This window comes from Equus przewalskii, chromosome 25, assembly GCF_037783145.1.
Source record: "Equus przewalskii isolate Varuska chromosome 25, EquPr2, whole genome shotgun sequence".
In the NCBI taxonomy this organism is placed as follows: domain Eukaryota; kingdom Metazoa; phylum Chordata; class Mammalia; order Perissodactyla; family Equidae; genus Equus; species Equus przewalskii.
The window spans coordinates 19,652,521-19,796,699 of NC_091855.1; the positions used below are offsets into that span (position 1 = coordinate 19,652,521).

At 39.9% G+C, this 144,179-nt stretch overlaps 3 protein-coding genes across 16 annotated transcripts in view; 2 read left to right on the plus strand and 1 right to left on the minus strand.

The window, feature by feature from the left end:
* Nucleotides 1-15,995: 15,995 nt before the first annotated feature.
* AREL1 (apoptosis resistant E3 ubiquitin protein ligase 1) lies at nucleotides 15,996-62,422 on the minus strand. Of its 13 annotated transcripts, none has more exons than XM_070593925.1 (21): nucleotides 62,181-62,418; nucleotides 48,960-49,034; nucleotides 46,986-47,306; nucleotides 42,030-42,090; nucleotides 40,901-41,127; nucleotides 39,718-39,955; nucleotides 35,248-35,417; nucleotides 34,819-34,999; nucleotides 34,367-34,614; nucleotides 32,867-32,944; nucleotides 31,976-32,117; nucleotides 31,722-31,843; nucleotides 30,662-30,737; nucleotides 30,022-30,131; nucleotides 29,163-29,342; nucleotides 28,866-28,991; nucleotides 26,972-27,101; nucleotides 26,826-26,884; nucleotides 24,360-24,449; nucleotides 23,761-23,936; nucleotides 19,839-23,653 (listed from the first exon to the last, which is right to left on the minus strand). In XM_070593925.1, the coding sequence occupies exons 4-21, from the start codon at nucleotides 42,043-42,045 to the stop codon at nucleotides 23,551-23,553; spliced, it is 2,472 nt and encodes an 823-aa protein (XP_070450026.1). In that variant the 5' UTR covers nucleotides 42,046-42,090; nucleotides 46,986-47,306; nucleotides 48,960-49,034; nucleotides 62,181-62,418; the 3' UTR covers nucleotides 19,839-23,550. The 13 variants fall into 13 exon arrangements, with proteins under 13 accessions (XP_008514659.1, XP_008514661.1, XP_070450026.1 ...); XM_070593927.1 differs by having other exon boundaries at nucleotides 40,931-41,127; nucleotides 62,181-62,313; XM_070593929.1 differs by having other exon boundaries at nucleotides 34,409-34,614; nucleotides 62,181-62,313.
* Nucleotides 62,283-76,464, plus strand: FCF1 (FCF1 rRNA-processing protein). The gene is made up of 8 exons (XM_008516440.2): nucleotides 62,283-62,531; nucleotides 62,850-62,917; nucleotides 64,115-64,186; nucleotides 65,018-65,166; nucleotides 69,034-69,106; nucleotides 74,027-74,114; nucleotides 75,335-75,429; nucleotides 76,195-76,464. Exons 1-8 carry the CDS (start codon nucleotides 62,529-62,531, stop codon nucleotides 76,241-76,243), a joined length of 597 nt encoding a protein of 198 aa, XP_008514662.1. The 5' UTR covers nucleotides 62,283-62,528; the 3' UTR covers nucleotides 76,244-76,464.
* An 18,961-nt stretch (nucleotides 76,465-95,425) lies between these two features.
* Nucleotides 95,426-144,179, plus strand: part of YLPM1 (YLP motif containing 1) — a 61,573-nt gene continuing 12,819 nt past the window's right edge. For both annotated transcript variants that reach the window (XR_544305.2, XM_008516441.2), the window contains exons 1-17: nucleotides 95,426-96,515; nucleotides 105,717-105,953; nucleotides 106,869-107,048; nucleotides 107,819-108,813; nucleotides 124,107-126,227; nucleotides 128,803-128,920; nucleotides 133,692-134,112; nucleotides 134,226-134,318; nucleotides 134,545-134,740; nucleotides 135,227-135,345; nucleotides 136,239-136,393; nucleotides 138,861-138,923; nucleotides 139,215-139,334; nucleotides 139,580-139,756; nucleotides 139,844-139,927; nucleotides 140,210-140,293; nucleotides 142,789-142,869. Coding sequence is in view for 1 of the 2 variants with exons in the window: in XM_008516441.2 (XP_008514663.2) it covers nucleotides 95,643-96,515; nucleotides 105,717-105,953; nucleotides 106,869-107,048; nucleotides 107,819-108,813; nucleotides 124,107-126,227; nucleotides 128,803-128,920; nucleotides 133,692-134,112; nucleotides 134,226-134,318; nucleotides 134,545-134,740; nucleotides 135,227-135,345; nucleotides 136,239-136,393; nucleotides 138,861-138,923; nucleotides 139,215-139,334; nucleotides 139,580-139,756; nucleotides 139,844-139,927; nucleotides 140,210-140,293; nucleotides 142,789-142,869 (6,117 nt within the window). In the remaining variant the exon portion in view is untranslated. The remainder of the gene's footprint in view (nucleotides 96,516-105,716; nucleotides 105,954-106,868; nucleotides 107,049-107,818; nucleotides 108,814-124,106; nucleotides 126,228-128,802; nucleotides 128,921-133,691; nucleotides 134,113-134,225; nucleotides 134,319-134,544; nucleotides 134,741-135,226; nucleotides 135,346-136,238; nucleotides 136,394-138,860; nucleotides 138,924-139,214; nucleotides 139,335-139,579; nucleotides 139,757-139,843; nucleotides 139,928-140,209; nucleotides 140,294-142,788; nucleotides 142,870-144,179) is intronic.

Below are 144,179 nucleotides of genomic sequence, written 5' to 3' on the forward strand. Positions count from 1 at the left end.
CACCCGGGGGTCAGGGTCAAGTGTGGGGTATTTTCCCAAGCCCTGGGGAGCAGAGGCGCCTCCTGACATCTATAGCTACTGCCCCCGGCTAGAAGGGCAGCTACCAGGGAAGACAGGCTGGAGAGGAAGCAGCCAGCTGGCTCTGGAAGCATAGCTGAAAGGGGAAGGGGCGTAGGGTGGAGGGGCATGAAATATACTAGCTTCAGCCCCGCAAAGTAGAAGTAGAAGCTGGTGATGGGAAAAGGGGGTGTGTGGCAGGAGTCTGAGCTGAGGCTGGGGTTTCCCTGCCTAACCCCGCTGGTCCTCATCTAACTAACCCCGGGGTCTGGCCTCTCTGGAGACGTCACTGGCCTGTCTGCAGCTCCTGGGTAGAAGCCAAAGGCAGCCACCAGCCTACAGACAGCAGCCGGACCAAAAGCCCCCAGCAGGGGCAGGCATTGCAGGAATTGCAGACCCCGTTGCAGCCCTGCAAGGGGTGAAAGGCTAAACAGGTCAGGCTGGTGGGAAGGTTCTGAAGATGAAGGAGGAGTCAGAGGCAGTTGCCTCTGGGCCAGATCAGGAGTAGCTGCGGGGAGAGAAGTCTCTTGGGGCCTGGAAGGTGGTTCCATCAGCCAAGGCTGGCCTGGGGCTACACTGTGCTACAATAGCCTCCTTCCTTGCCACTTCTCCCCGCTGCCACTCATCTGGGCACACTGCTCTGTGAGCATGGGACACTGCCATCCTGCCATCCTCCCCCAGAGGAAGACCGGTATAGAGGAACAAGGGAGCCAGTGTCAGAAGGCCTGAATTCAGGTCCTAGCTGCTCCCCATTGTAGCTGTGTCATCTTCAGCAAAGAAGTCAACCTCTCTGAGACTCTGCTTCCCCTTCTGTAAAAATGGGATGAATAAGACCTACCTTGTAAGACTGTAAAAATGATTGAATGAGAAAATGAAAGTAAAGATCTTAGCTCTTATTTAGTTATCCATGGATACTCCTAATGGGACAGGGAGAGAGGAGAGGAGGAAATGGGGAAGACTGGGGGGGACTCTGAATTTTCAAGATGGGGTGCTTGATGAGCGGGGTCGCTTCCAAAAGTTTCAAACCCCGTTTGCAACCTAGAGGCTGGGCTGGATAGCGGGTGGTGAGGGCCCGAGGTAGGGAAAGTTATTCCCTATTAAGAAGAAAACAGAAAGAGGGAAGTCAGATCTCATAGCACATGTCAGCCAATAGCCTGGGCAGACAGCATCTCCTCTGGAGGAAGGGCTGGTGTTCTCCACTCTCTTGCCCTCTGGCAGCCTCTTAGGTCCTGTTTTCCTCGTTAAGTGTAGCTGTAACCTGGCCCCCTTTACACTGCTGATACAAGGTCCAGAAACAATTCAGTTCCCAAAAAGACAGCATCAGCTCCTTTCAACATCACCTCTTGACTAGATCAACAAGGTGGGGCTGAACTTAGGATAGACCGCAGGGAGTCAGGGCAGAGAGCACTAACTCCTGCGAGTGGAAATCGGGACCCAGCGAACTCACTGTGTGCTGAGCAATGCTAAGCATCATGGACACTATAAAACAGAAAAAGCTACTATTTGTTAAGCACACACTATTTCCCAGGCTTTGGGCTAAGCATTTATGCATTATCTCATTTAATCCCCATAACAGCATTATGAAGTTGATACCATTATTATTCCCATTGTACAGATGGAGAAACTGAGGCATGGGGTAATTAAGAATCTTCAGCAAGGGGCTTATAATTAGTTGGAGAGGCAAGACTATGGGTTAATACTCTAGGTGAGAAGAGAACAGAATCCAAACTGCTCCCCAGCATCCCAAGTAGCCCGCTTCTCAGATTCGCGTCACCATCTGCCTCAGTTTCCCCAGATTTCCAGCTGCCACCGTGGTGGCCAGGCTCAAATGGCAGCCCTCACTCACTGTTTTAGGGATGGACGTGCTCATTTTCCCAAAGTTCAGCCAAGGCATGATGGCTTTCAAAAGGAGCTTATCTAGAAAACAGGAGAAAACAGAACAAAATTAAAATATAAAAAAGCCAAGAATCTTGCAATAGAAGTGTTGATAAAGCAGTTTTTATGTCCTAAGATAAGGAAAGTAATAATAGCTATTGGTTTTGCCAAGTATCAGACACTACACTATGCTTTTGATATATGTTATTTTCTTTCATTCCCAAGGGTGCCTGATGAGACAAGTATTATTATCCTCATTTCACAAATAAGGAAACACATGTTCAGAGAGGTTAAGCAACTTGTCCAGGTCACACAGCTTGTAAGGAGTGGATCTGGGAGCCAAACGAGCCTTTGCTCTTAACCATAAAGGCTATGGGCATGGTGGGTACTGCCCTCCCGGCTGACAGGCCTCTTGCTTCCAGGCCTCATTTAGGTCCAATGGAAGGATCTGACTAAGCCATCCAGATCCTAAACCAAAGGGTTTCAGCTTGGCCCCACTGCTCCATCTGATAGGTTTTCAGCTTCGCACAGGAAAGAATCACAACCCTTTTCCTCCTGGACAAGGCTCGGAAATCCTTGGCAAGTCTGTACCTTCCAGTTCTGTTTCCAAGTTCCCACTTGTGAAGACCGAAACAAAACAAAGCAAATGCAAAAACTAACCAATAAATTAAAACCTTAGTATTTGCACTTGTCCTTCATTTCAAACTATCCTCATGACATTGTACAGTTTCCACAATATTTCATTGGTTAATCATTGGGCTGATGGTTCCTGAAGCCCAGAGGTAATGTGAGTGAAGCCCTTAACCCAGTGCCGGACACATAATCAGCATCAACACATTAATGTTGTGATCATTATTGAGAGACCTCTTCCTGTGATCACATCGGCAACTTATCCTTGACTCCCTTGGTATAAAACAGTATAAAATAAAGTATTAATTACTAATTGAGACCAATAGCTATTGATAAGTAATATTTACTGAGCAGTTATTGCATCCAAGATTTTAGTTTATGTAGCTTACATTCGTTCTCTCTTTTAATCTTCATAACAACTCAATGACATAGGAATTTTTATTATCTCCCTTTTACAGATGATGAAACTGAGGCCTGGAAATAATAAGTAACCTGCCCAAGGTCACACAAGTCCCAAATGGCAGGACTGGGATTTGAACCCAGAGAGCTAAGTCCAGAACCAGCACTGGTAACCTCTGTGCTCTACAGGCTCTGACGATGAGTCTGCCAATAAGATCACAGAGGGTCGAAGAAGGAAGATGTCATTGTGTACTAGGGTAGTTGGGGAAAGCTTGCTGGAGGGGGTGGGCCCTGCTGGACTCTGAAGGAAGGACAAGATGAGTAAAGCAAGAGAGAGAGAAGTCTTAGGCTGGAAGGTTATCCCTGAAGTCTCATGGGACCCAAAAAGAGGACATAAGGACCCATCCTTGGACCCCAATGGATTGCTACCCCTCTGAAGCAGTGTCATTTGGCCAATTTGGCTGTCCAAGAAAGGACTCAGAGCTTGAACAGGAACCTACAGGCTCTGCATGGTGTCTCCAGCATGAGAATGGAGAGGGAGAATGGCCATAGATCCCCTGGGAGGCCTCTGGCATAGGGTCAGCCAGATAAGATTGACCCCCTGTCATCTCCACATTGACCACAAGAGTTGCTTTTAGGAAGTCGTTTGCTTTGCTATGACTGTGGTAGGGCTGCCCCGGGAGGTATGGACACAGAGGGGCCCATGGGCATGTGAGTCTATAGGAATTCATAGAAATCTTAGGGAGAAGCTTAAACTGCACTTAAGCCATAAAAATGGCTTGGGGCTGGGGTGGGGGTTGGGGGGGGAGAGGATTTAATCTAATGTGTCACATAAGCACTTCCTTGCCTAGGAGCTGGTCAGAGGGATAGCTTCAGGGAAAGCGGGCCACTGCTGGCCAGTGGAGGTCTGAATGAAAACTTGTATGCAACCCCAGACCCAGGCCTGGCTCTCACAGGTGCTCATGGAATTTCTGAGTGTCAGTGACTCTGTACCTGTCCCTTTTCACTTAGCACCAGGCTGGCCTGGCCCAGCAAGGCTGCAGCTAGAGGAGGCCTTGAAAGAAATGGCTGATACTTTTGAGAACCAGGCTGAGGCCAGACGGTGTGAAAAGCCTAGGAGATCCTCCCCTGGCTCCTGTCACACGTGCTCTCTAGCTCTCACTGCACAGTTCACTTTCTGACCTTTACTGTGGCCACGTACATACACATTTTGCTCTCCTACTATGCTTCAAGTTGCTGTCATTCAAAGTGTGGTCCATGGACCAGCAGCATCAGCATCACCTGGAAGCTTGCTAGGAATGCAGAATCTCAGGTGCTGTCACAGACATATTGGATCAGAATCTGTATATTAACAACCTCCCCAGTGATTTGAATGTACATTAAAGTTTGAGAAACACTGCTACTTGCAAGCAGGAGTTATCCCTGTCAGAGTTATCTTTGTCCAAGTAAGCTTTTGTATCCCGTGACAAATAAAAATGGCAAGCAATAGGATATATTGGAGTATACGAGGAAGCCATTTGGTATAAACCTAATTCGGCCTGACTTTGTTTTTTTTTCCAAAAAGGGCCTGACTGTGGCCATTGAACATGCATTGTATATCTGCTTAGACATTTTGAGATAAAGATGCAACTTCTCTCTCCCTCCCAACGTTGGCATCTCCTTAAAGATTAAGCATCTTTCTTTAGGCTGGGAACTGATTGCAGCGCTCATCTGTGACCGCCCAGCTCGAGGCAACACACCTGCCACCCCGCCGCGTTCACTGAGACAGCAGACCTATCTGCCGTTTCCATCAATCGCTGTGCTGACAGAGCAGCCTCGTGACTATTGTAAAAGGGACATTTCAATCATATGTGAAACATACTCTTTGAGGGTATATAACCACCCTGTATACCCCCACTTCTTTGGAGTGCTCTGTTCCTTTGTGGAAAGACTCTCCCGGGTTATAATCCTCAGATTGAAGCTCAGAATAAACTCACCCAAATTTTCATTTATAGATTGGTTATGGATTATTTTTGTCGACACCCATGTGCTTGGCAGTAAGTAGGTACTCAATAAATGTGTTTTAACTTTTTATTTTGAAATAATTTGAGACTTAGAAAAGTTGCAAAAATAGTACATGTTGACATATACCCTCCACCTGGCTTCCCTAATATTAATAGCTTACATAACCATAATACAAGGACCAAATTAACACGGGTAAATTAACAGAGGTGTGAGACTATTAACTAAACTGCAGGCCCTTTTTGAATTCTGTCATTTCCCCCCTAATGTTCTTTTTCTGTTCTAGGACCCCTGGTGGCATTTAGTCGTTGAGTCTCTTGGGTCTCCTCTAATCTGTGACAGTTCTTCAGTCCATCCTTGTCTTTTATGACTTCAGCTTTTTTAATGAGTCCCCCTCAGTTATTTTTTACTTTGTCTCTCAACTTGAACATGTGTGATGTTTTCCTGTGATTAGATTGAGGTTATGCTTTTCAGGTAAAAACACCACAGAAGTGATGCTGTACCCTTCCCATCTCATCACGTCAGGGGGTACGTGGTGTGGACATGTCTTATTACCGGTGATGTTACCCTTGATCACTTGGTTAAGCTTGTGTCTGCCAGATTTCTCCAGTTTCTCTACTATAAAATTACTACTATCCTTCCCTTAGTAATCAATAAGTAGCTTGGTGGGAGGAGATCTTTTGAGACTATGCAAATATCCTGATTCTCCTCAAACTTTCTACCACTGATTTTAGCATCCAACACTGGTGGATCTTGCCTACCATGATTATTACTGTTGTGTTTGCCTAATGCTGATTTTGTATGTCCCTCATTACTTCTATATTTATCAATTGGAATTCTTCTGTAAAGAAGAGCTGTTCCTTCTTTTTTATTTTTTTCCGAAATTTGTTTTTACTTCAGTAGGGACTCACGGCTATTTATTTTATTCTATGGGCTATAGTCCAATATTACTATTACTTGATTTTGTTGTTCAAGTTGCGTTCATCCATTGGGAGCTCCCACAGGTCAGCTCCTGTGTCCTTTCACCACGCCCCATCCCTTTCCCAGCACTTCCTTATTTTCTGGCAACACAAGATGTTCCAGACTCATCGTGTTCAGTAAATATTTTTGGCAGCATGCAAGAGAAGGTGCATGTATAGGACTCAGTCCCTCTGTGACCCCCAATAGGAAGCTGTATCCAATTCCATTTTCAGTTGGGAGGAGGCACAGGAGATGTTCTGATGCCTCACAGAATCACTCACTTCCACTGGCCTATGAGGGTCAAGGAAAACTGGAGAAACTGAATCTGAAGACAGAAGAAACATTATCTATGGAAATTTTAGGCTGGGAATTGGTCTGCCCTGAAAGTCCAACTCAAGGACTTTCCACATCCACCAGGCAGTAGGAGGCTGGAGCCAGACACCCAGGTCTGAACTCCGGTTCTGCTACTTACTGTGTAACTTCCCTGAGCCTCAATTTCCCCATCAGTAAAATACAGGTGATAATAACAGTCCCCCTTGTGGAATTGTGTAGTGACTAAATTAGTTAAATTGCTTAGAACAGCCTGTGGTACACGTAAACATTCAATAATCATTGGCCAGGAGTCTGGCATTTCCAGCAATGACCTCAGCCTGCTGAATTCGTTCAGCAATTATTTATTGAGCATTGCAGAATGCACTGTTGTGAGTAGGTTCTATCAGTGAACAACAGAGGCAAAGTCAGTGCTCTCATGGAGCTTACATTCTCCTGGAATAAAAATAGCCCCCGAAATAAAAATAAAAATAGCCCAACCCCTGGGCTAGTGGCATAGTGGTTAAGTTCGCATGCTCTGCTTCGGCAGCCTGGGGTTCGCGGGTTTGGATCCTGGGCGTGGACCTATACACTACTCATCAAGCCATGCTGTGGCAGGGTCCCACATACAAAACAGAAGAAGATTGGCACAGATGTTAGCTCAGTGACAATCTTCCTCAAGCAAAAAGGGGAAGATTGGCAACAGTTGTTAGCTCAGGGCCAATCTTCTCCACCAAAAAAAAAAAAAAAAAGAATAAATAAATAAAATAGCCCAATTCTACAAAAAGCTATAATACTTTTTTTTTTTCTTTGAGGAAGACTGGCCCTGAGCTAACATCCGTGCCCATCTTCCTCTACTTTATATGTGGGACACCTACCACAGCATGGCTTGCCAAGCAGTGCCATGTCCACACCTGGGATCTGAACCGGCGAACCCCAGACCGCCAAAGTAGAACGTGTGCACTTAACGCTGTGCCATCTGGCCGGCCCCTGTAATAGTTTTTAAGACAGTAGTGGGAAGATGGGAACAGCTTTAATCCACCAAAACCATTCACCCTTTTCTGGTAATGGTATTAATTTTCTTCTGGGGGACTACCCCATGGTATCATGGGATTGAGGTCTTAGCCAGTGAAGGCATTGTATCATCCTAACCACAGTGATTGGTTCAGGCAACAACACATGACCCAATCAGAACCAGCAAGACTTTTGCACTGGGGTTCTGAATGGTCGGTCAGGACCTGTGAGCTGAGAGCTGGGTGGGGGTGGAGGGACATGGCCTGAGAATAAGCCACCACCACTGGGGGCAGAGCCAAGAGTGGAGGGAAATCAAGTCCTGATGACATTGTTCAAGACCGGGTCAGGAATGGTCCCGAAGTCTGTCCTATTCTGAACTTTTCAGTTACATAAGCCAAAAAATTCCCTGTTACTACTTCACTGAAAGAGTCCTGAGCTTACTTCAGTCTCACAGAAAGTTGACACCTGACCAGGAAGCTGGATGCTCTTCTGAGCCCCTGTTCCAGCTCTGAGCACTTCTTAGTTTCCTGCCTTGTCCCCAAGTGGAAACCATCTCACACACACACGTCACCACTCCATCCCACTTCCCACCTCTGGCCCACTCACAACTATTTCCTCCCAGAGGAGACCCCTGCCCAAGGACAGTCATCAGCCTCCCCTCCCCCATCCTCCGGAGCTGGAGCCTCTCCCTGTGCTCACCTTGCTGCCTCACCCAGCAAACTCTTCTGCCCAAGCCTCTCCTTCCGAGGAAGTCTGGCTGAATTCCCAGCCCTCTGTCTTGCCCTTTGTGGCCCTGCCTCCTCCTCTCCAGCAGGACTGAGGGGCACTGCCCAGTACCAAATGGCCATTGAGAGAAAGCCTCCCCCAACCTGAGCAGTAACCCTGAGGCTCCCATCCTGGCAGGCCTCCTTATCATTACCTCATCTCCCTGGGGTCTTCCTGTAACCCCGGGCCAGGGCAGCATCAGTGCTGACTCAAGGATGTTTGAGCTCTCCCATCTCCTGGTAGAAGCCATGTCCTAAGGCAGACCAGGGGAACCCAAACTTCCACTTCCTTTGAGAAGATTTCCATCTCCCTTCTCCAAAAATTCTACGGAATTTACTGTCTAATCTACTTCATCATGCTGTCCTCTAACTCCTTTCATGTTAACTTTCACTCAGTATAAGACTTGCCTTTTGACTGACTGGTGTCTTACTCTGCTCAGGCTGCCATAACAAAATACCATAGACTGGGTGGCTTAAACAATGGGAATTTATTTCTCCCAGTCTGGAGGCTGGGAAGTCCAAGATTAAGGGGCCAGCAGATTCAGAGTCTGGTGAGAGCTCTCTTCCTGGTTTGCAGAAGACTGCCTTCTTGCTGTGACCTCACATGGCAGAGAGATAGAACTCTGGTTTCTTCCTCTTTTTATAAGGACAATAATCCCATTATGGGGCCCCACCTTCATGATCAAATCTAAACGTAATTACCTCTCAAACCCCACCTCCAAGCATGTCACACTGGGGATTAGGGCTTCAGCATACGAATTTGGGCAGGGGGTGGGGGTGGGGGACACAAACATTCAGTCCATAGCAACTGGACGGTAAGCCGAACACAGTGTTCAGTGAACACTGAATGAAGAAACCAGTGGTTGAAGAAATGAATTATTGAATGAATGATGAAAAAAGTGAATGAATAAATGAATAGACTAATGAGGAAAGGCAGGGATAGGACAGGGATGGAGTGGCAGAAGGGTCAAAAAGCCCCAGAGGAGGTGAGGCTTGGGCCCAGGGAGTGGAGGGCCAGGGAAAGATGGACAGGAGGATGGGGCAGAATGGCAGGGGGGAAACAGGTGCCACCAGATCCCTCAGCCTTGTGTTTACGTAAAAACCTGGGGCTTGGGCCTGAGCTCTTTTACAGAGCCTATTTACTAGCTTTTATAAACTTTTTTTTTTTTTACACAAATGCCGTTTGTCAAGGACATTGTGCATTTTGCTTTGATATGGCCAGTCTTGATGGCTGAGGGCTCTGCTCCACCCCCAGATGCAGGAAGGACAAGCTGGCCATGATGCCAGCACACCAGCTACAGCCTCTGGGGAGTGGCCCGAGAGGTCCAGTGGACTTGGGGTGCCCCCGGAAAGCCCTTCAGTGAAGATGTCAAGTCGTCTCCAGGTCAGAGCCAGAGGGCCGCTTTCTCCCTTCCAATGGCTTCCTTTCTTCACCCTCTGCCACCCACTCCCCATCCCTGGTTCTGCACTGGCACTGCCAGAGCCTGTGGGGCCCCACACAACCCAAGAGAGCCGCAGATGTCTGCACGGATTTGCAGCCGCAAATGAAAAGCCATGGTTTGTTTTGAATGGATTGTGGCTCGGGAGAGAAAGCACGGGGATGCAAATCTGCCATGAGTGGGATGCAGATGTGAAGCAGATGTGGGGATGTTGAAGTCCTGCTCCAGCGCCTAAGGCCCACCTTGGAGAACTCATCCCTTTCCCTGTAGAAGGCTGATGGGCAAGCTGGGCGTGGACCCCATGTGAGCCCCAGCTCAGGGCCCCGTCTGCCCAGGTGTTGCCCCTACTTCTCTGTCTTTCATTTGACTTTCTCTTCCATTCCTGCAGGATATGTCTGTCCTTCTAGCCTCTACTCTGTCTCTCTGCTCCTCTCTCTTTCTCTGTCTCCCAGCCTCTGTTCCTCTCACTCTGTCTCTTGTCTTCAGGTCACCGCCTGTCTTACTCTGTCTCTTGCTCTCAGACAGTCTCTGACTCCACGTCTATCCTCGGTCTCTGGCTCTCACTCCCTCCCGCTTCCTGGCTGCTGCCCAAGGGCAGTGCTCCTACCCTCCATGCTTGGATAAGTCTGCCAATCAGCTTGAGCCCCTGGGGTGAGGAACAGGAAGAACAGGCTAAGGGCAGACAGCAGCCTCGATTCCATGAAGGAAGGCAATTTTAAGCCAGAGAGGCATGGGCAGGCTGAGACCAAGAATTTCTCACTTTCCTGCAGGGCTGGATATTTAGTCTGAGTTGGGGAGGGCAGGTGACAACCAGCCTGGAGCTCCCAGGCCTGCTGCAAGAGCAGCTCTGTTGCAACCCCTCCCCAGCTTGAGGTCCACTTCCATGCGACATCTCTCTCCTCCTCTCCTGGACCCTGCCCACTCCAACACCAGGGAGAGGCAGCACTGCTGGGCACCCCGGTCACCGTTTCCCCCAAGGACACAGGCCCAGGTGAAGGGCAGGCAGGCCACGACGGGGTGTGTTTTGTATCCCCCACTGTGCTCCCAAGAGCAGAGAGCTGCCTTTCTCGTTCAACCCGTGTGGGGCCTCAAACACTCTCCAAAGGCAAATGCGTTTTTTCTTTGGCTTGTGTACAGTCTAAATACTTTATCCAGTTGATATGGGCTCCACATCCAGTTGTCTTATTTTCCTTTATGGGTCTGTCCACAGCCCTCTGAGCTCTTAGGCAGGACCTCGAGACACATTCCAGAGGCCACTAGTGATCTCATACATAACTTGAAACTCATGTGCAGGCTGTGAATGCTACATAACTTTCAGGAGGAACTTGAGAGACACACTGTAAGCCATCCCAAAATAGGCTGCTGTCATTCCCAGGAGACTGGACCGCTTAGAGGGCAATTTCACAAACGCTTCTGTGGATGTGATATGAGGATGCTATCAGAACATAGCTGGGGCCCATCACCCTGGCACTCTCCAAGTCTCTGCTCAGGGCTGCCTTATCCTCCCAGCAGGCATCTGTTCCAGGACCCAGGGGCATCCTGCAGTCCCTAGCACTGGGCTGGCACTGAGGGGGCATCACCACAGCGCCACATCATGAGTCGTGGTCCCTGGAGGTACGACATTTAGTGTGTGGCTGAGCCCTTGGTTCTGGAATCCTTCATGCATTGACCAATTACACACTGATGTTGTGCTAGGCAGTGGGTGTGACTGGTGAGAAACCAGACAAGGTGCCTCAGCTCATGGAGGAAGGAAACAGGGTGGTGAGACTGGGGTAATGAGCAGGGAGGACCTGGCGGAGAGGGTCGCAGCTGGTGCAGCTCACAGCAGGTGTCTCTGACTTTCAGGTGCTTCACCCATGAAATGGGGGCAGTAACAGGGCGGTTTTGAGTATTCAATGAGATAATCAACACATAGTGACTAGTGGTGATAACAAACCACAAGTAAGGACCAGGGAGCTAAGCAGTTAACAGCAGCAGACAAGGCATAGGTGTAACAGATGCTGTCACTACTCTACTCACGTCTTCAGGTCCTCGTCTCATTTCAGGACACCCCTGCCAGCACCTGTCCCCAGCTGCTGGAACATGCTTTGGCCACCTGAATGGACGTTAGAGAAGTGTCCGGGAAGTTACTTCCCTCAGCCCCTATGGGCAGCCCCTAACCAACAGCTCTGCATGTGCGGTATAAACAGCTCCGTCTCCCTGCACCTGACATGAAAGGAGGTGTGACAGAGGAGAAATTGAGGTGGAGACAGCAGTCTGGACTTTTCTGTGGGTTGGGTTTCAGCCACGCCATGTGTTTGCGTGTGAGTGTGAGGGAGGAGGCTGGCTCACTGTTGTTCCGGGCTCTCTTTGTCTTTGGTGAGCCTCAACCCTGAATCCACCAGGCAAGGCTGAGGAAGGATGGCAAACAGGGCCTGTGGTCAGAGCTCACAGTGAATTTAGGCCCCCAGGTTGGACTTCAAAGCAGGAGACATCAGTAACATAAGCCCCTTTGCTCCTCTTCTTTTGCATTTTTGTTTAATTTACCCCTTAATTTTTAAACCAAAACTTCTTCTGAAAAAATTCCAGGTTTGTGTTTGCTGAATAGAAGGGCAAAGGGATTTAGGTACACGCAGGCCAGGCCAGTGGCAGGCATCAGATCATCCCAAGGGGTGGGCATGGTGGAGGCAGGAGCTCTGCCAATGCCAGAGCCCGGCATGAGCCAGTGGAGCTGGGAAAGGCAATGCCAGCATTTACAGGAGGTTCTATGATTTACAAAACATCTTTTACATCCATTATCTCATTTGAACTTCACACTCCCTCTGTGGGGTACACTGTGTAGGTGTTAGAACCAATCTTTTCTAGTTAAGAGAGATTAAGCAATTTATCTAAGAGTATTCAACTGAGAAATGGCAAGGTCAGAATTTGAACCCAGATCTTCCAAATTCAAACCTACAACAAAGCCAAAGACAGCTGTGGATACTGGTTTACCACTGTTAAAAATACTAGCAATGATAATATCTACCGTTTTTTAGGCTTAATATGTGCCAGACTGTGCCAGAACTTTTCACGAATTCTCTTATTTAATCCTCACATCCTCTGACTTGAGCTGGGTTTGAAGGATAGGGAGGTCAGATGGACCGAGATGGGCAACACTCCTCGTGGAGTGCACAGCATAAATAAAGGCTCAAAGGCAGGCAGACTGGGCTTGTCCAGACCACACTCCCCATGCCTGCAGAGCGCTGTCCTACTAGTCAGGTAGGCTCCTAGGCCCTCTCCCCAGCACACTCTTCTCTCTTGGTGGAAGAGCCTGCTCTCATATAAAGTGAGCTCTGGCATAGCTCTCACAGCAGCATCTGGAAGAGGCCTGCAACCTGTTAGTACCCATATAGTTGCTTCTCTGAAGACAGAGGCCGGCCAGGGCAAGCTGGTGTGTTACTGAGGCTCCAACTTTCCAGCCAAGTGATGGGCTTGGCTCCCACCCCCTAGCTTTGAGGTTTGGGGTGCCTGGAAGCCCATGGGCCTTAGCCAGCTCTTGCCCTTGAGCTCCTCTTCCATTCCCCACCAGGCACCTCCCCCAGCTGATCTGGGTAGGGAGATGGAGGGGCATCCTGTCCTGGAGGTGGAGGTGGGAAGCACAAGCTCTGCCCTGACCAGCCGCAGAAACTTGAGGAGGCCCAGAATGGTGGGACTGGATGAAGAAGTGCCTGCCAGACTGGCTCCCCATGGTCCCAGAAGTCAGAGGCCCACACAGTCTGTCTTTGGTTTGCATGAATAGAACACTAGCAGCTCTCTTTCCAGCGTTCTCTGGATTTGACTGTCCTGTCCCCAAACTCCCCCTCCTTTGAGCTTGTGTGAGATGAGATATCAAAGGCCAGCTTGATACCTAGACTCATCACTGGACATGTAACCTGTGCCTCAGTCTCCTTATCTATAAAATAGGAACAGTAACCATCTTTACCTTGTAGATTGACATGAAGATTAAATGAGTTACAGGCAGTGCTTAGAATAGGGCGTGGCACAGTATTAGACATCGGCTATTTCTATTACGAGTTCTGAGATTGCTCCCTTAGGCTCCCAAGTATTTTCCCTTGGGGTGCTTCTGTCACTTCAAAAGGACTGATATTTCAGGCCAAGTATTAGACTTTTAAATTCCTCCTAGTGAGACTTTGGAAGCTCCTGTGACTAACGGCTAGCATTGGCTTTTTCTTCTCTCCTTCCCAGGCTGGTTTCATCACTCTGGCTCATGGTGTCTGTTTCAGCTCACAGGCAGCTGCTAGCTGGAGAAGAGGTGTTTACTACCTCATTAGCACCTCCCGACTGCTCATTGTGGGCACTAATCACTTCAGTTTGCTCCCTGTGGAGTGTCTCTGAGCTGCCTTTGAAAAGCAGCCATGTGATGGCACAGACTTCCCCAGCTGGTCCCAATTCCCTCCCTTAGTTGTTCCCTCTACCCAGAAAGTGAAACAACTTACTGATTAGATTTTGGTGATATACATGCAGATTTTTAAAAAATAGGTCAGACCCTTAATCCTTCTGTAGCACCTGAAACAAAACCTTTCAGCAGCTTTCCCCAGAGCCTTCCTCCTCCTCTTCTTCCTCGGCCCACACCTGCAGACCTGTCCCCTCCGCCTTCCCACCCACGGTCTGGTACAGGAATCAGGGAGAAGGCAAGGGCCCAAATCTGAAGCAGATGTTTGGGACGATGAGAGAGGTTGGGGTGGAGACAATAGGAAGGATGTGGACCCTGCTGGAACTGCTTGTTGCTCTGACCTACTGCCAAGGCTGAGGAAAATAGAGTGACTGTTCCTGGTTAAATACCCAGATTTTACTCACGCCAAACTTTCCTGGGCCTCAATCCTCAGAGTCTCTGGCTTTGCTTCCAAAGTTCTCCATATCCTTGTGCCAACCACTATCTTGGCCCCCTTCTCCCACCACGCTAAGCCCCTAAACCCAGCCTGACTCCCAAAAGTCAGAACTAGAGTTTTACTTTTTTTTTTTATCCCCCCCATAGTTAATCCACAATGACATTGGTGGAGACAAAACTGAAGACATAGTCTGACAGCAGAGTTTTGTGCTGCTTCTGAGTGTGAGACGCTGTCTGGAAAATATAGCTTGGATGTCAAAACAATAGAATTTTCAAGGTGTAAGGGGATCGTAAGTCAGAATTGTTGAAACCAGAACCATCGTGGAACAGGCAGATGCAATGCTGCTGTACCCATACCCACCTCCAGACATCTCCAGAGCTGCACACACGAGCCTGCCAGGATCCATTATGTCTCTCTAGTCTGACTGGGATAGCAAGTGCCAGATCTACAGAATGCCCAAGTTTATTCTGTTGCTTTGACTTTTTTAAGGAGACACAGGCTAGCATCATTATGAACAAGGTATTAGAGGAGAAATCCCTCTGAGAAGAGCCTGAAGGTTTCCCTAAAGGCAATGGCCTGAACCCAAGGCACATCCAGCTGCGATCCAGCTCAAAAGCTTGGGGAATCACCTTTAACATCTGCTTAAACCCCAGAGAACAGGCATCAGCTGCAGCCCACAGCAAAGAGATGACCAAGGACTCCAATCACCCAAGTTTGATTAAGATCAAAGAAAATTGTAGCAAAGCTCAGTGTTTCTGCCCACAGTGGTCACTCCCTACCAACCTCATGGCCGTTCATGAACTTGATTTGCCTCTTCATGCCTCTGGGTTCATTGGAATGGCATTACTGTCTTTCCTCTGCCATCCCTTGTCATTCTGACCATGGTACGGACCCTTCTGATTGCTGTTAGTGTCGGAGATACCTCCCTCTCCCCATCCACTTAAGATTTTAATTTCATTTACCGAGCTGCAGGCTACTGGCCAGTCCCCAGCTGCCAAAGTCAACAGCTCAGGTCTGCTTTGTCTGGGAGAGGAGGTTAAAGGGGGAGTAGGTCCAAAGATCCTGGAGTTCCTTTTCCCAGCCTTTCCCAGGACCTGCTCAGGTGACGGCATATTTAAGGCACAATGAGGGGCTTGCTCCTTGGGTCTCTTGGTTGGAATCTGTCTTTGTAAGGGTTCTTGCTTCTCTGAAAATCAACAGGGAGAGTAATTTCCCTCCCTTTGTATACGTGGAAGGAGCTAGACAAATTTCACTTGCAGCTGTTACTCTATACTATGGAAAGTCTCCAAATGCATAAACAGAAATGTTCCCCCCAAAATTAAACAGGAATGAGAAGCACGGGGGTGGGTGGTGATAGGTTTGGGTACTCAAGTCTTGGGGGAGGGAAACTCTAAGGAAAATGGATTGTTTATATGTCTGTCTCCCTTAACAAGACTGAGCAGCTCAGAGGCAGGGATCACATGCTATCTTGTGTGTCCCTAGCTCCCTGCACAGTGCCTGATACACAGGAAATGTTTGCTGAAGCGCGGAGATGCAAGAAACTAAAGGGAAAAGGCAGACCACAAACCCAGCGATGGAACTGAAACATCAGATTTTTGGGGTGGGGGAGGTACACTTATAGGAAATGAAATGACAATCTGGAGTAGGATTAGACCTAGGACTTACGAGAATGAGCACAAAATGATGACACACACATAATCTTCCTCTTACACAATAACACAACATTTTGTTTTGAACATAACATAAAAGCCATCAAAGGCTCTCCAGCTGGCTTGCAAACACTCTGATATCCCTGACTCTGCTAACGGGCAAACAGAGGAATATCTTGGCAACTCCTTTGAGTGGGAGTTCTGAGGAGAGAGGGAACATTGTTAGTCTGTAGAAAGAGGATGGGAAGATTCAGAAAGATTCCTTCATGTGCAAATCCATAATGCAGGTGAAGTGGGGGTTGCAGAAATGGTGACCTCATCCGAGAGGTGCAGGACCCCACACCCTAGAGACGATGCTGTGCTTATAGTTCCAACAGAATCACAGCCTTGTTTGAGGTGTATGTCTCCCTTTAACCCTGGAATTCTCAAAAGTATTTGCCTTCTCAGTGAGATAACCACCAGAAATTTGGCCTTTGCCAAATGGTGCTGTGTTTCACGTAAGGAGAGTTTAGAGACAAAAGATTTATTTAAATGAGCCTTTTTCTGCAGACTCAGTTACCAGAGATAAACATCAGGGTATTGTGTGGCATGTCTGACCTCATTCAAATTATTTCATTTCTATACGACCTATGGATTTTCCACCGAAGTGGGATATTAAAATTTCAGGATTTTTCCCTCAGTTATACACTTAAGGGTGTCTTGCATTCTTTATGCAGGATTCATTTAAACTTGGAAGTCATTTCACTCAAGTCATTAATTGGTATTCTATTAAACTTTCCACATGCAAAAGATTTTAAAGCCATTATCAATAGCTGTCTCTTAGAGTAGGGCCTTCTCGTAAATTCCAAATCCTGAAGTGACTAACAGGTAAACAAAGGTATAGTGTTCATCTGTCACACAGAGTCACCAAGTGAACATGAGGCAGTAAGTGAGCACTGGTGGCCCAGTGCCTGGGCTGTTTCTTAGTCTAAGCTAATCTGAGACAAACCAGCAATGTGGAAAGAGTTTGGGCTTTGACATGAAACAGACCCATGTTCAAATAACAGCTCTGCCATTTACTAGCTAAGGAACCTTGGCAATTACTTACCGTCTCAGAGCTTCAAGTGCATCTTGTGTAGAACGGAGAAAACAAGACCTACTTTGCAGAGTCACTGTCAATATAAGACAATATATATCACATTTCCTAGCATAAGGCAAGAGCTCAAAAAATGGCAGCTATTATCATGATTCAGAAGTCAGGTAGGTTAAGCAAAGTCAAGGGTAATTAGGTTGCCTATCACTAGGCTGCCTACCACATGACAGGATTGAGATGCAGTTCCCTCAAACACCTCCTCCAGCCTTTGAAGGGTCATATGAAGGAGGGACATGTCTCTTCTGACCTGAGGCCTTCTTCACAGGTGTTTGGGCTAAGTGTCTTCAATATCCATTGTCTCTGTTCTGCCTGGACATGGCAAGATGAGAAAAGAGCCACCATCCCACACCAGTCATCCACTCTAGCATCCTCTACTGCCTCCAGGTTTTTATAGCCTCCCACTATGGAAATTACCAGGGCCCCAAGCCATAGTCAATATGGTATCACATACACTACATATACAAAAACTTTTTTCCAAGAGTCCAACTTAGCCAATTTTCTTATTTAGTTAACAGCATCGTTTTGCAGGTCAGGAAACTGATATTGAAAGACTGTCTTGCCTAAAGTTGAACCATAGGAGTGAAATATGAATGTTCAAGCTCATCAATTCATGGCTCTCTATGCTTTGAGGGTCCCATTCTGCATACACTTGATGCAAAAGCGTCCAAGGGCATCTTCTTTGAGAAAAGGTCAAATTACAGGAGATGCCTATGCTGCAGGGGAGCCTGGAAACATAGGATACAAGTAGGTTCCTGTCATCAGGATGGGCCACCTAGTCAAGGACACAATGAGGTTTGTAAAAGAAATGTATCTTCTCACTTAGCTCCTTGAATAGTCCCAAACCGACTTCTTCCTAGAGTCATCCCTAAAAGATGAAGACCTAAGACCTTGCTCACTCAGAAAGTTGCCTGGTTTGCCAGATGAAGCAAGTCTAAGGCAGTCACAGCCATGAGAGACTACAAGGGCCATGTCGGCCTGTTAACTGGGAACCCTGAGGAAGTAGCAATCACATCCACAGGCTTCATCCTGCATAAATGATCCATCATCTCCTTGAAGAAAGGCTACAGGGGGAACTAGATGGGGAACCACACTGTTCTTGTAATGTGACTGGATGCTGTGGTTCTGTGCTGATGTGTTTGATCCCTGCTCCTAGAGGTACCAACACTGTTACTATTTCATATTTAAGAAGCTGCTGCAACTGGCTGGTATTAAGCCAGGGCTCTATTGATAACCAGGACAATTTTGTTAAAGCTACCTCTGATGTCTTATCATAAACCTACAGCTATCATTCCTCTTACTTCTAGTAAGAAACTATGTCCTCCACATCTCCTTTCCAGGAATTCACAGACCATCGTGCATAGACCACACCTGAGTCCACATCTCCTTTCCAGGAATTCATGGACCATCTTGTAAAGACCACATCTGAGTTCACGGCAGAGCACCAGGTCCCTGCTGTGGCTACCACAAAGTGTTTTTATATAGGCAAAGTTAAAGTGAATTGAATGGGAGTGGGGGGAGGGACCTATAACAAGGCATAGCCCAACTCTAGACAGCACCACTCCATCATGTATGAAGCAAAATCATCACAATATCCCCTGCAGATTTCTAAATCCAATGCGTTCACATTCCAAACAAACAAAAAAATTAAGCTCTCCAATAGCTCTGGGATGGCTTTCTGTTAAGGGAGTGCACAGATTCAGTACACCGAGTCAGAAATATTGGCTCATTCCATAGCTTTTGAGACAACTTAGTCCTGAGTTATTTTCAATACTACTACAGTTATATGATACTCAAGAAACTGCTACTGACCACCAAGGAGAATCACGATCCTCTCAGAGCCCACAAAACCTGTTCAGGGTATAAAAGCAAAAAAGCATCCAATTTAGAACATCTGGGGAAAAGTCTTCTCAGAGAGACCCTATAGTCTTTGAATATGATTCATCATATTCAGCATCAGGAATCTGAATTAGAGTCTCATGGGGCAATGATGGTCTCAGAAGACTTTTTAAACTAATTGTGACGTGTAGTAATTACTATGGAGAAACTGACCATGGTTAGCATCTTATCAAGAGACCACACGGGCTCTTATTTTTTTTTGCTGATGAAGATTAGCCCTGAGCTAACATCTGTTGCTAATCTTCCTCTATTTTATATGTGGGTCACTGCCACAGCACAGCTGACGAGTGGTATAGGTCTGTGCCTGGGATCTGAGCCCACAAACCTAGGTCACCAAAGCAGCATGCTGAACTTAACCACTAGGCCATGAGGCCAGGCTGCCAACACATGGGTTCTTTTTTCTTTTCCCCACCATGACTTTTAGGACAGGTTGTTTGAAAAGGGAATTGGTGAAATGATTATCATAAAAGTTGGGATAAGAGTTCCCTCTGGAGGTGTGGGATGACTTGCTCTACAGTGCTACAATGTCTTATTTCTTGACCTGGATGGTGATTACACGTTTTGCATCGTGGTTACATGTGTCTGTACTTAATAATTATTAAATTGTACATGCTTGTATGCCCTTTTTTGGGGTATCTATGTTCATCTCAAAAAGGAACTATTCATTTTTAAATAAAAGTATTACAGGATACCTAGAGCTGGTCTATTATGCTTGGGGGTCTAAGTGAAGCCAAACTAGAGGTAAGGGGCCCTCTGGTTCAAGCCACCTGCGGGAGAACCTCTACTGTGGTCCTAAGAGAAGTGTGGCTGGGCACAGGTCTGAGAGTTGTCTCTAAGGTGGTTGAGAGACGTCAGTGCACGAGAGGTTGAAGTTAGTATTTATTGTCTTAATTCAAGAACAATCCCACCAGCCTCTTGAGTCTTACAAATAACTTCATGATGGACTGAAATCACTCAGTGATGAATGTTCAGTGACCCATTCAAAGCCACAAGAGCAGCAAGTGTAAACGATGTAGAACTGTTCAGTAATCTGAAAATGTAAAAGTCAGAGGGATAGAATGTTGTTTGGGTTTTTAAGACCTCTCATATCCCTCAGGAGCTTAATGAGGTAGGAGTAGAATGAATGCTCTTCAAGAGCAGTTTTCAAGCTAAGATTCCAATTCACTTTGTCTTGCGGGGTGTGTGTGGGGGGGGGGCGGTGTAAAAATCTGTATTTTATTTATTTTATTTTTTTAAGATTGGCAACTGACCTAACATCTGTTGCTAATCTTTTTGTTTTTTTCCCTTCTTCTTCTTCCTAAAGACCCCCAGTACACAGCTGTATATTCTAGTTGCAGGTCTTTCCGGTTGTGCTATGTGGGATGCCACCTCAGCATGGCCTGATGAGTAGTGCCATGCCTGTGCCCAGGATCAGAACCAGCAAAACCCTGGGCCGCTGAAGCAGAGCACGCAAACTTAACCACTCCGCCATGGGGCCAGCCCCAAAAATCTGTATTTTAAAGTCAGTTCCAAAGGGGATGTTGTTTTGATTTTCCAGATTGGGAATTAACGTACAAGACACCATGATTACTTCCCCAAGAAAGGTAGTGTCCCTAATACTTTTCCTTCTAGGCCAAATCAGAGGTCTTCCTCTCTCTGCCAAGCTTACCTTTGGTTGGAAAAGAATTGGTCCCACCTGCCACCCACAAACCTTTGAGGAGCAGTGCTTTTGTCTGCTACATCCAAAGCCCTTGTGGGACGGTGGAAGGAATGCTGGGAAATAAACATGTGATTATATGCAAATCAGAAGGCTATACATCAAAGTGTTCACAGTGGTTACCTCTGGATGGTAGATGACTTATTTCCCGCATACTTTTTTATTTCCCAATTTTCTACACTGAGTTTCTTACCTAGTAAAACAACAACAGATGAATGTTTAAAAGATTGATGAGAACAAACATCCTCTGCTCATCCTCATTCCACCCTGAGCTAACTGCTTCTGGAGGAATTATTGGGGAAATGCAAAAACATTTCTAAATTTTTCTTTTCCTTCCCCACTTCCAATTTAAGTCCTGAATCGCCACTTAAAGTAGTCATTTGCTCCTCAGTCCTTTTAAACATTTATTTATTTACTGTACAAAATATTTACACTATCACTGCAACTGTCTGGCCCTTTTTTCTGGCCTGACGAATTTGCAGCAGGGCTTGGTCTCTGCTGAAGTTCTAGAAACACACTGACACTCTCCTTGGTGTTCACTTGGTGCCTGATCTCCTTCAAAGACACGAAAAGCCCAGGTGGTTTGCTGGGCCCCGCCCCACCCAAGAACCTGCACCACAGGGCATAAATAAAAGAACTGGCCAAAATAAGAAATGTGAATAGAAAATTACCCAAGAAGTAACAGCCACTCTTCCTTCTCTCCAACATACTGTACCTTTTCCTCACACTGGCTAGTACCAAAGCAGGATTAGGGAAAAAAAGGTGAAAGGCCAAAAAGAGCAAGGATAGTTTTGAATAGAGTTAGGAGAGAGGGAGTAAACTGGAAGAATAGAAAACCACAACAGTACCAAAGAGGTTTGTTCAACAAAGACCCTGGGGCTAAGGACCACCGCATGGACGCAGTTGCTACAGCAGGGCTGCAGTGGTGCCCAGGATGCTCTGAAAAGTGCTATGACTAGAGTTCAAAATGACAGATCTAGCCAAGAAAATCAACTCGAGCTCCAGCATCAGTCTCTGGAGGGCTGCTGGAGAGGAGAATGCAGAATCTAGAAGAGGAACAACTGCCAAAGACAGCAGAACCAGCCCATGTGCCCCCAGCTGGAAACCCCTCTCTGGGCCCGAGGGGCAGCATCGTGTTTCCCAGGTGAAACTTGCCTGTACATATCCCATGGGAAAACATTGGGGGAAGCAGCAGCACCTTGTCCTGGTCCCTGAGGAGTGCAGTGACCATGTGGCATGGAGGACCCCGGGGGTAGAGAGGCCCTGATGCTAGATCCTGGACCCCAAGGATGAGTTAGGTCAGCACCCATGCCAAGGACAAATGACAACTGTGAAGAAGTGAGGTCAGGCAGGAACGGTAGCAGCTCAGGAAGGCTTGTTCCTCATGATCCCTGGGAACAGGAGGGCTCAGACATGCTTCTAGGAGGCCAAGGCATTGCCATAAGTCCTGCCTCATCTCTGTACTGTGTACTTGCTGGTTTTGGCAATAAAGATGGCTTGTAATATTCTCAGAGTTGAATGCCCCATTGGGAATGGTAGCTTGCAGCAAAGCCTTCTTAAAAACAGAAATTTGGGAAGTTGATGAGATTTTGAATCTTGAAAATGTTTTCATTCAAATCGTAATGAAAAACGTTGTTGTCATCTTCCATGAGACAGCTGCAGGTTCTCTTCAATCATCACATAATAATGAACCAAATATATCTTTCTCCTCCTTAGTTCCCCTTGCTGGTATGGAGTGAAGAGAAGTAACTGGGACAGCTGGACGTTTACTGTCTGACATATCTCTTCTATGTATGTTCCCAGTGTCCTGACCCCAAGGACCTGTGATAAGCCCTTAAATTACTGATCCTGTTTCCCTTGCCTCAGTGCTGCCAGAGAACACCAAGCAAAGAGAGAATGAGGGATCACTAGCATGCTAATCGTACTGTCCCAATTCCTTGATCCAAAATTTTCTTCAGTAGAAAGCTAAAGAATCCCCAGCTCTTAGCAGACAGCATAACTTGCAGACAAGTGGCCAGGCCCAGGCACACCTCAGTGTAAAGAACAAACTCAGGGACAAGCATCAGTAGTCTTCAAGCCAGCCATGTGCCTGGACATGCCCACTAACCCTAAAGGAGAATCATATTCAGCACTGGAGGCTACAGCCCAGTTATCTTTCACATTCTTAGGTCTGTTTTTCTTACTGGCTCAAACTCAAGAAAAAGCTTAGAGAGTTTTTCTTTATAGATTAATGATCATTTCCAGAAATATCTGCAGGGAAAGCTCCTTTCCAGTTCTGACACCACAAAAGAAGATCCTTTTGTGCTATCAGTCTCCAGTAGAGGTAGTCCAGTGCCATGGCCTGTGCCTGACATTGCGCAAAGGGACAAAATCGAAGACTGCTCATGTGGGCTGCTTCCTATCTGTGCTTCTCCTGGTTCCTGGTGACAAGAGGCAATCACCCTGCCCTCAAGAAGGACTTGCGTACCTTAGGTCAAGCAGTGAGGGCCACAGAGGGGATCTCTAAGGAGCATCAGCAGAGGAGGCTGAGCAAGGCAAGGACACCAGCTTTCCAAGGCTGAGTCCTCTGTGTGATCTCCCTCAGCTACTGAGGCAGCTCCTGCTGCTGAGATCTTCTAAGAACCAAATGAAATTACAACAGCATGGTCCTCTTCTTGTGGCTGAGCACATGGCTCTGATTATGTACCATGCCAAAGAGGCCTGTTGGGGAGATGGGCAGGGAGGGCGTGAGTGAAGGACAAGACTTGTAGGTGACCAAATACTCCAGACACTGAGGAGCATGCAGCAGCTTCTGGCTGATGATTATGTGTATATTACGGTCAGTGGTTATGTTTGTTACGTGCACCCAGATGCTCCAGAAAGCACGGGAGCCAAGTGGATGGTCAGAGCATGCCAAAGCCCTCACAGCCCTCGCTGATGGCCAGCTGCAGCATCCTGTGTACTTCTTCATACGAGTCATACGTAGGGAGGCACAGCTGGTTAAAACTGGAACGGCAAGGGAAGAAGTGATTAACTCACACCACCAGAAACACTGGTAAGGGCTGGAAAGACAATCTCCCATGAGAGCATGCATCGGGCAGTCAGACACCTACCATGTGTGTGCAGTTGGTAGCGTGCTATGGGTTGGAGCGGCAATAATCTGGAAAGAGGGACAGAGGGCAGCAAAGCCTCCAGGTGGTAGCTGAGAGGAGCCTGTTGTGAACTGAAGCAGCCGAGCCAACTCCTCCTGGGTCAAACTGGAAACCACGGTCCAAAACCACCTCATGACCTGGCGAGGAGAGCACAAGGCTGGGGTCACCCCCGGTCTGCAGCCTTGGATTTGACCCCTGGGGAAAGGACAGGATACCCTGAAGTGGGGGCATGCCCCAGCTACCATTCTATGAGGACCCAGGCAGGAACGGTTAGAGTTAACAACCTCTTTAGGAACTGACATTGTCACACAGTCAGGAGGGTAGTCATTGATTGCTTGGTTCTATTCTTTGCCTCTCCAATGTACTGCTCCTGTGGCGGTCAGCAAGACAGCCCCAGGGATGAGGGCTCCCTGCTGCTTGGACAACCACGTGTCTTTCCCACATATATCATCTTTCCCCAGTCAATACGTCTACTTCTCTGACTCCTTGACTTTTTTCTTCTGAAACTTTTTCCTTACCACACTGCCCAAATCCAACCAAAAGAAGTCTGGCCAACTTACCTTTTCTCTAAAATGCCAGGAGCCGCCAACCACCACTGCATGGGCTTTGAAGTCAGACACACTGATGTCCCCGGTCCCACACATTAGAAGCTGAAGAAGATAGTCAGGTGTTACTAGGACAGTCAGAGGGACAAAGACCCAACATATGGTCAAAGTTACCTATGTTAACATGCAAAATGTGGAATAAAGAAACCACGATGGGGGGGTGGTGACCCGGTGGCATAGTGGTTAAGTTTGTGCACTCTTCTTTGGTGGCCTGGGGTTCACCGGTTTGGATCCTGGGTGTAGACCTACACACCACCCATCAAGCCATTCTGTGGTGGCATCCCATACAGAAGAAGTAGAAGGACTTACAACTAGGATGTAGAACTATGTACTGTGGCTTTGGGGAGGAAAAAAAAAGAAAAAAAGAGGAAGATTGGGAATAGATGTTAGCTCAGGGCCAATCTTCCTCACCAAAAAGCATACCTTAACAAAAAAAAAGAAAACACCAGGAAAAAGACATGAGGTGAGGTCATAATGTCAGCACACTGCTTTAGGAAAATCAATTACGATAGACCAGTGATTCCTAATCAGTGTGGTAAAAAAGCACATAGCTTTTTAAAAATACATATATAGATACCTATGGCCTTACCCCAGACCTACTGAATCAGAATCTCTAGGGATGGGTTACGAGCTTGTCTATTTTGAAAAGGTTTCCAAAGTGTTTCTGATGTGCACCCCTAATTAAGGATTGCTGCTGTGGATTATTTTGAATTGAAACAAAACCAAAAAGGGAACCAAGTGTTTCCTGACAATCTGCCCTGGATCTGGCCTGGGAATACTAAGAGAAAAGCAGGCGTTTCCTTTTGATGAAGACCCCCAGCCCCATTTAGGAATTTGTCAGATGGCCTTTCCTTTTTCCAGGACCCATCCTTCTTTTGTGGATTGAACTTTTACTACCTTCTCTTTAGCACTGCCTCTACTTGATCAGATAAATTAAAAAGTATGCCAAAAAATGAGAACATGAATGACATCAGAGCCCTAAACATTTGTTGATGTCCTATTTTGGTTCAGGATCCAGCATGTTACTTAGCAGACTGTGAGTACTCATCCAACAGCTCTAAAGAATGATACATCCTAATCGAGAGACCAAAAGGGCCTAAATGAAGCCTGAAGAGCCTTGGCTTCTTCAAAAAGAACTTGCTAAGCTAACAAGTAACTAAGAGCAGGCTGTGGAACAACTTCTTCCTTCCTACTCACTGTCACAGATTGTTACAAATGCTTTGCTTGATGGTAAGACAATACACCAATAGCTTTCCTCAGCCAGAGAAATAACAGCACTAGGTGACAAGTCTATCGGAGATAAGAGATGGAGAGGTCATTTTGTTTGGATTTCATATATGAAGGTACAAAGTGTCATGAAAATTGCACAAGACTTTGATTCTTGTTCTCAAAGCCAGTTCAGTGAATAAGAATAAAAACTGTACAAGACTACCTAAAACAACGTTTTTGTTTCTCCATTTTTAAAGAACTTCCACCCTACAGGAAACAGTTTGCAGAAACACACTCCTCATAAAGGCCATGGGAAGTTAAAATTAATAATTTACATTGTATGTATCAACTGTAAGAAGCAGGTAAAAACAAACTGATTTTATTTCTTGCCCACACTTAATATGAACCTCAATTTTGCTAATTATACAATGGTATTTACCATCTTATAGCCATTTTTGGTTGTCACAAGATCTGAAATAAGAATATATTAACTATACAGTCATGCATCGCTTAACAACGGGGAAATGTTCTGAGAAACACATCATTTAGTGATTTTGTTGTTGTGCAAACAACATAGAGCGTACTTACACAAACCTAGATGGTATAGCCTACTACACTCCTAGGCTATACGGTACTAATCTTAAGGGACCTCCTTTGTACATGCAGTCTATCAATGACTGATGTCATTATGCAGTGCATGAGTGCAAAGTGTTACAGCCCAAAACCTTGAAATATGTCACATCTTTTGGTTTGTCTCCTTCACTAGAAAGTAGCCCCATGAGGGTGGGGACTTGGTCTTATTCATTGCTATCTCCCCAGTGCCTCAACCACACATGGCATATAGGAGACACTCAATAAACAGTCCCTGAACAAATAAATTCTATTATTCCCTTACATCAACCTTGAACGTCATAGGATTTGCAAAGACTGTAAAGAATACCAACATTCTACTCAACCAGTATCAATAATATTTGATGAGTAAGTGAATATTAATTATTACTCTTTATAAATAGTTATTTGCTGGTTTTTCATATTCTAATTTTTTAAAAGTTGGTGAAAGGGTCAATGCATGGAAAAGTGACAAAAGTGAAACCAACCCTCTCTAAAGGGCTCTCCTACCATGTCTCGTAAGAGAAGATGCACTTAGCTGGTGTCTGTGAGCATACTAAAACACTGAGTCAAGACCAGGGGTTTGCAATCGTAAGCACTTACCTCAAGCTCATTCTCATCAAAAATAGCCAAAAGGTTCTCAGGGACCAACTCATTGAGGCCTGAAACAAAGCAGTCAAGTTAAAGCCATACCCACACTGTGGATACAGGTATTTTCATCTCAAAGCCAAGAGGAGCCAAGATCTCACCTTTTAGGAAATGTTCCACCTCCTCTTTCACTTGACTGGCCAGCCGATATTGGGCCAACAAATTTAAATAGAAGATTTTATTTGCATTGGTGACTGGGGTTTGAGCTCCACCTGTCATGAGTTCTACAACCTGAAATAAGACGCAAAAGACAGACAAGGAAAGGCTGTGGATGGGAATTTATAAAAAGATACCTGTCTGGTATGTCCCAATAACACAGCATTATCGAGCTCCATCATAGTCTGCTGTGCATTCAGCTTCTCAATACACTTGGCTTTATTTAGTTACTAAGCTTCAGGGTTCCCATCACTATTGTGGTATTCTACTAGCTACTATTTCTGAAGTGGGTATCTGAGTGAATCTTCTCTGACCTGGTCAAATATTGGTGATGCAACAGGAAGATATTATGGTTCCTTGTTAGCAATATTTTAAGATCTTTATGATCCAAAATTAAACCACTACTTACCCTTTCTCTTAAATCCATGAGCCAACTGAGAATAAATAAAGCCAGACAAGCAGTGAAGAAGTCTTTTTAGGTCTCAGAAATCTAAGATGGGAACAGATATTCCCTTACATTCTTCTATTTCCAATATAAGTCAATGGAAAAAGCCACAGCTCAAAACTCAGAGATCCTGGATTCTAATGCCAACCTGAGGCTACCTTGCTATAAGACTTCAGAATCTTAGCTATTTGGGTCCCCAATTTTCCTATCTGCAAAGAAAAAGCTGAACAAGCTGTACGATTCTTAAATAGAATTGGCACCCTCCCCACCCCCAAACAACTCCTCAGGGAGCTTTCAGGAAGCCCTGAAGCACAGTTTAAAACCACCAGCTCAGAAAATCTGTGCACGGTGACCACAGTTGTCTCCACAAGTAAATGAAGGCCTCCATTTAGTTATAAAATCAGATTTTAAGGTCTTGATGACAGCATGGTAGGGATGAAAATTTGCTCCAGAGCAAGGATTCTCAATGGATCTAAATATGTAAAACTTTTTCTCTTATCATTATGCACAATTCTGGGCATTTATTTTATGTGTGTAAGCATTTCTATCTAATAGCCTTACAAGTAAATTACTAAGATTTAGTATTCATATTAAATCCAATTAAAATCAGCATTCCCCGAGACTGCAGACCCTAATTCAGTACTCTATTGACTCTAGCTGCCTTGCCACACTGGGGCAGGAATATAGGCTCTGCCCACATGTGTGCAAAGCACAACAGCTGGGATTCCCAAAGTGTTCACAAGGATATCTGATTATTAGTACAGCAGTATCAGCAGTCACAATTTTTCAGTCATTGCTATTTTGCTTTCAATTATATATTACTGCAACTTTAGCTTCATCATTATCACTTGATAGTATGTGACCCCACGATGAAAACAGAATCACATTTGCATCAGAAATACTTCTGGCCAATAATTTTCTAATAAAAAGTTTTAAAATATATAGGCACAGTGTGAAAAGAGGAGTCATCTATATCACCACCGCTAATGTTGAGATAGACACTGTCACCCCTTCCAAAGCTGCTTATGCAGTGACACTTCATTATCACTTAGTTCTTTTTCTACTGGAAGGTATGAATGTGTGGGATAGACAGGGACGTGTGTTTTTTGCTCCATTCAAATGGACTAAGATCATAAAGTGTGGGATACAGTGCCCTAAAGCTGTCCTGTCCAATATGATCGCCACTAGCCACATGTGGTTATTTACAGTAAAATTAATTACAATGAAATAAAATGAGAAATTTAGTTATTTGGTCACACCAGCCACATTCTGGGTGATCAAAAGTCAGCACAAATAGAGAACATTTCCATCATTGCAGAAAGTTCTATTAGACAGCACTGTTCTAGAGGAGGTTGGGAAACAGGGGACCCACAGGCTTTGGTCCTCTTTCTCACCTTATCCAATTGACCTGATTTGTTATATTTCTCTTCTGCAAAGACCAGCTCCATCTCACTCATGTCATTGTTGAGGATGAAACAAACTTTAGATTTGTAGAATTCTGGGTCATCTGTTTCAAAGTACTGAGAAGACAGAAAGACACAGAACAGAACATGACTACTCTTATCCAGAAATGAAATTTATAACTGCTTGGAACCACTTACACTTTCAACCTTAGGAATAACAAGCTCAGGGTGGAAAGATTTCAGAATTAATGGCCAACAGCCTTAGAAAATGTACACCTAAGATGTTACCTTATAATGCATACGTAGTCCTATGATTTGGGCCAAGAAAGAACGGGTGAAGCGAGCTCGGACTAACTGCTTGTAGGCTCCTCCTAGAGAGGACTCATAGAGACACTTGCCCACCAGCCGCCCTGCAAACTCATACATCTTCAGGCGCAGATGAGCAGGGCGATTAGGGTTGGGGTGTACCTGTCAAAGAAAGAGATGAAAGGGCCCTGCGCCATTTTTCTTCAAGCCTAGTTCTGGAAAGACTCTCCCTCCCCAACTCCATCCCAAAGGATCAAGAATTTCAGAATTAGGATCAAAGAGCCCATTCAAATGGCATTAGTCTTTTGGGAGCCACCATTGAGTAATTCAAAGCGACAGAAGGATAAAGGGAAAGATGCACTTCCATTAAGTTGAAGAATTTTATATGAAGTTTGTGGTCCCTGGCTAAGTATGGAAGTTAATCGGTGGATGATGTAATGCCTTTTCCCCAAGCCAGAACTTCTTTCAGCCAAAGTCTACGTGTTCACTCCTGACACCTCTGCCTTGTCAAAGATCTAGTACAGAATTCAATTGCTTCAGGTATGCTTTGAGAAAGTGGCTTCATTAGTAAAATAATAATGAGTAGAGCAGCCACTGTACTATGATGCTTTTTAGTCAAATATTCCTTTGTCCGCACTTTTCTCTTATGTTACAGATAAAATAATAAAGGGAAAGAGGAAGGAGGCAATTTGATTAGTTCATATTGTAAGTATCAAAATTAAGAATAGGGCATAGGCTGTCAGACTCCCAGGACAGTTTCAGAACCTCACAGCCTTGTTAGCCTATCCATTATAACATAATCCACATTTTCCACCCACCCACGTGAAAGCCGCGGACTCACTAATGCCTGGTTGTTGTCACTGAACCGGGTGAAGAGCTGATTGGTGGTATCAAACAGTGCTTTGCAGATTAGCTCAAACCATTCCCGGCGAGGCCCTCCCCAGTCCAGAGCTGAAAAGCATAATAAAAATTAAAAGTGACTATGGCCTACCACCTCTTACCACTTTTGTTCATTTATTTATCATTATAGACTCTCCACATTCCCTCCCTTCCGCTACCTTAGTGTTTCCCCATTCCAATCCACCTAAACTTTGGACTTTTTTGAAATCCTACCACTTTCTGTAGGAGTAAAGGTATTCTGATCACTAAGCTAATGCCCCCCAGTGTGGAAACACAGGCGATCAGAGATTCCAGGAGATGGACATTTTTACTTGTTCTACAAAGGTTACTTTGCCTTTTTGGTTCAAACTCTTAGAGCTCCCCCTCCATGTCCCTTCTGTGCTCAAGAAGCTCTACCAAGCCATCTGGCCAGTAAACACCACTCTTTGTCTTGATTCATGACTTCTTTTTCCAAAGGAAGTTGGTGGGGGTGAGATTTGTGTAGGGGGGTTGTTTTTGTTCTTTGTAGATGGGGGTAAGGAGGAGGGGAAGAGTGGGAAGGAGGGTTAAAAAAAAGATGAACATGAAATTTCAAAACTGACCTTCTTCATCCTGGAAAACCACTTCAAAGTTCTTGCTCCAATCTGAGATGGAGAAGTTCCGAGTGGCTTTCAGAGACTGAGAAGCAGGGAAAGGAAGGAAACTGTCAGAACACTGGCTGGCATCTCTTGGGTGTTAAAGACAAAACACAAGAATATTGCCATTGTCCATTTAACTCACCACCAGTACTTGAAGGTGATACATTACTCATAAATAAGCCTTAATAATACCGTCCTATATTTTAAATGCATATTATTCCAGAAGAAAGTTAAGATTTAAAAAAATAATCTAAGCCATCTTTACATCATTGCTTTATTGGAAACTTGAAGCTTTTTTTTTTTAAACAATCCTCATTTTTTTAATGAGAAAAGTCTTGAATAAATAAGCAAAAATGGCTCAAATTAGTAATCTGTAAGCAAAAGAACCAAGGAATCCTGGTTTTCAGTAAAGTACGGTCTATCCACTAGAATCTTTATCCACAAGGCTAGGTTCAGACAGGGAGCCACGCCACAGGGAGAATGTGGCTAAGAAAAGGGGTTTCCAGTCACACCTACCAGAGCCAAACATCACAAACACTTTCTGGACAAGGACCAAGCCTTCTCATTCCCGAGGAATGTAAGAACTATGCCAGTGTCTGTGCAGTGGAGACAGACACACATCAGGTGTTCCTTTTCCATCAGACCAGAGTGACAACAAAAATCATTTCCTTTGAATCCAACAAGAGCCCTTCTATTCCTTGGATTCAATAACAACAACTTTCTTCTGTAACAGCTACTTACACCTGCCCTACATAGGAGTTCCACGAGATGGTTCAGGAACTAGTTCAGTACAGATTTTAAAGCCAATGTCAACTAGTTTCTCCCCTCAATAACACATCATAACAAATCTGCCCCAAATTTAGTATAATCGAACGCACAGAACAACAGTTTTTAACAGATATGTTTAAAGAGGAGAGAAATTTGGGTTTCATGAAAAAGATAACCTGCAGAACATAACCAAATACCAAAAAGATTTCTAGTTGGAAAATTTTGACAACTGTTGACAGAGATGAACTTTACGCACCGATTCCAATAAGGCGTGTCTGCTGACCTTCAAGGTGACTTTGGAATGTGGTCTTTTCATATGTACCTGCCGAAGCTCTCGCTGGAAAAAGTTCACCTTGTCCTGAAAGGTCTCAGACCCTCCTGAGGAGCAATAAGATCCATCATGATTACAGCCTTATTACAAGACATCTGTGCAGGCCACCTCTACACCCTCAGGCACCCAGGGCAGCTGGAGTCGCTGCCTCCCCTATCAGAGTTCCTGTCTACCCTTACCTATGTTCTTATGGAGGGAGCGGATGAAAGTGGCCGCTAGGATGTTCCTCTCCTTACAGCTGAGCTCCACGGGGGGCTGAATGCCATCATCCACCACCAGTGTGAGGAGCTTATGGACAGGGTCAGGCCCAAGGTATGAAAACTAACAAAGGGAAAAAAAAAAAGGAGTTAATCTATAAAACCCTCAAATTCAGCAAAAACCCTCCACATCCCTACCCTTCTGTACCAACCAACAAAAACAAGTTAAGCCTGTTTTCTCCAAGTGAGTACCAGGAGTACATCTCCTTGTTTCTCACCTCAGTACTCTACAATTCAAATTGCATTTTAAATTATTTGAGTCACAGAGACTGCCTTTAGTAAGGATCACAGGAAACACTACAACACCTTCCAACATAAAATACAAGAAGGATGAAACCAGTAAAGATATATAAAATAGAAAATGATTACCTGAAGAGGTCAGGCAAACTGGCTGGAGGAAAGCGATTTGCTTTAGATTCCAAAAGCTCAGAAAAGTTAAAATAAAAAAATTTTTAACGTACGAGAATACTGATTCTAAAAGAGTTAGCTTCAGCACACTGGGAGACCAAGCCTGGGCCAAGGTTACCAAACATGCTCTCCATTAACTTAGTCTCAGGGGCAAAAGGACACTGCTGAAGTACTCTGACTTGCTACAGACTCCCATTTCTGTAAGCACATGTCCTTCCAGAATTTCTAAATTCTTCATGCCATTTCGTGAGGAGATAACAACTCTTTCTTTATTTGGCAATGAGTTCTATGTGCACAATGAGAACTTCCAGAAATACCAAAAGCCCTTCTAGGAAAAAAGAAATGGCTGAGACATTCGAGAGTTGAAGCCCGCTCGGCAAGATCTAAACCTGAGGTTCTGCTTACTTTTGTTCCTGGGCACACTCGGAAGGTGTACAGGCGCCAGGGAATGATTTTCAGGTAGAACTCCTTCACTGAGAATTGCTGCAGGACCAACAGACAGAAAATAAAGTCATGATAAATAAAAAGGCTCTGTTTGGGCAGTATAATTCAAATATCAGAGTCCCTAGCTACATAATGACCTTTTCCCTCTATGGACAAAGAGGGTAATTTAGTACTGAAATCAAATAAATAACATCAACTTTACCTTAAAACAGGTAAATTAAAAATATGACTCTGACAATGCAATCTAACACAGAGACATTTCATAATCTTAATACTCAAAACCTCCTTCTGACAGGTGGGTGCTATTCAGACAGACTTCCTCCAAGTCAATGGACAGGGAGCACCAGTGGCCCATACCTACTGCTCTATCCCTATTTGAATGGTACCAAGGATTTGCTGGGGAGAAGGGGGTGGGGACAGGAGGGTGAGGGGAGTAGGGTGGAGTCTCATACAAAAAAGTGCATAAAAATCCCTTATGTAAGAAAAAAGAAAGGTCTCTTTATGCCATTTACAAAAAAGGAAAAGAATGCAATAATCATTTTTTAATTAAAAAAAACTATTGTCTGAACATGCAGTAGGTCAGATTTTTCCTTGATTTTTAAAAACTCTTCATTAAAGAAAATTTCAAACACTAAAGAATAAAAAACAATATAATGAACCCAACACCAGTTTCAACAATTATCAATTCATAGCCAACCTTGTTTCATCTATACCTCACCATTTCTCTCATTTCCATTCCCCAAGGCCAAATTAAGGATAGATTTTTAAATGATGAATGGTACACAGCAAAATGTTCTGAAGTAGAACAGAATTAGAACTCAGTTTTGGTTATGAGATTAAAGGAATGTAATGGGATGTTTCAAGAGTCTTATTTTTCTGAGGTCTGAATGAATAAGCAAAATACAAATACTGAGAAGAAAACCCCTAACACAAAGCGCCTCTGAGCTCAGGGGCCTTGGGAAGTTCACCTCCTTGTCTCTGCCAAAATTCTCTATTCCAATCCTGTAGCCTGATGGTGACATCCATTTACTATAGTTTCACAAATTACAGAATGAAAGATCAAATTGTTTCAAAACAGCACAAGGGGCCAACAGTAATTTTTATACTAGTGAGAAATTTTTAATGGTTAAAAGTAGCTTACTTTAAAACTCTAAGAGTCATGCCTTGAAAAATGTTCCCAGAAGCAATCAAAGGGCAGAACGCCACAGGTGCTCTAAAGTACCATGGCACACAGAATCTCGAGACAGAGATTTCTTCTAGTCCAAACCAAACATTTGCAGCAGAAGAGTTGGCACGATCTTCTGCTCAACTTTAAGCAGCCTCTCTTAGTATTCTAGAAACCCTCCAAGTCAATGATCTTGCCCTGATTCTCAGACTATTACTTTGTGGGTTCTGTTACCAAATACCAATTGCAAGCAGGCTCAGGCGGGGGTATTTTGAGGCAAGAATGGGAGTTCTAACCTTTGGGGACACATAGCAGTATACTTTCTTCGGTTTCTTCACCTTCTCAGGGGTGTGACACTCAGAGGGTGAATCTTCATCTTCTTCCTCAACAGCTGTGGAAGGCCGGCGCTGGGAAGAGCTCATGTGCATGGGTGGAAGGTGCCACGGTGTGCTGGTACAGTTGGTAGCATTATAAAGATAAGCCTCAAAATAAATGCTCACTCCTGAGGTGGACACATTGCGTTCAACAATATTCTTCTCATTCTCTGAAGTAGAACAAGGAATAAGGTTTAAAGTAGGAGTCATAGGAGAAAAAAAAATTGCCCACCACTAGACAGTTAACCCACAGGACTCGAAGCCAAGTTTGGCTCAAATATCAAATGTCTGTGAGGTTGGTCAGAAGACTGCAGACACGCAAAGAACAAGTGACCTGGGAATAGGCCTAAATCACAGCTTTTCTTTCAACTTACCACTTAGGACAATAATGTCAAATTCGCCATTATTGATTGGCTGATTTTGGTATGAAATACAGGCATGGAAACAGCCGCGAGAATGCAGGGTGAGTCTCAAGAACACCTGGCAGGTCTGCCTGTTGGATGTCACTGACTTCTCAAATGAGACACCAGTGCTCTCTTCTTCTTGAGGACCAAGCTATAGGAGGAAAACAAAGCAACACTAAACATATATAATTTTCCCCATTTGCATGGCAATTTACTCTTTACAAAGAACTTCTCTATCTATGAGCTAATCTAACTCTCACAGTTACTAATGAGACAGTGAAGGAAGGAAGGAAGAGCAGCACAGAAGTTAGGGAGAAGGAAACAAGAGATGGAAGTGAATTAGGAAGGGTGAGAATGACAGAGAAAGGAACACACAGAGAAAGAAGAGAGGCTGCTTACCTCATGAATGGACAAACTGTAATTGTGCTCATCTCTCAAGGATGTGGAATTGTTGGTGGGGTTGTCATATTCATCTCGGGGCACTATTTGAAGGGTGTGTGGCTGCCCACAGGTCAACACAAGAGTAGAAAAATGGCACACTATTTTGGTCTTGGAAGGAACCACCATTCCTGGAACAAAGACAATGGAATTTAACGTTTAGAGAGGTGCTTTTCAGGGCACAAAGATCTGCTCAATCAGTGAGTCCTAGAGAGCTGGGTGCCTGCCCGATTCCTAGGGATAAACACCATTTGACGCTAAGAGAAAGAAAGAAAACAAGGAGATTAATTCAAATGAACTTTGGGGACTTATTTTAACAAATTCATAACCACTGGAAGCACTAAAAAAATGAGAAAAGAACTTGGAAAAAACAGAACTAAGAGTTACAGCTATCGTACCTCAAGTCCCACTGGGAACCTACAAGGGAGGCAGGTCTTAAAAATAAGTGCTGAACAATCGTAAAACAAAGAAACAAAAAACTCCAAAATATTTAGATACAAATCTAACAAAACATATACGAGAATTCTATGTTGAAAACTACAAAATGCTGATGAAAGAAATAAAAATATGTCTAAATAAATTCAGAGGTGCACCATGTTTATGAATTGCGAGACTCAACACAGTAAACAAGTAAATTCTCCCCAAACGATATACGGGTTTAATACAATTCTTATCAACATTTCAGCAAGATTTTTGTACATTTAGAAAATATTGTTCTAAAATTTATATGGAAAGGCAAAGGATCTAGAATAGCTAAAATAATTCTGAAAAAAAAGAGTAAAGTGAGAAGAGTCAGTTTATCCAATTTTAAGACTTACTACATAGCTACAGTAATCAAGACTGAGGCATTGGTGGAGGGATAGACACATAGATCAATGGAAGAGAACAGAGAACCCAGAAATAGACTCCTACAAATATGCCCCACTCATCTTTGACAAAGGTGCAAAAGCAATGGAATGGTGGAAAGACAGCCTTTTTAACAACTGGTGCTGGAGCAACCAGATATCTGTAAGCAAAAAAATCACGAATCTTGGGGCTGGCCCTGTGGCAGGGTAGGTAAGTTCCGTGCACTCTGCTTCAGTGGTCCAGGTTCATGGGTTCAGATCCCAGGTGCAGATCTACACTACCCATGAGCCATGCTGTGGCAGTGACCCACATACAAAGTGGAGGAAAACTGGCACAGATATTAGCTCAGGGCTAATCTTCCTCAAGCAAAAAAAAAAAAGAAGAAGAAGAAGAAGATTGGCAACAGCTATTAGTTCAGGGTGCATCTTCCTCAGCAAAAAAAAAAAGAAAGAATGTTAACCCAATATATAAAAATTAACTAAGAATGGATTATGACCTTAAAAACACTGGAGAAAATCTTCAGGATCTAGGATTAGTCAAAGAGTTCTCAGGTACCAAAAGTATAATCCATAAAAGGAAAAATTAACTGACTTTGTCAAAATTAAAAACTTTTGCTTTGTAAAAGACCCTATTAAGGGGATGAAAAGAAAAACTAAAGATTGAGAGAAAATATTTGCAAACTACATATGTAACAGAAGTCTAGTATGTAGAATACATAAAGAACTCTCAAAACTCAACAGTGAAAAACAAAAAACCCCAATTACAAATGGGCAAAAGACATATTACCAAAGAGGATACACAGATGGCAAATAAGCACAGGAAAAGATGTTCAACATTGTTAACCATCAGCGAAATGCAAATGAAAACCACCACACACACAGAATGACTAAAATAGAAAATAGTGACAATATCAAATGTTAGTGAAGATGTGAAAAAACTGGATCATCCAAACATTTCTGGTGAGAATATAAAATGCTGCAGGCACTCTGTAAAAGAGTTCAGCAGTTTCTTAAAAATACTAAGCGTGCAACTACCATGTAACCTAGCAATTGCATTCCTGGGTATTTATACCAAAGAAATGAAAACATGTTTACACAAAAACCTGTACATGAATGCACATTGGTTTATTGATAATAGCCAAGAACTGGAAACAACCCAGATGTCCTTCAAATGGTGTATGGTTAAACAAACTATGGTACATTCACACCATGGAATACTACTCAGTGATAAAAAGGAACCAACTGTTGAAATACTCAACAACCTGGAGGAATCTCCAGAGAATTAGGCTGAGCGAAAAAAGGGTATGTAATCTTTGGATATAAACTGTATAATTCCATTTATATAACATTCTTGAAATGACAGAATTATAGAAATGGAGAACAGATTAGTGGGCTGCCAGAGCTTAAGAAACAGGTGGGTTTTGTTGTTAGTGCTGTCAAGTCGAATCTGACTCCTAGCACTCCTGTATACAGCAGAGCGGAATGCTGCCCAGTTGGTCTTTTTGCGCCATCCTCTCACCTTCCAGCACTATATCAGACAATGCTCTGCTGCTATTTAGAGGATTTTCATGTCAATTTTTTTGGAAGTGGGTGCCAGGTGCTTCTCCCTAGTTTGTCCAGTCTGGAAGCTTCACTGAAACCTGTCCACCACGGGTGACCCTGCTGGTATTTGAAATACTGGTGGCATAGCTTTTAGCATCACAGCAACACACAGTCACCACAGTATGACAATGGACAGATGGGTAGGTGTGGTGTCCTGACTGGGAAACAAACCCAGGCCACCAGGGTGAGAGCACAGAATCTTAACCACTGGACCACCAGGGCTCGCTAAAAGGTGGGTGGGGGAGGGAAAATGGATGTGGCTTTAAAAAGGAAACATGAAGGATCCTTATGGTGATGCAAATGTTCTGTATCTTGATTGTACCAAGGTAAACATGGCTGTGATATTGTACTTTAGTTTTGTAAGATGTTACCATTGGGGGAAACTGGGTCAAGGCTACACCAAATCTCTGTTTTATTTCTTACAATTGCATGAGGATATACAATTACAGTCATGTGCTGCATAATGACGTTTTGGTCAATAAGGGACGGCATATATGATGGTGGTCCCATAAGATTAGTACCATATGTGGCCTAGGTGAGTAGCAGGCTATACCATCTACATTTGCATAAGTACACTCCAGGATGTTCACACAATGACAAAATCAAGTAACAACGCATTTCTCAGAAGACAGCCTCATTGTTAAGTGATGCATGACTATATCTCAGAGTTTAATTTTAGTTTAAAAATATAATAAATAGTTTAAAAATAAAAAGGCTGGTACATATTGTAAGGATATGAACTGTTCTCCAATGGTGGCAACAAAGTGGGGAGATGATAATTCATGTGTGAAGGAATCTGTGAGTGAGTCACTGGAGCAAAGGAGGAGACACATGAAGAAGGAGCTGGGTTGGGAGTCACCTTGTCCAGAGCCTTCCTTCCTAAGAGAAAGAAAGCTGAGGACCACTCAAGCAACGATACGCAAATCTTCATAAGGCCCCTCTCATGATGGTTTGACTCCAAAAGGTTCCCAAAGTCTTCTCATTTCTGTGGATACCAACCTGGCCACTATCTAATGACACCCTCAAAAGGAAGCCAAGGCAGGGCATACAGAGCAGACAGAATCTCAACAGACTAAAGAGATACGTTGCAGAAGCAGAAGTCAGATATTATAGTTTTAGGCTTTGAAGTCAGTGAGCATCTATCATCTGGCATAAAGGATATGAGGCAGGGAGAAAGTAGAGATAGAGGGCTCAACTCTTAGATACCAGAAGCTTAGGCAGACATTCTTCAGTGAGAAGTAAAATACATATTGGTAGCCAGGGTGGGATAAGGGTCAAGGTGCTTCTACTCGAAAAGGTTTCAAAACTCAGTAGAATTTACTTTTTGTCTATTCTGGCACCCTTACCCCTTAAGAACTTACCAGGCTGATGACCCAGCAATTCCACTGCTAAAGAAATGAAAACATATGTCCATACAAAAACTTGTACACAAAGGTTCATGGTAGCATTATTAATAGTAGACAAAAATGAAAATAACCCAAATGTCCATCAGCTGATGAATAGATAAATAAAATGTGGCACATCCATACAATCAATGCAGTATTATTTAGCAATAAAATGAAATCAAGTAGTGATTCATGCTACAACATGGATGAATCTTAATAGGACTATGCTAAGTGAAACAAGCCAGTCACAAAAGGCCACAGATTTTATGATTACACTTACATGAAACGTCTGGAGTAGGTAAATCTACAGAGGCAGTAGATTAGTGGTTACCTAGGGCTGGGGGGTTTGGTGAAAATGGGGAGTGACTGCTAATGGGTACAGGAATTCTTTTTGGGGTGATGAAAATACTCTAGAATTGACTGTAGTGATGGTTGCACAACTCTATGAATTTTAAGAAACATTTAACTGTATATTTTAAATGGATGAATTATATGGCATGTGAATTAATCTCAATAAAGGTGTTACTTAAACAAAAAAAGACAAAGGAAGGAAGGGATGAAAGGAGAGAAAGGAAGAAAGAAAGAAAAAAAGAACATACCAGGCTGAAAAATCTTGTAGTAGGGACTGTAGGCCACGTTTAATCCACCAAGCTTCACTGAGATTTCATAACGCCCAGCCTTGCGCACAGTGAAGGCCACCTTCACCACGTTGGAACTGGGCTCCTGCAGGACTTCCTGGGTCACTGGAATTTCCACTGCTAGTTCAACATGAGAAATGTGAACTCTCAGTCCCACAGGCCGATGTGCAGGGAAAGGCTGCCCGTTCTTGTAGAATAACTGCAGTGGGGAGCAGAGGGGCGGCACCCATTAGAGAGCAGAGAGAAAAAACTGCTTCCTGTCTAATTCGAGAGAGTGTGGGCACATTGGAGGGAGCTGGCAAAGCCCAGTACCTGCCCGTTCCAACAGGCCTGCTCACAGACACAGAGAAAAACAAATTCTCTCCATGCTTCAAAGAAAACCATTATATCATGAACAAATTCTTAACCTTCTCAGAGGACAGAGAGAAAATATACATTGAATCAATTTCAACTTGACATTTTTGGAACCACAAGTGCTGCCTGCTCTGTCTCACCAGCCCTTTGTATTATATTATCACTGTTAACCCAAATGTAAAGGTAAGTCAGTGGGTCACATTGGCACTGAGTGAACCAAAGCACCAGGGAAGATGAGGGGAGTTCAGGCTATTGAGCCGAGCAGAATACTGCAGTGGAGAAGTCATCACAGGGGCGGCAAACTTTTCCTGTAAAGTGTCAGAGAGTAAATATTTTTGGCTTTGTGGGTCACACACAGCTATTGAACTGTGGTTAACCAACCACTCAAGTATGAAAGCAGCCATAAGCAATACAGGAAGATGAATGGGTATGGCTATGTCCCAATAAAACTGTATTTACAGAAACAAGAGGTGGGCGTGATTTGGCCCTCGGGCCACAGTTTGCCAACCCCCATTCTACAATACCTAGTCTTTTCAGTAATATTTTTCTTATTTTGAGAAAGTAACATTAAGCTTTTATACATCTTCAAAGCTAAGCACTTATTAAACCAAAATGATAGAGAAATTCGTGACTCTTCAGATACTAACGATTCCCAAGTCCCTGGGAGAGACTGAAAAACCAGGGAAAATGTTAATATTCCTGGCCAGCACCACCAACAGACTGAACTGGGCTCTGGAAAGCAAGTGACTCAGAAATCCCAATGGGTATGGAGACAGAAACATTCCCTTACATGCACTCGGAAGGCCATGCTGTGGCCCACCTCATAGGGGTCCTTCCAATCCCAGGAGACTTTGCAAGACCGGGGATCCAGGTAATTTCCCCGCACGTAGTCATAAATAGTCCGGTCCCCTCGGCGCTCACGGTCCTCATTCTGGAGGAAGCTGACTACACGTGCGGCAAGCTCAAAGAGGAACTTAATTGTGAAGAAGAACGCAACCACAGACACTGTGATTCCACCTATGTAAAAGAGAGAACACATGTACCACCTGCCAGTTACACACTACAGCTTATGGAATAGGCTAGCCATCTCTCAAAAATTAAAGGAAACCAGGTTGAGATGGCAAAACGTCCAAAGACACACTAGACTGGGTCACTACCTCTGTGGGTGAAGAGAGGAACGTCTACACCAGGGGTTAGAGACTGTAGTCCTCCAGCCAAATCCCACCCACTGACTGTTTTTGTAAATAAAGTTCTACTGGAACACAGCCCCACCTACGCATTTACACCCTGTCTAGGGCTGCTTTTTGCCCTACAGTGGCAGAGTTCAGTAGTTGTGACAGAGACTGTACAGCCTAGGAGGCTAAAAATATTTACTATTTGGCCCTTTACAGAAAAAGTTTGCCAATGCTCATTCTATACCATGGACCACATAAAATGGCCCGCCCCCCACCTTCCTGCACATGCTGGGCCCTCACAGTGGTAGCAAAAAGAATGCGCCTTCTAGTCACTCCATTTGAAAGTCTTCCCTTCCCTTATCCACTTGGCAAAAGCCCTCCCCAATCCCCACCAGATTTAAGGGTTCCCTCTTCTGGGCTCCATCAAAGTCCTGTGCATTCATTTACTATAACTTTTCTCCCCCTCGAGAATATCTCCCCTCATGTTATGAACTTCCTAAAGGCAGACTTTTGCCTTATTCGACTTTGACTTGGCAGGAAACACTGTCTGGCACTGACTATAATTACTCAGTAAATATTTCCCAAACAAATGAATTCCACTGCCAGCTATGTGAAGGTATATTCTGGCATGACTGGAAATATTTCTAAGTCTATTTTCAAGGGGAAAGGGGGAGGACAGGGAGGCAAAAGGGATGTAAGCAACCCTAATAAAAAGACAATAAAGAGAGCTCACTCATAACGTACCAATAACGTAAAACATCAGGTCCCTTCAACGCCGACAGACAGCCCAGGATCACAGCTGCAGCTGCAAAAGAAAACTTTGGTTTAGTTTTTCCTCCCACTCTCCTTATAGCCATCTCAGAGAGAGAAAAAGGAGAGCGTATGGCTTGAGCCAACTGTCTCCAGCCTTACTATCCCTGTCCTCTCTCTCTAACTTGACAGGTGCCCTACAACATATTTCAGAGAAAGAGAATGCATCATTACCCCTAAAGACTTCCAATCTACTGACCACCCTAGGAATACCACAAACAGCCACTTGCTTTATTGCTAATTACAAAACACAATAACATGGTTTTCATCTTCTTAGATCCAGGGCCCCAAGACAGTTTCCCTCCCCCACACAAAGTGGTGCTAATTAACACAAGCCAAGAGGATAATGGAGTCGCTCTCCCTGTATATTTGCCTTCTGGAAGTAATTCATCTAAATAGAAATAGTTATATAAAATGTGGATTTTTAAAAGCAAGTATTATTACCATCATGTTGGCATTATGTAATTAAAATGAACTCTGGGTCATCCCAATAATAAGCAGTGGGCATATAAGAGAAGTCATTTTTGCTGTTACCAATCAGACGAACTAATGAGCCCTGTGGAAGATGAACTTAGCAGAAAGGCCAAGGAGAGGAACAAAAGGAGGAGACTGTACTTCTCATCCTAAGTGATGCCTGCCAAGGTCAGAACAATTCAAACAGGGGCCAGAGTTTGAGGGGAAACTTTCACCGTTATTAAACTTATTTCCAGAATGAGATTTCAATCTTCATTACCCATTTGAACCACCCAAGGTACTGCCAAGGAAAACTGCAGTGTATACTGATGTTCATATCTAATCATTGAGTTTTGACCTTAGTATAGGCTATACAGGTTCTCCATTCTACACTTCACTGAATTCATTCTTTCTTTTCAAGTTAATATATATTAAGGTATCAATGTTATCTCAACTCAGCAGCTTTTATCACTACCAGAATATTACTCACAGACAAGACAGTTGAAAATTTCTAGGCTCAGATTTGGGAGGGACCAAAACAACTTTTTTTTTTTACAAGGTGTGCTTTTATGTCTAATAGTGCCGGAAAAATTTAAGAGGGAGACAGAAAGTGGCCATTAGTTCCCTTGATAATGTACCCAATGGAATTCATAGAGAGTAGGTAATTTGAGGAATGACCATGCCAAGTTTCATAGAAATCCCTATTTAGCCTGGTGTCTAAAGTCCAACCAGAAAGGAAATCCACAGAGCAAACATTAGCACTGTCAATACACATGGATTAAGCTGCTCCCCAAAGGGTCTATTATAAAGAGACAATATACAGACATCAAATTTGGGATTACAACTACTGAGCCTCCTTCCCAAACAAGTATCTCACCTCCTGGGACCCTACACTGAAAAGCTGCTATCATGTCTCAAAAAGCATCTGTCTGTGCCTTACTGGATGTGCTGGATGACTTGGTAGGACCAAAACCGGCAGTTCAACTATCTTATGGACTCCCTCAGTTGGATGCCATCCAATCTGATCCTGGATGTGAAAATTTGATCCTCAGCGAAGTCAGCATTCAGCAGAAAATGAAATATATGTGGCTGATGTTACAGGACTTGTGGTCTCAAGTCTCTCGCTCATTGGAGGAAAAAGAGCAATGCTGAATTTATGGTACATGTCATGAGGGCTGGGAAAATTCCTATGTGTTATCTCTGACAACCACAACAACTTCTTCTGAGGGGCAGCTGACAAGCAGTAAGGCCCAGGGCTACAACTAACTATGTGACCAATCTGGCTTCAGAATTCTCACTGCTATAAAGAGTTGAGATTTAATAATTTCTATGGCACCATCTCCTTTAGTGTGATAGGACTTCAATATAAGTTCCCACAGCCATCAAGACCCTAAAATCAAACAGTATAACAAAGAGTGTAATAAAGAAGATGAGGGCATGGACTCTAGAACTAGACTACCCAGGTTCAAGCCCATTCTCCACAACTCACAGTGTGAGCCTGGACTAGATATTTACCATGTCTATAAAGTGCCAGCTTCCTTAACTGTCAAATGGGGATAATACCTGTATGTATCTCATAGACGTGTTGTGAGGATTAAATGAGTTAGCACATGTAAACAGGCCAGAATAGTGCCTGGCACACAGTGAGTTCTCAGTTTTAATTATTATCATAATTATTATCAATACTAACAGCAGCATCACTATACTACTCCTTCACTTCAGAGGCAAGGAAACAAGGAATCTCTCTACTGGCCCACACTTTCTTCAATGGGAAATGCATTAGAATTATAAAAGGCATAGCTTCTCTTACAGTACTTCAAATCTCTGCCTGTGTGGTAGTTCTCTACAGTATTCTAATTTCAAGTCTGAAAATTTTTATAATGAAGAGTTAAAATTCATCCTAAAATAATTCATCCAACAAATATTGAGTACCTCCTTAATGTGTTAGGTACTGAGGAAAGTGTCAAACAGCCACAGTCTCAGTCCTCATGAAGCTGGCAGTAATGAGCTTGACATTGTTGAGTCCTTGTCCATTTTTTCCCACCCACTTAGTTCTCAACCAAATCATCAATACTAATCTAGATCACCTAGCCCTTTTCTAATAGGTCAATTCTACATTTCTACTCCTATTCCCTTTATTATTTAAAACTCAGCATACCAATTACTACTTTTTTCCAAACAACTCTCCTCTTCTCCTTGAAACCTCCTTGTGACCAGGGAATTAGCTCTGTCAATTCATCACTCATTGATTTGACCTTTACAAAATGTCCCACTTCTCTACAATAGCTCTCAAAAACCTCCCCAACAAAATTTACTCATCTCTCAATTTTACCCATGGTCACATTTTGAACTTGCCTTCCTTCCACATTTTCCCCTTTCTTATTCTTCCTGAATGATGTCACAAAGCCTCCCTATCTTTGGCACTCAAATCACTGTTATTCTAGATTTCACTTCTGTTCTGTAGGCATTTTCTGTCCTCTTACTGACCCTGTCGGGGCTCTCTCTGCTGTCTCTGCTCCCATCCCCAGCCACAACATTCTCCTTGGCCCCATCTCCCACCTTACCTTGTTATTCATCCTATGATCTATGCGAATCAGATCCTTTACACTTTTACACAAAACCTCTGAAATGTCCCATCTCCATACCTTTGCAAAAGTCATTTCCTCTGCCTAGACTATCCTCTCCCCTCTCAGTCTCTACCCACGGAAAATCTCCTAACCCTAAAGTCTAGGCAAGATCCTATCTCCCCTCCCTGAAATCATCCCTGAGCCTCAATTTAGAAATTCCTCCCCTCCTCTGAATTCCCACACTGCTTTGTTATGATGTATCTTGTAGCACTTTCATTTCAGTCCCTTGTTTGTTTTATTTTCCATTTCAGAGTGGTAAATAACATGAGGCAAAGGCTAGTCTTAAAAATTCTCCACAGCATCCAACATAACTATATATAGTAATTGCAATAAATATGAATAAAATATCTGAATGGATATGGTCAAACATCTGTTCTTTTCTTTGCCCAGCATGCCTACAAATCAGGAATTTTTCACATGGGACCTTCCTTTTAGATACAGTTTTTAAAGACTTCTCTAATTAGCAGTATATTCACTGAGCCAAGGGTTATAAGCTCTTCAGACCAATTCAATTCAACAAGTATGTATCAAATACCCACGCTAGAGTCATGGGTTCTCATGTACCACATGGTATCCAGTTTTATGGTCCTATCTTTCTAATCTTGATCTTTAATTTTTTTACAACAGTTTCTGTAGCACTCTCCACTTTCGGCTGCTCACACTTCTTCATAAAATTATTTTGGAACTCTTCCTGAGTCTAAGTCAAGCACAAAGAAGCCTCTGCCATACTATTTCACGCAATTCAGCTACATGAGTATTTTGTTTGTTTTCAAGTTCATCTCTTTAGTGTTCTTGCCCTTATATAATTCAGCAGATGTGATATTCTAAGCTAGCAGAATAAATGTAGTCGTAGTAAAGTAATACTCACTACCCCCTTATTGAGCCATTTATGTAGGCAAAACACTGCACTTAGTGCTTATATAAGTTAGCCTAAATAACTGCCACCATAACAACTTGGTGAAATAAGCACTGTTATTCTCATTTTACAGATTGAAAAAAAAAAAGCTGGGCATGGAAAAGTTAACTTGCTGAACATCTCCCAGCTGGTTAAGTGACAGAGCTGAGACTCAAGCCAGTGTCTGACTCTGAAGCCCAACGTTCTTAATCTCATACAACACTGAATCGTGAAAAAGAATGGAGTCACAGGGATACCGAAGAATTTGGGAAGAGAAAAGATTTAAGAAAAGAGGTAAAAGAATGTATGAAAAACATTACCCAATCTTACTGTGAGGAAACTCACCATGAGGCTAAAATTAGAAAGATAAACGCTTATGGCCATTTTTTTAATCTTTTGAAATAGAAAGAAAGCATGACAAAGGAAAATGGAATGCAGTACCAATTATCTAAAACGAAAATATCGCTTGCTTACTAAAAGATCCCGGGCAAGTTGCTTAACACTACAGCACTTTGGCTTACACTGCCTACAAAAGGGGAGAGGAAGGCAGAAGTACTTGAAAACATCTGTCTCAAGGGAATGTTAGAAAGTGGACCAACATACATATTCTAAAACTTTTTGCTTTTTTAGGAGTATAAAGATTTAAAATTACAATATGAAAGAAACTTTAGCCCTAACATTGAAGATCAGTTGTGAAAAAGTCATTTCCCAGAAATGAAGAATTGATTTCTTCATACTCGAAGCTGTCCTGCTGGGCAGGGTGGGATGGGGTAGGGTGGGGAGAAGGGAATCCATTCTAACTCAGCTGCACACTTCAACAGCTGTCCCTTGCTAAAAAGGCTTAAGAACCAGTTACTGAGTCCATGTTCTGCACATCCCAATAACAAGTGAGTCTTAACTAGTCTATTGCCTTACCTTTAAACGAGGGCCCATGTTCTGAGGACGGAACGCAGCACTCCTATTCACCAAAGCGGGTAATTTTTGGCCCCTTTCACGTTGTCTTCCAACTTCCACAAGAAAGAAAACAGCCACAAGGTCAACAGAAAGTGTCTGTCCATCAGATTTTCAGTGATGGTGTGTCACAGAAGCAGAGGGTCAGTGTTTCTGGAGTGAACTGGATGAATTCCAAGGTGGAGAAACACGGCCCCAAAATATATCATCCCTGGACTTCTCTCTAGTGCAGGGTGCAATCAACTGCCAAAGGACCCATCTGTTCTGCTGTCTCAGGAGCCTACCCTACAAAGGAAAAACGAGTCAGTGGAAGAGGTTTTTATTTCTCAAAGAGAATCCCCAGGAAACCACAAAGAAGGGGTAGAACTGGCAGTGGAAACCCTGGGACACTAAAAATAACTAAGTGCAGGTACATTGACCAAGTTTTCCCAATTGTAACTCCACAAGGAAAGTCAAGTGGCAATCTCACTGCCTTAACTGTGTCCCCCTCCAGAAAGAAGCTCCAGAATTTCAGTTGGTTCCAACCCTTCAGTAGAAGCAAACTCGAGCACAGATTTAGAGTAAGCCTCATCAAAACCACATGCTCAGTTTCAGTTTAATGGGGCTGGAGCACAGGGTCTGGCAACACGGTGAAGAGAAATGAGATGAGGACAAGTGAGGCCAGGTTACAGGGCACCTTGTGTGCTATGATAAGGAATTAGGACAATATTCAGTTGGAAAGGGGAAACCACCAAAGAGCTTTTAAAATCTAATCTATCAGCCTTTGCAGTCTGCTCCCTTTGTGCCCATGTATGCACTTCCAAGACACAGTTAAACAATGCTGATTTTATCTTTAAACAGTAAAATTTGTACTATGAGTGAGGGAAAAAAATCTGACCTTTCAAGATAAAGTCACTAAGTAATAAAGTTCAGTAAAGTCAGGCTGTAACTCAAAGATATTCATGAACTAAATGTAGCAGAAAGGGGGTCATGGCAAGGCATACATAAACAGCTACCATAAAATACATGAGAAGAGACTAGTAATCACGAAAAGAGACAGCCTCTTTCCACACGGCAGGAACTGTTCCCAATGCTTCATATGTATTAACTCACAATCCCAAGACATAGACACAATTATCCCTATTTGACAGATGAGGAAACTGAGGCACTTTCTCAAGATTATGCACAATAAGTAGTAGAGTTGAGTCAACCCAGACAACCTGAACCCAGAATCCATGCTTTTTCTTTTTCTCTTTTTGTGAGGAAGATTGTCGCTGAGCTAACATCTGTGCCAGTCTTCCTCTATTTTATGTGGGATGCCGCCACAGCATAGTGACAAGCAGTGCAAGGTCCACGCCCAGGATTCAAACCTGCAAACCCCAGGCCACTGAAGCGGAGCACGTGAACTTAACCACTACACCACTGGGCTGACCCTCAGAATCCATGCTTTTAATAACTCCTCTACTGCCTCTCTACATGGGAAAGTGAGAAAAAAAACCACAGAAGGCTAATAAGAGCAGAAGAGAAGAATAAGTAGAGGCCAGCAGATCAAACACGTTGGCAAACTTTTATAATTAAAAATAAATAAGTGTATGTATTTATTTTAAAATATGGTGACAGACTTGCCAAGTACATGAGCCAAAACCTGGGTCAGCTAGCAATTGGAACCAGCTTAAAGGATCCACAAACAAGAGAAGACTTACATAAACTATAAGAGATTCGTTAGAATGCTATATAAGCATTTTAAAAACGACACTTTTAAAGAATAACAACAGACGGAATTGCTCACAAATAAAATGTTAAATGAAAAAACAAGCACAAAATTATTTGCATAGCATAAGCCTAATTTTTTAAATATTACATTACATAAAGAAGACTGGAAGAAACAACATAAAAATGTTAATAGTGGTCATTTCTTTGTGTATGGAATTGTAAATAATTTTGATTTTCCACCTGTACCTTTTAGTGTCTTCCAAATTCTTCATGATGCAAGAACATATAAAAAGTTCCTATTTCCAAAGAATATTTTTTTTTCTAAAAAAGTGACAGAATAGGCAAGTTATCTTTTTTTCACATACGGAAACAGTATTAAAAAATTAGCTAAAGACACTAGAATGTACAATTTTTATTTCTATTTATTGTGATCTTAGTGGGTCTCCAACCCTGCGATGAGCCATTTGATTATTAAATCAAATAACTCTAGTTCTAAATTCATCTTGACTGTGCCCCACCATGAACTACCATGCTTACCCGTCCCCCCACCCCCACAGAAATTTCCGTGTCTCTAGTGAGCTTCAAGACTCAACTCAAGTACCACCCTCTTTCCTGGTCCAATTGCCAGGCCCCTCTGAGGGCTCCCCTACACCGGGCAGAACCAATCACTTCTTCATTTCTGATAATTCTATGCTGAAGATCCTCTATTAGACCATTTATTAGTCTGTATTGTAATTATTTGTTTATACAGTATTCTCTCCTAACGGACTGTGGGCTCCCTGAGGACACTGACTGGCTCTTACTCATCTTTGCCTTCCAGTGGCTAGTATCTGGTGTTCAGAGTCTCTCTCAGAGCCTGTACTTTCACAAGTTCCCCAAGTGAATTCTAATGCATGTTAAAGTTTGAGAAGCGTGGTCTAGACTAGAGCAGTCCGCCTGAGAAGGGACCCAATATTCTGCATCTCTATCAAGCTCACAGGTAATGCTGATGCTGCTGGTCTGCAGACCCTGCTTTCAGGAGCAACGGTCTAGAGCAGGAGTTGGCTAACTACAGCCTGCTGGCCAAATCCAGACAGGCGCCTGTTTTTGTAAAAAAAAAAAAAAAAAAGAAACTGTAAAAAAAGAATGAACACAGCCAATTCGCTTGTTTACATATTGTCTATGACCGCTTTCGCACTACAAGACCAGAGTTGAGCAGTTGCAGCAGAGACATATGGCCTGCAAAGCTTTCCTACCTGACCCTTTACAAAAAACGTTAACCAATCTGGCATGGAGGTTTTAGTCTTAAAGCTATATAACTGCTTTGTATAAATGAACTCATTTTTATGAATCAAAAAAGCATAAAATCATTTTCTTCCAGTTCTATCATCCCCTCTTAGGAAAAGAGCTACAAAACCTGCAACATTATGCAAATATTTCTCCTGGCTAATTTCAACCGTTATTTAAAAGCTTTATGCCTCCCATACCCTGAGTAGGAATTTTATACAATCATTTCCCAAAGTACGTGTTTCATACAATCATGCTTGCGTTTCATCAAGGCTATAATTTCCTAAAACCAGTACCTCAGTGACAAAACACTATATTTGGGTTTCCAAAATTATTAGAATACATACCACTGACTGAGTCTCTACTTTTAAAGTGCTATTGTAAAAAGCCATGAAAAAAATGACGTGAAAGTCCACTTCAGAACTCTGGTGAACAAAGAGGTAGTGGCAGCACATATGAGTTCCAAATATCACCCACTGAGTTCCACAAAACCAGAGAGGACAAAAGAAAGACGTTGGCTTTGTAAGACTTAGGCTCCAGAGTCTCTCCAGAAGCACCAGCCACAAGTCCAGGAATATCAAATTTAAAAAACAGGTAATTCAATTAGGAAAAGCCCCACAGGTTAGAGTGGTCTAACTAAGGAGGTTCCAGGAAATAAAGTGCACCCTCAGATACTTTAGATATTAAATAGTTTACATTTTCCTGTGCTTAATTTCACCCTTGGTTTATTCTCCCCACTCTAAAATCTCAACATAAAAGACTACCTCCCCCATCAAGTTTATGCTCTTGAGATATTTATACAGTTGTGTATTCCTGCTATCTCGGTTCAGCCAAGTTATACGGTTTCATTTGTATTCTTTTCTCATCAGTCAGCCCCTCCAGTCTCTTAATCATTCCTGTGGGTCTTCTGTGAACTCTCTCCAGCTGGTCCCCAGTGATCTGGTAATGAGGTGCCTCCAACTGACTGCAGCCTTCCAGAAACAGCCTTGTTAGTCAGAACAGGATGAGCTCACCCTCCTCGGTTCCATGACATAATACTCCTTCGTAGACAATCCTCCAAATCACAGAAAGCTAGAATGCTGCCATATTAGACTATAACCCAATTCCACGCTTCCCAGATTTGGGCACTGGGGCATGCCAGAATGTGCTAGATGCCAGAGGATAAATGACACAGGTTCCTGCTACAGCTAGTTACTAGAGGATGAGGTGAGTGAGGTGAAAAAAGTATTTTCATGTTAAAACAAACTCATAGATAATAAAATGGAATGCAAAATATGCATGAATTTCTAAAGATAAAACATGGGAACGTTCAAAATATTCATGGATATTTTGTAATTAAATCAGAAAGGCTGCTTGGGGCTCTGCTCCCAGCTCCCAAGGGTTACATACCCATTATCCTCTACCACTAGCGGTGTTTGAGCTCAAAAGCACTACAACTCCCACTCAACTACTGTTCTATTAACCCCATTATCCCCATCCCATAAACTCACATTTTAAATAAAACTTTGCTTTTCTATAAAAAACTTTATGTTTTAGCAAATTCACTATCAACATCTTTAGGTTCTTCTGTATCATTCATTATTCATTCATTTCATATTACTTGAGCATCTGCTGCATGCCAGACTGTGTGCTAAAAGCTAAAGTCACAAGGATAAATAAGACAGGGTCTTTTCTTAACCTTGATGAACTATGTCCAACACGGGAGACGGACAATAACAGGTGGCAAGTAACACAAATGAGGAATAAATGATGTGTGGAGGGGAAGGAAGGAAAGCGGTAACTGCCTGAGAGAGTGGAGAAGTCTTCACAGAAGAGAGAACAGTGTTACTTAAGAATGAGTAAGCATTCGCAAGGCAGAAAAAAAAGGACTAAGATCCTCAGCAGAAAGAACAGCACAGGCAAAAGTACTGAGTCAAGAAAGGGAGTGATGAGAAGTTCAGCATTATGAAAGCAAAGTGTTCAGAAAGACCATCTGGGGCCAAACTAGGGTGACTGACTCTAAGTACAGTACAGTGTAGCGGTCAAGAGCATGACCTTCCTACTGAGTGATCTTGGACTAGCTACTTCTCTGTAGCTGCCTCAGATATAAAATGGAGATACACTGAGAAAAGGAAGGAATTCAGCTGCTCTTGGGGAGCAAGACTTGGAGTTTAAGGGAAGGGAGGGCTGGGTGAGACTGGAAACTAGACCCAGGTGGCTTGGTACTGCAGGAGTTCCTCGGGGGAGACAGCTCTATGTGCAAACCAGCCCCTGAGTAGCTGGGTTATCATGGTGGTTTGTACCCAGGCCGCGGCAGCTCAACCCACAATAAATGAGGAAGATGGCCGTGAGTGCATTTGAGGGACTAACTGGATTCCCAGAGAAATTCCATGTGGAAACAATGACAGCAACAATCCAAAACACTAAGTTTCCTGGGTTTTTCCAAGTACGTATGATGATAAGAACAAGAATCCACCTTTATTGAGAACTTACTATATGCCAGAACTATTCGAAGTGCTTCATGTATTATCTCATTTAACTCACATCAACCATATAAGGTAACCACATTATTATCCATACTTTATAGATTAGGAACCAGAGGCGCAGAGAGCTAAAGTAACTTGCCTATAGTCACTCAGCTGACAACTGAAAGAGCCAGGCAATGTGATTCCAGAGCCTACACTCTTAACCAGGAATACTGAGGTAACAAGAACCTCAAAAAGGAACAAAAGATATTCTTGGGATAGGAAGAATGACAGCTCAGCAATACTGAATTTGGAAATTTAAAGGAATATGACTTCACTTTAGACTTTAAGTAACAACAGAAAAACAAGAGATTATTTTTAACTAAGGGAGTAAGAGGATCACACATTTTAAAAGAAGTAACTCTAAGGACAATATGACAGAGACTCTGAAAAGGACAGACCGATAGCTGAGAGAGAGGATACTGGTCCAAGGAAGCAGCGAGACGCTGCCCGCGATGGAGCGGGAGAGGCTAGAGTGTGCTTCACTTCTATCAGAAGCAACAGGACCAGTGACCTGTGAGGCCGAAAAGATCAAAGAGAACAAGAAGCCAAGGACAAACCACTTGGGAGCCTCATGAATGGTGGTGGAGAATTGAGGCAGAGAAAACATGGAGGGAAAGATAATGAGTACAGACTGAACATGTTAAGTTTACGGTGTCTATAGGATATCCAGGTGAGTATATCCACAGGACAAATGGAAATAAGGATCTGAAGCCATAGAGATCCCAGTATCCTGGGGTCAGTTAAGACTTGCGGAATGGAAAAAGACTGCTGTGGAAAGCAGGTAGACCAAGAAAAAGGCTAATTATAGAACCCTGAGAGGATCAACCTTAAATGTCCTGACTTCCCCCCAGGAAAAGAGGAGCTAGCAAAGAAGAATGGAAGAAACAATGAGAGACGAGGAGAAAAATTGTAAAAGTAGTTTATTGGAGCCAAAAGGAAGTTTCTAGAAACTGGTGGTCAATAGTATTAGATTGGGTAAAGATTTAGCCCAGATGGGAGATTCAAAATCAGCCCCAGTTTTTTTTCCTTAGTTAATCAGAACTCTAATTCTCTGATCTAGCAACTTCTTCAAATAAAATGTCTCATTTCCATCAATTTTCATTAATATTAACCTAAACTTGACCCAACACTGATAACTATGATAACTAGTAAGCTCTTTGCAACTCAATTCAGTGATACTATTATTCCAAATTTATTTTTTAATTTGTTTGCTTGTTTTTGGTGAGGAAGATTGGCCATGAGCTGACATCTATGCCCATCTCCCTTTTTTTTTTTTTGAGGAAGATTAGCCCTGAGCTAACTGCTGCCAATCCTCCTCTTTTTGCTGAGGAAGACTGGCCCTAAGCTAACATCCATGCTCATCTTCCTCTACTTTATACGTGGGACACCTACCACAGCGTGGCTTGACAAGTGGTGCCATGTCCACACCTGGGATCTGAACCGGCGAACCCTGGGCCGCTGAAGTGGAACATGCGCACTTAACTGCTGTGCCACCAGGCCAGCCCCCATCTTCCTCTATTTTTTTCTACGTGGGACGCTGCCACAGCATAGCTTGATGAGTGGTATAGGTCCGCACCCGGATCCCAACCTTCGAACTCTGGACCACCAAAGCAGAGTACACCAAACTCAACCACTATGCTGGTCCCTATTTTGAAATTATTTTAATGCCTATAATAATGTCAGATCTAAACTAATATGAATCCACTCTCTAATCCTGCATAAATCACTGGCAAAAAAAAATAAAAAAACTTGTCAAAATCAGCTTTATTGAGGTATAGTTTATACAGAGTAAAAGTCACCAATTTAAAGTACACAATTAGAGTTTTGACAACTGTATAAGGTTATGATACGAAACACATGCATGATACAGAACATTTCATCATCCCAAAAAGTTCCCTCATGATCTCTGCAGTCAGTCCCTCTCCTGCAACTCCCTGCACAACCAGTGATGTGCTTTCTTTCACTATAGTTTGTCTTTTACAGGACACCATAGGACATCATATACAAAATTGGTCTTCTGTGTGTGACCTAACACTTTTGAGCTGCATACATGTTGTTACATGTATCAGTAGTTCATTCTTCTTTATTGCTCAGTAGTAGTCCATTATATGGACATACAACAATTTGTTTATCCATTCACCACCAGATGAAGGGTGTTTGGGTTCTATGCAGTTTGAGGCTGTTACATAAAGCGGCTATGAATGTTCAAGTATAAGTCTTGTGCAGACACAAGTTTTCATTTCTCTTGGGTAAATAGCTAAGAGTAGGATTTTTGCATCATATGGTAAGCATATATTTAACTTGTAAGAAACTGACAAACTGTTTTCCAAAGCAGCTGTAGCATCTTGCATTTCCACCAGCAACGTATGAGGAACTCCAGTTGCTCAACATCTGTCAACACTTGGTATCATCAATCTTTTAAATTTTACCCATTCTAATAGGTGTGAAGTGACATCCCATTATGGTTTTAATTTGCATTTCCCTAAGGACTAAAATATTCAGTATCTTTTCACATGCCTATTGGCTATTAGTAAAGCTTCTTTGTTATCCAAATCTTTTGCTATTTTTAAAAATTGAGCTGTCTTTTTACTATTGAGTTGTAAGACCCTTATTAGATATATGTTTGGTACATATTTCCGTGGCTTGCTTTTTCACTCTCTTAACTGTGTTGTTTAAAGAATAAAAGTTTCTAACTTTGATGAAATCCAACTTACCAATCTTCTTCCTTGATAGTTTGTGTTTTTTGTGTCCTATTTTAAAATATCTTTGCCTAACTCAAGGTCACAAAGATTTTCTTCTGTTTTCTTCTAGAAGTTTTATCTAAAAGTTTCACATGAGAAAATCTCTCATCAAACTTTTAACAAGATTTTTTTTAAACTCCTGCATTCCATTTATCTCATAATTAGTCACTCAGTTTTATTATCCCTTTGTTTCTTTCAAGTTCAACTTTCCACATTACCAAGCACTATTTAAGCTACAGTCTATTTTAGAATTTGGAAAGATTTTTATCTTTTAACAGATTTTCCCCTTCTTCAACCTTTTAAATGGCATTTCTAAATGGAGACAAGGTTTTATTCCCTCAGATCTCCTCAGATTGACATAAAACCTCTGGATCCCATAAAACCTCTGACATAAAACACCACCACCAAAATTCAAAAACCCAGAGCATACACCTTCTGGTTAAGACAGGGACAACGAACTATTTACCTTTCTGGTTTTAAAGATAAGCTTTTATAAGATCATTTTTACCATATTGAGTTACTCTAACCTGGGAGGAGGCTAGAGAAAGTTATCTTATTCACTGGTTAAAAAAAAAGTTTAGGCTTATAAAAGTTAAGCTGATCAAGAGGATATGAACAGACATTTCTCCAAAGAAGATATACAGATGGCCAAGAGGCACATGAAAAGATGTTCGACATCACTAATGCTCAAGGAAATGCAAATCAAAACTACACTTAGATATCACCTTACACTCATTAGAATGGCTATAATCACTAAGACAAAAAATAAATGTCGGAGAGGATGCGGAAAAAAGGGAACCCTCATACACTGCTGGTGGGAATGCAAACTGGTGCAGCCACTATGGAAAACAGTATGGAGATTCCTCAAAAGATTAAAAATAGAAATACCACATGGCCCAGCTATTCCACTATTGGGTATTTATCCAAAGAACTTGAAATCAACAATATAAATACCCCTATGTTCACTGCATCGTTATTCACTATAGCCAAGATGTGGAAGCAACCCAAGTGCCCATTAACTGATGAATGGATAAAGAAGATGTGGTATATATATATACAATGGAATGCTACTCAGCCATAAAAAAGACAAAATGATCCTATTTGCAACAAGATGGATAGATCTTGAGGGTATTATGTTAAGCGAGATAAGCCAGACAGAGAAAGACAAACACCCTATGATTTCCCTCATATGTGAAAGATAAACAAATACGTGGACAAAGAGAACACATTAGTGGTTACCAGAGGTGAAGAGGGTTGGGGGTGGGCATATGGGGTAAAGAGGCACATATGTATGGTGACCGACAAATAATAATGTACAACTGAAATTTCATAATGTTATCAACTATTATGACCTCAACAAAAAAAAATTTACTTAAAACATTTTTAAAAAAGTGAAGCTAAGACAAAAGTAATTCTACATTTCTTAACTCAATTTGGATTCTCTCTATAGCACCTTTTGAAACAAGCCAGAGTTCTTCAGACTCGAAATGAAACGAATAGTATACACGAAGGCATAGTTTAGATTCAATTGCCCCCTGGAATAGTTTGCCGTTGTCAGCACAGTCCAGAGAAAGTAGCAGAAAGGTATTCAAAGCTAATGTGAGCAAAACAGGGAGAACTGACAATTATCACTGCTCATTTTGTAACTTCCTGAGATGTGTGGAGAAAAACAAAATAGGCAACTAGCTTATCTATGCCCCTATCACAGTCTTTACTCTAGATCAAGAGAATAGCAGCTTCGATTTACAACTCTTCCATCTTGATGTTTTTTCTGTTTACCAAACTGACTTTGCTGTGCCCAATCCACAGAATTAGGACAGGCCCCTGTGTTCCCATACCATGGCAGCTTTTATGCTTAGGTGACCCTGGGCCACTGAATCTTGGCTATTAAGGAAAATTTTAAAACTAATTCTCTGAATCTGACAAGCCGTCTCCCTCAATAAGTCTAGGAAGTTGTTATTTCATTAACTGTGCATGAAGTGGCAGGCAAACGGCCAGATCGACAGCCCAGTGGGGTAGAATTGGAATTGTCACCCATGTACTTAAAAAGCTAACAAAACTTCTACCTCTACTACCATCCATACTTTCTATTCTACTCTTATTTTAAAGGAAAACAAATTATATAATCAGAAGGAAGAACAACCTTAAATGAGCATTTTATAGTTCTTTGTTTATGATTCCAGGAAGAAAAACTCAACTAGCCACAGAAACGGCAACCTAAGACGGCTCACTTTGAAACCCAATACTTATGGTATTCAAAACAAAACTTCTGTTGATCTAATAATCAATGTTACCAAACAAGGATTCATTAATTTCTTCATATGTGTATTAAGAACCTATTATTATATGCCAAGCAATACGTTGGGCCCTGAGGACTCCAAAATGAGTAAGATAGTCCCTGACCCCTTAGAAACATACAGTTTAGTAAAGAAGACAGATAAGTAAATAATTGGTGATAGCTTCACATAGCAAAATCTATGAGGTGAGCACAGGGTGTTAGTGGAGCCCAGGAAGGGCCCCTCAAACAGGATCAGCTGTTAGCTTTAGACCAGCCTCTTGGGAGCAAGGCCAACTCTTCCACGGAGTTAACAGTGCTTTGGGAATTAAGGCATACAAAACACTACCAGTATTGCTTATTCTCATGGTCAACGGCTTTCTTCAGCACTGGTCAGAGATTACTGGACCACATACATGGCAGACAAAAAACTCACTGGAAACCCCAACCTATTTATCGAAATTACACATGGTCTAGATGCAATGTGTTATCCTGGATTGGATGCTAGAACAGAAAAAGAATATTAGTGGAAAAATTTGTGAAATCCAAATAAAGTCTACAGTTCAGTTACCAGTATTGAACCAATGTTAATTTTTTAGATGTGACAAATGTACTATGGTTATGTAAGACGTTAACATTAAAGGCAGAGCTGAGTAAAAGGCACACAGGAACTCTCGGTACTATCTTCGCAACATTTCTATAAATCTAAAATTATTCCAAAATAAAATTTGTCTTAAAAAAATTACATACAGTTCCCCACTTTACACTGTCACTCCTCCTCAGGATTCCGATCATGCCTCCCTAGTCACTGCCCCAATTCAGGTAATGCTTGGTTAAAACATTTTTTTTCAAATCCTTTTCGATTCTTTTCCAAAAACCATTTATGCAGCCTAGCTGGGTTTCCTTCTTCACCAAGACATGAAAAACAGATCCCACTGGAGAGGTTTTAACTGCTTTCTCTTTTTTTTTTGAGGTTTTATTTTTCCTTTTTCTCCCAAAGCCCCCCAGTGCATAGTGGTGTATTTTTAGTTGTGGGTCCTTCTAGTTATGGCATGTGGGATGCCACCTCAGCACGGCTTGATGAGCAGTGGCATGTCTGAGCCCAGGATTGCGAACCGGCGAATCCCTGGGCCGCTGAAGCGGAGCACACGAACTTAACCACTCAGCCACGGGGCCAGCCCCCTTAGCTGCTTTCTCTTACTAATAGCTTCACCACGTACACCAGGGGGTATCATTGGAGTTGAACTTCCCTAAGTGGACAAGAGAGGGGTTAAAATAACTTAGGCTAGAGCAAAAGCAAGGGGACACTACAGAAAAAGTATGTTCTATATTATTAGATTACCTTTACCTGATCTCTGACCAAAAAGGATAATGGATAGAACATGCAATTAACAGATGCCAACTATTAGCATCTGAACACTAACAGGCAAACTGCATTGCAATTAATGTTCAGCGACAAGCTCTGAAAAACATGGTGCAAATTCCTCAACTATTCAAGGTAACAAAAATTTATATTAAAATCATATGGTACTGTTCAATTCAGGCTAAATGACAAAACATATATCTACCATGACTGGTTTCTGATAACAAACTGAATATTCATCTCTCTCTATTAAACCATAATTTACAGAACAGGATTCGAGAGTCCCACCAAGAAAACACCATCAAGCTGATATAACACCATACGGAGGCCTCAGCCACACATACAAACTGCAACAAGGGTAAATAATCTCAAAAGTTTGAAAACTACTACACAAAAGAGCATGAGTGAAGGCTAAACGTTCTTGAACCCTTCAAAGAAAAAGAAACCAATGGGAGATAACTGAAATTTAAACCTAAGCTATTTAATGCCTAAAGTCATTTAAAAGGTAAAATGATATGCTAGAATCCATTTAGGTCATAAATTTGACCTGTGATATGGCATGTTATAGTATTAAACATTACACAATAGTACTCTGACCTGGACCACTTACAGAAAGATGAACAGGTAGAGTAATTCCTTTAAAATATTTCCATGTGCATACCTCTCTCTGCTGGAACACCTACAATAACTTATCTGTTTACAAGTCTCTCGCCAATACAGGACTGAGCTCTTGAAGAGTAACTAGCACATTGCCTGGGGCAGGATGGGCCCTAATAAACACCTTCTGAATGAATGAACATGCAGTGGTAATGTACCTCCGAGGTATCCTTAAAAACCAATTCAATATCAATACCTAAGGAGCAGAGCATGCTGTATACCATGCTACCACATTTAGGAAGCAGTCAAGCTAATTGAAAAATAATTAACAGCAACTAATGTTTGTTGGGAAAATGACTCACATCACATGAGACACAAAAATAAGTGTAAAACTATAACTTGAAAATGAAGAAAATATCTGTGAATTTTTTTTCCCTTGATGGCCACAAAAGTGAATCTCTCTTTAACTTTCTAATATTGAAATACAAGATGTTTTTTAAGGAATCTTTCATTATTGACAATTTTACAAAGAAATTTATCAACTTAAATTAGTAAGTTAGACCAATTAGTGAATGGATGAAGTCCAAGCCCAATTATGTGTTCAAACTGTGGGTCGAATGCCTTGAGCAATTCTTTCTCTTCAAGACTGCAGAAAAACACAAAACAATCCTCTTGACTGCTGAGAAGGACTAAAATCGTTTCTTTTTCTTACAAGTATGTAATCAAAAGCAATTACTTTCTGCTCCCATCCAACACAAACCAACACCATTTCCCCCCTCCCATCACCATCAAAACATGCTATAGAATTTGAGGACTTTCATCTTACACTGTAAGAATCTCAAATTGTAGTAAAATTACAATGCAACAAAAACATATTTTTCTAAGTATGTTCTCATCCCCCATGGTGTTCCTACATAATTTAGCTCCCTATCAAGTATTAACAATCAAGGAAATCAGAAAACTCTCAGAATAGATACTACAAACTGCTTGTTTTTTAAATTTGTTATTGTTCATGGATTCCAAAATTCAGGGTACACATTACCAGGAGAGTGTTTTTCTGTCAATGCCTGAATTTAAATGGAAATTACTATTTAATTATATGTAATTTTCCTCTGAACCTATATATAATAGTAATCAGTCTCTAAATGTTTAAAATAAACAACTGATCATGTTTACTTAAAAAGCTTATTGCCTAATCACCAAAAGGTTCTAATGCATCGAAAAAGTGGTTACTGTCAGCTCTACCCATGAATGACAGCTTGGCAGACAAGCTGTTCTGAAAAGATTAGGAACTCCCAGTGACCATAAGTGGGGTAAAGCAGAAGGCACATACAGGATCTGTAGATGCTTCAATAATAAAACTATTTCAACATCAAATATTCAGACCCAACAAAGCCAGATATGTCAACCACAAAGCTATCTAAATGTATGCATACCTATAAGAGAAAGGAGAAACAGGAAAACAACTGTCTAAACTCAAATCAACATGAGAAATCACCCTGCGATTGAGCTTTCCAAGAACTGAAAACTTAATAAGGTTCTTGAGATTATCAACACATTCAAGTTCCAAAATAGAGCAACTATATTAGAATACAATTGGCATGAAATTTCAACGCCACCACATACTCTATGTTGGAAGACACAAAATGATAACGATAGAAAACACTTTCATTGGGGTTACCTGTGGTGGATACTGTTCTAGGAACTTTACATTTCAACTCACTTAGTCCTGATAACATCCCTGTAAGACAGGTACTATTGTGATTATCTCCATTTTACCAATAAGAAACTGAGGCACAGATAGATTAATTTACGCAATGTCATGCAGCTAGTATGAGCCAGAGCAGGGATTTTAACCCCATCAGACTCCAAAGTTCATGTTAACCAATACACTGTTTCAAATTAAGGGTCATGCAATGGTCAGCTTTGGTGTTTTTGCTAATCAAATAGCCTTTTTGGATTTCAAACACTAGGACAGCTTCACGTAATAAGAAAAATACAGGCTTTGGAATCAAACAGACCCAAACAAACCCCTGAACAAAGTCTGAGCCTCGCTTCCCCAAATGTACAATGAGGGTACTTAAGTTAGTGTGAAGGTCAAAGAAGGTAAATAATTAAAGCGCCAGGTATAGTATACAGGATAGACGTTCTTAACTTTTAAGTTCACAGACACCTAGAGGGTCCAGGGACGGGCTTCAGAGTCCATGAGTCTCATAAACTGTATGACATGTGTACCCATTTTTTAAAGAATTGTCCCTGGCTTGCCACAAACTTTCAAGGGGTACGTGATCCCTAAAAGGTTAAGAACCACCTGCGTACATAGCAGGTAAGCTATTTTTACCCTCTTGTTCTCAAAAACTCTTCCTTTTCCATTTAAGGACAACACACCAAGGCTTCACAATAATTATTTCCCACCATTTTCCTGGCTTGGTAACTAGTAACATACGCAAGTTTATGCCCCAATTTTCCACATAGTCTAAAGAAGGCCCTCGAACGCTGCTTTATCCCTCTCTCCACCGAGACGAATACAGGGTATTTACTCAGAGAGAAACCTGAGAATCGTCCACCTGGCTGCACGAAGCACCATGCCGGCTAGAAGAACCAAGCAGCAACCAGAGCCTCCGAGTTGCACGATAGAGACCTGACGCCCCAGAGCTGAGGGTGAGGAGTATATGTTTCCCAAAACTACCGAGCAACCCAGAATTCCATCCCCCCTACCCTTGTCCTCTCTGTCTGGAACTCTGGTGCCGGCAGGTCCCCTGGGCTCTGCCGCGTGGAGTGCTGGAGGAGAGAACGGTTCCCCGAGCCGGGAGGGGCGGCGCGGCGAAGCCCCAGCTCTGCTGCCCCGGGAGGCGGCGGCGGCAGCGCCCGGCAGAAACCCGGCCCTCGGCCCTCCCCCGGAGACTCCAGTACAGCTCTCAGCTCAGGATGGGAACCGGCTCCGGGATTTTCCGTTTCCCAAAGCGGCTTCCGCTTCCGGGCTATCCTGTGCCGGAAGCAGTATGCGCATGACGCGTAGAGTCGTGCTGTCGGCGATTCCGGAAGAAACAAGAGTGCGGCGTGGACATGGTGAGAGGGCAGGGTACCTGGAGGGACGTTGTCTGGCCACGTTTTGGGCGGAAATTGAGGGAGTCAGCCCTTAGCCAAATCTCGTCCACATTCTCCTTGCTTATTTTCATTCTGAGCTTAGGTTTTAAACTGCTCCGAGCGGTGCCTGTTACGCCCTGGCGGGTGGGGAGAGGGGCGAGTTGAGTCAGAGAGGATAAGAGGGGGCTAAGAGAATAAGAGGAGGGAAGAAGAGGAGGGAATAGACAAAAGAAAAAAAATGGATATCAGGAAAAGGCAATGTATTTCCAACTGTTTTAACTCTAAAATTTCTGTTTCAAGGGGAAGCAAAAGAAAGCAAGAAAGTATGCGACCATGAAGCGAATGCTTAGTCTCAGAGATCAGAGGCTGTGAGTGTCTGGAGTCAGCTGGATTCATAGACTGCCCAGAGATATACGAGTCACGAGGGGATAAGTAGTGAAAGTTTTTGTTGTTATCTTGTGGTTACTTTTACTATTATTGTGTCTTGGATTTGTATAGCATGGGATAGTTGTGAAGTGTATAGGGTCATTTAGCTCCTGAGCGAGTACGCTGGTGAATGGGATGGGAATTAAACATTTAAGTGTTCACTTTGTTCCACCGTTTTTATATACTTTTTCTACCATATCACATTTAAGCCTCCTAACAGTCCTGTGGGGTAGGTCGGATTATCTTTATGTTCTTGCTATATTACACTACTACATTTCCCAGGAAAAAACATGTTTGTTATAATTGTTGAAAGATGGTGAGGTCAGAGACCATGGTTCCCTTGTGTCTCCTGCACCTGACACTCAAATATTTTTGAAAGAAATAGTGGGAAAACACCTAGATGTCTCCATTCTGTAAATCTTACAAGAGTCTGATGGCTGTGGGAGAAGAGTGGAATCATATTCCCTACTATAAGGAGGACCCAAACATCTTCCCTGCTTTAGTGAAGAATGGTGGAAGTTATTAAATAAAGACTTGTCTTCATTTTGATTAAGAGGCTCAGAACAAAGGAATGGTGGTTAAAGCCTTCAGAGTTATTAAATGGTATTCTCAGCCTTTAGTATATATTTGTCATGCAATTTTTCGGAAATTTTCCCCATTATTACTGTTTTATTCTAGGTAAGGGTTAAATTTTGTACATGTGTTGTTTCATTTCAGCCCTTTTTAAGAGGCATATGGGGGAACCCTACGGTTAAAACATCTGAGTCTTCAGAAGATAAATGTCAGCCTATTTACCCACTTTTTGGAAGTGGATTTTGATCCTTGATATGAGAGCTTCTGGCTAAGAAAGAAATGATAGTATAACCAATATTTATTTACCCATTTATAATTTTCACAAATTATTGGCTAGGGAGTTTTAATTTAATCATGTTTTATGGATTAATTATGTTAATTCCAGGCAACTTCCCACACAGTTATTTGTGCTCAAAAAGTATATGCTGATGTTAACATAAAGAAGTCACAAAGTAGGGTTTCCTCTATACACACACACACCCAAAGAAACTTTTAATTTTGAATGAGATTATAACTGCTATGGTTTTTTCTTCTCCCTTGTGTTTAATTTACTTTTTTTTTCCTAGCAAAGAAAAGGATAGATTAAAACCTAAAAAAAAAGAAAAGAAAGATCCCAGTGCACTCAAGGAAAGAGAAGTGTGAGTAATCAAGAATTTCGTGTTTTCCTTTAAAACTTAAGAAGAGATATTCTTTTTCTTCTTCTTCTTTTTTTTTTTTTGCCCTGAACTAACGTAACGTCTGTTGCCAATCTTCCTTTATTTTGTGTGAGCCACTGTCATAGCATGGCTACTGATACACAAATGGTGTAAGTCCACACCTGGGAACTGAACCTGTGCCACCAGAGTGGAGTGTGTGGAACTTAACCACTTGGCCACGGGGGCTCGCCCTAGAAGAGACATTCTAAAACCTTGGACCTCTTAGAAATCCAGGCTTGCCCTGAGCTAATTTGCTCAGTCATTTGTGAATAAATCTGGCACAACTATGCAAATGAAAGTGATATTGATGAGCATATATCAGTTCCAAGGATTTGAAGGTTTTTGGATTTCATGGAGCAGTAAAATTTCCTGTAAAATCCTGGGGATTAAATCTAGAATCATTAATTTTTTTCTTTGCCAAGAATCTTTCAGAAGAAATAATTGCCATTGTTTAATACACCAGCGTTTCATAAAAGAAAGAATGTATCACTAAGAAAATAATGAGGACATATTTTCAGAATAAAGATCATTCCTTGTAAATAAATGCATTTAACTTTATGAAACTTCATCACATTTTCCTTGTTTTTCTTACTTTGCCCTAGATTGATGATGGATATATAATCACAGGATTTATTAGGATTTATTTCCAATTAACAAGGAAAAAGGAGCTTAATCTATAGCAAAATGTTACAAGCAGAGACTTCTTTTTTTGTTGTTGATACCAAAGTATCAATATAGACGTTGTTTTGTGTTTTCTTTCTTTTTTACACTCAGCCCCCAACATCCTTCCTGCTTATTCTTCCAATATAACACACAGCTCGGCCCACCTTACCACATCCTGGTTGATACCAACTTTATCAACTTTTCCATTAAAGCCAAACTGGACTTAGTACAGTCAATGATGGACTGTCTGTATGCCAAGTGTGAGTATCATACCTTTACATTTCTGTGACATTTGTACAGAATAATCGTATTTATCCAAATACATGAGAGGAATGAGGTTCTAGTTAACTGAATTGCTGGCGATTTAATTTGCTCACCATAGCAATAACCATTTTCAATGAATTGAAATATAATGCAGACTTGACTGGGAATAATTAAACTTTCACGATTCAGAAAATAGTTAGTGTGCTTTGACCATCTTTATGGACGTCAATTTTGAACATAGAAGGGGAATTTTCTGTTTTAGAATTCTGGATTTTAAAATTCTGGGTAGATGAAAATTTATTACATGTTTATTACATATTCAGTATGTATATTCGTTTACATCAAGGAGGGAACATTTCTCCATTCCACTCCAGTGTGGAAGAGCTAAATAAGACATTTTGCCATTTACAATTACAGAACCAGAAGTGATGATGGTCAACAATTTCTAAGTTTATTCAGTTTGGTATTTATTTGTACTACAAAAGATCTGAGGTAGTTTATTTACACCTAGGTATGCAATTTACCATTAATAGATTTCCCTTGTGTATTTGGATGTCCCCTCCTTCAAATGATCTGCCCTCACTGTTGTGAGTAGGAAAAAGAAAATTTAGGCCCTGTACAACGGAATAATTTCCTGATAGTGAGATCCATTGCATTTTTTGGTGGATTTATATTCATATATTTTCCAGTCATCTAGTTAAAGGTACAAATGAAAATTAGAATTATACTTTGCCATAAAGAATAAATTATTGGAATCAAAGGAAAAAGTTTGCACCTCCTTTAATATTTAGAAGATATTCTATAATGAACAACATTTATAGAGTGTTAGTAATGTAAATGTAGTTTATTGATTTATTAAAACTGGGAAGATGGGGTAAGGGGTGTGTGATGGTTAAGAGCTAAATTCTTTAAATGCCTAAAATTAATAGATATAAAAAGTGACTGCGTAAGTTTATTATATCAAGATATGAAGGTAACCACCAATTGAGAAAAACAGCTAATGGAGTAAAATAGTCATCTCTAAGGACCAGAATTGGTGGGGTGGGAAAAGATCAGGGGATGGATATTTTTTCATTTATGCCTTTCTGTATTTCTTTCTAAAGCCATGTATGTGTAATACTTCAATTTTTTAAAATCTCTTAGAAATAATAAAGAGTAGCCTGAAGTTGGGGTACTACCATGTGTGTGTGAGTGGACTAGGGTGACCCTGTATGAGGGAAGACACTAGACTTGTTTAGGTAGACTTTTTGTATTCCCATGGTGTTTCTTATGGTTGTCTCAGCTGCTTCTCCAGGAATGCTGTGATCTGTTTATAAATGAAATGGACGGAGGGTGCAAGCATGACCCCTTGGAGGTGAATCGTTTCCTTGACTCTAGCTCCACCACTATTATGTAGATGGCAGCTGTTTAGGATAGTTTTAGTCCTGCAGTTAGCCTTTCTCCAGGTGTGGATACCTTAGAGTACAGCTATAAGGCATACAGCCTAATGCTTACTGTGCCTTTTCTAAAAACAAGCTTATTAAGGAAAATACCACTTTCTGCAGTCTTCTGTGTAACATAATACCTCAAAGCAAAGGTTGAAGAAACATGCAAGTACAGAACAATCTCAGTTACCTAGGATATTCCTTAACTGTTTAAGCTCTGCTTGTTTAACTTTTCTTCACTTGACTTTATACTTAAAGGAAGGCCTTTATCTTTCTCTTGCCTTTAAGATGCCCTGTTGACCTTTTCATAGCTCCTTAGTTCCTTCTATTTTCATCTGATTTTCCAACAAGGGAGGATGGTTAGCTTCCCATCAGCTTTTTTTCCTGCCCATGTGTCCTCTTCCCTGTTGCTGTCCCTTTTTTACGGTGATCTTCCCCGGCCCACTTCCCTGCTCCAGATGTAAGCCCTTTCTTGCTTCACTGCTGTGTGGCTCTGAAATTGATCCTCTTAAGGTGCATATTGCCCTCTGATTCCAAGACTGTCTGATCTTACTGACTTCATACCTCCATCTTACAACGCTTTTTCTTCTGAGCGTTGTATTTTAGTTCAAAATTTGATAACTTTGTCTGCTTTCAAAAGTATTAATGTACTTGTAAGAAAAAATCTGGCATTAAAAAAAATGAAAGTTCCCTGTCATGCTTTTTCTCAGAGGGAAAGTTTTTTAAAATTCATATACAGTCTCTGTGGGGTAGAGGTTGTTTTCATTTATTTTATTAATGAAAATGGGTCATACATTATTTACTATTACTCTTCGTGCTTTTTTTATAACAGCTTTGGGTATAATCCACATACCATACAGTTCACCCATTTAAAGTTTACGATTTAATGGCTTTTAGTGTATTCACAGTCAATTTTAAAACATTTTCATTACCCAGAAAGAAACTCTGAACCACTTGGCTATCATCCTACAACCCGTCCCATTCACCCCACCCCTAGGTAACCACTAATTTTCTTTCTTTCTCTATAGATATGCCTATTTTGGATATTTCATTAAAATGGGATTATATAAAATTTGGTCCTGTTTCATTTAGCATAATATTCAAGCCTCATCCATGTTAAAGCATGTATCATACATCATTTCTTTCTTGTACCAAATAATATTCCTTTGTGTGGATAGATCACATCTTATTTATCCATTTCTCCTTGCTTTTTACATTGAACAAATACATCTTGAACGTTTTTTTGTGTCAGTATATAAAGATGGACCTCATTATTTTTTTAAGTTACATAGTATCCTATTGTTTAAATATATAATTCTTTTAAACCAATATCCTACTAAACATTTGAATTATTTCCAATTTTTACCCTATTATAAATAAAGCTGTAGTGAATATCTTTGTGAATATGTCTCTTTGTTAGGATGGAATATTTCTTTAGCATACATTTTCTAGAAGCTGTATTATAATATCAAGGGATGTATATATATTTTTTATTTTAATAGGTATTACAAATTTCTGCTCAATTAGTTATACAAATTTATGTACCTTCTAACTTAGTGTGAGAATACCTGTTTCTTTAATATTGGGTATTTTCATCTGTTTAATCTTTGCCACTCTAGTAGATAGAAAATGAAATCTTGTTTCAACTTATATCTCTTTAATTAGGAGTGGGATTGAGCATCTTTATGCTCATTGACCATTTGGCTGTCTTCTTCTATGAAATGAAATGTAGTGTGTTAATTAAGAATGCAGTCTGTAGCCAGTTCAAATCTTGGCTTCACCATTTGCTATCTGGTTACTTCTTTGTGTCTCAGTTTCCTCATCTATAAAAAGGAGATAATAATAATAACAACCTTACCTGATAGGAGTTGTTCTGAGGATTAAGTGGGACATTCCTTGTAAAGTGCTTAGCACAGTGTCTGGCAAATAGCACATAATTCTAAGCTACTATTATAAGCTCTTTGTATAGTAAGGAAACTAGTCCTTTGACAAATCTGTAGAACTATTTTTCCCAATTAATTTTTTTTTCACTTTAATATGACTTTTTCTTTGATAGTTGTCAGAAGTTTTATATTTTTATGTGATCAAATTTTCATTTTCTGGTTAATTTCATAGTTTCTTTTGGTTCACATTTACATTTTTTCCTTCTGGAACTTATTGTAATGTATAGAGAATGATAGGAATCCAGCTTAATTTTTTCCCCAGATGTATTTATCACAGATACTTTATGGAATCTGTGGTGTGGGGTTGGGACAGTTCCCTAGTTTTGGGGATTTTATTCTCCTCTAGTTCTTAGTGTTCATTGCAGTGTGCTTATTCTGCTGTCATTCCAGGAGTCTCATGGGTCTTTTAAAGACTCTCAACAGGATATAATTCAGAGAGAGTAAAAGCAGTTTCTTCACAAGTTCTGTTACTAATATGATTTTTTTTCCTTGGTAGGTATCCCTTGTATAACTGACTGTGTAATGGCTGAAATTGAGAAATTGGGGCAGAAGTATCGAGTGGCTCTAAGGTAGGGAGTAGCTGGTCTAGATTTGTTCTGGATTTGCATACTGTAGATTCTTTTGACCCTTCTTCATCTATTTGCTGTCCAAAAATTTCTTGTCCGATTAGTTTAAATAAAAAACATACAAAACTAGTTAACCATTTGGGATTAAGCAAGCAAATGTTTGAAGGTTAGAGATTTTTAAGCTGAAGCTTTTTGAACTAGGTTACTTAGTAATATTGGTCTTGTGGGCCTCCTTTTTAAGTTCCTCTAGGTTTTCAATTAGGAAATGTTTTACTATCAGTTTGTAATCTAGATGTCCCCTTCAGAGTCTCACACTTAAAGGATTCTAAGTTTTGAATTTACTCTAGAAAGTACTCTTTTTTTTTTTTTTTTTTTTTCGTTTTTGGAGGAAGATTAGCCCTCAGCTAACTACTGCCAGTCCTCCTCTTTTTGCTGAGGAAGCCTGGCTCTGAGCTAACATCCGTGCCCATCTTCCTCTAGTTTATACGTGGGACGCCTACCACAGCATGGCTGCCAAGCAGTGCCATGTCCGCACCCGGGATCCGAACCAGCGAACCCCGGGCCGCCGAGAAGCGGAATGTGCGAACTTAACCGCTGCACCACCAGGCCGGCCCCTAGAAAGTACTCTTGAGTTTAAAGTAGCAGTTCCCAAAGTGTGGTCTGTGGACACCTAGGAGTCCCACAGACCTTTGCAGGGAGTTTGCAAAACCGTTTTCATAATAATACCAAGGCATTGCTTTTGTCACTGTGCTGACGTTTGAACTGATGGCAGAAATGCTGGTGCCTTATTACAAATCAAGGCAGTGGGCCCAAATAATGCTAGTAGTCTTTGTATTCTTCACTGCTACCCAGTGGCAGTTAAAAAAAAAAATACCAGAGTCTCAAGCATATCCTTGATGAAGTAGTAAACTATGTTAAGTCTCAACCCTGGAGTACACATCAGTATTCCTTGTGATGAAGTTTGAAGTAGACATACAGCGCTTTTGCTCCATACCAAAGGACGAAGATTGTCTTGGTGAGAAGCATTTGTGTGCTTGTTTGAGTTGTGAATTGAACCAGCTGCTTTTTCATGGAATATCATTTTTATGTGAAGAACAACAGACAAACACTGATTTTTCAGACTTTGGTATTTAGCAGATATTGTCTCAAAAATTTATGCAGTCTACTTGTCACTTCAAGGAAAACAACTTACTGTATTAGCTACCAATGATAAAATTCGAGCTTTCAAGTGAAAATTACAGTTTTGGAAAATCACGAGTTATCACATTCCCAATACTATGGATCTTTCTGTTGAGACCGTGAAGATATTAATGAGTATGATTTTTTTTATATTATATAATGAAATGTGTCAATATTTGGAAGATGTTTGTAACTCAGTGAATCAGTATTTTCCAGATGATCAATGCATGGTATCACGGAATCATGCATGGGTAAAAGACCCATTCAAAGTAAAGGATATACCAGTGGGTTTTTGTGTGTACGTGTTACCTATAAGGAGATGTAACTTATGTGCTATAAAATGCACCAAGTTTAATTGTACAGTATAATGGGTTTGGCAAATGTATACGGTCATGGGACCACCATCGTTGTCATGAAATAGAACATTTCCATCACTCCAGAAATGTGATTCCATTTATATGAAATCCTAGTTCATATAATAAACTATAGTAATAGAATATAGATCAATGGTTGCCTGGAGCTGAGGATGGAAAAAGAAGATTAACTGCAGAGGGACACAGGGAACTTTTGTAGTAATGGAAATGTTCTCTTTCTGAATTGTAGAGGTTGTGACATGGATATATAAATTTGTCAAAACTCATCGAATTTTACATTTATAGTCAGTGAATTTCATTATATTTTATAAATACTTAATAAAGCTATTTTAGTAAAGGCAAAAGGAAAAGTGGGAATCTAATGTATGAAAGTGGTAACATTATTTAGGTCAATGGGAAAGTGATAAACTATTAAAATATTGATTATCCCTATGGAAAGAAATAAAATGGGCTCCTTATCTCACTTCCTTCAAAATCAATTCCAGGTAGATTAAGTAACTAAACTTTTATAGAAAATATAGAGAATATCTTAGTGATTTTGGAGTAGGCAGGGATTTCTTAAGAAGTCCAAACCATAATGAAAAACTAATCGATTTGACTCTATTGAAATTGAATACTTCTGTATAACAAAAGACACCATAAACAAATGAGAAGACAAGCCACAGATAGTGAGATCTTAGTAACACATATAATCACCAAAGGGCTTATTTTCAAAATATATAAAAAACTACAAATTTGTACGAAAAAGACAAATTCCTTAAATTTCACAATAAGATATCATTTCATGCCCAGCAGATTGGCAAGAATTAAAGCCTGCTTGACAGTGCCAAGAACAGTTGAGATTATGGAGCAATGGAAATTCTCATATTCACTTGTTAAGCGTGTAAATTGGACAGTCACTTTGGACAGCAGTTTGGCAATATCTGATACAAACGAGGCTGTTCATACTCTTACAACCCTATGTCTTTCAACCTGAGGATCACAAATCTATAGGTTGTAAAATCAGTTTAGTAGGTCACAACCAGTATATCTTTTTAATGAAATAGAATAAACTATAAAATATTGACATATATTGTATGTAGGAAAGGTTGAGTATTGTATCACAGAACTTTTTTCACTTTTACATGTGTGTATATATGTGCTTACTGTGTCCTAGATAAAATGCATTTCATACTGTGCTTCTGGTAAAAAAACAAAGGGCCTGCCACAGAGAAGCTCACATACATATATTGGAGACAAGTATTGGAATTTTCTTTTGTGTATGGTAGCAAAAAATTGCAGGCGGCCAAAAGATCCATTAAGAAGAGAATGGATACATTATGGAATGTTCATGAATAAAATACAGGAATGAAAATGACTGAAGTAGAGTTATATGTGTCAATGTGGCTAGATCTCCAAAACAATGTAAAACAAATGAAGCAAGAGCATATGTGAAGCATACCATTTATGTAAAGTTTAAAAACATGCAAACTATTAGTTCATTGTTTACAGGTATATACGTGTATAATCTTACATATGTAGTAAAATGTGTGGGACTGATAAATACCAAATTTAGGATATAGTTACTTGTGGGGAGGTAAAAAGAAGTTGGGATTGGAGAAGGGGCTTCATTTTTATTTGTAATGTTTCATTTCTTTAACTAGATGGTGGATACAAGGTTTTCATCATTCCTTATGCTTTTTTGTATACTTGAAATACTTCAGATAAAAAGGGGGAAAGAAGCAATTATTTTAATAATAATAATAAAGAATAGGAGGGGAGAAAATAAAGGTACCGAGTGTACCTCTAACTTCAAGTTTGGTTGTGAAGAGAAGCAGAGAAATGGGTTGTTGAGGAGGGTAGTATAAGTAAAAAGAAGGATTTTTTTTATTTTTTAAGATGGGGAGATCCTAGCGCATGTTGGTATGTTTCTGAGAAAGAGCCAGCAGGAAGGAGGAGACCAATGATTTTAGGATTGAAGGGGTAACCAGAAGAGCAAGGGCCTAGGCTATTGCCTGCCTAGTTTCCAAGCAGCCAGTCTGCCTTCCTCCTAGTGTGTGCTCCTCACCACAGCCTGCCTGGTCTTTCTGGGACAAAGCTTTGCTCATGTCGCTCTGTCACTGAGAAATCTTTAACCACTCCCCATCACCAATGTCATGGAGCTCACACTTCTCAGCTTGGCGTTGGAGACTCTTCCCAGTCCACCCTCAACCTGCTTTCCAGCCCTGTTTCATCTCCTCTGCGTGAACAGCCTTCTCCCCACCAGAAAGATGTGCACACTCTTCCCTGAACACCACCAAACCATTTTACTGATGGGTGGTACCCTTTTTGGAATATGCCTGCCTCCACTTACTTGGAACATTCTTTCATCTTCATTTTATTTCTTCTCTGTGTAATTTTTTCTAAATAGACCCAACCCACATTGACCTAGCTCTCAGCTACTGTGATAGATGGAGTATTTTTGTTGCACTTGGTACCTATGTGCTGCCTTGTGTTTCTGTTCATTTGTGGGTCCTGATCATTGTGTAATAGAAACAGCATTGGCTCTGGGAATCACAGACTTCAGGGTTTTCTTTTACAAATTTGTATGAAAATAATACATGTTTGATTTGTTTATGGCAAACAATATAAATGTATACATTCAATAAAAAGTAAAAGTCCTCCTCCATATTCACGCTTTGTCCATTCTCCTACTCGGAGAGTGACACCTGAGAAGGGTTAATATATATTTTTCCACACCTTCTTCTGAATAAGTGCAAATCTAGAGAAAGAGAATCGAAGAAAGAGATTTGTATTTTCTTGAGTCATATATGTATATATAGTTCAATAGCTTACTTTGTTTATTCAACAGTTTAATATAGGTCCTTCCACAGTGGTACATACCTCTTTTTTTTTTTAATGGGATAGAGGCACCAAAATATATTTAGCTTTTACCTTGCTGATGGGTATTCAGATTATCTCCAGTTTTTCACTATTATAAACTATGCTGTAGTGACCATCCTTGTCTCTATATTTTTGTACTTTTGTCTAAGACAACTTCCTAAAAGTGAAATGGTTGGGTTAAAATTGGTTTGATTTTGAATCCTGGCTTTTTCCAGCTGTGTAGCTTTGAACAAATTAATCTTTCTGAATCTGTCTCCTCATCTATAAAATGAAAATATAATAATTCAGAGTTTTGTGAAGATTAAAGGACCTAAGACACACAAGCTGTCAGTCAGTTTTAATTCCCTTCTGTATAAGTTGTCTTTCCAATTAGAAGGTAAGCTTCAGGAGGACAGAGGGGCCTTAAAATCTCCACGTAGGTCATGTTACTCTTATTTCGCTGACTGAGACTCAGAAAGTTATCTAGTGGCCTGAATGTTATCATTAATTCACTTTTCTAACCCTGTAGGATTGCCAAGGATCCAAGATTTGAACGATTACCATGCACACACAAAGGAACCTATGCAGATGACTGCTTGGTACAGAGAGTAACTCAGGTATCATCAGTTTTTAAAGATTTACTTAGTACTTTAAAAAAAAAAGGTAAACTATTACCTCCGGAATATTCATGGTCTATAAAGTATCTTGGGATGTAAATAGTAAAAAAAAAAAAAAAACTTCATAGAAAGCATAGGTATCCTCATTTACTTAAGAAACTGAACTGTAGGGGCTGGCCCTATGGCCGAGTGGTTAAGTTTGCGCACTCCGCTGCAGGCGGCCCAGTGTTTCATTGGTTCGAATCCTGGGCGCGGACATGGCACTGCTCATCAATCCACACTGAGGCAGTGTCCCACATGCCACAACCAGAAGGACCCACAACGAAGAATATACAACTATGTACCGGGGGGCTTTGGGGAGAAAAAGGAAAAAATAAAATCTTAAAAAAAAAAACTGAACTGTAAATGTTTGCTGTGGTCATAGAGGAAAGGTCAAAGGCTTGAGCAGGAGACATGGGTTTTAGATCTCAGCACCTGCATTTATTGGGTGTATGATTTGGGGCACTTACTGATTCTTTATTCTACAAATCTTCTCTATAAAATGGTGTAAGTGAGTGAGTGTAGATATAATAATAGATCAGATTCCACCTCCCTGTGAATGTAAAATAAGGTTCCATTTCCATTTCCTCCCCATGCAGGAATATTGTTCCTCTCCACAATGCCTAGCCCAGAAGTATTTCTCAGTTACATCCGAGTCTCCCAGGGTGCTATCTCACAAGTACCCCGGAAGAAGTAGGAGATCCCATCCTGGCCTCCTGGCCAAAGAGGTAGCCTGCCTCCCCCGCTAGGAGGCCTCAGAGTAGGCCCGAGCCTGGAGATCCTGGGAAAGGCGAAAGCTGTGCCCTCCCATTTAAGGCACTTACTCTGCATAGACTCCCTCAGGGTGTTTTCCCAAAACCGAGGAATTGTCCTCCTCAGATGTGAAACTCCCTTCCACTTAATGAGACAAAAAAAAATTTGTGGCTTTTAAATAGTTTTTTTCTATCTTCTCTCCCTCAAGATTCTTGGAGCTACATTCAGTCCAGGCAGCTTGTTGTATGTTTTATAAATATGAGGTCCTAGATCATAATAGTTACTCAACGAATTGTTCTAGCCTTTCCTTTTCTCTTTACCATGAGAATGAATAATTCTTCAGACTAGCCTGTGATTGTACCATTATCCACTGTCACTAAGTAGACTGAGTGAGCTCCCTGTGAACACTCAGTTGATGTCTCTTACAGCACAAGTGTTACATTGTGGCCACGGTTGACCGGGACCTTAAACGAAGAATCCGGAAGATCCCTGGAGTTCCCATCATGTATATTTCTAACCACAGGTGAGAACTTTCTCTTGGAGAAGTGATACATAGTTGATATCAGTTGATATCAGTTAAAAATGAGGTCAGGTGAGAACTTTCTCTTGGAGAAGTGATACATAGTTGATATCAGTTGATATCAGTTAAAAATGAGGTCAGGTTATAGAAGGATTTGAAAGAAACTGTTATATCAAGTGTTTACATAGTTCTATTTGAAGAGATGAGACAAAGTAACAAGAACAAGGGCAAAAGATAAAACTAGGATTTAGGAATGAGGCAGACACATTATTACAATAAGATTACTAGAAGAAATAGATGTGTTGCTTTAAATACAAAGCAGTAATTTAAATCAAGCTAATCTTTTTATCCAGAAATATCTTTTTTTGAAAGCCTAGTGCATGTGATTAGCCCCTCATCTGGGAAACTAAAAGCTTATTTAAAAAACAACAGCTGTTCTTTATCCTTCTTGGATATTCCCACATCAGTCTTCAGACTGTTATTATCCAGCTTTTCAGCTTAGGGAGAACACAGTATAGCGGGAAGAATGTGGGCTAAGGAGTTGGGCTTACCTGGACTCAGTGCCTGGCTCACCTCCTTGTTAACTTTCTGACTGAAGAATAAATATAATATGGTCAGCATTTTGCTGTAAATCATTCATTATGGTATCTTTTTAAAATATTCGCACTGACAAAAAGGATTCACAGTGGAAGGTGAGAGTGTGTCAATCAGTAAAGGATGGTTCAGGACCCACCTTTCTTACCAGTGTTAATTTTTTGTCCTGATCAGGTACAACATTGAGCGGATGCCAGATGATTATGGAGCCCCTCGGTTCTAATTCTTAAAAGACACAGTTCCTCTGCCCTCCTTCAACCAACCTCCTCTGTTGCCAGTTCATTAAACATGCTATAGCATGAATTATTATTCCATTCACCCACTTGCTCTGTTATGAGCTGAGTATGGTTAAATACACTCACTTTTTGATGTTGTTTTGGAAATATTTTGTATCATTTTAAAATTTGTTGCATCTTTTTATAAATCAGATGACTACTCACGCAATTTGATGGTCGTTGTTTTATACTGATTTACTCAACAAATATTTACTAAGGCTATGCTAGATACTTAATCAGATGTGGTCCTGCCCTCAAGACTCTCATGTTATGGTGAGAAAGAGAAACATGTCGATGAATAAATACAGTAAAATAATGATGCTAGGATAAAAGTATGAGGGAATAGACACATATAGGAGGAAAGAATGGTTTCTTTCTCCTTGGTTGGGATGGGGAGGGAGGAAAGGCTAAAGGTACTAATGTTTGAGTTTATCTTTAAAAATGAATAGGTGTTTGCCCAGTAAATGAGGAAAGAAAATAAGACATAGGAAGCATATGAACAAAAACATGGAGACACAGATGTTCCATGAAACGAATGTGCTTGACCTGTTCAGACAACTGCCAAAAGGTTTTTATAACTAGAACAGAGGGGTAGGGATCTGTACCCACATATGAAATTCCAGAAGTAGGGAGTGGAAAGAAGGGGACCTTACATGATATGCTAAAGGGTTTGGACTTGGTCCTAAGGTCAATAGGGAGTTATTAAAATTTTAATTAGGGTAGATAACATCGGATTAGATATTTTAAATGATCACAAGGTAGTGTAAGAATAGACAAATAGATCATTGAAACAGAATAAAAAGTCCATAAATAGACCAAATATTTATGGCAATTTAGTATATTATAAAGGTGGTATTTGAGATCTGTGGGAAAAGGAAATTGTATTAGAAGGCCAAATAGCGCGGAGTCATTCTGCTAGAGTTAGAAGCCTGAGTCTACCAGTTAATATCTGTATAAATTGGGCAAACCACATAACCATTTGGTGCCTTCCTTGCTTCCTCTTTAAAATGTTTTGTTTAATCTTCAAAACAACCCCAAAGAGATAGGATTAAATTGAACAGAACCTGACACAAGCAAGTGTTGTTCAATAAATATTAATGATTATTATATTATAATGGTAAGTTGTCTATCCATTTGAAAAAAAATTTTAGATTTCTACCTCATACCCTTAGATCAAAGATCTAAACTTTTTCTTTTTCTTAAGCTGTGGAAGTATCAGGGAAAAAACCACGAAGAATGTATATAACGTTTGGATAGAATTCTTAAATAAGATGAAGAATGTAAAAGCCACAAAAGAGAAGACTGATAAGTGTGAATATATTGAAATGGTAGATTTCTGTGCAAAGCAGCCCCCGCAAAAATTAAGACAAGTAGCCAACCAGAAGATTTTCCAATATCTACGACAAGGGCTTGAGGAAATGGGTAGTCATGTGATGCTGACAAGAGTGCAAATAGGTGTAATCATTTGAGACAGCAGTGTCATAGGATCCATTAAAATAAAAATTGCAGATATCTTGTGAGCCCAATTCTATTTTTTAGTTATTTATAGGTATCAAACAGATGATTTCCTTTAAAATACATCATCAGTGTGATATAAATACATGGCTAGTGTGATATAAATGTATAAAGAAACATTCACACGTGTACAAGAAAGCTTATAGAAGGATATTTACAGCACCACTGTTGGTAATAGAGAAAAATCGAAAAGAATGTAAATGTCCATCAAAAGGGTCTTAACTATGTTATATCAGTACTATTAGCATTTTTAAAAAATGAAGTAGATCTAAAGATGGGCAAAGGACTTGAATAGATAATTTTCTAAAGAAGATATACAAATGGACAGCAAGCACATGAAAAGATGTTCAACATCACTCATCATTAGGGAAATGCAAATAAAAACCACAGTAAGATACCACCTTACATCTGTTAGGATGGCCACTATTAAGAATAAGTCATTGAGGCCTGCGCAGGTCCCAACCTATCTGTGGTTTGGGGTTGCTATCTGCCTCATAAAGCAAAGTGGAGGGTTTCTCTTCTGGGAGGACAAAGTCGTCTTCTCCTCTGAAAAATCCTCCTACATAGTTAGCTTTGGCATCTTCCAGGAATAGGAGGGCGGAGACTGAGGCCTCGTAAGTCTGGGTTTTCAGTTCAGTAGAGAGGGTAGTGGTTGTAACCAGGAAGTCCAGAGTGGGGTGTGGTTCCCTCCAGATTCGTCACTGTTAACACAGCTTGGGCCCCATGGTAGTCATAGAAGTGGATTCCTTAATTAAAAGAAAATAGTAATACAAAAAAAAAAAGAATAAATAACGAGTGTTTTCGAGGATGTGGAGAAATTGGAACTATTGTGCACTGTTGGTGGAAATGTAAAATGGTATAGCTGCAATGGAGAACAGTATGGTGATTCCTCAAAAAATTAAAAATAGAATTACCATATGATCCAGCATTCCACTTCTGGGTACATATACAAAAGAACTGAAAGCAAGATCTTGAAGAGAGATTTGCACACCCAAGAAGTAGAAGCAATCCATGTGTCCATCAATGGATGAATAAGGAAAATGTGGTATATGCACATAATGGAATATTATGCAGCCTTACAAAGGAAGGAAATTCTAACATGCTACAACATGAATAAACCTTGAGAACAATAAGCTAAGTGAAATAAGCTGGTCGCCAAAAGACAAATAAATACTGTGATTCCACTTATATAAGGTACCTAGAGTAGTCAAATTCATAGAGACAATGTAGGAGGGAGGTTGCCAGGGGCTGGAGGGAGTGGGGAACAGGGAGTTTAATTGGCATAGAGTTTCAGTTTTGCAAGGTAAAAAGACTTGTGGAGATTGGTTGCACAACAATGTGAATGTACTTAACACTACTGAACTATACACTTAAAAATGGTTAAGATGGTAAATTTTATTTTATGTGTATTTTACCACAATTAATAATAAAAGCAAGAGGTAGAGCTGTATTACTTACATGGAAATAACTCTGACCTATTATTAAGAGAAAAGTAGCTTGTAGAACAATTAAGTATGGTGTGACATGTGTTTTACAATTTTTTTAAACCACAAAAATACATAATTGCTTATTAGGAATATACATATATAAATTGGATTCCCTTCTCTGTTAACAGAATTCCTCATAGAGAAAACCATTGTCACAGGACTAGACTGTGGCTCACTCCTCCCACAGCCTGTAGCATGGATAGGATCATCTTCCTGATTGAACCAATCAGCATATCCATATTCCCTTTATCATTGTGATTATTTCAAACCTAGGTGATCAAAGTCAAGCCAAATAGTCTTAACCAGAGCTTTTACTGGAGGGTTGCTCTCTCTTTCTCTGAGGGAACTTTTAGGACATGTAAACTTTGAAATTGAGTGACCATATTTGTTAATACATTGGAAAAGCCTACTGGGTTTTACTTTAATTGTATAGCTAAACCTAATTCTAAATAATGTAGGATGTATGTCTCCTAAACCAATAGAAGAAATACAAAAGGGAAACTCAATTAAAGAAAAAAAAAAGAATTTGTTAAAAACCCATTGAACTGCACCACTGGGCACCTGTATATTTCACAATATGTAAATTTAAAAAGAAGAAGAAATAATGGTAAATAGAAACATGAAGTAAGATGGTAGGGGAAAGTCCAAATACAGAGTGCTCATGATGAATGTGACTAGGTTAAGTTCCCTTATTAAAAGACAAATGCTCAGACTGGATATATTTTAAATCTTGTGGCTGTATAGTATTTACAAGACATGCCTAAAACAGAATGACACAAAACAGTCGGAAATAATGGGAAAATACACTTAGCGCACACCCCGACAATCACACTCCTAGGGATTCTACCCAAGAGAAATGAAAACACGTATTCACACAAAGACTTGTACACCAATGTTCATATTCTTTATTCATAATAGGTAAGAACTGGAATCAACCCAAGTATCAAATGGATAAACAAATTGTGCATTCATATGATGGAATACTATTTAGCAATAAAAGGAATGAACTGCTACAACAACTAGATAAAACCATTAAGTTGAGCAAAAGAAGCCAGACACAGGAATATATGGCCCAGTGGCTCAGCGGTTAAGTGCGTATGCACATTCTGCTTCCGTGGCCCTGGGTTCGTAGGTTCGGATCCTGTGTGCAGACATGGCACCACTTGGAAAGCCATGCTGTGGTAGGTGTCCCGCATATAAAGTAGAAGAAGATGGGCATGGATGTTAGCTCAGGGCCAGTCTTCCTCAGGAAAAAAAAAAAAGTAAATTGATTGCCTGAGGTGGGCATGAGGAATTGGCTGTGTACAGGTACAAGGGAATTTTGGGGGGTGATGGAAATGTTCTGTATCTTGATTGTTGTGATGGTTACTCAGATATATTGGTTTGTCACAATGCATTGAAATGTACACAAAATGGGTGCATTTTATTGTATGTAAATTATGCCTCAATAAATTAAAAGATGGCAGAAGGCTTGCAAAGAGAATATGCTGTTTGAATATGCAATATAGAAAATATTGAGGGTTTTTTTGTGCCCTACCATATGGTCTATTTCATGGAAGTTCTGTATACTCTTAAAAAGGAGGTACATTCTCTATTATCAGGGTAAGAGGTTTGATTGTTCTCCATAAGATCTACCTGATTGTTTAGGTGGTCTATATACTTTTTATTTTTGACTCTGGTCTGCCTCAAAGTAAGAGATAAACATTAGAGTTTCCTAATACTAGTATATTTTGTCTATTTCTTCCTGCACTTGTTAGTTTCCACTTGATGAAAGTTGCTGCTGCATTGTTTTGTGCATGAATACTCATACCTGTTAGATGTCTTGTGAATTGTAGCCTTCAGCATTATAATGTATCCTTTTTGTCTCATTTATTGCTTTTCGGTCTAAATTTTACTTTTTCTGATATTAAGAACAGGATCTCTGCTTTCTTTTTCTTTTTCCTTTTTGTAATGTGTTTACCTTATGTACCTTTGCCTATCCTTTTATTCTTAGCTTTTATAAATTTCTTATTCCCAAAGTAAGGTGCCGTTGCATGGTTTATCTTGTAGACAGAATTGCTAAAGACTAGTCACTTCTGTGTGTCCTTTTTTCTTCCTTTTTCTGAATGGGAGTGTTTACTGTGGTGGTCCTGTCCCTATTCCACCAACTGTATATTTATTGTAAGAGAGCAGATAATTTGCCCGCTTGGTGTGTAGGTCTCTAGAACGAAAAAAGCCACACCTCCTGATACTGATGCTATTAGACATACTCCTTGCTGTAGACACTGCTGTGCTTCACCTGGATGTCCTGGACTTTGAGCATGATGTCATGACCAGACAGGACTTTAGGAATGTCTGTGTCGGGGAGGGCGTTGTGTATCCATAGACTGTGGTAAAGTGAGGTCAGCATTTGGTAACTAGAGGGGTAGAGTGTAGCAGTTGTTTGTGCTGTTCACCAAATTTTCTGGGTCTCTGTCTTAGAACGAATGGACCCGGGTTGGGACTGCTCTTCTGACTACCTTTGAAGCTAGGTGTGGCAACATAAATGAAGATGGCATATGTCATTTCTAGGCAGAAGCTTTAAAAGTCCTTATGTAAATAGCTATGCCTTTGTCCTACCTTGATAATCATGAAGATAGACAGAGGAACCTTGCTTTGCCTGGATCCCACAGAACATCCCAGCCTAATGATGGATTAGCATGAATGATAAATAAGCATTTGTTGTTTTAAGCTACTGAGAGTTGGGCTGATTTTTTGTTTGTTTGCTTTTGTTAGTGTAGCATAGCTTAGCCTACAGCAACTGAGAAAGCACATGTTAAAAAGTCTGGGTTAGGAAACCAGACAAGAAAAAAGGCATCCAAATTGGAAAAGAAGTAAAATTGTCTCTGTTCACAGATGACATGATCTTACATGTAGAAAACCCTAAAAAAAACCCATTTTTTTAAACTTACAACTAATTAACAATTTCAGCAAAGTTTCAGGATACAAAATCAACACAGGAAAATTAGTTGCATTTCAATACACTAACAATGACCAATCCAAAAAAAATTAACAATCCAATCTATTATAGCATCAAAAAGGATAAACTAAGGAAGTGAAAGACTTGTACACTGAAAATTACAAAACTTTGCTAAGAGAAATAAGATAAAAAGAGGGGCCACCTGGTGTCATAGTAGTTAAATTCACATGCTCTGCCTCAGCGGCCAGGGGTTCTAAGGTTCAGATCCTGGTCATGAGCCTAGACACCACTCATCATGCCATGCTGCGGTGGCGTCCCGCATATAAAATAGAGGAAGACTGGCACAGATGTTAGTTCAGGGACAATCTTCTTCACCAAAAAATAAAAAGATATGGAAAGACATCCTATGCTCATGGACTGGAAGCCTCAATATTGTTAAAATGTCCATACTGCCCAAAGTGATCTACAGATTCCATGCAATCTCTATCAAAATCCCAATGACATTTGCAGAAATAGGGGGAAAAAGCTAAAATTCATATGGAATTTCGAAGGATCCCAAGTAGCCAAAACAATCTTGTAAAAGAACAAAGTTGGGGGTCTCATACTTCCTGATTTCAAAAAATACTACAAAGCAATAGTAATCAAGACAGTGTTGAACTGACATGAGGACAGATAGATAGACCAATGGAACAGAATAGACAGCCCAGAAATAAACCCTTGCATATATTGCCAAATGATTTTTGACAAGGGTGCCAAGACTACACACTGGGGTAAAGGACAGTCTCTTCAACAAGTGGTATTGGGAAAACTGAGTATCCACAAAGAAAAGAATGACATTAGACTCTTACCTTACGCCATATACTAAAATTAACTCAAAATGGGTTAAAGACCTAAACCTATAAAACTGGAAGAAATCTTAGGGGGAATATTTCAGGACATTGGATTTGGCAATCATCTCAGATATGACGCCAAAAGCACAGGCAACAAAAGCAAAATAGACAAATGAGATTATGTCAAACTTGAAAGTTTCTCTGCATCAGAGGAAACAACAGAGTGAAAAGGTAACCTATGGAATGGGAGAAAATATTTGGAAATCATATATCTGGTTTATAAGGAACTTACAAGGATTTATAAGGAACTTGTGCAACTCCAAAATTTTTCATTGTTCATTGCTTGGATCTCATAATATATATATATATATTTGTAGTAAAAACACCTCACATTAAATTTACCATGTATCATTTTTTAAATTTATAGGAAACTTCTGCAAGTCAACAACAACAAAAAACAACCTGATTAAAAAATGGGCAAAAGACTTGAATAGACAGTTCTCTGAAGAAGATATACAAATAGCCAACAAGCACAGAAAAAGATGCTCAACATCACTTATCATCAGAGAAATGCAAATCAAAACCATAATGAGATATCACCTCACACTCATTAGGATGGCTACTATCAAAAGAACAGAAAATAGCCAGTGTTAGCAAGGATGCAGCCCATGTCCTTTATTTTTTTTTTTTTAAGATTGGCACCTGAGCTAACATCTATTGCCAATCTTTTTTTTCTTTCTTTCTTCTTCTTCTTCTTCTTCTCCCCAAAGCCCCCCAGTACATAGTTGTATATTCTAGTTGTAGGTCCTTCTGGTTGTGCTATGTGGGATGCCACCTCAGCATGGCTTGATGAGCGGTGCTAGGTCTGTGCCCAGGATCCGAACTGGCAAAACCCTGGGCTACTGAAGCAGAGCACATGAACTCAACCACTCAGCCATGGGGCTGGCCCCCAATATCCTGTAAATTGGAACACTTGTGCACTGTTCTTGGGAATTTAAAATGGTACAGCCACTATGGAAAACAGTATGGTGGTTCCTCAAAAAATTAAAAATAGAATTACTCTGTGATCTGGCAATTCCACTCCTGTGTATATATCCAATACAAAGCAGGATCTCAGAGAGATATTTGCACATCCATGTTCATTGCAGTATTATTGACAATAATCAAGAGGTGGAAGCTACCCAACTATCCATCAGCAGATGAAAGGATAAAGAAAATGTGGTATATACGTACAAAGGAATATTATGCAAACTTAAAAAAAGAAAGGAACTCTGTTACATGCCTACAACATGGATAAACCTCAAGGACATTATGCTAAGCAAAATAAGCCAGTCACAAAAAGACAAATACTGTATAATTCCACTCATATGAAGTATCTAAAGTAACTAAAATCATGGATACAGGGAGTAGAAAGGTGGTTGCCAGATGCAGAGGGAGAGAGGAGGGGGAGTTAGCGTTTGGAGGATATAGAGTTTCAGTTTTGCGAGATGACAATTTTCCAGAGATCCATTGCACAACAATGTAAATATACTTAACACAATGAACTGTACACTTAAAAATTGTAAAGATGGTAAATTTAACGTGATGTTTTTTACTACTACAAAATACGTATATTATGAGATTAAAGTAATGCACAATGAGAAGTGAAAGTTTAACTCAAATATCAAAGGAAGTCACACGCCCATTAAGAACTTCTTTGTTTACTATAGTCCTGTGGGACTTGTGGACACAAGCCCTGTTGGCTTTCAGAGGTATGTGTTTTCAGGACCTGTCCCTGGAGTGTGAGCCTTAAAATTGGGGCACTAGATCTGTGATCCAAACCCTTTGCTCCTCAGGGAGAAGCTGGGTGTTGGGCATTCACTCCCAACTGTATGGCACTATGCTGAGGGGGAGGTTCATGGTAAGAGTGTCTCAGGCTTTCTACCCATTTTGAGGTGAGTATTTTCTCATTCTCCTGATGTGTAGGAGTCACTCAGCTAGTTTCTAGATTTCTCTCAGAGGGAAATGCTCTGTGTGTAGCTGTGTGTCCATGGGAGGCGGGAAGTTCAGGAGCCTCCCATGTCATCATCTTGGTCCTTACCTATAATAAAGAAATTTTTTTTTTTAAGATTTTATTTTTTCCTTTTTCTCCCCAAAGCCCCCCGAGTACATAGTTGTGTATTCTTCGTTGTGGGTTCTTCTAGTTGTGGCATGTGGGACGCTGCCTCAGCGTGGTCTGGTGAGCAGTGCCATGTCCGCGCCCAGGATTCGAACTAACGAAACACTGGGCCGCCTGCAGCGGAGCGCGCGAACTTAACCACTCGGCCACGGGGCCAGCCCCAAGAAATTTTTAAGTTATAGAAAAATGCAAGGAAGTGCTCAAAAACTGATGGGGACTTGTCAAAAGATACAGGAGCCAGCTTGAAAAGGCTCATGCTGGCCAAATTTGAGAGAATTTAAGCATCAAAATTAATGACAGTAGTGAATTATCACATTGATATTTTGGTTTTTATTGATATATATTTGACATATAACGTGTAAATTTAAGGTGTATAACATGTTGACACACATTGATTTCTAATAAAGAATCCACTAGTCCATAAAATACTAAGAATAAAATGGGAGAGATAGAAGAGCTTTTTTTGTATAGGAATATGACAGCTAATAAATGTACAAGGAATAATAGAAATATAAAACCATTGTAATAACTGACTCAGGCAGGAATCATCAGTGGATGCTATAACTGTTGGTGAAAAACTGTGCAGAACAAGATATTTGTAGAGCCTTAAAATATCACCCCACAGATTAGTATATATACCTGTACAATAGAGAAATTTGGCAGACACTGCCTTACCCAAATGTTCAAACTTCATATCACTGTTGAGGGGACAAATTGACAACGCATATCATGATATGATGTACAGAAAGATACATTACCTATGTAGTATTTTTGTCCCTCAAATTAAAAAAAAAAAATTTACGTGAATCTATTTTAAGGAAACTGTCAAGTCCAAGCTTGAAGGACCTTCTGCAAGACAATTGGCTTAGATTCTTTAAAAATGTCAATGTCATGAAAGACCAAAAAAAGGGCTGGAGAACTGTTTTATATTAAAGGAGACTAACAAAGTATGACAACTAAATGCAATGCGTGATCTTTGATTGGACTCTGAATTAAATAAGAAGCTATGGGGCCGGCTCCATGGCCCAGTGGTTAAGTTCGCGTGCTCCGCTGCGGCGGCCCAGGGTTCGGATCCTGGGCGCGGACATGGCACCGCTTGTCAGGCCACATTGAGGCGGCGTCCCACATCCCACAACTAGAAGGACCTGCAACTAAGATATAGAACTATGTACGGGGGGGGGGGGGGGGGGTGGGGGGGGCGGGGCCGGGGGTTGGGAAATAGAGCAGAAAAAAAAAAAAAGATTGGCAACAGTTGTTAGCCCAGGTGCCAATCTTTAAGAAAAATAAATAAATAAGAAGCTATAAGGCATATTATTGGGACAACTGGGGAAATTTAAATATAAATTGATTGTTAGATATGTAGTTATGTTTATATTAAATTTCCTTAGTATGAACATTATATTGTAGTTATATGTAAGGATAGCATGATTCTTAGGAAATACATGCTGAGTGTTTAGGTGTGAAAGGTCAAAATATACAAATAACAGTTTAATGTTTAGGAAAAAACAGATAGATATAAACAGATAAATAGATGAAAGAGAGAAAGTGGGAGGGAGAGAGAGAATGTAGCAAAATATTAACAAATGATGTGCCTAGATGAAATGTAGTAGGGGTGTTTATTAACTATTCTTTCAACTTTTTCATAGGTTTGGCATTTTCTAAAATAAAAAATTCGGTGAAAAAATAAGATAAATGAAACATACAGTAGAGAGAAAAGAAAACTGACAGAGTAGAGCCAAGAGATGGAATCTAGAGAATGAAGGCCAGGATTAATTTGAGACAGGAGAAGAGCCACTCTGAAACTAGAGGATAGGAGGCAGGGGTGACTGCCAGTAAATATTAGCGTGTGGGTGTGTGAGCAGAAGCTGAAGGAGTTTGTGCCTACTGGTCTCAACTCCCTGTGAAGTTGAAAGCAAGGCCATTTATTGAGAGACAAGGCTTGGGGTAGTGGTGAAGGATTGACGTAGCAACTGTAGCAAGTGGGAGAGGTCAATGACATACAAAGTGATGGCAAAGTAAAGTGGAGGACCCAGGCAGGATTGCAGAACCTGAATTAGTAGTGGCACCAGCTGCGTGTTATGTGGTTTCTCCAGAACCATTCAACAGAAGAAAGTGGATGGGTGACATGAGCTATAGTTGTGAATTTATAGGGCAACTACAACAGTAGAACAAGGAGTTGAGGGTGCAGGCAAGAGAGGTTAAGTTGATGTAACAGGTTCAGGAATTGATAGGAAAGTGAAATCATGAAATGAGTGGTGAACTGAGGGAAAAGGAATCAATCAAAGGACTGGAGGGCCAAGAAGGTTGATTAATAGGTACATTAAAAATTAGGAAGTGAGAGGGCTATAGAAATAAAAGACTAAGATAGGTAATTAGAATAAGATATCAGAGGTAGAACTATTCCAGCAAAGATCAAGGCTGACGTTGTGTTATGAGTACCAACTGTGGATGAAGATTTTGAGATTGTTATGATGAAAGAACTTTGAGCCTAAATCGTTCAAGTGATTCATCTATCTGTATACTGAACAGAAGCCTAGCATGAATAGTACATCCACAGGGCAATTCTAAGAGATGGCTTCCATATAAATTGCCAAATTGATACTTCATAATCAGCAAACTTGACTACTGTTAATTGAGTCCAAGGGTAGGGCATCTTACCCACAAACATCCAATCTATAGATTGGCCAAAAACTCATGAGGTGGACTGTTGGGAAAGTTCTGTCCTAAGGAAATAGATCCTCTCCAAGGAATTTAGATCTCAAGATGTGAACAGTTGAACAGGTATAGCAAGAGTAGAGACCATAAAGAAAAGAAAAGCAGGGGTGCACCAGACACAAGAGTACCATGCTGGTAGAGTCCTGGGATAGGAATTGATCAAGAACTTCCTAATGCTGGAAGAGTGGCAGCTAGATCTACATTGGGTCCTAAGGCCATCCAGTTCCTAAACTGTTCCAATCTCTGTGAAGCCTACATATGCAGCCCTTCTTGTAGAATCAACTGAGGTTTCTGATTTTCTGTGGGGTGCAACTGTGAGGGTCCTATTTTTACATTTATCGTTAGAATGTATCACAGGCTTCAGTTAGAGTGCTTCCAGTGCAAGTAGTAGAAATCCTAACTCAGTGTGCCTTAAACAATAAAGGAAATTCATCTCAAATAACAGGAATGTCAAAGGTGCAGCTTTATGCACAGTGCAAGCAGGGCTGAAGCTCCGTGTCGTCCCTCACTTCAGGCCTCCCTCTGTTGGCTTTGTTATCCACCTGGCTTCCTTCATGGCCTCCAGTTGGCTGTAAACAGCAATCAGAGCAACATGCTCCTTGTTCACATCCATTGGAGAGGAAGAGGGCCTCTTCCCAACCATATAATAAAAATCCTTCCTTTCAATGTGATTGTACCAATTTTGGGCAGATGCCAAACTTTTGGGTGGCCAAAGAAATGCCACGTGATTAGGTCAAGCTAGAATTTCTGAACCAATAATGGCAATCACCACAATTGACTTAAACCAACTGGGACCTACTCTTTGAGCTGGGGATGGTCATCTCTTTCTGAGTGACATGCGATATGTAAGGGGAGATGTGGACACCTGAACAAAATTGGGATTTTATTAAGAAGGAAGAAGGAAGGAAATGTTTACTGAAGGCAAACAATAGTATTCACTACACCTCATTCTCAAACACTCAAACCTGCATCTGAGGTGGAACTACACAAGTTGAGCTATGTTTCAGACTGGAGGAAAAGTGTCCAAACAGTTTTTCAAAGTTTTCCTCAATTAACCCGCTTTACTATTTCTCCATTCTCCTTTGATTTTCCCACATAAAAATATGTAACACTTAATACATTCAAAGGTGTACATTTATATTAATATTTAAATATATATTATATGTGTGTTTAAATGTATACCTTTGAATGTATGAAATTGTGTAATATATATGGATAATATAAAATGTTGCATATATAGAGTATATTTGTTATAAAGAATATTTCTAAAATGAACATACTTGCACTCATAACCTGATTTAAGAAAAATGGTATTGCCCGTAACTTTGAAGCTTTCTATGTAATCATCTCTATTGCATTCCCTTCCCTCGACTCCACCCCACCTCTGAGGTGATCACTGTCCTGCATTTTGTATTTGTCATCCTCTTGATTTTCATTATAGTTTTACCCATTACTTGTATACCTTAACAATATGTTTGTAATGTGTATGTTTTTGAGCTGCCTATAAATAAAATCATGCTGTATATGGTCTTCTTTTTCTTGTGATAAAATATACATAAAATTTAGCATTTTAACCATCTTCAAGTGTACAAGTCAGTGGCATTAAGTACAATCACATTGTTATGCAACCATCACCACCACCCAACTCCAAAATTTTTTAATTTTCCCAAACTGAAACTCTTTACCCATTAAACAATAACTCCCAATTACCCCCTTCCCCCAGATCCTGTTAATCATGATTCTATTTTCTGTCTGCATGAATTTGACTACTCTAGGAACCTCATATAAGTGAAATCATACAGTATTTGTCATTTTGTTACTGGCCTATTTCACTTAGCCTAAGGTTCAAGGTTCATCCATGTTATAACATGTATCAGAATTTCCCTCCTTCTAAGGCTGAATAATATTTCATAGTATATATATACCACATTTTGTTTATCTATCCATCTGGCAATGGACACTTGGGTTGCTTCCACCTTTTGGCTATCAAGAATAATATGGCTATGAACACGGGTATCCAAATAGCTGTTCAAGTTTCTGCTTTCACTTCTTTGGGGTATATACCCAGTGTATATAGTCTTTTGCAACTTTCCCTTTTTGCTGAGCTATGTTTGTGAGATTCATCCAGTTAATATGTATAGCTGTAGTTCACTCACCATAATTGCTGTAGGATATTTCATTGTGTGACTATTAAACAATTTGTTTATCCATTCTCGTATAGAAGGCCATTTGTTTCTGATTGTTGCTATTACAAACAGGGCTGCATTCTTTTCTATGCCTTCTTGTATGTATGTACAAAGTATCTCCAGCCCAAGATACATACTTAGAAGTGAGATTGTGTCATAAGGCATTGTGTATCTTCAGTTCTATCAGATATTGTCAGGTTACTCTTTAAGTGCACATCTGTCCTCCCATCAACAGTGTGTGAGAGTTCCTGTTGCTCCACAGCCTCATTAGCACTTGGTATTGTCAGTGTGGCAGATACTGCGGGTTGTCCCCAGTACCTACCCTCCCCTTCTTCCTTTAATAATAGTTCTCATGAGTTTTGTCTGTGTTGCCCAGGTAGAAACTTTATCTCCCAGCCTTCCTCCAGCTAGGCATGGCCAACCAACTAAACTGTAGCCAACAGGATGTAACTGTATCTCTTCTGGGTTGTGACCTTAAAAGACATGCTCCTTAAAAGATATGTTCTTCTAACCCATTCTACCTCTCCACTGGCTAGGATGCAGATTTGATGGCAGGAGCCAGAGCAGCCACCTTGAACCCAGAGACAGAAGCTTCATATTGAACATGACAACTTAGGGCTGCTTACCTCTGAACTGTTCTATGAATGAGAAACAAACTTTTGTTTAAGCCATTGTACTTTATTGTCTCATTGTTACAGCAGCTTAGACTGCATCCTAATTAATACATTAGTCCTTAAATTTTAAAGTCATTCCCAATTTGGCTGTGCTCAGAAAGCCTGTGTTTGTTCTCTCTCAAGATCTTTTTGGTGATGATCTTTTTACATTTGATCTATACTGCTAAACTCGTTTTTATGCTCCTGTCTTTGAGCCCGTTTGCCTGACAATGGAGGCCCTTGCCCAGGGTAGTATATATTTGTTGTTTTTGCTTGCCCACATCCACTTCTCCTTCCTAACAGTTCTTGGAGTTTTAAATTTTCCTAAATTGGGTGCAGTTCTATTAGAATTTAGATCAGTGTACCTGGTCGTTTCACTATAGATGCTGAAGAGAGCACTGGAGTCTCATTCTTCCAGATCCTTCCTCTCACCACCCCATTTATCTGAGACAGCATTGAAAGTGGCTGAAGGGATAAAAAAAAAAAAAAAAAAAGAGTTGAACCTTGTTTCTTACACCTTCCAGAGCTTTGATGGTAGAATAGCTTTGCCTTGGCTTTATTCCTGTTCCTAGACCTAGTTAATTACCTTCTTGTCTATTTTGTGACTTTTACAATATCTTTTCAACACATTTCTTTTAAAATTTCAGCTGTTGCTATGGATAACATCCAAAGAACTGTAATGGATACAACCATGCCCAAGTTCCAGGTTCTCCTAAACTGTGCAGATCCATTGGGAATGATTGGAAGGAGTGACCACATGCAATTGAGATTACTTATGAGCACCTTTGGGTTTCTTTAGGATAAAATGAGAACATGACTCCACGGCATTAGGAAGGGGAAAAAGTACTCACATTGTCAAGGTTATGTATGACCAGGTTATCCTGAATCTAGACACTATCCATTCAACATCCTAAGGGTGCATATGCCCAATAGCAGGTAATCTGCTTCTAGATCCTGTTTAGAACTGGTACAAGCTGCAAGAGCTAGCAGGGATTTTTATTCTACAAAATGGCATGCAAATCACCAGCCACTCAGAATATGGCTTCAAACCAGTAACCAATCAAATGCCACCTCCTCCTCCTAGCCCTCTTGCTAGTCTCCCTAGTAACAGCAAGAATGAAACACGAGGAGAGAAATGCAGCTGGGTTATAAACTTAGTCCAGAGAAGACTCCTGCTAGTTGACTTTGACGCTACTGTCAGTTAACAGCTGACTCCCTCTAGAGTCTCCCACACAAAACGTTTTGTGTGATTTGTGCTTTAATTTATCCCTTAGTTAATTCTGCATAAGAACGCCTTATGTTTTTATTGTTCTTTACTTTTTGCATTCTAGATTAGTAAAATTAGTCTTTTAAAAATGTGCCTGGGGTTGGTCATATAATGTGAAATAAGTGCTACTAAAGTGTCATGAGGACAGCATTACACAATGAGTCTTCTTTTAAAGAATTTTCTGAAGACAGAGGTTCTGTATAATGAAGATGGCTGTGATTTTTGAAAATTAGTTGTGCAGGCTAGAAGGTTTGAATGGCCAGCTATATATTAGTTCCCTGAGAGTAAGACCCTAGAGGATAGCATTCCCTATAACATCTAGAACAATTCCTAAATTTATCTTGAAACAATGAGGGGAATGTGGAATGGCATGCTTCAACAGCGTTGCTGTCTCCCAAGTAGGTGCTGAAAGACCTGTTGCTGAGGCAGAGTTTCTGGATAGAGGACCTGACAGCTAGAACCTACCATGCCGGGTGGAAAAGGAAAAGGCAAAGAGAAAGCTCTCTACCTTCCTCCACCTCATCTCATCTTTCTCTGTCTTCCACTATCATCTTTTCTTCTCCTTCCCACCTGTGTTCTTTAAAACTTTTTCAAAAATGGTAAAGTACAGCACACAAACAAGAAAGTACAAAGGATAAATGTACACCTTAATGAATTTTAACAAAGCAACTATTTGTGTAATTACCACTTACTTGGTTCAAGAAATAGGACATTGTTGGCACCTCAGAAGCCCTACTCATGCCCCCTCTCAGTCACTACCCTTTTCCTTCCTCCCAAAAGCAGCCACTACCTTCATTTTTTTAAATTGAAGTATAATTGACAAACAATATTCTATTAGTTTCAGGTGTATATCTTAGTAACTCGATATTTATATATATATTATGAAATTATCACTATGATAAGTCTAGTTACTATCTGTCACTGTAAAAAGTCATTGCAACATTATCGACTATATTCCCTATGCTGTTTTACCTTCACTTTTAACATTATCATTTCATCTTGCCTATTTTTAAACTATATGTAAAGTCAGTTATACAGTAAATATTCTTTTGAACTGCCATCGTTCAAAATTTCCTGGAAGGTACATTGAACTCTGCAAACAGAAAAGTGCACAAATCATAAATGGTACAGCTTGATGAACTTTTCACAAACTGAACCTACCTGTGTAACCAGCACCCAGATCAAGAAACAGAAAATCACCAGCAGCCCCATTTGTGTAATTACCACTTTGTGCCCCTTTTCAGTCACTATCCCTCCACGCAAGGGTAACTACTGTCCTGAATTCTAACATTATGTATCAGTTTTGTCTATTTTTGAACTCATATATGTGAAAACATATAGTATATATTCTTTTCTGTCTAGCTTCGTTTGCTCAACATTATGTTTGTGAGATTCATCTTAGTTGTTGCCTGTGGTTATAGTTCATTCTCATTGCAGTTTTGTAGTCCATTGTATAAATATACTGCAACTTGATTCTAGCATAGGTGGATGTTTGGGTTGTTTTCCAGTTTTTAGCTATTACAAATACTGCCGCTGTGAACATTCTTGTACTGTCTTCTGGTGAACATATGTATACATTTCTGTTGGTTATACATCTAGGAGTGGATTCCTGGGTCCTAGGCTATGGTTCTGTTCAGCTTTAGTAGATACTGTCAAATAGTATTTCAGAATGGCCATCCCAATTTACACTCCCACCAGCAGTGTATGAGAGTTCCATTCGTTCCTCCCCTTAGCTTGCAGCTGCGTAACTGTAATCTCTGGCTTCACCATCACATGACATTCTGTGTGTCTGTGTCTTCACGTGGCTAGCTTCTTCTAAGGATACCAGTCATATTGGATTGAGGCCTGCCCCACTCCAGTGTGACCTCGTCTTAACTAATTACACCTGCAACATCCCGATTTCCAAATAAGGTCACATTCTGAAGTACTGGGGGTTAGCACTTAAATGTATCTTCTTTTTGGGGGAAGACACAATTCAACCCATAACAGATGTGACGGTAGTAGACATCTATTCTTGATCTCAGTGGGAAAACTTTCAACTTTTCACCATTAAGTGTGATGTTTGCTGTAGTTTTTTAAGTAGATACCCTTTATAAGATTAAGGCAGTTCCCTTTTATTTCTGACTTGCTAAATTTTAAAAATCATGTTAAAAATCAAATACGATGTTGAAATTTACGACGTTTGTTTCCTGCATCTAATGAGATGATCATCCGATTTTCTCCTTTAATTAGATGTTTTTATTTTTTTAAAAAGAATTTCAGTTGAAAATGTTAACAATACAAGTAACGAGGGTTTCTGAGTTAGTAATGTTCTGATCTGGGTGCTGGTTACACAATTGTGATTGGTTTGTGAAAATTCACTAAGCTGTATACATACAATGTGTAATTTTATGTATATATGTTATACTTCAGTAAAAAGTTAAAAGAAACACAACTAAATTCCTTTTTGGGAAGGAGCAGCTCTATCTTCTGGCAAATACTTAGATGCCCCACTTTCCGCTCACATCCATCTCCTAAGAGAGGTGAAGATCTGGGTTGCTAAGATGGAAGCAAGGTCAAATCTTTAAGTGGTGCACAACTGACATACTGAAGCACTTAATATTCTCAGTTAGAGAGTTTTTTCAGAATTCGGTGTGTATCAGCTTTGTTTTTCAGTGATTCACTCAAGCCAAAGGAGTTCATGTTTAGTTTTATGCTGAGAGATTGGATTATTTTCCAGGTCGTCCTCTCTAGACAATCTTTGTATCTGGTCTTTGCTTTAGCTGAGATTCTCCAACATGAGTTTTTATGTGTTGAATTATTTTAAAGAATTCCATTTCTCCTCTTTTACAATAACCGCAGACTTTACCTTTTATATGCCTGCAGGAATCCGTGTAGTCTTAAATTCTGTCGTCAAAATAGGTCTCTAATCTTCACAGATTTGTTCCCAGACTTTTTTGTAGACTTGAATTAAGTCTATTCATTTAATTTGATAAAAACTGACATCACAATTTTTCCTCTTTTCATTCAGGACCATGGTAAGGCTCTTCATTACTGCCTGTCTAATTTTATCCCAGTTGGATATGATTCTGTATGGTTCTGTAGTTTTCTTCGTATGAATTCTACATATTTCTTATTAGAGTTATTCCTACTTGTTTCATGGTTTTTGTTGTTGTTGTTGCGATTGTTGCTATTGTGAATGGAACCTTTTTTTTTTTTTCATTCAAAAATGAAGCCGTGGAGCGATAAGATCTCTACCACCCGCTTCAGCTGTGAGACTCTATGGTTCCTCGGTTTTATGAGAACAGTCTACTCGCACCTACATTATCCTAACCTGAAGGAAGATGGCAACAGAGAGTTGCCAAGCGAAGGGCCGCTCTATCTCGCCTTTGTTCTCCTCTCGGTGGCTACTGCGCAGGCGTAGTCGCCGCAGGACCGTCCCCGCCTTGCCGGTCGCGGGCCCAGCTCGGGAGCGCCGGCGCACTGGCGCGCTCCGTTTACACGCTCCGGGGCCTGTAGGCGCCGCGAGTTCCGGTTGTCGCCGTCGCCGCCGCAGCTCCTGGAGGTCGGTTGCGACGAGTAACGGCGCCGGGACGAGCCCTGCGCCTTCTTCTCCGCTATGTACCCAAATTGGGGCCGGTATGGCGGGAGCAGCCACTATCCGCCGCCGCCGGTCCCGCCGCCGCCGCCGGTGGCCCTTCCTGAGGCCTCGCCGGGGCCCGGGTACTCGAGCTCGACGACTCCCGCGGCCCCCTCCTCCTCGGGCTTCATGAGCTTCCGCGAGCAGCACCTGGCGCAGCTCCAGCAGCTGCAGCAGATGCACCAGAAGCAGATGCAGTGCGTGCTCCAGCCCCATCACCTTCCTCCGCCCCCCCTGCCGCCCCCGCCGGTGATGCCGGGGGGCGGCTATGGGGACTGGCAGCCACCGCCGCCACCGATGCCCCCGCCACCTGGGCCGGCCCTCAGCTATCAGAAGCAGCAGCAGTACAAACACCAGATGCTCCACCACCAGCGAGACGGGCCTCCTGGTTTGGTTCCCATGGAGCTGGATTCCCCCCCTGAATCGCCACCTGTACCGCCGGGGTCTTATATGCCCCCGTCTCAATCTTACATGCCCCCGCCTCAACCGCCACCTTCGTACTACCCCCCGGCCTCGTCTCAGCCCTACCTGCCTCCTGCTCAGCCGTCCCCTTCTCAGTCCCCACCTTCTCAATCCTACCTGGCGCCCACCCCTTCTTATTCTTCCTCTTCCTCCTCCTCGCAATCCTATTTGAGCCATTCCCAGCCCTACTTGCCGTCTTCTCAGGCATCTCCTTCCCGCCCCTCCCAAGGCCATTCTAAATCCCAGCTACTAGCTCCACCACCATCGTCCATCCCTTCTGGGAATAAGACAACTGTCCAGCAAGAGCCTTTGGAGAGTGGGGCCAAGAACAAGAGTGCTGAACAGCAGCAAGCTGCCCCTGAGCCGGATCCCTCTACGATGACTCCACAGGTAAGAAAGCATCTGCCTGAGCGGCATCTTCACCTAGAGGACCCTAAGTGAGCAGGCCTCAGGGCTCTAACCAGTGCTTAGCCTAATTCCAACACACAATGACTAGCTAATTTACACTCCAAAGGATTCCATAAGATTCAGAGGTCTGACATCCCAACTTTTTAATTAGCTAAAGGTGGATTATTAAAAGAGCAGTGTTTGAAGATGTTTCTGGGCACCACAGAGTTGTGGGGTGGCTCAAGAGTTACTTCTCAGATACATTCTTTGGTTTTCTTGCTGTTGCAAAGGGCTTTGTTTTAAAATTGTATTTAAACTAAAATTTCCATTTGAGAAGCAGCATAAAAAAGAAACTTCTCAAAGGACTGACACTTGAAATGCATATAAACCTTATGACCAGTTAGCTTCTTTAAAAAAATTATTTAAGGGCCGCTGATAGCTGTCAGCTTCCTGAATTAAGAGCTCTCAGCGAATGAAGGATGGAAATCTTGTTCTTATCAGGAGAATCCTAATTATGCTTATAGATACCTATGCAATACATAGAGGAGTGTCTACACATTTGACTCTTTTGGGAGTCTGTTGGTCATTTAATAAGTTGACCCATACATCCTTTTCTCACAGCACTTAAAGGTAGCTTTGAGACATACCCAGTTTGCTGCATTGTATTGTTACCATTCACTCCAGAGTAATAAATAGCCTTGGAATTTGGCCAAAGTAAAAAAAAGTTTGTGATATCTCTTCATTCATGAGAGAGCCATTCCTCTAAACTTCTGTTTGAAGTGATAACTTCCCACAGAACAGTCAAAAGTTGATAGGGTAACAGTAATAAATGAATTTTTCCCTTAAAAAAGAAGATAGAGCTAAAGTGGAATAAATCATTTGTTATAATTTCTTAAAATATACACTTCCAGCAATTACTAGTCTACCTAAGGGTCCATAATGAAAGAAACAATCTTTTCATCTACAAGCTCAGATTTAGATATAAAAGAATTCCGGGGGCTGGACCTGTGGCCGAGTGGTTAAGTTCGCACGCTCCACTGCAGGCGGCCCAGTGTTTCATTGGTTCGAATCCTGGGCGCGGACATGGCACTGCTCATCAAACCACGCTGAGGCAGCGTCCCACATGCCACAACTAGAAGGACCCACAATGAGGAATAAACAACTATGTACCGGGGGGGGGGCTTTGAGGAGAAAAAGGAAAAAATAAAATCTTTAAAAAAAAAAAAAAAAGAATTCCGAAAGAAAGGGATGCAGTATTCTCATTTTGCCGTGGTTTGGCGTTAGAAATTAAGAACAGGAGAAAACACTTGAGATGCTGGGGTAAAACAGTAGAATAAGTGATTCTTTTGGCTTACACCAGACCACCACCTTACCAGGTTATTTCCCCCAGATTCCTTTGTTATGGAGACAGAATTTCTGTTCCTCTTCCCACCCTACCCTGAAATTTCCAGTGCTTTTGTTGTCAAACACTGTCAGAGTTGGTCCAAGCCAAAATATGACATTTATGTCCTCATCTCCACTAGATTGTTTTTCTGGCGTTTTAGACAAGGGAGTTGTTTTTTGGCGGGGAGAGGGAATCAGACCAGTCCTTAACAGAAATACAAAGAACACTGCTTTTGCTTTTCTGCCTTTGTACCCTTGTCTATAGTGAACTTATTTTAGTGCTTTGAATATTCAGTGCTTCCAGTTCTTTCATGAGAGCCAGAAAGAAAGTGGTGGAAGATGAGGCTTAGGAGGTGTGAACCGGCCTGATCAGGAAGGGCCTTGTAAGCCTGTTTAGGCTTCCTTACTTCTGTCTAGAATTCATCCCAACTTCTTCAGCACTCTCTCTCCTCTTAATGTTGTATTGCTTTCAAGGCACATCTCATATGTCAGGGTCTCCATGAAGCTGTGCCTGAACTCACCTATTTGGTTTGGTTCTGTTCAGGTTGTAAGTCCTTTGCAGACCGGGACTAACTCACTCATCTTTTTATCTCCTGTAGCACCTAGGACAGTGCCTTGCAAATTATAGGCTCTCCACAAAGATTTGTTGAATAAGATAGAAGAGTTGTCAGACTTAGGATAGTTAGTTGACTGGATGATAAACATTTTCTTCATGCCAGTGCCAATCTCTGACAACCTTTTTGCATATTCATTATTCTTTGATTCATATTTAATTTGGAGGTCTGTCATTAAAAATTTTTATGGTGAAAGATTTTAAACACACAAAAATAGAGATAATGGTATGATTCCTCCGACATACTCATCATTCAGATTCAACAACTATCAAGGGCCGGCCCCATAGTAGTGGTTAAATCGGGTGTGCTCCCCTTCAGCATCCTGGCTTCACAGGTGAGGATCCCAGGCATGGACCTATGCCACTCATCAGCAATGCTGAGGCGGCGACCCACATATAAAGTGGAGGAAGGCTGGCACGGATGTTAGCTCAGGGCTAATGTTCCTCGGCAAAAAACCCCAAAAAGCAGCTATCAAGATTTTGTCGTATTTTCTTCACCTAGGCCTTTTTTGTTGTTCTCAGGAAATATTTTAAAGTGAATCTTAGATCTCATGTCATATCATTCCTACATTCTTAATTAGACATCTTTAAAAAAAAAAGAATCTTTTCTTAGGTAAATACATTATAACACCTAACAAAATTAACAGCAGTTTCTTTGTATCATCTAATACCCAGTCTGTTCAGATTTCCCCTGCTGTCTCATCATACTGATGGAACTAAAAATAATTCCTTGCTATCTTCCGTGTTAAAATTTCCCCGTGGAGTCAATGATGTTTTGTTGGTTCAAATCGGAATCCAGTATAGACATTTTTGGGCAGAATAATTCTTTGTTGGGGGGGCTGTCTTGTGCATTATAGGATGTTTAGTAGCAACTCTGGCCTCTACCTACTAGATGCCAGTGGTACTCCCACTGGTGACAACCAAAACTGTTTCCAGACACTGCCAAATATCCCCCAGAGGTAAAAATCATCCTCAGTTGAGAACTCCTGATTTAGATCACTCTCTCCTATTCTCTTTTTCTACCCCATGCCATTGAACTTGATGAAAAATCTGTGTCATTTGTCCTGTAGAATGTCCCGCATTCTGGATTTGTCTGCTGTCTCATGGTGTCATTTGACTTGTTCCTCTCTCTTCCGTGTTTTTCGTAAACTAGAAGTTAACTCTGACAGCTTCTTAGATTTAAGTTCGCCTTTTTTTGGCAAGTATACTTCATAACCGAGGTAGTGCTGTGTTCTTCATTTGCAGCCCATGAGGAGGCGCGCAATGCCTGGTTGTCCCACTGTTTGTGAGTGGTGCTGAGATTGATCAGGAGGTGACAGTCTGGTCCCTCCACTGTAAAGCTGCTCATTAATCTTGCATCTGATGTTTGAGCTAGTGGTTCATCCATCGATGATCTTTGCCAGAGTCAATTATTTCTTCTTTAAGTGGTTGCACTATGGTGATTTTTTTCTGCCATTTCTTCTACATTTACTATATGGAATTCTGTACAGAGAAACTTTCATTCATGAACCAGGGCTATTTGATTGGCCATACAGTTAGTATAGGAAAAACAGGATAAATACTTGATATTCTTCCATTTAATTTCTATTTGTAGAGTAAAGCATTGTTGATTTAACGGAATATGTCTTTTTTGAAGAATTAACTTTTCTGTGTGTTTAAAGGACTAGGTAAAGTGCATAGTAGTCTTTTTTCATGAATTGTGATTTTATTTATCCTTTTATTCTCAAAACTTAATAAGGTAAAGCTGTTGACTTTGATTAGAGTTTTTAGTCATTTAATGTTCATGTATTTATTGCATCACAGCCATGTGCCAAGTACTGTGCTTAGTACTGGAGTTGCAATGATGGACAAGATAGATATGGTACGTCCCTCATTGACTTGTTCCAATGGGGGGGAAAAAGACAATAAGTAATTAAGAGAAGCACAGGATGCTGTGGGATTATAAAATATAAAATATCACTAGTTTGTTCCACAAGGAAACAAGGAAAAGCTTTTTTTAGCTCACTGTTGTATTCACAGTGCCTTGTTCAGGGTCTAGCACCTATTAGGTGAAGAACAAATACTTTTTTAAATGATTGAATATAGCTGGGAGCTCTAACCTAATTGAAGAGGCCTCCCAAGTGAAACCTGAAGAATGGGTAGGAATTAACCAGATAGACTTGAAAGAATTAAGTTCAGTAAAACTTAAAGCTCAGGGTGAGAATGATAGGCACAAACCAGATCAGGGAGGGTCTATGAGGACTTTATCCTAAGGGCAGTGGGAAGCCATTGAAGGATTTTACACAGGCAGTGTGACAGATTGACCTTTCTGAAGCTCAGTCTGCATGCACTGGGGAGCGTGGAATCGAAAGGAGCAAGAGTGATTTAGAGAGAAGGGTTAATAGAATGATCCAGGCAAGAGAGAACAGTGGCTTGGACTTGGATGGTGATAGTGGAGATAGAATTGGAAAGACTGGAGAAATATTTAGGCGCTAGAATCCAATTAGAGATTGAGTAGTAGTGGAGAGGGAGGCGTCAAGGATGATTCTGGGTTTCTGGGATAAGCCACTGGGTGGATTGTGATCCCATTTACTAATAAAATAGGAAAACCTAGAGGAGGAGGAAGAACAGGTCTGAGAATGAAGGGAAAATGATGAGTTAAATTTTAGACATATGTACTGAATTTGAGGTCCTTGAGATATTAGATTCCAAATGGAGATGTACAATTGGAAGTTAGATACAAGTCGAGTCTAGAAGCGAGATCTGGGAGACATGATAGACTTGTGAGTCATCAGCATAAAAATGGTATTTGAAGGCACAGAAATAGATGAAGTCTCCTGAGGAGTGTGTGTAGAGTAAGAATAGAGGTTAAAGGACATTGAGCCTTGCCCCATAGAATCACAATATCTAAGGGAACCAACGGAAGAAAGGCCAAACAGATGAAAAATCAGGACAGTGCAGTGCCACAGAAGTGAAGAGAAGATTGTTTCTAGAAGGATGGAGCGGTCAGCTGTGTCATGTACTGCTGAGAGGTCAAGCAAGATAAAGACTGTGAGTTCTCTTTTGCATTTACTGACATGTAGATTATTGTTGACCTTGGCAGGAGCGGTTTCATAGTGATTGAAGCCATATTGCATTGATTTGAGGAGTGATGGAAGGTGAGGAGATGGGGATGGTGAGTATAGACAACTCTTTCAAGAAGTTTGACTGAAGGAGAGAGAAAGAGAATGAGGGCAGGAGCTGGAGGAAGAGGTGAAGTAAAGGAGTTTTATTTTTTAAGATGGGACTAAGATTGTCTGGTGACCTTAATTTCTGGAGTAGGATGTGAACCTCAAGCCTGGTGACATAGTGATGGTTAAGTTTGTGCGATCTGCTCCGGCGGCCCAGGGTTTACGAGCCCAGATCCTGGGTGTGGACCTACACACCGTTCGTCAAACTGTGCTATGGCAGCATACCATGTACAAAATAGAGGAGGACTGGCACAGACGTTAGCTCAGCGACAATCTTCCTTATGCAAAGAGAGGAAGATTGGCAACAGATGTTAGCTCAGGGCCAATCTTCCTCACCAAAAAGAAAGAAAGTAAATATATTTTAAATAAATTTTTAAAATGAAAATCCAATTCATTATTTTACCAGGTTCCCCCTCTCCCTCACTTTTAGGATATATGACATGGAACATTTAGTGTTACAGGCATTTGCAATAATCAACCTGGATGGGAAAGGCAACCTTCAAAATTAGTCTTTAAAATATCCCACACGTTCACTTGTCACACACACACCCTCTCTCTCCCCTACCCTCCTCCTTTATATTTTCCTACTTGGAAAATCAATTAGTACCTAGTTTATCGCTGTACCTATGGCAAGTGGTCAGTAAGTTCTTACTAAATAAATTAGCACCTTTTTTCGTAATGATATTTGTGAAAAATAGTTCTTATATCCTTTTTACTCCCTTCATTCAGTCTCTTTTTGAATGTCACATGCTATGTCTTTCCTTGACCTGTGAACTAACTATATGAAGTTCACCTTCATTAGCAAGTCCAGGCAGGTTTAATTCCTTTCTAAAATAGAGATAAATCACCCTTCTTGGGGTCACTGAGGACATTTCTGAATGATGTCATCGTTATTCATTTTTAGAGCTTTAAAAATGTGCTGAAGCCTAGTCCTAGGATTGAATTAGATCTGGTTTCTGCTATTGGGTTCATAGTAAATAGAAAACGACCTACGGTGCATATTGCAAGTATCACAACAAGTACTTGAGCTCCTACCAAGATTCTTCACCCTAGACTAAGTCTAAGACAAAGATGGGAAGTATGAGAATAAAGTGGGTGCAAATCGATAAAGAATCTGGACGTGTGCGGTCTTCCTGTCTGTAGCCATTGGCTTCTAGTTTGTGATAGACAGTTTGCATGTTTGTATCTTTTAGTGATGCTTTCAAAGCAATTTAAAAAAAGAAACTTTTAACTTTTACTTGAAAGAGACTGAGTTTATTAATTTTTTTAAGCTGAAAGATAAACTTGTTGCTATTTTCAGTACTTTCATAAAATAATGGAAGAAAATTGAAAATGTTTTAATACTACATCATTGACTGTTATGGTCAGTGTGCTGTTTTTTTATGTTGAACAGTAAAAGTAACTCTATGATTACTGATGATTAGCCAAAGATCATATGTATGATAAACAAAAAAGAACCAGTCATGACCCAAACTTCAAGATGGAGTTAGTTAGATGGCATTTTTTTTTCTCAGTGAATTGGAGCAAGTTTCAAGTCATAGAAATGAGTGTCCTAGAAGGGAAGTCCTCAGTTGATCAACAACCGTTTATTGACATCCTACTGTGTGTTCCAACACTATGCTTAAGCACCAGATAGGGTATAAGAAAAGCATAAGATCTCTCTCCCAAGAAGGTTACATTCTATGCATGGGAAAAAAAGATAACAAAAAGTATATTTCGTGAGACAAGAGTATGATGTATATTTTATGCATCTGTTTGCATGTGGAAAATTGGAGAGGATATACAGTAAAATATTAACAGTATAGGAAATCCTGCTTATCCAAAGATAATGAATCCCAGTGAACAAAAGTAAAATGAATCCATTTAATGTAGGGACCAAAAGTTTATTGTGAAAAATAAGAAATTTTGATTTAGGACAAAATCTCGAAAAAAGCTCAAAATCATAAAGAACAGCTGAGTCTTAGAATGAACAAAGAATAAATAAAGTATAGATTGGATTTCTTTACTATAATTTTTATGACAAAACTATATGGCAACATTATGTATCATCTTTTATTTTGTTTTTGGATATATTGAAAAAACATTTTAGGGATTTATCAGTTTTCCTGGGGACTAGTTTTCAACCTTAAATATTCATATTATTCTCTTTTGCAGTTTCTATCATAAAAATTCTTTTTGGTTATTAACTGGGAGGACTTCTGCTAGATCCTCAGCTATCAGTAGTGAGTTCCAGAGTTCTCCAACATCACTTTCATAAAATCCTGCGTCCTTATAATTGTAGTAGAAATATGTGCTGTTGTTAACTATAGAAGTCTATAGGGTAGTTCATTAGTGAATATTTTAGTGTTATGACAACTATTTTTTCCTTATACAACCTTGTAACCATGGGGATTACATAATGAATACTGGGATAATGAAGATCCTATAGTTATTTCTGAGTGGTAAGACTTGTTTATTGATTTTAATTAGTTATTGCTTATTTGTACAGTTGATTCTCTTTATTTGAGGTATTTATGTTCTATAAAGTCACCAGGAGTATGAATTAGTGACTACTGAACCACTGCTCCTAGGGGAAATACAGGGTCAGGTTCCTGTGAGCCTCTGGTCACATTTTCAGCAACAAATCAATATGTAACCGTGTTTTATGCATGTTTCTGTTTAAAGGCAGCTTATTTAATATATATTGTTGACTTGTTAACATTGAACTCTTGGCCAGCAGCACTGTAATACATGCCTGAAGGAAGCTTATCTAACACATATTTCTCAGTAAAGCACATCACAGCCTTCTTGCACTTAGGAAAACTACGTAGCACTTGAGCGCTATGCTTGGGGCCATTTTAAACGTTAAAATCACCAATGAAAAAACATAGAAATGTGGAAAATGTGGTCCTAAGTAGACCATGAAAAGGACACTTACAGTATGACAGCTACATAAAAAGGCAGGGCATGGCCCTGTTCTCCCTCAGCTGGGGACATGCAGGTCAGGCAACTCCAATTTTTCACTGCTGTATGCATGTCTAGAAATGACTGCCAAAGCGCCCTGAGTATTGATTGGAGTCGGAAATATATGTTGGCAAGTAGGGATATCTACAACTACAGAATCCCATAAATAAGGAGGATCAGCTATATTTTCTTTCTTTCTTTCTTTTTGGTGAGGATTCATCCTGAGCTAATCTATTGCCAATCTTCCTCTTTCTTTTCGCTTGAGGAAGATTAGCCCTGCCTAACATCTGTGCCAGTCTTCCCCTACTTTGTATGTGGAATGCCTCCACAGCGTGGCTGATGAGTGGAGTAGATCTGTGCCCGGGATCTGAACCTGGAGAACCTGGGCTGCTGAAGTGGAGCATGCATAACTTTAGCCACTAAGCCACATGGCTGGCCCTTGGCTGTATTTTCTAATTTTGTTCCATGTTAAACTTATGATTTTTAAAAGTGGAAGCACAATACAAGGTTCCAGAAAATTAAATTACAGTATAATTTGGAAGGCAAAGTGAGACTTTTAAAATAAATAGAAAGCATTTTAAAACGGTATATTCTCTTTTATGCATATATACTTGGGTATGGCTAGACTAGTGATACAACAGGTATTTAAAAGAGGGAAGAGTGCTGGCAGAGAGAGAAGAGGTAGGACTGTTGGGTTATGTTCATTAATTATAAGACCTCCATGGATAAATCCGAAGCAACTGAAGACAGGTTAAAAACAGGTAGCTGTGAATACTGAAAGGATTTACTGTGATCTTTTATCAGAAAGACTGCTATCACCTCCAAAAGCATGTGTTTTAAGAGAGTAGAGAAATATGTTGAATTAACATGTATGGTTTAACTTAAATGTATAAATTTAGGGGAGGAATTGAAAGATCTTGTTTGCTTATTTGCCTTTCTCAACCCAGCTTTGGCTTTTCTTACTTATACACACGTGAACACAGACACAAATGTAGCTCCAAGTTGTAGATATACAGGATTTTCAAGTAAAATTCTCAAAAATGCTTTCTGTTGTAGGAACAGCAGCAGTATTGGTATCGACAACACCTGCTTAGTTTGCAGCAGAGGACAAAAGTGCATTTGCCGGGGCACAAAAAGGGTCCTGTTGTAGCAAAGGATGCACCCGAGCCAGTAAAAGAAGAAGTTACGGTACCTGCCACCAGTCAAGTACCAGAACCCCCTCCGTCTGAGGAGCCCCCGTTACCACCTCCTAATGAGGAGGTAGCACCTCCTCTCCCACCCGAAGAACCCCAGGTAACCATAAAATTAATTGTTGGTGTTTATTAAATTATTCAGCTTTTTTCCTGATTCATTTATATACACCTTTGTCATAAATGGATATATTTTTTCATGTTTTAAGAACATGGAAAATTCCGTTTATGGAATAATCAGACGCATGCCTTACCATGTTTAGAAAAGGCATTTTTTCATGGTTTAAGTGAGAGTGAAGAATTAGACACTCCTCTAAATTGAGTATAAGCACTAAAGGGATGCCAGGGTGTTTTCATATTGGCACTTCAAGGCGATAGTTAAGAGCTTCAGTTTGTATTGTCAGACTGCCCAGGCCGTAATCCAGGGACTGCCACTTGTTGGTAGTGACTCTCAGCAGCTTAGTTAATCATTCTGTGCTTCAATTTCCTCATTGCAAATTGGGTATATTCAAATAGCTATCTCATAGAGCTGTTGAAGCATTAAATGTGATAATCCTTGTCGCTTAGTATACTGACTGCACAAGGAAAGTTCTCACATTGGTCCAAAGGTCATTGTTCCCCCAAGAGCCTTATGTGGAAACTATTGAACCATAGTGATTACACTGTAGTCCATTGGTGGAAAGTGAATAAGAAAGAGATTTCTCATAGAGTGAAAAGGATAGTAACTGTAGATTACTTTGTCGGGGAAATAGTGTCCTGTTTAGGAAGAGTGAGATTTGTTAGTCCAGTGAAGACTATGGAATTAACAAACTCCTTTGTATTAGTATCCATGATCAAAGTATAAATAAAGCTAGATATGTTATCTAAATATAGAATACCTTTTCTCAACCAGCCAGAGTTGTAGGAATTCTGGATTTTATAATACAAAACAGTACTTCATATAAAATATTCAGTTTCTTATTAATTTGGTTGCTGTTTTATGACTTGCATAAAAATGTATCTTCTCTTTTATCTTTAGTCTGAGGACCCAGAAGAAGATGCCAGATTAAAGCAGTTGCAGGCTGCAGCAGCACACTGGCAGCAGCACCAGCAACATCGAGTCGGCTTCCAGTATCAGGGAATAATGCAGAAGCACACTCAGTTACAGCAGATCTTGCAGCAGTACCAGCAGATTATACAGCAGCCACCACATATACAGGCGAGTGCTTCTTCAGCTGACTCATGGGAAGTTGCCCCAAGATGTTTAAAGAATTTGTTATTACTGGAAGAGATTTAAGTGAGAAGAGGAAGGATATCAAATGTTGACAATTAAATGTTTTGCAATGTTTCCCACATTACCTGGGGGCTTGGGAAGTGTGGTATTGTGGAAACGCTCTTGGGGAGAGGCAGGTATAGTGGAGTCTTCTGATCATGTCAGCCTAGGCAGATGTTAGATACCGCTGCTAAGGGATTTAAGAACCAGGGATTCTTATGTAGCTTCGAGTTAACCTATGTTTTAACTACAGACCACTACAGTAACAGACAAGGAAAAATCCACTAAAAAGATCAAAGCAACCACCACAAAATACCTAAGCAAATACACCATAAAAGATGAAATGACTTAAATACTTCTTTGTCTTCTATCTTTGAGATATAGACTTGTGTCTATATATCTATAATAATAGATCATTTTTTAAGTTCGTAAAATGATCCATAGTTAAAAGCTTGAAAAATACTTATTGCTGAGATAGGTATTTGCTTTAGTGTTTGGTTGATTTTTTTCAACTCCGTGATAACTTTCATAAATAAGTCAAAGGAAGAAAGAAGAATGATCATTGTTAAAAGGATTTAACAAGCTTATCCTTAGCCTCCCGAATTCTTTAGTGTTTTAGTGTCCCACGACTTCAAATGCCCTTGATTCATTAATATTTTAACTTATGATTCTCTTATATGAATGTCTTGAAATAATTTTTATCCCTTTATTTGTAGACCATGTCTGTAGATGTGCAGCTGCGGCATTATGAGATGCAGCAGCAACAGTTTCAACATCTCTACCAAGAATGGGAGAGAGAGTTTCAGCTGTGGGAGGAACAGCTCCATTCTTATCCTCATAAAGATCAGCTTCAGGAGTATGAGAAACAGTGGAAAACATGGCAGGGACATATGAAAGCCACTCAGAACTATCTCCAGGAGAAAGTCAATTCATTTCAGAACATGAAGAACCAGTATATGGGGAACATGTCTATGCCACCTCCTTTTGTTCCATATTCTCAGATGCCTCCACCTCTACCAACAATGCCCCCTCCGGTATTGCCTCCATCATTGCCACCACCAGTGATGCCCCCTGCCCTACCTGCTTCAGTGCCACCACCTGGCATGCCCCCACCTGTGATGCCACCTTCCCTACCAACCTCTGTGCCCCCACCTGTGATGCCTCCATCTCTCTCTTCAACAGGGCCACCACCAGTTCTTCCCCCACCTTCCCTCTCTTCTGCAGGGCCACCACCAGTTCTTCCCCCACCATCTCTGTCTTCAACGGCACCTCCACCTGTCTTGCCCCTCCCACCATTGTCTTCAGCCACACCTCCTCCAGGAATACCTCCCCCTGGGGTTCCACAGGGGATGCCTCCTCAGTTAACAACAGCCCCAGTTCCACCAGCCTCTGGTTCTCAGAGCTCACAAGTTCCAGAGAAACCTAGACCAGCACTGCTTCCCACTCCTGTGTCTTTTGGTTCAGCCCCACCCTCCACTTACCATCCTCCATTGCAGTCAGCTATTGGCCCATCAGAACAAGTGAATTCTAAAGCTCCTATGAGCAAATCTGCTCTGCCATACGGTTCATTGTCATCTGAGCAAGGACTTGGGGAGTCTTCGGCTGCTCCGTCTCAGCCAATCACTGCAGTCAAGGACATGCCAGTGAGGTCAGGTGGACTGCTTCCAGATCCTCCTAGAAGCAGTTACTTGGAAGGTCCAAGAGGCCCAAGGTAGGTCTGCCTTTTTTTGGTTTGGTTTGGCTTTTTTGTTGATTTAGGCTGAGTAGGCCTTGATGGTATAAAAACCTTCATTTATACAATTTTTATATTCTCTTTATACTTCTAATTTGTGTACATTCCTGGTATACAGTTAATAATGTTAGTGTTGTTCACTTATTAGACATGACGTAATGAAATCTAGAAATGGTAACGTGGCCCATTTCTTTAATGTGACTGCTTTTATGCTCTATGTAGAGATCATAGTCCAGGATAAATGTAGTGTTTTAGAGTAACACTTATCAATTTCTTACTGACTTTTCAGCTTCAAAAGTGATATTTATTAAATTTATTTATCATTTTTTGCTTTTCGTTTATTTGACAAATAACTGAATTGGTAACTTCTCTTTGTTACATAATATACTATCTGTTGGAGATAAAGATGAATAAGCCAACATTCTAATAAAATAAGGCAGTGAAATTTAATGTAAGGGTAAATAGGACTTTTATTTTATCCATTTGTTCAGCAAACATTTATGAAGTTCCCGCTCTGTGCTTACAGCAGTGAATATAATACAAAATCTCTGCCCCCGTGGAGCTTAAATATCCTTTATATTTTCCTCAATTTGGGAGGTGTTTTTCTTTTGTCTGAACCACCTTTTTATTTAGAAAAGCACACAGAAAAATTTACTAGTATTTCTAAAGTTTTTCTCTTTACCTTTTAAAAAGTGTTAAATTCATTTTTCCAAGTTTGTAAAAGTATATTTTTCTTCCCAGGTTGACCTAAATAATAATTTTGCTATAGAAAAACATTTTCAATCAGATTTTTTTCCAATTGAAAACTGTAGTAGAATACTCTATAAAACATTAAGACAGTGCAGAAAACTAGTTGAAAAAAGTAAAAGTCACCTAATTCCACCATCTGGAGATAATTTTTAAAATATATGTCATAAAAATGGGATCATACTGAGTATATTGTCTTACAACTTGCTTTTTCCACTTATCAGTACATTGCTTAGTTTTCCACCTCAGTGTCAATGGATCTACATCATTTTTAATTTAAACTTAATTTCAGCATTTGAAAACAAAATATCTTTTATTTGTTCCTCAAGTTTATAATTCTGAAAACTACATGGCACAAAACTCCATCCACAGTCAAAGCTAATTAATTAGAGGCAATTGACATGAATTCCTCTGGGTACCAGAAGCCTTGCCAGAGGCCTTCCATGCATTATTTCATAAAGTCTTCTCAGCAACCTGTGAACTTGGCAGGTTCACACCCTCCATTTACTCCTTACAAACTGGGACTGAGAGGACTGGGTAACGTTCTCAGGATCATGTAACTGGGGGAGTAGAACCTGAGTTCATTCCCAGTGAGAGCTGAGTCCACAGGGTCCTCAGAGCAAAAGAACTAAGTAAGCACTGTATTTAATGTCATGATTCAATGATATTCAGTTATACTGTCAGTGATTACAAATACATTTGTAGTCTTGATTTATTTGGCATGTGTGTATTTTCTTGATTTGAATTCCTACTTATCTCCTGGATGGAGCATTGCATTTTAGATCTGGTGACTAATTTGCTATCAGAGAAGTACATTCTTAACACTTCATGAAACATAGATTTTCTGCTCCCCTTTTTTCTATCGTGTTAATGTTTTCTCTCTTTTGCCTACCAAATCTTGACTTTGTAAGTTTAGGTCCTATTTACAGTTCTTTCTTGCCTCAACGTACAGTTAATAACTTCAATGTTAGGAGGCTCTTGGCAGCTATCTGGTGCAGTATCCCCACTACAGCAACTCACATTTGTGGTGCATTTTAGTTTGTCATCCTGGGTCTTTCACATACTACCTTATTTGTTCTGCTCAGTGATCTCATGAGGTAAATAGATAAGGGAAGCTGAGATTTGGAGAGGTGATAAATAAATTGCCACGGATGACATAGCTATTAAATGGTTGAGGTAGGATTAGAATCCGAGGCCTTCTAATTCACTTTCAAGTCAGTTGTACTTCTTGTGACAAGCATTTGATGGACTCTGCTTGAACATTGGCACTGTGATAAGGAACGCTGCCGTGTAAGATGTTGACAATTCTCTACCAAAGTTTGTTTCTTACATTGAACCTAAATATGTTGCTGTAACTTCTACCTGTTGATTCTACATCTGCCTCTGTGGTGCAACACATGATGAGTTATCCTATCCTTGTTCTTCAGAGTGTTCCTACAGTTATTTAAAGATCACCCTCTAGTCTCCCTGACCCTGCCTTACCCACTCTGCTCTGCCATCACATAAACTCAGATTCTTTTCTTTTCACACTAACATTGGTGCTAGCCTCTTCTTGCTGTACTTCTTACTGTCCTTTGAAGGGCCTTTGGTTTGTGATTCTCCTTCAGAATGAACACTTACTTCAGATGCAGAGGACCGCAGACCTCTTACCAACTTCGTTATGAGTAACATGTTTATATGGCCGAACAAATTGCTTTTTTCGGGTCAGCACTCTCAGAGTACTGACTGATGTTGAGCTTAAGATCAGTTTGACTTCTCAGGTCTTTTTCACGTTAGCTGTTATTAAGCTAAGTCTCTCTCATCCCGAACTTGTGCAGTTGTGTTTTGTTTTTTTCTTTTTCTAAGACTTTATCTTTACATTTCATCTAATTAGGTTTAGGCCAACATTCTAGTCTGCTGAAATCTTGATGAATGTTGGTTACATTGTTTTAGGTGTGAGATATCCCTCCCTAGCTTTTTCACCTGCAGCTTTGATAAGGGTGGCTTTTTTTGGTCCTGGAATTAGATCCTGCTCACATTCTCTACCTTGTTTTAAAAAAAAAAATCTCACTATGTCATTGCCATTTCTATTACTCTTCTATTTCTTTTGCTCACTTAGTGCATATAAAGTGTAGTGTGTGACTATGCCCAGGCATAGTTCTTTTTTCTCTCTTGTAACTAGGTAAAAAAAATATCAGTGGGAAGCTGGTTAGTAAGTGAAAGAGACTGAGGAAAGAATAATCCACACTGTTAAGGAAGCTTGTGAATTTCTTTTATTAGTTGAATTCAGGTTTTGCTATAAACACATAACTGATATGGTAAGCCACTCTGTTTTTTAAAAAAAGCTGTGTAGAAAAACAAGAATTGAGAACACAGATAACTGATTTACCAGTAGCACACTATTAAAATACTGTAAATTACTTTGAGCTTTTGAAAAATCCAGATTTAGGCTGCTTTCTAAAAGCTGTGAAGGTTTCCAAAAAGTCAAATGACATAACTGCATCACGTGTAAATAGCATACCACATTGTTGAGTGTCTAGGGCAGCTGTTTTAAACTGTGTGTATGTGTATTATTGGATTCCTCAAGTCTTCTAGGAGACTACTGCTGCTCCCATGCACTGTCTTGTCAGTGGATGTTGGTTTCCCAGAAGCTTTTATTTTTCAGTAATAAAACTTACTTATTGAAGGGTAACATACAGAGATGTGCACAATCGGAAGTGTATAGCTTAGTGAATTTTCACAAAGTAGGCACAACCATATTATCACTACTCAGATCAACAAATAGGAATTACTGGTGTCTGAGAAGTCCCCCTCACACTCCTTCCCATTTTCCCTCACCCCGAGGATAACCACTGTACCAACTTTTTACACCACAGATTAGTTTTGCCTATTTTTGAACTTTATTTAAATGGAATCATACTCTATGTACCCTTTTGAGTCGGGCATCTTTCACTTGACATTATATTGTTAGATCCATCCATGTTGTGTAAAGCTGTAGTTTGTTCATTGTCATTCCTGTACAATGTTTCATTGTATGACTATGTCTCAATCTGTTTATCTATTCTACTGTTGATGGTCATTTAAGTTTTTTTGGTTATTATGAAAAACATTGCTATGTGTCTTTTGGTGCTATATATCCCTTTAGATACATGCATTTGTGTGTGTGTGTGTGTGTGTATTTAATTTTGTTTAGATATATACCAAAGATTGGAATTGGGTGATCTTAGGGTATGTATATGTTCTGGTTGATAGATGTTGTAAAACAGTTTTCCAGAGTGGTTGTGTCACTTTACACTCTCACCAGCAGTGTTTCTGTGTTCTTGTTTTTTGTATCCTCACCAACACTTGGTGTTGTTAAATTTTTAAGCTTGAGCAATCTTGGTAGATGTCTAGTGGTATTGTAATATGGCTTTAATTTATACTTCCCTGATGATGAATGAGGTTGTCTTCCTTTCCATTTGATTATTGTTCAGTCGGATTTCATCTTTTATGAGATGCTGATTCAGGTTTTTTCCCTGTTTTTCTATTGGGTTATGTTTTTTTCTTACTGATTTGTAGAGTAGGAGTTCTTTGTATATACACTAGATATATCAATTCTTTGTCCATTACATGTCTAGATTGTCTTGACTGTTTCTCACTCTTCAGTACTTTCTGCTTTCTTATCCCTCAGTATACCAGAAAAGTAGTCTTCACCATTTACCATCCAGGTCCAATGGACCTTTTTTATTTTTTAAATTTTACAATAACTTTACAAATAATTTACAGAAGTAAGAATAAAGGGATAGTGAAAAACAGCTTATGAGATGCTTTAATAAAAATTTTAAAAGAGTAATGCTCTTTGCATCAAGTACATTTTGGCACACAAACATCATAAAAGGTGAAATAAATCTGTCACAAATACTTTTAGCAAAGCAGAATGGTCCAGGTTCTTGCCACAAAATATTATGTGATAAGTCCTTTCTGTTTAATAACTAAGTGGATGGCAATACCACATTTTCTTTCTGTCCATAGAAATATATTGTTCACTCATCGAATCTTGAGTTTAAGAATATTCATCTGGGATGTTATCATCTGAGGACTCATAGTTGGAGATTTCACGTACATAATCAGTTTCACATCTTTATTGGACCTTAGAGTGCTGCTGTCTCTGCATTTATCTTTTGATTCATGTAACAATTTTGACACAACAGCTTTGTCACTTTTCTTTTCTTTGTCATTATAATCAGGAAATGACAATTTCTGAATTCTCAATTGCACCTAGTGAAGCCTGAAAGCAGGCTGCAATATTCTGGGCAATGCAAGGGGAGCGGGGGTGAAGCTGACTTCACCTTTGTTCCATCCTTCTAGGCAGTCATCATTCTTTGGTTCTCTTTGTATTTTAGTCTTCTTTAGCTTATAGTTGGTGATAATTGATAAGTAATGAGTAATAATGAATTCTAGGATAAAGAAATCACAGTGTTTCAAGATATAGAAAAAAAATCACTAAAATCCCATAATGTCTTAGATTTATGAAAGGATCTAATGGACCCATATGGTAATTGCAAGATAATATGTTTTGTTCTGTATTTAAAAAGGTAAATTTTCTCTTTGTTCTTGGGAAGGCCTGTAAAAAAAAGTCATGAACTATCAATCCTTACAAATAGATCTGTTTAAAAAACCAACAACTCCAAAACAGTAATTGGATGCAGTGAACCCAGATAAACCCCAAGGGTTAATGATGTCTTTTGATTAATAGAAATCCTTGATTTTAATTTAGTAGTACAGTTTCTTGATCTTTTCCTTTATGGTTAGTGCTTTTTTGTGTCCTGTTTAAGAAATCTTTGTTTAGTCTAAGGCTGTAAATACATTATCCTATTTTATCTTCTATCTTTTATTATTTTATCTTTTATTTTTAAATCAACAATCCATATAGAAATGAGTGTTTTTGTTAATGTATGGTATGAGGTGGGGGTCAAAGTTCCTTTTCTGTATGGCTATGCACTTGACCCCAGAACAATTTATTGAAAAAACTCATGCTTTCCTTACTAGTTTGCAGGGTCTCCTTTACCATAGGCCAAGTGACTATATGTTTAGATGTTTTACTGGCCTTTATTCCTTTGGTTTGTCTGTTCTTGCATCAGTGTCATACTGTTTTAATTATCGTAGCTTTATGGTAAATCTTGAGATCTCTTAGTGCAAGTCCTCCAGTTCTGTGTTTTTACATCAGAGGTTCGCAAACTTTTTCTGTGAAGGGACAGATGGTAAATATTTCTAGGGTTCGTGGGCCATATTTTGTTGCTGTCAAATATTTTTCTTTCTTTCTTTTCCTTTCCTTTTTTCACCTTTAAAAATGTAAAAAATCAGGGCTGGCCCCGTGGCCAAGTGGTTAACTTTGCACTCTCTGCTTCGGCGGCCCAGGATCTCACTGACTTGGATTCCGGGCGCAGACATGGCACCGCTCATCAGGCCATGCTGAGGCAGTGTCCCACATAGCACAACCAGAGGCACTTGCAACTAGAATATGCAACTATGTACTGGGGGGGCTTTGGGGAGAAGGGGGAAAAAAAAGGAAGATTGGCAACAGATGTTAGCTCAGGTGCCAATCTTTAAAAGAAAGAAAAATGTATTAAAATAATTCTTTAAAAAAAAAAGTAAAAAATCACTCTTAACTGGATTTGGCCTATGGGCCAGTTTGCTGACCCCTGGTCTAGATTGTTTGACTGTTCTTGGTTCTTTCTATTTCCCATGTGATGCTTAGAATCAGCTTACTAGTTTTCAAAAATCTACTCGAATTTTGATGAGCATTACATAGAATCTACTGACCAGTTTGAGGAAGAATTGACATCTTTATAATATCAAGGCTTCTGTCACATCCACTTTTGTGTGTGTGTGTGTGTGGTGAGGAAGATTGGTCCTGAGCTAACATCTGTTGTCAGTCTTCCTGTTTTTCCTTGAGGAAGATTGTCCCTGAGGTAACATCCATGCCAATCTTCCTCTATTTTCTACGTGGGATGCATGACATGATGAGAGGTTTCTAGTTCCACACGTGGGATCTGAACCCATGAACCCCAGACCACTGAGGTGGAGCACGTGAACTTAACCACTATGCTACTGGACCAGCCCCATCACATCCACTTTTTGATTGGTTTTAAGGTTGGAATTGTGGGCGTTTTCTGTTTTGTAGCTGTCTTATTAGGATCAGCAAGGGACTGTGAACACTATGATTTTCTTTCAGCTTCCATTTGTCATGGTTGTTCCTGTTTATAGTGATTACTTCTCTTTGGGGGTTTTGATTTTAGGCTCTTGGTTATACATATTGGAAAACAGGCATTATTTCACATGAAAACTAAAAGGGCAGGAATTTGGTTCCAGAATTTAATGTCTTGTAATTCCCATGATCTGCGGGTTTGAGGATGTTTATGTAAATATTATGATAATCAGACATTACTTTGTTTAAAGGTATTTGTATTTCTGCATATCCTGTAAGTTTTTATACCAAATTTGGAGTATATTTTTTACATCAAATTTGGAAATTTTTATACCTAGGTCTAATGGTTTCATACCTACTTTTAGGGTTTTTATTTTTTAGAGGTTTATGAAATACTTAGCTGTACAAATAAAAATGTTCTGAATATTTAAATAGCAAATACTTGTTTACTTTTCTTTTCATCTAACCAATGTGCAATGCATGTGTTTATATATGATTGTATTTAGTGAATATATACTATGTTTGTACTTATTGCAAATACATGTTTTTATATGTTAAAAAGGTCGTAGTATTTCACTGTATTGATGTAAAGATGGCTTATTTTTGTACATATTTTTAATATGAGTATCTTAATATATTTACTCCAAAGATCTGAAAGCTCTTTACTTTTATAAATCAAAAAGGTTTTGATAGTCTAACATTTTGTAACATTCTTGAACTTTGAAAATTTGAAAGTACAGTATTGATAAATATAAGTGCCATTTATATGTAGTGTTGAAAGTATATTTCAATTCATTTAACATTTTCTGACCCCCACAATAAAAATAAAATGATGACTCTTGGCTGTTGATCAGCAATTTAATCTGAAAGCAAAGCACCCTCCCCTTTCATGATGACTGCATATTACACGTGCAGGCGTGAGGCCTGCAGTAATGTGTTCATTACTTTTTACAACCTTTCCGCCATGTTCTCTTATCCTTACTTATTTGCACACCTTTTAGTATCTCCTGCTTCCTTTATCCTTTCCTCTTGTCTTTACGCATGTGCTTCTCTTTGTCTGGAATCCCTTTCTTGTCATTTTTTGCTTTACTAATTCCTATTTTTCCTGCCCCAGGAGTGGCACTTGAATAATTATATATTGAGATTCTTCAGTGAGTCAAACACGGGATACCTCAGTAAGCAAGAACAGCATGTCCCATATTTATCAAATTCTGTTCTAGTTGTTGATTTACTTGTCTCAGTCTTCCTATGGACTGTGAACTCCTTGAGGCTAGGCATCAGTTTATTTCCAGCACTAATAGTACTTGACAATTAGTAGGTGCTCCGTAAGTGTTGCTTATGCCAGATGTCTCGGTTACAGATAAAATTCTCAAGGCATTCACAATTTAGTTAGGAAGGCAGTGTATTCATATTCACAATTTGATTATAATACCAGATAGCATGACAAGGACTCTTACTGACTCTTGTACATTGTGGGGGATAGTCTTCTCTTGTTATACTTATACGAAGTAGTAATTGCTGAATTGAATACAAAGCAGATGATTTTACACAACTTTAATGATCCCAGGTGTTATTTCAGGCTATTTGGGTTAATAAGTGTAATTCAAGAAAAGGAACCAAACCATCACAAGCCCTGAAACAGCATACTTGTTTTCTCTTTAAATGTGAGGTCTCCATCCTTAGCACTGAGAGGTATCCTTGGACACGTTTCTGGTCAGCTCCTTTTCCTTTTGCCCAACAATAGCTGTGCCAAGCCTTTCCTACTTTGCATAGACCATATTTGCTAGTGCTGCTGTCTCTGTCTCAGCAAACGTTTTTATTTTGCTTCGTATCTTTAATTTAACTTCCTGCATCACAGAAGAAATCCAGGCTTCAGGCCCAGGAAAGCTCACCGCCCGCCCTCACCTTTACTTTACTGTACCATCCTCATCTTCCTTCTTGTAGTCTCACAAGAAGCCATTCTCCTGGTTAGGGCTAGTCCTCTCTTTATGCCCTTTAAAGAAATATGTTTACGTTTTTATCAAAGTGATACATAAACGTAGTTTTGAAAAAATAAAGAAAAATACCACCCACTGCCCCAAGCCACCCTAGATGTGTTTCCTAATGACATCTTCTTTTAATTGTTTAGCTGTTTCTTTTGGTAGTTACCTTCATATCACTAAATAATATGCTGCTGCTTTCTTGTACATTTTAGATATATATTTACTTCCTGTTCTGGTAGATAAAGGTTTAGTTCTTAGACTATTCTTTAACCCCATTGTCCAATATATTTATATCACTACTTTTAGATAAATCAGTAAACATTGTTCTTCATTGTAGAAGTAAGTAGTGTACTATGATTACATTTTCTTTAGTGTAATAACTTTTTTCTAGAATCTCCAGTTGTCCCTCATCTTGCAAAATGTTTAAAATAATCTTCCAACTCCAGTCCCAAAAGCACCATCTTTTTCTCTTGAGGAGATCTCTCTCACAAATTCGTGCATCGTCTTGCTTTTGCCTGGGTTTATTGGCTGGTTGGTTGCTCTCAAGATCTGTCATATGGCTGTTCTCCAGCATTTCCCTTGACTGTCCTCCTAGGTTGGATTCACTATTTATTGGGTCTCATGGCTTCCTATTTGTGGTTTAGTGCCTCCTTTTCCTGGAGTGCATGCTCAAATAACGTACTAAGAAATTGTGGGTTGAAGGTAAATTTTCTTAGTCCTTGACTGTCTGAAATGTTTTTATTCTAACCTCACACTTGATTAATAATTTGGATATAGAATTTGAAGTTGAACTTATTTTTTATTATAATTTAAATTAGAAGCAAAACAAAGCAAAAACAGGTTACCCATTTCTCCCACCCCTTCATCCTCCACCTCTGACAACCACCAATCTGTTCTCTGTATCTATGACCATGTTTTTTATTTATTTGTTTTTAGATTCCACATGTAAGAGAGATCATACTGTATTTGTCTTCGTCTGATTTATTTCACTTAGTATAATGCCCTTGAGGTCCATCCATATTGGCACAAATGGCAAGATTTCATTCTTTTTGTGGCTGAATGATATTCCTCTATGTGTATGCGCGTGCGCGTGTGTGCACATACACACATGTATACCACAGTTTCTTTATTCATCCATTGATGGACACTTAGGTTGTTTCCATGTTATGGCTATTGTAAATAATGCTGCAATGAACATGGAGGTGCATGCATCTTTTTGAGTTAGTGTTTTTGTTTTCTTTGGATTACCACCCAGAAGTGGAATTGCTCGATCATATGATAGTTCTATTTTTAATTTTTTTAGGAACTTCCATATTGTTTTCCATAGTGGCTGTGCAATTTACATTCCCATCAACAGTGCACAAAGATTCCCTTTTCTCCACATCCTCAGCAATACTTGTTATTTGTTGTCTTTTTGATAATAGCCCTTCTAACAGGTATGAGGTAATGCCTCGTTGTGATTTTGATTTGCATTTCCCTGATGATTAGTGCCCAGATGATTAGGTATATCTTTTCATGTACCTACCTAATCAGATCTTCTGCCAATTTGTTAATCGGATTGTTTGTTTTTTGCTATTGAGTTATATGAGTTCTTTATATATTTTGGCTATTAGCCCCTTATCAGGTATATGATTTGCAGATATTTTCTCCCATTTGGTAAGTTGCCTTTTCATTTGATTGGTGGTTTCTTTTGCTTTGCAGAAGCTCTTTGGTTTGATTTGGTCCCACTTGTTTATATTTGCTTTTGTTGCTTTTGCTTTTGGTGTCAGATTAAAAAAATCATCACTAAGACCTATGTCAAGGAGTTTACCGCCTGTGTTTTCTTGTAGGAGTTTTATGGTTTTAGGTCATATATTCAAGTCTTTAATCCATTTTGAGTTAATTTCTGTGTATGGTGTAAGATAGTGGTCCAGTTTCATTCTTTTGCTTGTTGCTGTCCAATTTTCCCAACACCATTTATTGAAGAGATTGTCATTTCCCCATTATATATTCTTGGCTCCCTTGTCATAAATTAATTGACCATCTCTGTGTGTTAATTGACCATCTATGTTTATTTCTGGCCTCTGTATTCTGTTCCATTGATCTATATATCAGTTTTTATGCCAATACCGTACTGTTTAATACCGTTTACTGAAGTTGAACATAATTATTCCTCAAGGTTTTAGGGTCGTTCTATTTTCTTCTGTCACCTAATGTAGCTGTTGTGCTATTCTAATTCTTTTCCTTCTTGGATGACTTCTCCCCACTGCCAGAAACTTTTTTTGTTTCTTGTATTCTAAAATTTCAGAGTGTTTTTTTGTTTTATTTTATTAATTGTACTGGATGCTTAGTGAGCTGGGCCCTTTCCATCTGGAGATTAGAGTCACTCAACTCTGGAAAGTTGTGCTATTCTTCATTAATTTTTTCTCTTGTTTTCTGTTGTTCTCTTTCTGAAACTTGTCATTAGTAGGATTTTGGACCTGCTGGGTTGATTATATTTGTCTCTGTTCTTTCTCATTTTGTTGTACTTGCTGAGATACTTCTAATCCTTTTTTGCATTTTTTATTTTGAGAATTTAAAAAGAATTTCTACAGTTCTTCTGGTTCTGATCATTTTTTATATATAGCAAATTGTTCTTGATTTACGGGTACTGTATCTTTAAGAATTTCTCTGAGGACACTAATTTGAGGGTTTTTTTTTAAGTTCTCTTCTGTTTTTTTTTTGCAGTACCTCTGTTTTCTCCAGATTCATATCCTTTGGTCCTTTATCTTTGGTCTCTCTTTCATTTTGGAGACATTCCTCAAATGTGATCCTTGGTTGTCCATTTATATTTAAGAGTGGGAGACACTCACAAGCTGATTGGGAGCTCTGTGCATGGAGGTGAGGGCTTATCAACTTTGCTTTAGGTGGTAGGGCAAAGAATTGTCTGCTAATGCTAGGGGACCCTCAAGTTCAAGAGTTTAGAGACATTCAGTCTACGGAAAGGCTGGTTGATGGTTCTGAATATAGACTTCAATTTACACATTTTTACCCCCAATCTTACTGCAGTCCTTCTCCAGCACCCCTGGGATCTGAAAATCCTGACCCTCTCTGGGTTCCTGTCCTGTGGACAAGCCAGCCCCATTTTAGTTGTATCTCTTTCTGCTCCATAACTCGAAACTGCAGCTTCTTCCTGGTCCGTATTGTTACCACTCATGTTTGTTTTTTGTCTTCCAGAATTTAAAAACAAAATTCTCATCTGCTGGTGGCCTCCTCTCTCTCTTTATAGTGGGTTTATGTATTTTTAAATTCTTTGTGATGACTCTGCAAAGTGTCAACTTTGCTAGGCTGAAGTTACATTTCTTAGAGTTCCCTTTCTTGCATGTTTCTGATTAGGGTGGGTCACAGGGATATTTTTGCATCTAGCATGAAACATTTATCCCCGAACAACCAAAACATTCTAACCCTTTCCCCGGAAAAGGATAAAAAGTCCCTTTTTTGTCTTTGGGGAAATCTTCATTCTTCCTCTATCTGGTTCACACTCCCTTTTTGATATTCTGTAACTTAAATTCTGAGATATAAAGTTAACTATTATTAATACATTCTTATGTTAGATGATAAGGAAGAAAAATCAATCAAAAATACTTGACTAATACATATGTTGTATATAATTAAACATATAACATCAAATTAAGGAAAAAATACTCGTAACTATCACAGTCCTTATTTTTGCAATTGATCATCTAATCATAGTTGGTGTTTATAACTACCTTCTTCCACTACCCATTCCATATTCCCTTTGCTGTCAGCAAGCACCTCAGCTGGTCCTGGTTCCTTGCCTGGTGAGTTGACCCAAACTTCCATTCTTGAGAAGTCTGGGCTATTCACAGTCCTGCCTGAATTAAGTCATTGTAGTTTTCCATTGACTTTGATCACAGGATGGGGAAGTACTAAGAGATATCCTAGAGGTTTTCCTGCATTCCAGGCATATTCCTCCTTATCCTCATTATGGAGTAGTAACCCAGTTTCCCCTTGAAACTCAGGCTCAATCACCCCCAGCCAGTACAGGAACTCCCTTCTTTGCCTGTTGATTCAGAACCCAAAATGGTCAGGTAGCAGTCTCACCTTAAGTTTGGTGGAGTTGTTGTTGTGTCCCCTGATAGAACCATTTCTCCCTTTGAAACTAAAGACTTCTAGGGGTTGGCCCAGTGGTGTAGTGGTTAAATTCGGGTGCTCCACTTCGGTGGTCCTGGGTTCACCTGTTTGGATCCTGGTTATGAACCTACACACGGCTCATCAAGCCATGCTGTGGTGGCATCCCACATAGAAGAACTAGAAAGACGTACAACTAGGATATACAACTATGTACTGGGGCTTGAAAAAAAGACTTCTAGACCAGCAAAGTCTAACATCACAGGGATGTGAAGTAAATATTTTGCTGAAACTGGATTTATTATTCTTCATTGATTTCCCAAACAAATGAAAGGAAAACCCTTCCATTTCTCATTAAAGGCATGAAAGGCATCACTGTCCACTCAGTCATCTATGCCAGAAACCTTGGAATCATCCTAAATTCTTGCCTTTCCATTATCATTTTAATCCCACCTGTTAGAAAATCCTATCAGTTTTACCTTCCGTCGCATCTCTCACTTTTCTCTCCTCCTCTACATCCTCATATCAGTCACTGCCTTAGAACAGGCTTCATGTTCACTTACCCAGTTGTACAAACAACCCACAATAAACTTGTCTCACTTGTCCATCTGCTACTTTTCTACTAGAGCAGTCTTTTAAAAATCAGGCCATATTTAGTGGCTCTAAGTGCTTATAAGGTAATCCCAACTCTTTACCCAGCTGAATTTGTTCATCTGTTGTAACAGAGATGCAAAGTCACATGGCTCTAACAAGTTAGAAGTTTATTCTCTCTCAGGACTTATGTGATGGCTCCACAGTGTCAGGAATCCAGGTTCCTTCTGATTTGTTACTTCACCATCCCTTAGTATGTTATCCTTGTCTACATGGTCCAGGATGCTTCACCACCATGTCAGAGCCAGCATGAAAAAAGAAATGGTGGAGAAGAGGATGTGCCTTTCCCTTTAAGGGTACAACACAGGATGTGGAAATCATTTCACTCTCAGCCCATTGGCCAGAACATGGCCTCAAGTTCTAGCCGCAAGAGAGTTTGGGAAAGAGTCTTTGGTCTGGCTTGTGTCCAGCTAAAAATCGAGAGGCTCAATTACTATAGAAAAAGGGGGAATGGATATGGGAGGAGCACCAGTAGTCTCTGCCACACAAGGTATATAAGGTCTTCTGGAGAGCGACACTTGCCTGCCTCTTTACCTCATCTCTTAGTGTGCTACTTTTCCATTCCTCCTTTCCCAGCTCTCCCTGACTCTGTCTCCTTTTTGCTGCAGCCATGCTTAACTATTTGCACTTCCAAATATGCTATGCTGGTATATTTCTCTGCCTTTCCTTGTAATACTTCCGTAGCCTTAGCCCTTGCCACTGACTCCCCTCTTCTCCAATACTCTCTGTTAGCCTGATCTCAGAGAATTTGTCTTTCAAGACTTAATTTAAGCATCTTCTGTTGTGTAAAGGCTTTATTGGACAGCACCCCCCTCCCACTGGTAGAATTGACCATTCTCTCCTCTGTTGCTGTTATAATGTACAGATAAACTTTAGTCATTGCACCTCTTGGCACTTATTTACACTTAGATTCTCTTTCTCCTTGATCGTAAACCCTTTGAGGGCACAGATGACATTTTATTCTTATAGCTCTTGGATGCAGTGTAGTACCTGACAGACAGGGGATGTGTGCTATATACTTACTGAATGATTGAGTGGGTCCATAGCAAAAACATCTCTGTCCAGATTTTATTTATTTTTTTGTCTAGTCTTTAAAATGTAAGGGCACACTCTTAAGATATAGCTGGCGGCTGTTTTTTTTAAACTTCTGTCCATTAGTCAAGATGATAACGCTAGCTCCAACAATATTTATAATCATCCTATATTATCTTGCTTCATATTTAGTTTTCAGTTACATTTTAATTCTAAAAGTACTCTCAGAGTTAGCTATGTCATTTTTTTGTTTTCATTTAAAATGAGTGAACTTTTCTGTCTTCTAAGGCACAATATTTATAATTGCTTTTTAACAATTCAGTATATCAGTGACTTGCTGCAGGAGATGTGTCGAAGTGAATTAGATAATACTGACCTGATTTCTGAAGCCTGTCCTAAGACTTTCTGAGCACTGCCACCGTAGCATGCTGGTTCTAAGATACAGATATCTCAGGATTTGTTTAATGACTGAAAGAGTCATTGTTGTAAACAGATTTTAAGGCAAGATTGCCTTCAATATTCTTACATGGAGAATTTTTTTTCTGCTTTACTGTCTTGAGTAATATCTTTTGTTTTACTTGTAGATTTGATGGTCCTCGAAGATTTGAGGATTTAGGGTCAAGGTGTGAAGGACCGAGACCCAAAGGGCCTCGTTTTGAAGGAAATCGCCCCGATGGGCCAAAACCCAGATATGAAGGTCACCCAGCAGAGGGCACTAAAAGCAAATGGGGAATGATTCCCCGGGGGCCAGCATCTCAGTTTTATATTACCCCCAATACGTCCCTAAGTCCTCGGCAGAGTGGACCACAGTGGAAAGGCCCCAAACCAGCTTTTGGACAGCAACATCAGCAGCAACCTAAGTCACAAGCAGAACCTCTTTCAGGAAACAAAGAACCATTAGCAGACACCAATAGTAACCAGCAGAAGAATTTTAAAATGCAATCAGCTACATTTTCCATTGCTGCAGATGTAAAGGATGCCAAGGCGGCTCAGTCAAATGAGAATCTAAGCGACTCTCAACAAGAGCCACCTAAAAGCGAAGTCTCGGAAGGGCGCATAGAGCCTTCTAATTGGGACCAGAATTCTCAAAATATGGAAACTCAAATGGACAAAGCCCAAGCTGTTTCTCAGCCTGTACCTCTTGCAAATAAACCTGTACCTACTCAATCTGCTTTTTCCTCAAAAACAGGGGGGATGGAGGGAGGAGCATCAGTAGCAACATCATCATCATTAACTGCAGATAATGATTTTAAACCTTTGAGTATCGGTCTGCCCCATTCAGAAAACAACCAAGATAAAGGGCTGCCTCGGCCAGATAACAGAGATAATAGGTTAGAAGGCAATCGAGGCAGCAGCTCATCTTACAGAGGTCCGGGGCAAAGCAGAATAGAAGACACACGGGATAAAGGACTAGTAAATAGAGGTCGAGGCCAGGCAATCAACCGCGGCCCAGGGTTTATCAAGCAAGAAGACTTTCGTGATAAGATGATGGGTAGAAGAGAAGACAGTCGAGAGAAGATGAGCAGAGGAGAAGGCAGCCGGGACAGAGGGTTGATGAGGCCCGGAAGCAGTCGGGAGAAAGTGCCGGGTGGTCTGCAAGGCAGCCAGGACAGGGGTAGAGCTGGCAGCCGAGAAAGGGGACCACCTCGGAGGGCAAGCAGTCAGGAGAGAGGACCGCCTCGAAGGGCTGGGAGTAGAGAGAGAATACCACCCCGAAGAGCTGGGAGCAGGGAGAGGGGACTACCTCGAGGGCCTGGCAGTCGGGAAAGGGGACTGGGAAGATCAGATTTTGGTCGTGACAGAGGTCCATTTAGACCAGAACCGGGAGATGGTGGGGAAAAAATGTATCCGTATCACCGAGATGAGCCTCCTAGGGCTCCATGGAACCATGGAGAAGAGAGAGGGCATGAAGAGTTCCCATTAGATGGTAGAAATGCTCCAATGGAACGAGAAAGACTTGATGATTGGGATAGAGAGAGATACTGGAGAGAATGTGAACGTGACTATCAAGATGATACACTAGATCCATATAACAGAGAGGACAGGTACTCAGCGCCACCATCTCGATCTCATGATGGAGATAGACGAGGCCCTTGGTGGGATGATTGGGAGAGAGATCAGGATATGGATGAGGACTACAACAGGGAAATGGACAGGGACTTGGACAGGGATGTGGATCGGATTGGAAGACCCATGGATATGTATGATAGAAATATGGATAATGAGTGGGACAGAGATTATGGGAGACCGCTGGATGAACAAGAATCACAGTTTCATGAACGGGATGTTCCATCTCTTCCACCTTTACCACCCCTCCCACCTCTTCCACCTTTGGATAGATATCGGGATGATAGATGGAGAGAAGAAAGAAATCGAGACCATGGGTATGATCGAGATTTCCGTGATAGGGGTGAGTTGAGGATCCGAGAGTATCCAGAAAGAGGAGATACATGGCGGGAAAAGCGAGATTATATTCCTGACAGAATGGACTGGGAAAGAGAACGGTTGTCAGACAGATGGTACCCATCTGATGTGGATAGACATTCCCCCATGACAGAACATATGTCCTCCTCACATCATTCTTCTGAAATGATGGGGTCGGATGCAAACTTAGACTCTGACCAAGGCCTTGGAGGGGTAATGGTTCTCAGTCAGAGGCAGCACGAAATCATTTTGAAAGCTGCACAAGAACTGAAAATGCTTCGGTAAGTTTACTACTTAAGATCATTTCTTTTAGTCAAAACCGCATTCAGACTGCTCTTTTTTAAAGTGATGTGATATATTTGAGTGGAATCATTTTATTTCCAGTTCTTATCACATAATTTTAACTTACATTTCTGGTCATTCAGTGCTGTTTTAGGGTTAGGATGGGTCTTTAGGAACTGTGTTAATTACAAAATTGTGTCCTGAAATGTGAAAATTTCATAGCCATTCTTGGCTTTTATAGATGAGTTGCTAACATGCCATGCCTGTGCATCTTTCAAGTGTCAAACTTCAACTTCCCAGTGCTCTGGGTTTCACAGAGCTCATAGGTAACATCCTCTTTTTCCAGGAGTCACTTTGTTCGTTGATATCAGATTTGATAGACTTCATATTCACTAATCTTTGATAGACCTTTGGAAAGTGCTGTAAGGATTTATATTTTTCTCTGTTGAAGCTGAGAATGGTTTACCTGGAAGCATCCTCAGATTTGTCTAACCATTGATACTTTCTTTTTGGGATGTTTTATCTTTCATTAATAACTGGAAGCAGGTATCTCTACTTGAGGATGTTACCTGTTTCTATATAACCAGGTATTTTCTTTGTAAGATGGAAAATAGAATTTGGATTTCTTGACTTACAATCACCTAACTATGTATAGGTATCTACATAATGCTTCCCATGTAGTAGCAATAATAACAAAAGCTAACATTTATTGCGTGCTTACTATGTGCCAGGAACTGTACTAAGTGCTTTGTATATATTAATTCATTTAATCCTTAAACCAACAATATCCTGAGATAAGAATTTAGGAGTCATTGATTGCCAGCTTTTTGAGCAATTTCTTAGGAATTAGCAATGTTTTGAGAAATTAAATTAATCGTTAGGTTTTGATATATTCCAATGTATTATGTTTCCTTCATTTTTCAATTCTGGTCTGTGTTTGTGGACTATACCAGTTGAAATTATGATTGAAGCTTTATGACTAGAAAAGTATGATAAGGAAAAAATACCTGTAGGTAAAGATGAAAGATCAGGTGTCTCATGCAGCAAAACAGATTTCCGTGGTTTATAGAAGATATGCTCTAAGAGTTTTGACTTTTCCAGATTACACATGAAGATGTGGAAAGTGCACCGTAGAACATTTAGCTGCTACACTGTTCACTTTTAAATTATAGGCACCTTTAATTTAACACCTACTGTGTGCTGGGCACTGTGCTAATAATTTAGCACACATTATCTCTGTCCTCCTGTCTCAAATCCTTATATCTCAAAGGTCTGCAAAGATAAGTAGTAGTATTCCACTTCACAAGTGACACTAAGGCTCACAGAGGTTAAGTCCACTTGGCTAATAAGTGGCAAATCCAGAATTTGAACCCAGTCTGTTCACCTCTAAAATCTATTTTGTTTATGGAGAACACCAAACTGATTGGTGTTGCTAAGCTGCCAAGGTTTCTTTCTTTTTCTTTTTAAAATTTCCTTTTCATCCATTATTGCTTTGCATAGAAATGCTGGATAAAAGGTGTTTCTTCTTCTTCATCCATTTTTTAAGCTCTTTCTGGGCAACATAAACATAATTAAAGTATATGAAGTGGTGGATAACAGTGGTCATAGGTGAATACAAAAGTAAGCTATGTTGTGATGGTATAAAGTCATGATTTACAAGAGACAGAAAATAATATTTTTATATACTTGACCCTTATTTGGTGTCCATTTACAAAATGTAGGGAGAAAATTTAAAAGGTCTGAAGAGGTTGTAGTAGATGTGTTTAAGGTGGGCATTGTAAGGAAAAGTAAAAGGAATTTGACCAGAGATTTAAAGAAAAACTTGAAGGGTTACATAATTACTCATTAGGACTATGAAGTGTTGTTTTTAAAGGTATAGACTGACAACTCTTCTCACTGTATACAGCAGGGGTCATAAACTAAAATGCCCACAAGTACCAGACAGGTAACAAAAGTGAACAAAAGTGGGCCAGTATAACTCTACTGAATGTGGTGAGGCTTGTGGCAAACGGCTTCAGTGATGGGCAGCCACTGCTCCACTCAGCTGATCATTGATATGTGGGAATATAGGCCCAATGTTACCAAATCTCTTTAAAATTTGAATTTATATGTGAAGCATTTTGCTTTGTAAATGATGGCAACTAATTCAGATTTTAAAAACTGATGTGAAAGCCAAATAAAAAAAACCTTTCTAGGTCATATTTGGCCCACGGGCCACCATCTTGTGACCTCTGGTCTACACAGTATTGAACAACAACAGAATGGCTAGAGAGGTTTTGGTTGGATGAAAGAAAAACGTGACAAGTAGATAAGATATTAGAATAGGCTAATGAGACACGTTGTAGATCTATTCCTGAAGATTTTCAATAATTTTAAATTATTTATAGGTCATAGATGACTGATCAGTTAGCTATATAAATGCCAGAGGGTGTTACCCCAGAGGTGCTCTGTGGGCACTGTAGAGGGTTTTAGAACAAGGCTTTTAGGTCTTTTTTGTTCTTCGATATTAATTGTAGTCATTTAGGAATGCAGTAGACATGCCTTATGTACATTGGTGGTTTTATTTGTTTACAGAGAGCAGAAAGAACAGCTTCAAAAGATGAAAGACTTTGGGTCTGAGCCACAGATTCCTGACCATCTACCACCCCAGGATTCAAGATTGCAGAATACATCAAGACCTGGAATGTATCCGGTATGGGAAAATCTGTGCTCAGAAAATGAAGTGGTTCCTGCTTTGTATGTTTGTGTGTTGTTTGATTTTTTTATATTACAATAAATGTAAATTTCCTCTATAAAAAATGTACATTTTGGAAAAGTAAAAAGCTAATGGTAATTAACCTTTGAAAATCTCATAAATATGGTCAAAAGTGTGACAGAAATGCTTTTTTCTCCAGGTTTTGATAAGTACACCAAGCACACCTGTACTATCTGGCGTCATGTTCACAAAATTATAGAATGTTCCTAATAATCCCTTTTGTTCAAATAGTCTTGTCTTCCATCTGGATAGTCTAAGGGCTGCCCATGAGCCCTGCTCGTGTGAGCCTCATCGTCTCCCCACCTCTTCAGGCTTCTAAGGCTAGTACACCTTCAGCTAGGGAAGGGATCCGACATCATGCCCCGATTCAGGCAGCACAGAGAGATATTTATGTTAAAGACTTGTATAATTAAGTTCTCCATTTGTTTTGCTTTTGTGTGGTTGATGTTGTTTTACCTTTGTGGTGGACTTTAAAAATGTTATGCAAATAACTTTACAACAACACAATGAGAGAGAAAACAACACTATTGAACCATTTCATCAAATTAACTCTTTTCATTTCTCAATGTTCCCTTCCATCTTGGTCTAACACATAACATTCAGACATAGTTGTTGATATCAACAACCACCTTGATGTTGACTCCCCAAATCATATCTCCTGATCGACATATGCATCCGTCTGCCTACAGGGTTTGTCTCTGTGGGTGTGTCTCCTGTCAAACTCAGCATATTCAAGATGGAGCTTATTATCATTCTCCATTAAACTTGTCCTTTCTCCTCACCATCACCTTGTCACCTACACTTGAAACCTGAAAGTCAGCCTACCTCTTTCCTCTGCCCTACCCTTCCGTATCCAGTCATTCTATTAATTGATTTTACTACATTGTTCAAATATTGTATCCTTTACTTTCCCACAACTTCAGTTCTAGCCTTCATCAGTTCTTGCCTAGATTATGTCAGAAACATCCTAATTCATCTCTCTTCATCTCATTCCCCTCTGATCCACTCTCCATTCTGCTGCCAGGGTGATTAATTTTATTTTTTTGAATCAAATTTTAAGATATAATTTACATACAATAACATACCGATTTTAAGCCTACAGTTTGAGTTTTGACAAATGTATACCAAAAGATTAAGAAATTTCCATTACCACAGAAAGTTCTCCCATGCCCTTTTGTAGACAGGATTACCCTTACACTCCACTTTAGGCAGCACTGATGTGACTTCTAGCCAAAATGGACATTTTCAAACATAAATCTCACCGTGTTGCGCCCGTGCTTTAAAACTCTTCATTATTCCCCCATCGCTTTCAGGATAAAATCTAGATTCTTTTGCATGGCCTTTGATGTTCTTCCTGAGCTGCCCTGACTTGCTTACCATTACTTGCTACTCCGCTCGCCTGTGCTCCACCTTCACTCCACGTGGAGCTTCTTACAGTTCTGTGAGTGTGCAGGCTCTTACTTCTCCATGCGTTTTCACCTGCATATTCTCTAAACCTAGAGTTTCTTTTCTTTCTCTTTCTATCCCCTCCTCCAACTAGTTAATTCTTGTTCGTTTTTCAGAATTCAGCTCTGTATCTTCTCTTCCAGGTGTGTAAGATGATCACCCTCACATGTACCCCTGTAACATCTTGTATGGGCCTCTTTCATAGCCCTTATCATAGTGTACGTTGATTGTTTGTTGTCTTGTCTGTCTTTCCTTCTAAAGTGCGCTCATAAGGATAGGAACTGTGTCTTTTGTCTTTGTATCTCTTAGCAAATAGTAGAAGCTCTAGATTGGAGAGCCACATTTCTGCTTTATTCACTTAACAAATCGTAAACATTTGTCCATATTGCTGCATGCTATATATATATATATATATATATATATATTTTTTTTTTTTTTTTTTTTTTTTTTTTTTTTTTGCTGAGGAAGATTTGCCCTGAGCTAATATCTGTGCCAGTCTTTCTCTACTTTGTATGTGGGTTGCTGCCACAGCATGGCCACTGGTGTGTCGTGTAGGTCTGAGCCTGGGAACTGAACCCAGGCTGCCAAAGCAGAAGGTACCAAACTTAACCACAGGGCCAGCCCTACATGCTTTATTTTTGATGCATAATAATTTATTAAAACTATTCCGTTTCTGTTGGACATTTGTGTCTGATGTTTCACTCTTATTAACACAACATTAACGAATGTCTTTATATCAAATTCTTATTTTAGATAACTTCTTAAAAGTAATTTTAAATTCCCAAAGTGAGATACTTTAATTAAAGAAGAAGGACATTTTTAATGATTCCTGTAGTGTAGCCAGTGGTTCTCTAAAATAGTTGTATAATACCTATACTATAGCCTTGCAAGCATAAGCTATTTAATATTTTTGGTAGATTTAACAGTTTCAATACAATTTTTTAATATGCATTTTTGATAATTAGTGAAAGTGAATATTTTCAATATTTGTTAGTTATGTTTCTTGTATAAATTCTATTTTTGTCCTTACACATTTATCTTTTTGACTCTTCAGGTTTTTCTTACCAATTTATATTATCCTTAATATAATTTATATATTAATCCTTTCTCATATAAATACTGTGGGGGTCTTCTGTTTTGTTTTTTACAAATGTATCTGTTACTTTTACTATGTAGTATGAAGAAAACACTTTTTGTTTTATTTGGAGACATTAGTCCCAAGAGTTCTTAAAATATTTAAAACATGTCTGGATAGCTGTGCTCCAGATACAGTAGCTTTGTCCTATATAGACATTTTCTTAATAAAGAATAAAGTACCATAACCTACAAGTTTAACTTTAGGTAATAGCCATTTGTCTTTAACTCTAGCTTGTAGTGGCCTCTAGTTAAATAATGTTGCTTACGTATTAGCCAAATTCATTTTGTTACTCAAAAAGTTTGTTTTTAAAGCATAGCTTATGTATGAGTAAATACATAAGTAATGTATATTGTTGGCTCTTCAAGGTCTAAAATAGCTGCCAATGAAGAACAAAAAAAAAACAGGAACAATGAACTAAGAGAAATAATAATGATTGTTTAAATCAGGCATGCAAAGATTAAAATAAAATTTATTTGACAGTTGGGTTTCAGTATTGGATAGATAGGAGCTATCTGCCAAGAGGTTCTACTGTCTCCTTCATATGCATTTCTGTTGACATTTGGTGACTGCTTTGGGAAAATGAATATAAACATTGCACACTGCAGTGGTGCTTCATGAAGAGATTACTAAATATCCCATTCTGTTTCTTTGTTTTGTTGTTTCCCAGTGCTGATGTGTATTGGTAGCAGCCCTGCCACAAACTACTATTGTCAGCCAGATAGCTGAGTAGAAATGAGGAGGCTAGCTAGAGTTTTGTTTCTTTCACTGGAAATTCACTTTTTGTGGATGAGCTAGGTCTCCAGAGTGGGAAGATAGTTTATAGCAGAGGTTCTTAACCAAGTGGTAAACATCTGAATCATTCATAGAGGTTTTTGTTTTGTTTTGTTTTGTTTTTAAACTAATGCCAGGACCTCACCTACAGAAATTGAATAGGTTTGGGGTGGGCCTGGGACATTGTATCTAAGTGGCTAACACCCTAATTTTTCTGGAAGGAGAAGAAAGAAAGGGTGGTACATTGAGGGAGGGATGATAGTGTTGAGGGCAAATTTTTTTCCTTTTTTTAATGACCTAATTGAGGTATAATTTACATACCATATAATTTGCCCATTTTAAGTGTATAATTCAATGATTTTTAGTAAATTTTCTAAGTTGTGCAACCATCATCATAATCCAGTTTTAGAACATTTTTATCACCCCAGTAAGATCCTTTGTGCCAATTTACAGGTAATCCTCATTCCTACCCCAAGTGCCAGATAACAACTAATCTACTTTCTGTCTCTATAGATTTGCCCATTTTATTTAAATGGAATCACATAATATGTGGTCTTTTTGTGTCTAGCTTCTTTCACTTAGCATAATATTTTCAAGGTTCATCCATGTTGTAGTATGAATCAGTACTTCATTTCTTTTTATTGCCAAGTAATAGTCTGGTGTATGGATATTCTGTGTTCTGTTCAACATTTGGTGGACATTTAGGTTATTGAATAATGCTGCTATGAGTATTTATGTACAAATCTTTGGGTGGACATGTTTTTCTTGGATAGATACCTAGGAATGGAATTGCTGAATTGTATGGTAAATTTATGTTTAACTTTTTGAGAAACTGGTAAACCATTTTCCAAAGTGGCTGCACCATTTTACATTCCCACTAACAATCTAAGAGGGTTCTTGTTTCTCTACATTCTTGCCGTCATTTCTTATTGTCTGTTTTGTTAATTATAGCCAGTCTACTGGGTATGAAATGGTATCTCATTGTGGTTTTTTAATTTGCATTTTCGTAATGGCTAATGACGTTGAGCATCTTTTCATGTGCTATTGACCATTCATATATCTTCTTTGGAGAAATATCTATTTAAACTTTTTGCTCATACTTTGCTTTGGATTGTTTGTCTTATTAAGTTACAAGAGTTTTTATATTCTGAATACAAGTCCTTTATCAGATACGTGATTTGCATATATTTTCTCCCTAATGGTGTATTTTAAAGCACAAAAAAGTTTTGAATTTTGAGTGAGTCCAATTTATCAAATTTTTCTCTTATGGATTGAGAACCAGATTTTAATTTCTACTGATATGTGAAAACATGGTCGTATGCTTGTCCACTAAGCCTTTACTCTGTTCTCCAGCCTCCAGGGTGCTATAGACCACCCCCTCCTATGGGTAAACCTCCAGGTTCAATTGTAAGACCCTCTGCTCCACCAGCAAGATCATCTGTTCCTGTGACCAGGCCGCCCATCCCAATACCGCCACCCCCACCCCCTCCTCCTCCACCTCCACCTCCTCCTCCAGTGATAAAGCCACAAACTTCAGCTGTGGAACAGGAACGCTGGGATGAAGATTCCTTCTATGGCCTCTGGGATACAAATGATGAACAAGGACTGAATTCGGAATTTAAATCAGAAACTGCAACAATTCCGTCTGCTCCCGTGTTACCACCTCCACCTATTCACCCTTCCATTCCCCCTCCTGGCCCATTGCCTATGGGTATGCCACCAATGTCCAAACCACCACCAGTGCAGCAGACTGTTGATTATGGCCATGGCCGAGGTGAGTAATGGTGGTAAGCTTGTATTGGGGATTCTAAAGGAATTGTTAGCTTCAGTTTTGGCTTCGTTAAGCTTCGCTCTTACAATGTTTTTATCCCTGATTTTGTTTACCAGATCTATCCACTAATAAAGTTGAACAGATACCCTATGGAGAAAGAATAACTCTGCGCCCAGATCCACCACCTGAAAGATCAACTTTTGAGACAGGTAGGAGTCCTAGAGAGATCAGTATTTTTAAACCTTTTAGGGCCTAATTATTACATGATTTTCCTTTTGGTGAGATTGTGTGGGCTTCCCTTTAATATAGCTAAAAGATTGTTAAGTTGAATTTAGGGTAACAATTTATACTAATTCTAAAGTTAGATTTGAACTTTTCTCCTTTTATTTCAGAAAAAGGGATGTAGTTCTTATCCTGTACTAATTGTTTTTATAGAGCATGCAGGCCAGCGTGATCGTTATGATAGAGACAGAGACCGTGAGCCTTATTTTGATCGTCAAAGTAATGTCATGGCAGATCATCGAGATTTCAAAAGGGATCGGGAGACACATAGAGACCGAGACCGGGATCGTGGTGTTATTGACTATGACCGGGATCGATTTGACAGAGAACGCCGACCTCGAGATGATAGGTATGCTATGAAAAATATCTTTGCCAGGTGTGCAAATTACAATATACTTAAGTTCAGCAAAAGTCAGGGTTTCTAAAGGAAATTTAGTAAATAAGGTGGTATTCTCATGCATGTGTGTGTATAATTTGAAGAGGGAAGAGCAGTTCTGGACCACTTTTCAGGAAACTAGATGCTCAAGTTTGCCAGCTTGAATTCCAGAGAATTAAATGAGAGATGGAGATAGCTAGCAAGGAAAGGAAAAAATATCGTCAGTAAAGGTGTAGGCATTACTTAACCTGTAGGCAAACCATTTTTCCAATTCGTGAGCTCTTTAGATGTGTCTATGCAAGGCAGATCTAACTGAAAAAGCAAAATAAAAATATAAATATTGACTATGTGGAGTTAACTACCCATAGAGAAAACTGGACAGATAACGGTGTTGCATGTTGAGACAGAGACCTCCAAATGTTTTTTATTTACCCAAGTACTTTCTGTTACACCTTCTAGGACTCAGTCATATCGAGACAAAAAAGACCATTCCTCATCCAGAAGAGGGGGATTTGATAGGCCATCCTATGACCGGAAGTCTGACCGACCACCCTACGAAGGACCATCCATGTTTGGAGGTAGAGCAATGCCTTACTAACTATAAGAATGTTGAGAATGTAAACAATGGGAGATGCTTTCCATTGTAGCTGTGGATTTAAACTTTCAGAATAAAATGTACTTGCAAATTTCTCAGAGATGGCAGCATTATCATCAAAAATAGTGTAATTAATGAAATAAAACAAATTGCTTTTTAATATTATTAATGAAATTTTGGAAAACAGAAATAAAATCACTTATAATCTCACCATCTACCATACCACAACTATTATAATTTTGTATATTTCCTCTCGTTCTCTCTTCACATACATATTAATGAAGTTGTAATCTAAGTATAAATACACTTTCTTTATCGTGCTTTTTCCCACTGATGTTGTACCATATACATTTTTTATATGTAAATCTATGAATGGCTCTATGATATTCCATAGAGTGTATAAAATATAGGGCCCTTATTGTTGGACATTTGGGTTGCTTTTAGTTTTTTTCTGCTATAAATTACACTTAAACCAGAAACTCATACCTATTTATAAGGACAGGCTTTCCTAAGCTGGTGACTCTCGTACTTAAAACTATAAAGCAGAGCCTTGGATGGACTATAAATGATACTTGGGACTATCTAGCAAAGTATATATTCTTCCATGTCCTGTTGCTTAACCTTTTTCCTAAATTTAATACAAACAAGGATGAATTCACTGTTTTTCAGAACATTCTATTTGCTTGAAATCATATCTATATTTTTTCATTTTCTTCATTTTGATAGATTTACATTACCTTAAACTTTGTCTAATTAAGGTTAAAAGTGGCCCCTGAATCATCATGAAATATTATTACCTTAGGATGAGTGGACAGAGTTAAAATTTAAAATAATTATTATATAAATAGTCATTTTGTTCAACTGCTGGCATTCTAGGAGAACGAAGAACTTACCCAGAGGAGCGAATGCCCCTCCCGGCTCCTTCTCTAAGCCACCAGCCACCTCCAGCTCCACGAGTTGAGAAGAAGCCCGAATCTAAGAATGTGGATGATATTTTGAAACCACCTGGCCGAGAGAGCAGACCTGAGAGAGTGAGTCCTATGTAGTTGACTTGTTTTCTTGCAAATCAGAAGCTAATAAGAGATCTCTTTAATATCCTGAACAGAATTTCTCTACTTTTCTGTGACACAGTAATAATATTAGATTCAAGGCATCTTAACCATTTCCAAATCATCATATAATCTCATAAACTGCCTACCCTATAGAATCTGAGAAGTTAGAGCTTAATTACTTTACAAAAAAGATGTTGAAAACTTGAGAAAATAATTCATAAGAGCTCAATTAATTGCATTTTGAAGAGGGGAAAAGTGGATTTGGTTTTATGGTATGTGGAACAAAAGGGGAGAATTAGGAGATTTGATTAGTTTAGGCTTATTTCCCTAGTGACCTACAAATGTATACGTTCTTAAATTTATCTTATATTGCAGAATAATTAGATTCTATTTCAATAAGCCAGTACTGGAGATTTCCATCAGATATTTTGACTCCATATATGTATATAAGTCATTGTTTTAAAGTCAGTTTCATCTGTTCTAAGTACAGGTACTCCAGCTTTTCTGTGGTTGCTGTTTGCATGATGTATTTTTTTCCATCCTTTCTCTTTCAGTCTATTTTTGACTTTGAATCTAAAGTATATCTCCTATAGACAACATATAGTTGGATCATGTTTTTTTATGTAGTCTGACAATTTCTGCCTTTTAATTGGATTATTTAATCCATTCATGTTTAATGTTATTATTGATATAGTTGGCTTAATTCCATATTTGGATTGGTCAATTATATAGAAATACAATTGATTTTTGCATACTCATCTTATATCCTGCAATATTGCTGAGCTCATTTATTAGTTCTAATAGATTTTTTAGTGGATTCCTTGGAATCTTTCTATATACAAGATCATGTCATCTGCAGATAGAGATGGTTTTACTTCTTCCTTTCCAATCTAGTTGCTTTTTATTTCTTTTTCTTGCCTAGTTGCCATTGCTAGAACCTTCAGTACAGTATTGAATAGATGTGGTGAGAACAGACTTCTTGTTTTATTCCTGATCATAGAGAGAAAACTTTCAATCTTTTACTATTGATGTTAGCTGTGGGTTTTCAATAGATGCCCTTTATCAGGTTGAGGAGGTTCCCTTCCATTCCTAGTTGTTGAATATTTTTATCATGAAAGGATGTTGGATTTTTTTGAATGCTTTTTCTGCATCAGTTGACATTTTTGTTTTTTATTATATTGTGTGTGACTTTATTCTGTTGTATGTGATTTTTGTTCTTTATTTTGTTGATATGGTGTATTACATTAATTGATTTTCAGATGTTAATTTGCATCCCTGGGATAAATCCCACTTGGTCATGGTGAATAATTCTTTTTATATGTCGCGGATTCAGTTTCCTAGTATTTTGTTGAGGATTTTTGCATCCATATTCATAAGAGATATCTGAAGTTTTCTTGTGATGTCTTTTTCTGGTTTTGGTATCAAGATGTCTGCTTAATTTGAAATGCTGGCCTCCTAACAGTGAGTTGGGAATTGTTCCTTCCTCTTCTGTTTTTTGGAAGAGTGTGTGAAGAATTGGTGTTAATTCTTCTTTACATGTTTGTTAGAATTGACTGATGAAGCCTTCTGGGCCTGGACTTTTCTTTGCGGGTAGTTTTTTGATCACTAATTTATTCAGTCTCTTCACTTGTCATAGGTGTGTTCCCATTGTTTCTTCTGGAGTTAGTTTCATTAGACTGTATCCTTCTAGGGATTCGTCCATTTCATCTAAGTTATCTAATTTGTTGGTATACAATTGTTCATACTATTCCTTTATAACTGTTTTTTATTTTTGTAGAGTTAGCAGTCATGTCCTCTCATTTCTGATTCTAGTAATTTAAGTCTTCTCTCTTTTTTTCTTAGTCTAGTCAAAATTTTGTCAATTTTGTTGATCTTTTCAAAGACCAGCTTTTGGTTCCATTTTTCCTTATTGTTTTTCTGTTCTCTATTTTATTAACTTCTTCTCTAATATTTATTATTTCCTTCCTTCTGCTTGTTTTAGGTTTAGTTTCTTCTTCCTTTTCCGATGTCTTAAAGTGAAAGGTTAGGTTCTTGATTTGAGATCTTCCTTCTTTCTTAATATGGGCATTTATACTGATAAATGTCCTTATAAGCACTCCTTTATCTCCATCCCATAAGTTTTGATATGTTGCACCTTTATTTTTATTTATCTCAAAGTATTTTCTGATTTTTCTTTTGATTTCTTCTTTGACCCATTGGTTATTTAGAAGTATGGTGTTTAATTTCCACATTGTTGTAAGTTTCCAAAATTTTTCTTAGTATTAATTTCTAATTTTAATTCATTGTGGTCAGAGACATACTTTATATTATTTCTATCCTTTCATATTTAGGGTTTGTTTCATGGCCTATCATATGGTCTGTCCTGGAGATTTATAGGTCATTTTTAACTATAAGATCTCATTGTAAAAAAATCCTCTCTGAGTGATTTTTTTTCATTGTGTTTCAGATTGTGGTTATAATGAGAGGATTGCCTGGCAGTGGAAAGACACATGTTGCAAAACTTATTCGAGTGAGTATGGGAAAGCCAAAGGATCAGTTGCTTTTGTTAGACGCTTGTCTTCTTAGCAAGCAGTGTCATATCGATACAGATATTTCCCATTTGGTCCATTCTAGTTGGCCCATGTGGTAGATGCTGTCCTGTATAAATTTTGATCTGCTTAGACAAATATTTTTGCCTCTGCTTGACTTGAAACCCTCAGAAGATTGCATATTATTTAGTCACGAGAAGGAACTTTGGTGTGAGCATTCATTAATTTATTCCATAAATTCTCTTTAACTTTCTTGACTGTGTGATTCTTAGGATAAGGAGGTAGAATTTGGAGGACCTGCACCCAGAGTTCTAAGCCTGGATGATTACTTCATCACTGAAGTGGAAAAAGAAGAAAAAGATCCAGATTCTGGGAAAAAAGTGAAAAAGAAGGTATGGTATATTCCTCCCAGAGTACATCCTGATTCATTAATAGTATTGAAAGGAAAACATATTCAGAGAAAAATGTGGCTTTTTTGAAGAAAAAGAAAGACCTCCCTCTTTTTTGAACACAAACTGTAGTACTCAGGTGTGAAGGAAAGACTACAAAGTCCTCTCTATCCAGACACTAGTCGGGGAAGAAGTTTAGGATGATTCTTTGCTTTTGCTAACTCCCTATCTCTTTCGGGGGATCTTAGGTAATGGAATATGAATATGAAGCTGAGATGGAGGAGACTTACCGCACCAGCATGTTCAAAACTTTCAAAAAGACTCTGGATGATGGCTTTTTCCCCTTCATCATCCTGGATGCCATCAACGACAGAGTTAGACATTTTGACCAGTTTTGGAGTGCAGCAAAAACCAAGGGATTTGAGGTATAGACTTAAAAGAACTTTAGAGTACTTTGTGTTACCACGTAAGGGCTGCGTTTGTTTGCCTAATCATTATTTATTCTTTCTTAGGTATATTTGGCCGAAATGACTGCAGATAACCAGACTTGTGGCAAGAGAAATATTCATGGAAGGAAGCTTAAAGAAATAAATAAGGTGATTTTTGGAAACATAGAAGGTGGTGTATTCTAAACCTCATTTTGTCTGTATCATAACTGTTTTCTGAAGTTCTTGTTTATCCCCTCTACTTTCAGAGTTTCCTTTCTACCTGCCTTAGTAAATCTTTCTTATCCTTTGTATCTAAGTGAAACAGTTGGCCTTGCTCTTCCTAGAACTAGCTTGCTAGACACAGTATTAGTTAAATTTGTCTTAGATGCTCATTTGGCCTTTCTTTGAGTAGTTTACAGGCATAGCTTGACCTTCTGAATCTCTCAATAGATGGCCGATCACTGGGAAACTGCACCTCGTCATATGATGCGTCTGGATATTCGTTCATTGCTGCAAGATGCTGCTATTGAAGAGGTGAGTGTCCTTTGGCTCAAAAGTAGTGCAGAAATGAACTGTTTTTCACCTTTTTTACTTTGGAAAAATTTTAAACTACAGAAAAGTAGCATGAATAGTTTAAGAACATCTGTGCAACTTTCACTAAGATTCTCCAATTGTTAATATTTTGCTACATTTTTCTCTATATAGGTATATACGTATTATTATTATTACTACTACTGTTATCAATATTATTGTGGAATGATTTGAGAGTTTAGTTGCAGAACTCATAACCCTTCACCCCTAAATATTTCAGTAGGTATCTCCCAAGAACAAGGGCACTCTCTTATAAAACCAGAAGTCTCAATTATCAAGTTCAGGAAATTTAATATTGATAAAATACTGTATTAAGTAATATAAATTTCCTGAATTAGTCTCATATATAGTCCATATTCAGATTTCACCAGTTTTTCCCATAATGTGCTTTATAGCAATTAAAAAAAAATCCAGGGGTCAGCCCCATGGCCAAGTGGTTAAGTTTACACACTTTACTTCGGTGATCCTGGGTTCGCAGGTTCAGATCCTGGGCGTGGACCTACACACCGCTCACCAAGTCAAGCTTTGGCAGCATCCCACGTAGAAGAACTGGAATGACTTGCAACTAGGATGTACAGCTATGTACTGGGTCTTTGGGGAGATTAAAAAAAAAGACGAAGAATGGCAACAGACGTTAGCCCAGGGCCAATCTTCCTCACCAAAAAAAAATGTGTATATATTTTTTTAAAAATCCAGGATCCAATCGTTTTAATATAAAAAAATAGTTTCTCAGCCATGTTTTTGTCATGAAAGATAAAGAATTTTTGAAGAGTATACTCCAGTTGTTTTGTAGAATGACCCTCAATTTGAGTTTTTCCAGTTGTTTCCACATGATTAGGTTTAGGTTAAACATTAGCAGGAATGCTACATAAGTGATGTGTTCCCAGGAGCTATATCATGTCATTTCATTTCATTATTGGTGGTTTAAATGTTGATCACTTGGTTCAGGGGGTAGCCATTAAATTTTTCTACTTTTTTCCTTTGTAATTAAGTAATCTGTAGGGAGATACTCTGAAACTGTTAATATCCTTTTCCCAACAAATTTTTGCTCATTGATAATTCTTCCCTACATCACTTATTAATTTGGTGGAAGTAAATCTTCATCATGGAAAAGGAGAGATTTTTCTCTTTTAATCTGTTGTGTACTTCTGTTTCATTTGACCTCCTATGAATGAGAGTTATCTATACTCAATGTTGTCATTATATTTTTATGTGTTTTTGCCTCCCATGCCACTCCCCTTTCCTTCTTGGCTTCTGCCCCAACCATTCTCCAGTGACTCTCTCACCAAAGATTTCTATGAACTCTTTGGAAGAGAATTGGACAGTTCTCTTCTCCTGTTGCTTAATTTTGCAACCACATGTGACATAGTTGACCTTGTCCACCTTCTTGGAAACATTTTTCTGTTGGCTTCTGTGAGTTCATCTTCTCCTAGTTTTCCTCAGGCCTCTCTGACTATTGCTCTTCAGACCCCTTTGCTGGCTTCTCTTGCTATCCAGTTCTTAAATGTTGGGGTTCTTTAAGGCTCTATCTATCCTAGGCTCTATTTTCATTCTGCACATTCTATATAGGTAATCTTAATCTTTCTGGTAGTGGCTTGGATTTGCACTTATATGCCCTTAATATTAAATTGTAAAGACTGTTGTGAATTTTATCAATATCTTAACAGTAAATATATGTAAGTGGAAGGATTATGAGTGATTTTTATAATTCCACTATTATTTTCCAAATTCTTCACCAAAACACATCTTTACCTTAGTACACCTCAAACTCAACCTATCCAATATGTAATTCATCCAGACCTGTTCCTCTTCTAGTATTCTCTATTTTAGTTCTTAGATCCACCAGTCACTTGGTTGCTGAAACCTTAACTTTTTACTTTCCATTATCCTTGATTCTTTACTCTCCATTAAACCAACATTCGACCCTATCCCTCCGCTATGTAGTCAGTCTTCACGTTTTGTTAATTTTAACTTAAAAATACTTATCTAATCCATCTACTCTCTGTTTGCATTGCTACCATTCTGGGTCGAGCTACTATCATCTTTTCATTATACCCTTTCCTACATTTTGAAATTTGAATCATGTGCATGTTTTATTTGGTTGGAAAAATACTTGCTAAAGTTTTAAAAAGAAATCCTAGTAATCCATAGGCATTCAAAACAGAAAACCATCAACTTAGAACAGATCATTATACTCAACTTGATATGGAATTATGAAGATGGATATCCCAGGAAAAGGAAAGGCATTCTGTCTTTTATCAGTTCTATTTCAAAGTTTAGGGTGTTAAAAATTACTTTGTATGTAACAGTGAATCTGTGATAACTTGTTCTGGGCAACTATACTCATTTCAAATTTCAGTGAGGGACTCAACATTTTCCTAAATGTTAGCTCAATCTTTTTTTTCTCTTTTTTTTTGATGATTATTGGGGTGGTGTAGGTAGAGATGGAAGATTTTGATGCAAATATCGAAGAACAGAAGGAAGAAAAGAAAGATGCAGAGGAAGAGGAAAGCGAACTGGTAGGAGACAGACCAACCGCTTTGAACAAAGTGTCTCTTTATTAAAATTCTTAAGGGTTTAAATTCAGATCTGTGGTCAGATTACTACTGTTGATATGCACCTTAATGGTAAAAGTTTCCATGATCATCTTCAAGGAGACTTTGGATACTTTTTATTTTTCCCCTAACCAAAAGAACCTTCTACTGTGTTATTACAAGAAAATTTTAAGAATGCTAAGAAACGTACACTTGTATTCACTTATCTATTTGTGGGTAGCATTAGGAGAGTATACTTTTTAAGAAAATCAATTAGATATGAAAGGGCCTTCTTACATTCCAGCAGATAATGTGGTACAGCCTACCCAACATATGCATAATTGTCTCTTCTTTGCTACAAGATCTCAAAATTGAGTTTCTGTCAACTGAAGGAAAGGAACTTATTGAATGTTTTGCAGAGAGTTTCCACTGACTGCTGGATTTGTTCTTCTGCATTTTATCCTATTAAGTGATGGGGAAAATGATTTGACTGTGTAGGCAATGCATTTTGCTTAGGCTGATTAGAGGCTTATGTAGTATGAGTTCAAAGTTCCCGTGTACCTACTGTAAATGCTTTTGATCACACCTCTGTAGAGATGTTTGTCTTACCCTGTCATTCAAGAATATGTGACCTATAGAGTTATGTTACTTTTCAGTGTTTGCTAATGAGGTACAGAAAATAGCAATGCCTTGGAATAATAGTGTTGCTTTTTTAATTCAAAATATTATTTGGTTTATTTAATATTTTAGCCCTTGCTAAAGCTGCTTCTCATATTCTTCTGAAAATGTACAAAGCGAGAACTCTGATTCTTACCCCCTAGAGAATACAGGCTCTCTAAGGAGTGGTCTCATCAAACCCGTGTGTGATATAGAGGACTCTGGATAGAAACTGTGTGTTCATATAGAGATGGTGTCAACCTCTACATTCTTAGATTTCATATGTGGATTAAAAAATAAGCTTTAAAGTTAATGACATTTGAGTCTCAGTATGTTTTTTTTCTTTAAATGAAGTATTTTTCTTAATTAGGTTGTATTTTGACATATATGATCTAAAATGTAGGCAGGAAATTCACATAAAGGTCCACGCTGTTCTGGAATATGGCTAATGACCTCTTTAGCTCCTTACAGCGTGTGTACTAGAAAATGATCATGTGAGAAGTCTATAATGTTAGCTTTCTGAAGCTCCGTCTTCCTTTTGTGGAGATTTCAGTTCAGGATATGGTTTATAACATCTGACTTGCTTAGGTGCAGGGCAAAACTTGGAACTTCTAATTGAATTTACTCTTATTTCTAAA

What these genes read in the sequence shown, in the direction of transcription:
- AREL1 (XM_008516437.2), bottom strand. An exon ending in GAGTGTGCCCAGGAACAAAA is followed by an intron (nt 32,118 to 32,866) that starts GTAAGCAGAACC and finishes TCCCTTTGTTAG; the next exon opens with TTTTCATACCTTGGGCCTGA. An exon ending in GACTACGTATGCATTATAAG is followed by an intron (nt 28,992 to 29,162) that starts GTAACATCTTAG and finishes CTGTCTTCTCAG; the next exon opens with TACTTTGAAACAGATGACCC.
- FCF1 (XM_008516440.2), top strand. An exon ending in GCACTCAAGGAAAGAGAAGT is followed by an intron (nt 64,187 to 65,017) that starts GTGAGTAATCAA and finishes TTTTACACTCAG; the next exon opens with CCCCCAACATCCTTCCTGCT. An exon ending in AAGTATCGAGTGGCTCTAAG is followed by an intron (nt 69,107 to 74,026) that starts GTAGGGAGTAGC and finishes CTAACCCTGTAG; the next exon opens with GATTGCCAAGGATCCAAGAT.